This window comes from Periophthalmus magnuspinnatus, chromosome 4 (assembly GCF_009829125.3).
Source record: "Periophthalmus magnuspinnatus isolate fPerMag1 chromosome 4, fPerMag1.2.pri, whole genome shotgun sequence".
Taxonomy (NCBI): Eukaryota; Metazoa; Chordata; class Actinopteri; order Gobiiformes; family Gobiidae; genus Periophthalmus; species Periophthalmus magnuspinnatus.
In genome coordinates this window covers 8,051,442-8,194,225 of record NC_047129.1, presented here as the reverse complement: position 1 = coordinate 8,194,225, position 142,784 = coordinate 8,051,442, and the positions used below count along the sequence as shown (strand labels likewise).

The following is a 142,784-nucleotide window of genomic DNA, read 5'->3' as shown; positions in this document are numbered from 1 at the left end:
CAGACAGTGAGAAAAAAAAGGATATTTTTATTTAGTGTATGTAAACTTTTGGTTTCAACTACATCTGATTATAGACTAATACAGTAGACCATTTCAAGGAGTGGATAAAAGTAAAGAATCAGTGACGGGAAGTTGCTATTAACAAAACAGCTGTCTCTGAAAAAATGGCTTTGGGAGAGAGAATTTTGCAGATAGTTGTTGAAAAGATGCAAAAACATTATCAAAAAAAATCTTTAAAAGTCTGTTTGCCAAGATAAGCTAATCAGCCAGAGAAAGAGGAAAAAATATTTGTTGCTAAAGGGGCATTGTGCAAATAAATTTGCGAACCAAAGTAACATCTAAATTGAGTCCAAACCGTATTTTAACAATACTGTTCTTTAAGTAAATTTTAGTAGGGAATTGTATGGGTGAATATAACAAGGCTGCAAGAGGAAACAGTTTCAGATTGAAGGCCAATATTTAAAAGTCTTATATTGGAGGCCCCATAATCAAATAAACTCATCCCTCCCAATAGAGACTTTGGAGGGATGAGAAACTTTCTTACCCCCAAAAAAATCTGGACAGGACAAGGGGAATGCACTGGAATAAGAACAAAAACTGAGAGAAGACATTCATTTTGATTCATTTTGTGTAACCTTAATTCCAAGATGTTAAGAGCTGTCATAAGCCACTTTAAAAGGAAAGTTTAGTAAGAAGAGGTCACCTTTTCTTAAATTAAGTTTGTATCATGATAACTGTCCAAAGTCTGAAAGAAGACACAAAACAGCAGGTATTGATGTATTTAGATTTGATACATACAAAAGTAAATCATCTGCATATAATGAAGCATTTGTCTCTAGACCTTGCTTATGTATGCCTCTGATTTCTGGGTTGGAGCGAATAGTATTAGCCAAGGACTCAATAGCTAAAGCAAAAAGCTGAGGACCCAGAGGGCATCCCTGTCTAGTAGGGCAATGCAACAAAAAATAAGCAGAACAAGAGTGATTGGTCCTAATGAACTCTAATAATAAATAAATAATAAATAAATAATAATAATGGATAATATTCCTGCCATTAGGGTCTGAGATTATTTTATTGGAAAACAAAGGGAACAGATTTGTGCAAAAGAATCAGAATCAGAAGACTTTTATTGCCATAGTCTGTGAACACAGTTCACAAACTAGGAACTTGATTCGGTGAAAAAGTGCAACATAAACACACTGAATAAATACAAATAAAAATAAGGGCATGCACAAAGTTAAAAAGATATGCTTAAAAAAAAATCAAATAAAATACTTAAGGGAGAAAATATGTACAACAGCAGCATCAGAACAACAGTGCAAAGTGGCTTATTAAAGTGACCGGTGTTATTAAGTGTCCAGTTTAGTGCAGATATTATTAAGAGTTCATGAGACAAACGGCAGAGGGGAAGAAACTGTTCTTATGGCGAGAGGTTCTGGTCCCAATGGACCGTAGCCTCCTGCCAGAGGGAAGTGGCTCAAATAGTCCATGTCCAGGGTGAGAAGTGTCAGCTGCTATACGGCCTGCTCGCCCCCGAGTCCTGGAGACGTACAGGTCCTGTATAGATGGAAGGCTGCAGCCAATCACCTTCTCAGCAGAGCGCACAATGCGCTGCAGTCTCTGTCTGTCCCTGGCAGTGGCCCCAGCGAACCACACAGTGATGGAGGAGGTGAGGATGGACTCAATGATGGAAGTGTAAAACTGCACCATCATCTGGACTGGCAGCTTGAGTTTCCTCAGCTGCCGCAGGTGGAACATCCTCTGCTGGGCTTTCTTGATGAGGGAGCTGATGGTCGGCTCCCACTTGAGATCCTGGGTGATGCAGGTGCCCAGGAAGCGGAAAGAGTCCACAGTGGTGATGGGGGAGTCCGTCAGGGTGAGGGGAGGCAGGGGGGCTGTGACTTTCCTGAAGTCCACAATCATCTCCACTGTCTTCTGGGCGTTGAGCTCCAGGTTGTTGCTGCTGCACCAGGACACCAGCCGGTCCACCTCCCTCCTGTAGGCAGACTCATCGCTGTCCGAGATGAGTCCGATGAGGGTGGTGTCATCCGCAAACTTGACCAGTTTGACGGAGTCGTGGCTGGAGGTGCAGCAGTTGGTGTACAGGGAGAAGAGCAGAGGAGAAAGTACACAGCCCTGTGGAGATCCTGTGCTGATAGTCCGAGTGTCCGAGACATTCTTCCCCAGCCGCACGCGCTGTCTCCTGTCCGTCAGGAAGTCAGTGATCCACCTGCAGGTGGAGTCAGGCACGTTGAGCTGAGCGAGCTTGTCCTGGAGCAGAGCAGGGAGGATGGTGTTGAATGCAGAGCTGAAGTCCACAAACAGGATCCTGGCGTAGGTTCCCGGGGAGTTCAGATGCTGGAGGATGAAGTGAAGGGCCAGGTTAATGGCGTCGTCCACAGACCGATTGGCTCTGTAGGCAAACTGCAGAGGGTCCAGGAGGGGGAAGGTGAGGGACTTGAGGTGGTGCAGGACCAGGCGCTCAAATGACTTCATGACTACAGACGTCAGCGCCACAGGTCTGTAGTCATTAAGTCCAGTGATCCTGGGCTTCTTGGGGACGGGGACAATGGTGGACAGCTTGAAGCAGGCTGGGACATGACATGACTCCAGGGAGGTGTTAAAAATGTCCGTGAAGACAGGAGCCAGTTCCTCAGCACAGTGTCTAAGGGTGGAAGGAGAGACACCGTCTGGGCCCGCTGCCTTACGGGGATTCTGCTTCCTGAAAAGCTTAGTCACATCCTGCTCCACAACTGTGAGGGCAGTGGGGGAGGAGGGGGGGGTCCAAGGTGGGTTTGGAGGTAATGTCCATGATGGTGGGGGAGGAGGGGGAGGGGTGTGAAACTTCAAACCTCGCATAAAAGCCGTTCAACTTTTCTGCTAGTTGTTTGTTGTCCACGGCGGGAGGGGCTTTGGGCCTGTAGTTGGTGATTTGCCTAAGCCCTCTCCAGACAGAAGCAGAGTCGTTGGTGGAGAATTGCTGCTCCAGACGTGTATTGTACTTCGCTTTAGCCTTTTCCACCTCTTTGCTAAACGCATACTTGCAACGCCTGTAGCCTTCACGATCTCCTGCCCTGAAAGCCATCTCCTTTTCCCTCCTCAAATGTCTAAGTCTGGGTGTGAACCAGGGTTTGTCGTTGTTAAAAGTCACCCTGGTGCATGATGGAATGATGTCCTCACAGAACTGAATGTATGATGTCACAGTGTCTGTGTACTCATCCAAACTGTCTGTGGCAGCCTTGAACACATCCCAGTCTGTAGTGTCCAAACACGTGCGAAGCTCCTCCACAGCCTCACTGGTCCACTTCTTAGAAGTTCTCACAGCAGGTTTGGAGAGTTTCAGCCGTTGTTTGTATGCAGGGATGAGGTGAACCATGACGTGATCAGAGAACCCTAGAGCAGCGCGGGGCACGGCTCTGTAGGCTCCGCTGACTGTTGTGTAACAGTGATCCAGCGTCTTCTGCTCTCTCGTCGGGCATTTAATAAACTGTTTATATTTGGGCAGCTCCTGGCTCAGATTTCCCTTATTAAAACCCCCCAGGATGATCAGTAAAGAGTCCGGGAAGGTTCGCTCCACATTCAGAATCTGCTCCGCGAGCACGCGCTGGGCCTCGTGCGTGTCCGCGCACGGAGGGATGTAAACAGCGGCCAGAATGAATGAAGTTAACTCACGTGGAGAATAGAAAGGCCTACAGTTAATGAAAAGATATTCCACGGCGGGAGAGCAGTGTTGGGAGATCACAGTCACATCCGTACACCAGGCGTTGTTGATGTAGAAACAGACACCTCCACCTTTCGTCTTTCCCCCGGAGAGTCCCCGTTGTCTGTCCGCGCGGAGGAGTTGGAATCCCTCCAGTTGAAGCGCACAGTCTGGGATACGCTCGTTGAGCCATGTCTCCGTAAAGCATAAGACGCAAGAGGAAGATAAGTCTTTGTTTCTCCTCATCAGCAGCGCCAGTTCGTTCGTCTTGTTGCTGAGTGAGCGAACGTTAGACAGGAAAATTCCAGGTAGGGGCGTGCGAGCGTCGCGTCTCCGGAGGCGCACCAAGGCCCCTGCCCGCTTTCCTCGTCTTCGGCGTCTCACTCTTTTGGCCAAAGAGTAAACAAAATCTACTGCAGGTACTAAAAAGACTGGCAGTAGACAGGAGTTGACAACAGGAGTTGTTGTTCTGATTGTTAAGAGCTCTTCACGGGTGTAAGAGCACGCAGACACAGAAGAAACACACAAAAAAAAAAAACACACAGCACACCAAATCACCAGGGCGACCGTACGTGGTGCCATCTTGGATAATACAGCATAATGGCTGTACCTCAAGCAGGCAATCAGGAGGAGCACCTTCCACAGAAAAAGTTATAGTGTACTTTTAAGTAGGCCTGTTTTTCTGTGTTACAGGGGACCAGCATCATGCCCATGCTACATTCTGTGCTCTTTGACAAGACTGAGTGGGAAACTCCAGACACTTTTAATCCTGGACACTTCCTGGACAAAGACGGAAAGTTTATAAAGAGAGACTCTCTGCTACCTTTCTCAGCAGGTAAACCACATTTGATTTCTCAGAGTTGATATGTAGAAGCAGGCTATTCAGACTGCTTGTTTACCCTCTAGTGGTACCATTGTAGTTTTTGAAGTTCATCTTTGGTCAGTATTTACAATACAATCTATGGTTACAATAGCCTAAGTAGGCCTATGGACTTATCACAATGGTTGTTGATTTTCCAGGGAAACGTGTGTGTCTTGGAGAGGGACTCGCTAAAATGGAACTGTTCCTGTTTATTGCTGGTTTGCTGCAGAAGTTTTCGTTTTACGTTTTGGACGGAGAGGAGCTGAGGACTGATGGAGTGACTGGGGCCACACGTGTCCCGCACCCCTTCAAAGTTTGCGCTAAGGTCCGCTAGTTCCTGGCTGCAGCGCTATCTACAGCAGTGTCCAACCTGAAGCTCAGGAGATACCAGTAGCTCTTTAACCCCTTCCATGTAGCTCGCCAAGGGATTGTTTAATTATACATATTGTGCTGAATAACTAAAGTTGGATTAATTATCATTGTGAATGTATAATTTTGATGTCTAACTTTGTGCACTAATAAATGGATAACGGTTTATATTTAAAGGCATCTAACTGTACCCTATCTAAGGCTTGACAACAGTATCCAAGCACCCATGCTGCAGGCATGGGACCAAGCCCTGGGGTCACTGAAGTCAATGGGCTGTGCTCAGTGGTGCATGTTACGAGTTCAGCCTTTAGTGGCTAAGTACATCCAGCCCTGCCCTGCCCATAGACCATGCGCTGTTGAACTATCCTCCGAGACTTTGCACGACAAGAACAAGCAGAGCAGCCATGAAGGAGACAAGGGAATAATAAATAAATTACTAATTATAAATGATGATAATAATTTATGCTTCCAGGGAACTTCTGAACCATGTTCTAAACCTGTGGCTCATTCACAATAGTTGGGCTCATTTACATCGCTCACATTCATGTCGTACCATATGACCTCTCTAACCTATCAGTGCTTGAGCTTAGTTAGAGTGGACATACAGTGCATCTGGAACTAACGATTAAAAAGCATTTTTTAAGACAACAGACGGATTTTGAGCTGAGAAAAGTTTATGATCTGAAAATAAGTAAAAATTGCCACAAAATTCGACCTTTGTGAAAATTGTACAGTAAGGCAAATAACTATTTGAATACCCTGTGACTTTGCAAGTTCTCCCACTTTGAAATCATGAAGGGGTCTGAAATTTTCATCTTAGGTGCACGTCCAGCCATAATCTAAAAAAAAAAATCTGGAAATCACATTGTATGATTTTTAAAATAATTTATTTGTATGTTACTGCTGCAAATAAGTATTTGAACACGTGAGAAAATCAGTGTTAATATTTGGGACAGTAGCCTTTGTTTGCAATTACAGAGGTCAAATGTTTCCTGTAGTGTTTCACCAGGTTTGCACACACTGCAGGAGGGATTTTGGCCCACTCCTCCACACAGATCTTCTCTAGATCAGTCAGGTTTCTGGGCTGTTGCTGAGAAACACGGAGCTTGAGCTCCCTCCAAAGATTTCCTATTGGGTTTAGGTCTGGAGACTGGCTAGGCCACTCCAGAACCTTGATATGTTTCTTACGGAGCCACTCCTTGGTTATCCTGGCTGTGTGCTTCGGGTCATTGTCATGTGACCCAAAGCACACAGCCACAACCCATCTTCAATGCTCTAACTGAGGGAAGGAGGTTGTTCCCCAAAATCTCGCAATACATGGCCCGGGTCATCCTCTCCTTAATACAGTGCAGTCGTCCTGTCCCATGTACAGAACCCCCCCCTCTCCAAAGCATGATGTTTCCACCCCCATGCTTCACAGTAGGGATGGTGTTCTTTGGATGGTACTCATCATTCTTCTTCCTCCAAACACAGTGAGTGTAATTAAGACCAAAAAGTTCTACTTTAGTCTCATCTGACCACATGACTTTCTCCCATGACTCCTCTGGACCATCCAAATGGTCATTAGCGAACTTAAGATGGGCCTGGACATGTGCTGGTTTAAGCAGGGGAACCTTCCGTACCATGAATGATTTTAAACCATGACGTCTTAGTGTATTGCTAACAGTAACCTTGGAAATGGTGGTCCCAGCTCTTTCCAGGTCATTGACCAGCTCCTCCCGTGTAGATTTGGGTTGATTCCTGACCTTTCTTCTTGTTTCTTCCATTTCCTAATAATTGCTCCAACAGTGGATCTTGTGTCACCAAGCTGCTTGGCAATTGCCCTGTAGCCCTTTCCAGCCTTGTGGAGGTCTACAATTTTGTCTCTTGTGCATTTTGAGTTCTTTGGTCTTGGCCATGTTAGTAGTTGAAGTCTTACTGATTGTATGGGGTGGACAGGTGTCTTTATGCAGCTAACCTCAAACAAGTGCTTCTAATTTAGGATAAGTGGAGTGGAGGTGCACTTTTTAAAAGGTGGACTAACAGGTCTTTGAGGGTCAGACTTCTAGCTGATAGACAGGTGTTCAAATACTTGTTTGCAGCAGTAACATACAAATAAATTATTTAAAAAATCATACAATGTGATGATTGATGATTTCCAGATTTTTTTTGATTATGTCTCACACAGTGGACGTGCACCTGAGGTGAAAATTTCAGACCCCTCCATGATTTCTAAGTGGGAGAACTTACAAAATCACAGCGTGTTCAAATACTTATTTGCCTCACTGTAGGTGCCCTGTCAGCCGTTTGTGATTACATTGCTTTCTATGAGAAAAAAATTTTCGGCTACAGAAGGAATTTTTTCGTTGTAGTAACAATGAGTGGCCACTAATCCAAGTCGAGAAAAGCTCTAAACTAGCAATACCCTATCAAGTTATTTTAATAGATGCATAGATTCATGCATGGGACATGCATATTTGTTACTGCTAATGTGTAATAGTCAACATTGGGTCAATGGGCAAAGTGCTCATCTTCCCCTAACGCACTGCTGCCATCAAGCAGTATCCAAGCACCATGCTACAGATATGGGCCATATTTATAACTGCTAAAATGAATGGAAGTCAGGAGGAGGTCAGTGGGCGACCCCAACGAGATGGTGAATGAAGAGCGTGTCAGCATTAACAACAACATAATATCCAAGCACCCATATAATTTTTTTATGTAATTGAAGGTGCATTGCACTATCTTTAGCAAACGGTTGAAACAGTCTACAGGCTATATGTACAAAAAAATACCCATGTGAAGAAGTTTGAGCTTAATATGTTCACTGTTCAGTAATATAAATAAAATACATCAATTGTGAGAGCCAACATTGACTTAGGCCAACACTTTTGACCCCTGTACAATTAAAAAAAAACTGAAATAATTACTTCAGAGTGGCAGATAAATTTTTGTTTAATGATTTAATTCCTTTCTGCTGCAATTCGCTGTTAATCTGATTTGAAGTCAACCAACCCACCGTATTCCCAATGCACTTTATTTGTTTCTTTGGAAGTAAAACTGACCCAAGATCAATAGTAAACGATTCTGTGACTGGACATGGTGAGGAGCTGTGCACGTGTTTTCTGATGTCTGATTGGTCAACTCGGACATGTGCTCTGTGCTTCTCAAATTCAAAGTAATGGTGGTGGCCAGTGCATGAAAATATGTTTCACTCAGTCACACTTGGCCTGGTAACACAGGGAAAGTTGTGGCCTTAGGCCACTACGTTGCTAATCCACTGCATGGGACATACACTCACCTAAAGGATTATTAGGAACACCTGTTTAATTTCTCCTTAATGCAATTAACTAATCAACCAATCACATGGCAGTTGCTTCAATGCATTTAGGGGTGTGGTCCTGGTCAAGACAATCTCCTGAACTCCAACCTGAATGTCAGAATGGGAAAGAAAGGTGATTTAAGCAATTTTGAGCGTGGCATGGTTGTTGGTGCCAGACAGGCCGGTCTGAGTATTTCACAATCTGCTCAGTTACTGGGATTTTCACAACCCAATTCGCACAACCATTTCTAGGGTTTACAAAGAATGGTGTCAAAAGGGAAAAACATCCAGTATGCAGCAGTCCTGTGGGCGAAAATGCCTTGTTGATGCTAGAAGTCAGAGGAGAATGGGCCGAGTGATTCAAGCTGATAGAAGAGCAACACTGACTGAAATAACCAATCGTTACAACCGAGGAATGCAGCAAAGCATTTGTGAAGCCAAAACATGCACAACCTTGAGGCGGATGGGCTACAACAGCAGAAGACCCCACCGGGTACCACTCTCCACTACAAATAGGAAAAAGAGGCTACAATTTGCACGAGCTCACCAAAATTGGACAGTTGAAGACTGGAAAAATGTTGCCTGGTCTGATGAGTCTCGATTTCTGTTGAGACATTCAAATGGTAGAGTCAGAATTTGGCGTAAACAGAATGAGAACATTGCTCCATCATGCCTTGTTACCACTGTGCAGGCTGCTGGTGGTGGTGTAATGGTGTGGGGGATGTTTTCTTGGCACACTTTAGGTCCCTTAGTGCCAATTGGGCATCGTTTAAATGTCACGGGCTACCTGAACATTGTTTCTGACCATGTCCATCCCTTCATGACCACCATGTACTCATCCTCTGATGGCTACTTCCAGCAGGATAATGCACCATGTCATAAAGCTCGAATCATTTCAAATTGGTTTCTTGAACATGACAATGAGTTCACTGTACTACAATGGCCCCCACAGTCACCAGATCTCAATCCGATAGAGCATCTTTGGGATGTGGTGGAACGGGAGCTTTGTGCCCTGGATGTGCATCCCACTAATCTCCATCAACTGCAAGATGCTATCTTATCAATATGGGCCAACATTTCTAAAGAATGCTTTCAGCACCTTGTTGAATCAATGCCATGTAGAATTAAGGCAGTTCTGAAGGCGAAAGGGGGTCAAACACCGTATTAGTATGGTGTTCCTAATAATCCTTCAGGTGAGTGTACATATTTGTTATCGCTAACATATTATAGTGTCCCACAAACACACTCTCAGCATCAACCACTGTCCAAGTACCCATGCCAAAGGCATGGCTTATATTTATAACTGTAACCTTTGATTTATTTGATGTATGTTATTTTATATATTAACATTAATTTGGGGCATTTGTATTTTGTTTATTACTTTGTTCTTGTTTTAATAATAAGTGTCGTAATGGTGCGGGTCAGGACCAAAGTATGCGGACTCAGAGCAGGTTGACAGTGTTTATTTACAAGTCTGTGAATCAAAGTCTTAAATAGTTCAAATGACACACACGAGGAACCAGGAAGCAGGAGGCAGGCAGGACAGACGGAGAGCGGGTCGGGAACGGGAAGCCGGGGCTGGAGTGAAGACGGGAGCGGGGACGAGACCAGGATAGACAGGGCCGGCGTAGTCCAAGGAGTGGGACCCAGGGTAAGAAGCAGGCGGGACGCCGGAGACCAAGACAGGCAATGCGGAGTGAGATGACTGTACCGGAGCGTAGAGGGTAGAGTTCGCTGGTCCGGACAGGTTTGATCTGGGAGACGTGGAAGGTTGGGTGGATCCGAAGAGACGGGGGCAGCCGGAGACGCACAGCAGACGGGTTGATGATTCTCAAGATTTCAAATGGCCCCAGGAAACGGGGGGACAATTTGGGGGAATCAGTCTTTAGCGGGATCGTTTTGGCGGAAAGCCAAACCATTTGGCCTGGTTGGTATGCTGGCGCTGGGACGCAGTGGCGATCAGCCGCTGTCTTGGTACGCGCCCTGGTCCGAAGGAGGGCCGCCCTGGTCTTGTTCCAGACCCGGCGGCAGCGCTGGAGGTGATGCTGGACGGACGGGACGGCGAGGTCCTTCTCCTCCTTGGGAAAGAGCGGAGGCTGGTACCCCAGGGACGCCTGGAAGGGAGACAACCCAGTGGCTGAGCACACAAGGGAGTTATGTGCGTACTCGATCCAAGGCAGGTGTGAGCTCCAGGTTGCGGGGTTGGCGGAGACTGTGCATCTCAGGGCTGACTCTAGGTCCTGGTTGGCCCGCTCCGTCTGCCCATTAGACTGCGGGTGAAAGCCGGACGTGAGACTGACCGTGGCTCCCAAACTGTCGCAGAAGGCCCGCCATACCTGGGACGTGAACTGAGTCCCTCTGTCGGAGACGATGTCCACCGGGATGCCGTGAAGGCGGAAGACATGGATGGTGAGCTGGTCGGCGGTCTCCTTGGCTGTAGGGAGCTTGGGCAGGGCGACAAAGTGGGCGGCCTTGGAGAAGCGGTCCACCACCGTGAGGATTACCGTGTTCCCCTGGGAGGGGGGAAGGCCCGTCACGAAATCCACAGCAATGTGGGACCAAGGCCGATGAGGAACTGCGAGGGGATACAAGAGGCCAGAAGGAGGTGAGTGGGAGGCCTTGGCCCGGGCACATACCTGGCAGGCTGAGTGATGGATTCAAAATATATATTCAAGTTATATTATGTTATCTCACTGTTCATTTTAAAGGTACTGTAGGTACTGTAATGTTCACTCTTATTATAATCATTATATTCATTTCAACTATGTAAACTATGTAATCTGCACTAATGTTTGTTCTTGAGTCTTGCAGAAAATGTCTTTTGAAAGTTGCAGGATCCCACGGGAAGAAGGTTACTCTGAAACCCTGAAACAGAAACATCTTGGGAATGACCTTTAGAAATGCAAAAACAAAATATATTTCTCTGTGAATTTCGTCATATGTTTTTTATACTGCTTGCAAAGTATGTAAAAGTATGTCCCCCATCCCTTGAGAACGCATTTGTAACTAGGGTCCCTAACTAAATAAAAGGAGGAGAAAGACGGCGGAGACTTCAGAAGGGAGTGTGGTTGTAAACTGAAGGTTTTGCTTCCCCGCTCTTTCTCCTCAATATTGAGACAAAATAATCTCTCTTGTCTTCTCTTCTCTTTTGAACTGTAATATAGGTTAAAAAGGTGAACCTATCACTGAGACAAAGGTCTGAGTGTCCGTATCCATTGTGGGCCACCAGAAGTGTCTTTTGAGCAGGGACAGAGTGCGGCTAGCCCTGGGGTGGCAGGCGAATCTGGAGGCGTGGACCCACTGGAGCACCTGGGATTGGACAGAGTCAGGAACAAACAATTTACCAGGTGGGCCGTTACCTGGGTCAGGATCGCAGATCTGGGCCTCCCGGACGGTGTCCTCGATCTCCCAGTGGACCACGCAAGAGGAGGGCGGTTGAAGAACAGGGACCAACGAGCCTGACAGGAGTTGAGTCGCTTGGCGGACTGGATGTATTCCAAGTTTTTATGGTCGGTCCAGACTACGAACGACTGCTCGGCCCCTTCTAGCCAGTGGCGCCACTCCTCCAGGGCGAGTTTGACGGCCAAGAGTTCCCGGTCCCCCACGTCATAATTAGCCTCGGCCGAGGACAACCGATGGGAGAAGAAGGCGCAGGGGCAGAGGCGATTGTTGGGCTCAAACCTCTGGGACAGCACGGCCCCCACTCCCGAATCGGAGGCGTCCACCTCCACAATAAATTGGCGCATAGGATCGGGCTGGTGCAGGATGGGAGCAGAAGTAAACAGCCGCTTGAGTTTTTCGAAGGCGGCTTGCGCCTCGGGGGACCAGGCAAACTGCAAAGAAGGAGAGGTTAGTTTAGTAAGGGGTGAGATAACCCTACTAAAATCCCGTATAAACCGTCTATAAAAATTTGTGAAGCCGATGAATCTCTGGAGTTGTTTGCGGCAGGTCGGGACGGGCCAATTCGTGACGGCCTGGATCTTCTCCGGATCGGCTTTTACTTGTCCCCGCCCCACTATGAAGCCTAAAAAACTGACCTCCTCAGCATGAAACTCGCATTTCTCGGCTTTAACGAATAGTTTATTTTCAAGGAGGTGCTGAAGAACCTGGCGGACATGATGCCGATGCTCCTGCGGGGACTTGGAGAAAATCAAAATATCGTCCAGGTAAACAAAAACAAAACGATTCAAAAAATCCCTAAGCACCTCATTAATCAGGGCTTGGAACACAGCAGGGGCGTTGGTAAGGCCAAAGGGCATGACCAGATATTCAAAATGGCCCAAGGGGGTCTTAAAAGGGGGTCCCTTATGTGCACCAGGTGGTATGCGTTTCGTAGGTCCAACTTAGAGAAGATAGTGGCACCGTGGAGGGGCGTAAAGGCTGAGTCCAGTAGGGGGAGCGGGTATTTATTTTTAACAGTAATATTGTTCAACCCCCGATAGTCGATGCAGGGCCGCAGGGACTTGTCCTTTTTGGCCACGAAGAAAAACCCCGCCCCTACCGGAGAAGTAGACGGACGGATGATTCCAGCGGCCAGGGACCCACGGATATATTCCTCCATGGATTCTCGTTCAGGTCTCGACAGGTTGTATAGTCGGCTAGATGGCAACAGAGCACCCGGCAGAAGGTCTATGGCACAGTCATATGGCCGGTGGGGAGGTAGGGAGTGCCTTACTTTTGCTGAACACCTCCCCGAGGTCGTGGTACTCTGCCGGAACCGAAGACAGATTCGGGGTGTCCGGGGACGGGCCGACGATGGGACCGGGCCCGGAGGCAGGGCGGACTGGAGGCAGTTGGCGTGGCACTCGGGACTCCACCCCGAGATGCCACCCCTGGCCCAATCAAAGACAGGGTTATGAGTTCGTAACCAGGGGTAGCCCAAAACCAGCGGAGAGGCGGAGGAGGACAGGACATGAAACCGCCGGGTCTCACGATGGTTGCCGGACAGGACCATAGTGACCGGTTCCGTGATGTGAGTCACACGGCCCAAAAAACGTCCGTTGAGCCCCTGGGCGTTGAGGGGGCATTCCAGGGGTTCCAGGCAGACGCCGAGCTGCTCCGCGACTAGGGCATCAATAAAATCCTTCTCTGCCCCGGAATCAACAAGGGCTAAAACAGGTAAAGTCCCAGAACGTACACACAGGTTGGCACTGAGCCGCAGTCTATTGTTTGTATCTGGGATGTGAGACTCACCCACCAGTACTCCCAGCGCTACTGGTGGGTGCCCCCTTTTGGCCGAGCCGGACAGGTGGCCACGAAATGCCCGCGCTCGCCACAGTAGAGGCAGGCTCCGGCCAGGCGGCGCCTCCGTTGATGCTCCTCGGCCGAAACGAGGGTCCTGTCGACCTGCATGGGCTCCTCCGGAGGTGACGGGGCAGCACGTGGCGCCGGCGGGGCTGGTGATCTGCGTCTCTCTCTCCGACGCATCCATAGTCGGTTGTCTATCCAATTCGTGAGGGTGATAAGGGCCCGTAGGTCGGAGGGCTCGTCACGGGACACCAGTTCATCTTGTTAGGCGTGTTCTATCAAAATGACGACTGGATTCGATCAGTTCAAATCTCAAAAGTTTATTCCCCTGACAGTTACAATCTAATACAGTACCCGGGGTCAAAATGATCTATCCCTCGTTTGTGCAGCAGGCAGTCTGTCTGCTTTTCCCTGGCCCCAAAGGATAAAATGTAACATGTAACATGAATATGCAAATATTGTGATGAGTAGGTTGACGTCTTGGTTCCTCCTTCCAGCCTCGTTCACTTCTCCGGGCAGCACCGGTTTGTTTTTCGGCCTTGGGTCTCGTCCGGCTGCCTTATCTCTGCGAAAGGAGTTTCTACAAAGAACTGACTGCCCCCCATAACTCACATCTTACAATGCCTCCTTTAATATTGGAATATTATACTGAGTGAATAGTTTTGCTGTTAGTACATATTGTTCAAACTTTAGCATGAACATGGTGCCCATTAGATGACCTTCAAAAGAGTACAATATTCAAAGGATACATGAATTCAGTATACAAATAGTGGTTACATGACAATATTCAAAACTTCTATGATTTCAGTGTCAAAAGATATATATGTAGATGTGATGCACCTAAGAAACTTTATTCAATCAATATGCATTCAATAATTTTGATATATGTATTTGTAATGCAACTCAGAAGCTTTATTATTTGTCATACCCTTCATTTCCCCCTTTTGACCTCTTCTAAGAGGTCACATCCCAGAGCAAGGTAACATCACGTGGCAGCTGGTCCCCTCTGTCATTCTCCATGCTCAACAGAGGATCTTTTTAGAGAAGGATGGCAAAGGCGACCAGCACACCCACAATCAATATCACCACAATTCCCCATTTCCCCCTTTAGCTCAGGGGGAGCTCCATGCAATCTAAAATAGCTGTGTGTGTGTGTGAGTGTACTTAACCTTCCGCCAGAACGTATTACCAAACCATGTACAGGGAGGAGAGACCAAAGCCTAACACCACACCTGGAGTTTAAAACCGTCGAACGTCACTGGAGCAAACTAAAATACACCTGTGAAATATTGAAAAAGAAAACAAACAGACAGACAAACACAAAAGTTCAAGGGTCCACCGATCTGGTCTGGGTCAGGTGAAACCACTTATGGCCCTTGCCTTCCACTTGAACCACCCTGTCAGTACGAGCAGTTACTCTGTACGGGCCAGTCCAGTGTGGTTCCGACCACTTGCGTGACAGAACTTTCAGATAGACCTCAGACGGCGGTGACACAGCAGCGTCCTTGGTGGAGAGCTCCAGCCGTTCGGATACCTGAGAAGAAAAACTAGATTCCAGATGCCGCAATTGATCCAGGGGTAGGGCCTGGAGCCAATTAAGCCCTGAAGTAGAACAGATCTTAGCCAATTTGTCTTTTAAAGTGTTCAGCCCGTCCTTGACTTTGAGGATGATGCACAGAACCAAATTTATGACACAGACCTAGCATTCTTTCAACCTTTTGAACAGCATGGTTGTGGAAATTTGTACCATTATCAGACCTAATCAGAGCTGGAAAGCCATGAGTAGGAATATAATGATTAATCATGACCTTGATCACAGAAGAGTATCCTCACAGTTCACAGGATAGGCTTCAGGCCAGATACATTCTAAGCTGTTTTTATTCAGTTTAGGTTAGTTTACCATTACCAGTCACCAGGGGGTTCTCAGAGACTCTGGACCTGTTGGGAGAGAACTATAGACTTAAGTTAGTCAGTGCTTTGTAATCAAGACCTTATGAATTTGAAGATTTTTAAGGACACTTGTTTCAGCTTGGAGAGGAGTGTCCATCCTTCTCCTAATTAAGATCTCATGTAAAGAGAAATCAAGAATGCTGGCTGTGGATCACGTTGCCATCAGCGCTAATGGCAAAGCATCCAACCACGTCATTCTGGTAAAGTTCACGTTTTGTTTCCCCATTTGCTCAAGTGATGAGGCCCCCCTCTATAAAATATAGCCATATGTAACAGTCCGTCAATTGTCAAGTGGTCTATCGTGACACTTATTTGTCCTGTTGGTTACATATTTAGTACATATTTGTCATATCTGTGCCAGTCCAAATACTGAGCTCGTACACAGTCAATAACCTGCCAGTGTCTATCAGTTCTATTGAATGTTCAGTTGCAGCACTGATGGTAAATCCTTCAGTATCTATTGAGAGGCATCAGTGTGTATTAGATGCCGTAATTACTGCCTAAACCATAATTGTCCTTTGTTAATGCTGTCCAGTTTAGCCCTATGTTATATGAACTGCAACCTCCCCCCTTTTTAACAACTTGATTTTATCTGATCAACATTCATATAATTCAAACATTCATTCACAGCAATAATTTATTCTATTTGTGAATATTTAACATTATTTAATACCGGGTTTTGATTAGGATTTGAAGCGGGACTTCTCCCTTTTTTTTTTTCTCCCAAATTTTCCTAGTGTTCAATTATCTTTAAGTTTAGACACATTCATACTGCTGAACATTTTGTTTTTCATATGTCAGATGTATTGAAATGGCTTTATTGTGACTACCCTATTTAGTTGTTGTTATTAGCTCCAGAATTGTTTTACGAGCAAACACATTGATGGAGCATTAACATTTTGATCTAATATAAAGTATCATAGTATATAAACTAAAGATTTACACCAAACAATTTAAAGCCTTTCAGACCCCAGCGGTCTCAGATTTCACACATAATAAAGCTACATATTTTTTGACATTGGATTCTACTGTTTAAAAACTTTGGTTTCTAATTTTGTTAGTTGTGGCCATTCTAAATGCCGTTTCAAATGCGTTGCATATGCAGTACGTAGCAGCCCCAGTTTAACAGCGCTGATGTACAATGAAAAGAAATAGCCTAGATAATGTTATATTGATATATGATTATTTTCAGGAATGGAGGAAAACTGTTTCAAATAAATGAATACACTGCTAAATTTTGAAATTAGGTTAAAAACAAAATCTTTGACTGTGTGGATCCGAGAACAGGCTCCAGTCATGAGTGCCCAGGCAAACACAGCCCAAACGCAGCAGCAGAGGCAGTTTTATGGTGTCTTTAGAGGAGCAGCAGAGCACTTGTTGAAGCTTTTGATTCAGTTCATTCATTTGTCATGTGACCAGTAGTGGAGGAGCCCAGTCCACAGATGAGTTTCAGAGCCAGCAGGACTTTCTTTGGTTTTAGTTCAGTTCATGTTTCTCAGTGACGCAGCAGCCATGTTTAGACAGTCTTTAGACAACAGCAGAGCCAGTCCAGGTCATGTGACCTTCCAGTTCAGAGCTGGAGAGCTGCACCCAGAGAGCCACTGCACTCAGACCACGCCCACCCAGACACAACAGGCCAAAGACCCATCTCAAATCCACTTCAGTCAAAACTAAAATCTATTTATCTTGCATAGACAAGTTGTTCATTTTCCCCTGAAAAAAAATGTGTAAACAGTTTGCATAAGAAATCTGTATCTATATTACAACATCCTAAAGTTAAAGTAAGGAATTTTCAATAATTATAAAGACAGATTATTTACTTAAATTTCAGCATGATCTAACTAAACAAATTCTTCTAATGTTTATTTGAATGCTAAAATAAATCTTCACTGTCAGATGAGTTTAAAACATACTGCTCTTTCTTTGCATTGTACAAACATCAACTGTGGCCCTTTAACCACTGGTCTTGTATCATGTAGGTGTGGTTAAACTCAAGTTTAATTATATTGCTGGGATCCTTATTTGGTAACTTGCTTTCATTTTAAACCGCTCATAGAGGAACCAATATGGGATAAAGTGTATTTATTTATCATTTATCATCGGTACAATTTTGTTTGACATTTTTGAACATGGGTTCAGATTGTATTTTATAACTATGCCTGTTTATGTGTTCTGTGTCCACATTTCGTTCTTTAGCTCGATAGAGATAGTTACAAATTTGCTGAACTGCAGCTTTAATGTAGTCACAAGCAGCACTGACAGTTATTACACAAATCTCTCATATTTTAGACTGAATTATATTATGATATAATCTAATAGTAAAACAATATTTTAGTATAATAATATCTTGTCCTAAGAAGCCTCCAATCTGCAACTCTCTCACCCACTCGTTTGCCCCTTTAAAAACTCTCCCACTCTTTAAACACTGTCTTGCTCAGTTGAAGAACTTTCCTATTACTTTACACAACTTTCCTGACACTTTACTATGTCTAATACAAGTCCGTCAGTCCATGTTTCTTTTGTCATAGTAGCGGTACAATTATGTTTGTACATTGTCAATTCTGTCCGTTTCTAAGTCTGATTTACACACCTGTAATTTGGACTATTGGGAATGGAAATGTTAGTATAAATGTAATGTATGGATCCAAACCTTTCACCACACAGAGGTCTCACCAGATTTGACCTTGTCCACCCAACGCAGAGGCCAAGACGTCTGTGCGGGGTGGGGGTTCCGGCGGGACATGTGTGATTTCAGTTTTAAAGACCCGACACTCCTAGACCCCAGGTTTTCACCTTTATTTTCTCCTCCCCCAAATGCAGCCAGTCTCTGCTCCAGCCAATACTCCATGCAGTAAAGGCTAAAAAAAGAGAAGTCAGAGACCCAAGCCACCCACAGTGATTCCAACAGAAGAAGTTCTGTCCCTGCTAATTTATCCAAATATTGCTCAGCTGAGTGGGTCCCAGGGCCAAGGCCCCAAGCCCCCACGGTCCAAATGTCTAGTCAGAGTGCACACTCTCCGTCCATGGTGTACTGTATTATTTCAACTCGGTGACACAAGACCTACACAATTACACAAAAATTCCACCTCAGACTGTTGCACCTGCCTGGTATAACTCACTTAATCGCACAAAAAATCTTAGACACAATCAGCTCACCTTGTCGGGGAGCGGCACAATTTACTGGGTTCTCAAAAGACTATACGTCTCCGGGCACAATTTCTCTTATCCTATAAACACATACATTTTCAGGTCACCACGCCGGGCAGTCCACGGTGGGTCACAGGACTCTAACCTGAACGCAGCCGTTAACCTTTTGACCAGGGACTCTAACCCCGTCAGCAGGACTCTAACCTGCTTCACTATCAGGACTTTAACCTGATAGAGGTCGCTGACCTTTTGACTAGGGACTTTAACCCCGTCAGCAGGACTCTAACCTGCTTCACTATCAGGACTTTAACCTGATAGAGGTCGCTGACCTTTTGACTAGGGACTTTAACCCCGTCAGCAGGACTCTAACCTGCTTTACTATCAGGACTTTAACCTGATAGAGGTCGCTGACCTTTTGACTAGGGACTTTAACCCCGTCAGCAGGACTCTAACCTGCTTTACTATCAGGACTTTAACCTGATAGAGGTCGCTGACCTTTTGACTAGGGACTTTAACCCCGTCAGCAGGACTCTAACCTGCTTTACTATCAGGACTTTAACCTGATAGAGGTCGCTGACCTTTTGACTAGGGACTTTAACCCCGTCAGCAGGACTCTAACCTGCTTTACTATCAGGACTTTAACCTGATAGAGGTCGTTGACCTTTTGACTAGGGACTTTAACCCCGTCAGCAGGACTCTAACCTGCTTTACTATCAGGACTTTAACCTGATAGAGGTCGCTGACCTTTTGACTAGGGACTTTAACCCCGTCAGCAGGACTCTAACCTGCTTTACTATCAGGACTTTAACCTGATAGAGGTCGCTGACCTTTTGACTAGGGACTTTAACCCCGTCAGCAGGACTCTAACCTGCTTTACTATCAGGACTTTAACCTGATAGAGGTCGTTGACCTTTTGACTAGGGACTTTAACCCCGTCAGCAGGACTCTAACCTGCTTTACTATCAGGACTTTAACCTGATAGAGGTCGTTGACCTTTTGTCCAGGGACTCTAACCCTGGACTCTAACACATAAACACTTTCAGGTCGCTAGATAAACATACCTACGTCTCAAAGACTACACCAGGCAGGGCAAAACACTCAATTGGCATAACAATCTAAAACACACCAAGTTCATCAAGTGGAACAACCCATAGGATGTAAGTCTCAACAAATCCTCTGTCATATCAAAACCTACATCACAACACATCACAACACAACCAAAGTTCACCACATCATATGACCCCGGGTCTGCTCTTGTTATGATATTAACACTTTTAAAAGAGAAAAAAATATCTCAACTCAGAAGCTTTATTATTTGTCATACCCTTCAATCTTTAAGTTGCTCGTTCAGACCCCGCACAAAAACGGCCTGCAACGCGCTGTCCGTCCAGTCCAGCTCGGCAGCATGCGTCCAGAACTCGATCGTATAATCCGCTACCGTCCTGGAGCCCTGGGTGAGAGTCAGCAGGCGGGAAACCGCGTTGTCCTGGTAGTGCGGGTGGTCGAACACCAGTTTAAAAGTGGAAACAAACTCATTAAAATCCAAATTGTCCACAGGTGTGTTCATTAGACGAGCCTCAGCCCACTGGAGAGCTCTTCCCCGAAGTAATCCGCATATATATCGAATCTTGGCCCCCCCAGAGTTAAAACGAGTGGGGCACTGTTGGAAGACAAACATTGGAACAGGAACCCCCGACAAAGGTGAGGCTGACCAGAATACGGCTCCGGATCCGTGCCTCTCGGCTCCGGAGGGCGCGGCGGCCACCCAGCTGCAGCGGGCGGGGTAACGAGGAGCGCGGCCACCTGGTGAGTGAGCTGCGTCAATTGTTGGGACAACGACTGGTTTAGCTCCATCAGAGTCCGTATAGATTGTTCGTGTTGTCACTCCCGGAGACCGCCTCCGGGAGAGCGCGCGCTTGCCGGCGCGCCTGGTCCGAGCCCGAGTCCGCTTGGTCCATAGTGGCCAGACCGTTCTGTCGTAACGGTGCGGGTCAGGACCAAAGTATGCGGACTCAGAGCAGGTTGACAGTGTTTATTTACAAGTCTGTGAATCAAAGTCTTAAATAGTTCTAATGACACACACGAGGAACCAGGAAGCAGGAGGCAGGCAGGACAGACGGAGAGCGGGTCGGGAATAGGAAGCCGGGGCTGGAGTGAAGACGGGAGCGGGGACGAGACCAGGACAGACAGGGCCGGCGTAGTCCAAGGAGAGGGAACCCAGGGTAAGAAGCAGGCGAGACACCGGAGACCAAGACAGGCAATGCGGAGTGAGATGACTGTACCGGAGCGTAGAGGCAGGAGCAGGAGCGGGCGAGGGCAGGAGTCTGGAAAGGTGGCAAAATCCAAAATGAGAACAAGCAGGCGGGTAACAGGAATGCAAAAACAGAGCTGGAACATTCACGTTTTACACGCGGACGGTCTGGCTCCGAGTGTAGTCTGCCGAGTCTTCTTATACGCCACCACAGGTGAGGGTAATTGCGCTAATGCGCTCCATGTGCGTGCAGCAGGAGTCAGAGACTCCGCCCAGCTCCAGACAGACAGGTGAGGGAGGGGGGAGAGAGAGTACAGGAGGGCAGCAACAAACAGGCATCATGACAAATAAGTAATATTTATTTATATTATGTTTGGGTAAATTACATTTAATGTTGGTTCCTATTGTTGTTGCGGTGCAGCGCATTTGGGGAGCGCACCGGGAAATGGGTGAGAGTGTGAACGCACAGAGGGCGCGCACGTGTTAAGTGTGTCGGTTGTTCAATAAAGAGACGAGCTGTGCACTGTCCTGCCGTGTTGGTGATTTTAGCTAGGAAAACAGCAAGAAAGCCAAGAAAGCCAATAACTCAATCTAAATGTAACCCGCCGTACTCACGGCCTCCGGAGACTAGGAAGACCAACATTTAAGGGTTACATAACTGCTAAAATGAATGGAAGCCAATTGGAGGTCAGGTTATTTGGAGGAAACCATTGAACCCACAGTGACGTAGTGAATGTCGAGACCTTTCAAAAGACATTGCTGTGATAATGGCTATATTGGTTCTGCTAAAAAATATTATTATATATTAAGCCTGAGCCCCTACAGAGCCTATTTCTTTCCCAATGATGAGTGCATGGGCGAAGGGTATTGGACTTGAAATGTGATCTACTATGTAAAAGATAGTTAAGTATGCCTAGACCTTCCCAGTAAGGTCTATTCCAGTGTACTGGAGAGGAGAATCTGTCCAATAGTCGAACCTCAGATTCAGGAGGAGCAGTGCGGTTTTCATCCTGGTCGTGGAACACTGGACCAGCGCTACACTCTCCATCGGGTACTTGAGGGTTCATGGGAGTTTGCCCAACCAGTCCACATGTGCTTTGTGGATCTGGAGAAAGCATTTGACTGTGTCCTTCGTGATGTCCTTTGGGGGGTACTCTGGGAATATGGGGTCCGGGGCTCTTTGTTAAAGACTGTCCAGTCCCTGTACAAACTGAGCAGAAGCTGTGCTCGCATTGCCGGCAGTAAGTCAGACCCATTCCCAATGCATGTTGGACTCCACCAGGGCTGCCCTTTTTTCACCAGTTCTGTTCATTGTTTTTATGGACAGAATTTCTAGTCGCAGTCAGGGGCTTCTTTGAGCCAGGACCTGCAGCAGGCACTGGGGTAGTTTGCAGCCGAGTGTGAAGCGGCTGGGTTAAGAATCAGCTCCTCCAAATCCGAGGCCATGGTTCTCGACTGGAAAAAGGTGGCTTATCCTCCGGGTGTGTGGGAAGTCTCTTGGGGTCTTGTTCATGAGTGAGGGGAGGATGGAGCGTGAGATTGACAAGCGGATCAGACTGTCGTGGTAAAGAAGGAGCTGAGTCGAAAGGCAAAGCTCTCGATTTACTGGTTAATCTACGTTCCTACCCTCACCTATCGTCATGAGCTCTGAGTAATGACTGAAAGGATGACATCACGGATACAAGCGGCCAAAATGGGCTTCCTCCGCTGGGTGGCTAGGTCCTCCCTTAGTAATAGGGTGAGGAGCTCAGTCACACAGGAAGAGCTCAGAGTAGAGCCGCTGCTCCTTCATGTCGAGAGGAGCCAGCTGAGGTGGCTCGGGCATCTGTTCTGGATGCCTCTTGGTCACCTCACTAGGGAGGTGTTTTGGGCATGTCCCTCTGGGAGGAGGCCCCAGGGAAGGGGTCCCACCGGAAGAGTTGGAGGACGGGAACCACAATGAACCCAGGAACAAAGAATTATTTAATTTTTAAATTTGCAAGAACAAAACACAAATGCTTAAGTTTCTGTCCCAGCAGCATGGGCCAAGTTTAATTTGCCTAAATGAAGTACTTTAAATTTAGAGAGCACAAGTGAAAAGGAGGACAAACACATGTATTTGTTGATGCATTCTCCAAATATTGCCTATTACACTGTTGGATTCCATTGTACTTTGCCATGGAATATCCAAAAGGTAAATGCACAAATATGCAAATAAGGTCCAGTCATTTTCCTGAGAGAAGGGTTGCCACCTTCTGGTCTCCATGGAGATTCCTTTGAATGAAATATTCCACAGTAGGCTATGACATTAAATGTTCTATATGGAGACAATTAAGGAGAAAATGCCACCGAGCTAAGCACTAGATCAGATTTGTGTAGAGGCAACACTGTGTGAATACTGTTATTCAAGGTATTTTTGAGGCAAAACATGTGTGCTTCACCAGAAAATTTATATAACACACCTTTAACCATACTTTAGAAGAAAATGGGACAAACTGGCCGGGCAAAATATCTAATATCCTAACAATTGAAATATGTCTAAACTTCTTTATGCCTAATCTAATGGTAGACTATTTGTTCACTGTATAGAAATAGGCCATATCAAATTAAATTAAAGCATGCAAAAAATAACAGTCTTATCACTCATCATAGCTTATTATAAGCTTATTATTTGGGGCGACAGTGGCTCAGTGATTAGAGCATTGGTCCCCCGAAGGTCGGAGGATCGAGTCCTGCTTGGACCAAGTTCTGTTGTTGTGTCCTTAGGCAAGACACTTCACTCACATTGCTTAGTATGAAAGTGGTGTGTGTGCGAATGATTGGTGGTGGTCAGAGGGGCCGATGGCGCAGATTGGCAGCCTCACTTACGTCAGGCTGCAGGGCCCAGGGCAGCTGTGGCTACAATAGTAGCTTACCATCACCAAGTGTGTAAGTGAAAGAATAATGACTATAGCGCAGCACTTTGAGAGGCTTTGACAAGCCTGTAAAGCGCATTACAAGTGTAAGCCATTATTATAACACAGATAGGCCCAGTGGCAGATAATGTAAAACAGATAGCTACTCCACTGATAAAGAGGTCTGATATGCTCCTGGTTTACAGGTACTCATAAATGTCAAAATTATCCACACAGCTGGGTATGTCACTAAGAACATTGTGTCAATGGGCTTAGTAGGCTTCATTTTAAATATATATAAATAGTAATAACTGCATTTAATTGCAGTTGCAGTGATAAAATCAAACAGGAGCTGCAATGGATGTGGCAGCAGTAGGAGGCTAGCAATTAGGAAACAAACAACGTTTACTATACTAATGATTTTATTTCACCTTTCATCATTTCTGTATGTCAAGTACTCCTAGAGCGTTTCCATAAGACTGAACTGTGTTTGTCCTTATCCAACCCGTACCACGCCTGCAGAGGATCAGGAAACAACCCTCCCTCTCCCTTTATTTTCTCTCTCAACCAGAGGTCCCAAATGGTTAACACTAACAGTCTTATGTAACAATTCCTGTTATTACTCCGGCCTTTGCTCATTTACTTTTGTAGAATCAGAGGAGAAGAACATGATTTTCCAAACTCTTTTTGAGTATCTGAATGTTTGGGGTTGGTGCATTTTGTTTTTTGTGATTTTAATTTTGGTAGATCTAGTAAAAAATGGGAGATGGCAGAACTTTCCACCAGGACCACCAGGTGTGCCTTTTCTTGGAAACATCTTCACCAGATTGGACTTCAAGTCAATAAACAAGGTCAGCTTTTATGTTTACCTAAATATTTGTTGAATAGCAGAATAAACAAATCAGTTATAACATTATTGCAACCTCCAGACTAGAGGGGATTGAATGTTGGTTTAGCGAACAAATGAAAAGTGCTACTACTGTAGTATTTTATACTTTAAATGACACTTCCAGAGACAGAGCAATCTTGGGCAATCTCTGTCTCTTGGGCTGTCTGATGGAAGAATAGCTGCATGCCAAGCTGCACCAGTGCCATTTCCAATCACCACTAATCACTCACAAACTACAAACTTTACACATAAATTTACAAACGAAAATAATGTATAGGAAGTCATAATGCACTTTACTTACCTTCTTTTCCTCAGCTTGCAGAGGAGTATGGCCCAATCTTCAGTCTACGGAGAGGTTCTGAAAAAATGGTGTTTATTTCTGGATACAAGATGGTCAGAGAGTCTCTCGTCAACCAGCTCGACAGCTTCACTAATCGACCAGAAGTTCCTCTATTTCATGTAATATTCAAAGGTCTTGGTGAGAAAACAGTACAATGATATCAGATAATAATAATAATAATAGTAATAATAATGTATTGCTATAGTTGATTATAAACTAACTCTTAACACAGGCATAGCTTTGAGTAATGGTTACCTATGGAAGAAGCAGAGGAGGTTCACCAGCACACATCTACGTTATTTTGGAGAAGGACAGAGGACCCTGGAAAAGTACATTGAACAAGAATGTAATTTCCTGTGCGAAAGCTTCAAAGACGAGCAAGGTAATTGGGTGACAAGATATTATTGTTGGCTCTTAGTGTGTGTGTATGCATGTGTGTGTGTGTATGTATGTGTATATATATATATATATATATATATATATATATATATATATATACTATCTCACAGTAAGATGCATGTTCTGTGTTTCCAGGAAGACCATTCAACCCCCAGGCCACCATAGCTAATGCTGTTGGTAACATCATCAGTTCAGTGGTGTTTGGACACCGCTTTGAGTACACGGACGACCGCTTTCAAAAGATTCTCCAGCTGGACTCTGAGGCTATTCTCTTGGCTGGCTCTCCTATTGCACAAGTAAGTCCTGACTGAGTCCAACCACATCAAGTGGATCTATCACAGCTTGTTTTGTCCACCTCTATATTGTGCCTATATTTTATATACTGTATTTTATTTGTGCCAATTCTATGTTACATTAGCTCATCATGAATCATGTCCAACCCCCACGCAGGCTGGCAGTGCATCAGGACACAGCCCCCCACACTCCCATCTATTTTTTTTCCCATAAATGGTCCCAGATGGTTAACATTAACATTTGTCTAATGGCTAGTGTTAAAATCAAGTCTTGATAATAAATATTCTTGAGTATAATTTTTGAACACTCACTTCTGTGTCTTTCCCCAGTTGTATGATGTGTTCCCTGGTGTGATGAAGTACTTACCCGGGCCACATCAGAAAGTCCATAAGAACTACTTTCAGATCCTGGACTTTCTGATGCAAGAAATAAAAAAACACCAAGAGAACGTAAATCTGGATGACCCTCGAGACTATATCGATGTTTATCTAGGAGAGATGGAGAAGGTGAGACGAGACAATCTGTTTAAAATTACATAGCCTAAATTCATGATGTTATTGCTAGGGGCAGGTCAAATCACTTTTACCTTTTATTATTCATTTGAAAATGTGGTTTGATTGATTATAGATGAATAATGGATGTGGTTATAATAAAGTATCATGTTTAACATTTAATGGTATCATAAGTAGGTGACTACTCTTTAAACCTTTGATATCAAGGACCACTCCTGGATCAATGAGGAATCTACCATGGAATCTGCCCACCTGACAATGTTATTGACATGAATGTAGCCTATTAACTATTAATTATACTGTATTTAATGTTTTGTTATGAACATCTCAACAGTGACAATTATTTTTGATGTAAGACTGGTTTAGTATCAGTATTCAAAAATATAAAGAAAATGTTCACTTTTTAGAGGAAGGAGGACGCCCTCGCTGGCTTTAACCTGGACACTCTGCTGGTGTGTACCTTAGACCTGGTGGAGGCTGGGACTGAAACAGCTGCTACCACTCTGCGCTGGGCGGTGGCACTCATGTTGAACTACCCAGAGATACAGGGTCAGTTCTTTACATTATCCAGGCTGCAATGATAAGACCACTGTTGGGTTTTGTAGGTTTTTCTTCAAAGTTCTGTAACTAAAAATATAAACAGCACAGATAAAACACAAAGGTGGTTTGGCATCAGCTTCTGCCCTAAATGATGGTGAAGTGGCACTGTGGCCCAATTACTCCCTTACAGGCTAATCTAAAATGATTGATTGAAAAACTTGAAACATATATTAAACTGTGCCAAAATGTGGTGCCAACAATTTAGATAAGTGTGCAATATCCAAAATTCCCATATAATCAGAGTGAAACTCAAACAATTCTCTCAATAGAAGGATATGTGCAGATAGACGTTGTCACAGTGACCAACTATTTCCAAAAAAGAGGCTGAGTCTCCCTATCCACAGGTTTCAGAAGATGAAAAAAATAGCAGTTAACAATTTAAAACAAAACATTACAGCCTTTCTTTTGAATGGAAAAAGGTCTTAAAAATGTTGCAGATAACAGGAAGCTGAATTTCTTTCTCATAGATATACGACCAAGAAGCATGCTCCAGGATTGAACAGCGGTCAGTTATCAAGTTTTTGGTTGCTGAAGGTGCAAACCCGTTGAAATTCATAGGAGAATGTCATCTGTGTCTGGTTCGATCACCTCAGAAGACCTCACTTCTGTAGGCCTCCCAGGCCTGCCTTCATCAACACTGCTCCGTCCTTCTTTAAACAATTTAGCCCACTTATAGACATTTTTTTGGCTGAAACATGCGGCACCATACACAGTTGACATTCTCCTATGAATATAGGTTTGCACCCTTCACCAACCAAAAACTTGATAACTGACCACTGTTCAATCCTGGAGCATGCTTCTTGATTGGCCATCTTTGTTAATCGCCAAAACTCTCACATTATTTTTTTTTTAATCTGCAAAAGAAATTAAATCCATGTGAAAAACAAGTAAAACAAACAAACAAACAAACAAAATTAAGCTTCTAACTGTATTAAAAGTCCTTATACCGAAAAATTCACCTTATTTATTGAATGACCCTTGTATATAAAAGGTTTGTGTTTCTCTCTCAGCAAAAGTGCAGGCAGAAATAGACACTGTGGTCGGACAGTCTCGACAGCCTACCCTCACAGACCGTCCCAACATGCCCTACACAGACGCAGTGATCCACGAGGTGCAGAGGTTTGGAAACATTGTGCCTCTGGGATTCCCCAAAATGGCCAGTAAAGACACCACTTTGGGAGGATATTTTATACCCAAGGTAATTTGGTAATTTCTGACTGTATTATGTTTCTAAATGTTTTTTTGTTTTGTTTTTGTGTTTTTTTGCAATTTTATTACCAAGCCCTTTTACGTGTTCAGTGCAGAGTTAGGTTGCTTTTTTTGTTGTTCATCGTCAGCAGATTAAAGGCTCTCAGTACATTCACACCATATCATTCTTTCACATGGGAGAATATAAAGTTGGTTCTAGCTGTAAGCCTGAAAGTGAAACATAAAAACCAGATAAGACAAGGATAAAATCAGTAATAAATGCTTTTATAGAATAAACTTTGTTTGTAAAACAGTTAATGCTCTCTTTCAGGGCACAGTCACAGCCTCAAATCTTTCATCTGTGCTGTTTGACAAGAACGAATGGGAGACGCCTGATGTGTTTAACCCTGGGCACTTCCTGGATGCAGAGGGACATTTCCGGAAAAGAGATGCATTTCTACCATTTTCTGCAGGTATGTTTTTTAACATGTTACAATTATCCTTGTTGTTAAATTGGAGAGGTTTTGTATTTATGTCTATCGGCCCAATAAATGCAACCTTCTGCTCATGTTGGAGATGCAATAAACATAAACTAATTGTATTGTTTAGGAAAGTATCTAAATTTTTACTGATGGAAAGGAGGCAAAAAAAAAAGTCTGAGGAGGCAGATGGTTCAACTGTGTTACAGAACAATCCTGAAACAAACAATGGCTGGAAAGGTTGAGAGGCAATGGGAGGCTGTGATTGGCTAATAGGTGATAGCATAGAAACAGGCCAAGATAAATGCATCTTAATGATTGCTTGTAAAGTGTAATCTCTCTGCAGGTAAGCGCATGTGTTTGGGGGAGCACCTTGCTAAGATGCAGTTGTTCCTGTTCTTCTCGTCGATGTTGCAGCGCTTCACTCTGACTGCACCCCCTGGAGAGATGCCCAGTCTGGTTGGGGTCCAGGGGTTCACAAACTCCCCTGAACAGTTTCGGATGATGGCTGTGCCACGCTAAACCTGGAAAACAATATGGAAAATGTATTACCATTATCAAATCCTAGAGTAATATAGTGCCAGCATACATGTATCTACTTTTACATTTAACATGAATTCACAGTGCACACAAAGGCTGCATTAATCTTATTATAGATAAAGGAGCAAAAATAATAATAATAATATGATAATATTTTATTTATAGGGCGCCTTTCTGGGCACTCAAAGTCACTTTACAATACAATATAATATACAATTTACAGACAGTTAAAACATTTATGAACATACAGTTAAAAGCATTCAGATAAAAAAAAAAAAAACATTGAAAAGGACAGGGCAGTTGTGGATTATAAAGAATATGCCAGTCTGAACAAGTGGGTTTTAACTTTGGATTTGAAGTGTGAGAGTGTGTCAGTATTGCGGAGGTCAGGGGGGAGAGAGTTCCAGAGCTGGGGAGCAGAAAAAAAAAAAAATATGTAAAGACATTTCATGCATTTCAGTTTAATGAATGTTATATTAAGTGAAACCATTTGAAAGAATGGTTTTAGGTTGAAAATTCACACAGCATATTGTTTTAACTTGACGCCGGCCCTATTGCTGCAGTTACACTTGACCGAAATGCCTCGAAACGAAACGCTGCGCTAAGTTCATTTAGGAATGACTTATCTCATAATAAATATTTGCCTGGTGCCATTTCACAGACCTTTGCCTCTTGCTTTTCAGATAAGACACAAATAAAATCACTATCACTGATGCATATTCATGTGGTAGTTTTAACATGAGACAAATAGGATGATTGTTTCTTTTTAGAATTGTATAATCACCATTCTTTCATGACAGATAAATACAAGAGGAAACCTGGGTGCATCTTTCACTCTTATAATGAAAATCATGTGTCAAAAATTCAACTTACAAGCCATTGGAGATCACAAGTATAAACAATTTCCAAAAAATATCCAAAAAATAAGGCTTTATATGCCTAGACCAATCCAAGAATAACAACCCAGGGTCAATAACAAAAGTTTTATAGCTGTTAAACAATGACCCTCTTATACTGCACCTTTTCTATAAACTACTACATATGTGGACAAAATTTTTGGTACACTTTGGTTAATGAAAGAAAAACTCACAATGGTCACAGAAATAACTTGAATCTGACAAAAGTAATAATAAATAAAAACTATAAAACTTAACCAATGAAAGTCAGACATTGCTTTTCAACCATACTTCAACAGAATTATAAAAAATAAACTCATGAAACAGGCCTGGACAAAAATGATGGTACCCTTAACTTAATATTTTGTTGCACAACCTTTTGAGGCAATCACTACAATCAAACAATTCCTGGAAATGTCAAGGAGACTTCTACACCTCTCAGCAGGTGTTGGCCCACTCCTCATGAGCAAATTGCTCCAGTTGTCTCCGGTTTGAAGGGTGCCTTTTCCAGACGGCATGGTTCCAAACATCAATAGGATTTAGGTCAGAGCTCATAGAAGGCCACTTTAGAATAGTCCAATGTTTTCCTCTTAGCCATTCTTGGGTGTTGTTAGCTGTGTGTTTTAGGTCATTGTCCTGTTGCAAGACCCATGACCTGCGACTCAGACCAAGCTTTCTGACACTTGCCAGCACGTTTCTATCTAGAATCTCGTGATAGTCTTGAGATTTCTTTGTACCCTGCACAGATTCAAGACACCCTGTGCCAGATGCAGCAAAGCAGCCCCAGAACATAACAGAGCCTCCTCCATGTTTCACAGTAGGGACAGTTTTCTTTTCTTGATATCCTTCATTTTTCATGTTTGTGAACATAGAGCTGATGTGCCCTGGCAAAAAGTTCAATTTTTGTCTCGTCTGTACATAGGACATTCTCCCTGAAGCTATGTGGCCTATCAACGCGTAGTTTGGCGAATTCCAATCTGGCTTTTTTATTATTTGTTTTCAACAGTAGTGTCCTCCTTGGTCGTCTCCCATTAAGTCCACTTTGGCTCAAACAACGACAGATGGTGCAATGTGACACTGACGTTCCTTGAGCTTGAAGTTCACCTTTAATCTCTTTAGAAGTTTTTCTGGGCTCTTTTATTTCCATTCGTATTATCCGTCTCTTTGATTTGTCATCAATTTTCCTCCTGCAGCGACATCCAGGGAGGTTGGCTACAGTCCCATGGATCTTAAATTTCTGAATAATATGTGCAACTGTAGTCACAGGAACATCCAGCTGCTTGGCGATGGTCTTATAGCCTTTACCTTTAACATGCTTGTCTATAATTTTCGTTCTAATCTCCTGAGACAACTCTTTCTTTTGCTTCTTCTGGTCCATGTTGAGTGTGGTACACACCATGTCATCAAACACCACAGTGACGACCTGTAGCACGATATATAGGACCACTGACTGATTGTAGACACCTGTGATGCTAATTATTGGACACACCTTGGATTAACATGTCCCTTTGGTCACATTTTTTTTTTCAGTCTTTTCTAGGGGTCATTTTTGTCCAGGCCTGTTTCATGCGTTTATTTTTTTTAATAATTCTGTTGAAGCATGGTTGAAAAGCAATGTCTGACTTTCATTTCATAGAATTTTTATGTGTTACTTTTGTCAGATTCAAGTTATTTCTGTGACAATTGTGAGTTTTTCTTTCTTTAACCGAAGTGTACCAACAATTTTGTCCATGTGTGTAACGTTCAAGGTCCAAAAAAACATTTAATTAGCATCACAAACATAAATTGACCTTTATGTTCAGACTCATGAAGACATAAGATAAAGTTTTACAGGCAGCTTTGAAAAACAGATAAATTGTTACTTGGACATTTCATTAGTCATTCCAAACAATGCAGATAAGATATCAGTTTAACTTGAATTTGTACAATTTAAAAAATCATATTTATTATTCTTTATTCAGAGTGTTTTGAAGCTTTATTTTATATTTCTCTTGCGAGTCTGTGACAAATGCCAACCTACATTCTGCGTGAACTTGAACAAACCCTGGGAACAGTCACGCACACAAAGGAAAAAAATCTCTGTGATCTACCCAATGTGAACTTTGCTTCTCCTTTCACGTGCTTTTGAGTGCCTAGTCACCATTATGCAATGTTAGCTGTGGCTTAGTCTCAGACTACACCAAAATAATTAAGTAAGCCTTATAAGTAATTACATGGTCATGGTAAATGGTCACTCAAAACAGCTGCAAACACTAATACATATACTTATGTATAATGTATATGTATAATAATATATTTTCTTATATTATTTTACTTTGTATCATGATCTGAATACCCAAACATTGCAGGCAATATAATCAACCACTGCTATCTTAAACAAACCCCAGACCCGGGGTCGGCAACCCGGTCGGCTCTTTAGCGCTGCCTAGTGGCTCCCTGGAGCTTTTTCAAAATGGAAAAAGATGGGGGAGGGAAATATATTTTTTGTTTTAATATAGTTTCTGTAGGAGGACAAACATGACACGAACATTCTTAACGTTTTCCAATGCTGTAAAAATGTGTAGAATAAATATTAAATTTCAACATTTCTGTCAACGAAGATTTGCGTCATAGCCTGCGACACACGTTTCTACCAGCAGGGCGGGATGCCAGGCAGGTGGCTGTTGTAAACAAACCGGCGGCTGTGTGATGGGCCATGGATCCCAAAGGGAAAAAGAGAAAAATAACTGAGGAGAACAGAGGATTCAACGTTTCTTGGACCGAATCATTTGCATTCATTGCCTATGCGGAAGGATTGCCTGAATGTTTGCTCTGTAACGAGAAGTTGTCAAATAACAAAAAGAGTAATGTGGAAAGACATTTCCAGGGAAGGCATGCTACATTTGCAGCCGAGTATCCAGTTGGGAGTGAGAGAAAAAGTGCGATTGCATTACTTCTGGAGAAATTAGAGGAGCGCAAAAATAGATTTAAGAAGTGGATTGCATCTCCAAACTCCACTACTGCTGCAAGTTTTGTTGCAACCCGGGAAATAATAAAGCGTGGAAAACCGTTCACAGATGGTGATTACATGAAGGAGTCGTTCAACATTGCAGTCTTCAAAAACAAAACCGAGATAATACAGAAAATCAAAGACATGCCTCTCTCCGCTAAGACAGTGAAGGAAAGGGCCATTAAAATGGCAGGCAACATCACCGATCAGCAAATCAAGGACATTAATTCAGCACCAGCATACTCAATTGCCTGTGATGAGTCGTGTGATGTGATCGATATTGAACAGACTGCGCTTTTATGCAGGTATGTGAACTCCGATGGGCCGCAAGAAGAAATGATCCAGTTAATACCACTGAAAGGCCAAACACGGGGGGAGGACATATGTGAGGCTGTGCTGAAGTGTTTAAATGACAATGGAATAAACACCAACCACCTGATTTCAGTGGCTACGATTAATATTGTAATGAAGTTAAACTTGAGGCGGCATCGTACAACAGAGTAGTCACGTGGTGCGTCATTCTCTACAGGATGCGCTGCAGGGAAAATAAACATTTAATCATGAATGCTCATTATGTATTTGTAGCCAACTTAGTCATTTTGATAGTAGGCTAATATAGATACATACAGCATGTGTTGCCTTCATTATAAGGCTTATATAAGGCTTTTAATTTTTTGCGGCTCCAGACATATTTGTTTTTTGTTTTTTTGGTCCAATATGGCTCTTTCAACATTTTGGGTTGCCGACCCCTGCCCCAGACAAATACATGTTATGTTGGGGGTCATACACAAAGCCCATGTAGGTGGAGCTCAGTAGGTTGTCTAATACTCAGTAAAGTTTGTCTTTGTAGGAGTACAGGACTCTCTCTGTTTTTCAACATGTGGCTTGACAGTTTGGATTTTAACTCAATTGCACTATTTCTGGTGCTTTTCATCCTAATCGCAGATTATGTTAAAAACAGGAATCCTCCAAATTACCCCCCTGGACCACGGGCTTTGCCTCTACTGGGAAACTTTCTTGATTTTGACCCAAAATTTCCACATTTGAGCTTTTCCAAGGTGAGCTACAGTATGATTTTTGCACATTTTCACTCAATTATTAGTTTGACACACTCCCACACTAATATTTAACACAAATGTTAATGAATCTATAAACTGCAATTAGCACTGCATCCTGTGGTTTACAGTTATTGTTTATACACAGTTGGCCGAAATCTATGGAAATGTCTTCAGCTTTCGATTTGGCAGCGCTCAGCTTGTGTTCGTCTGTGGATACAAGATGGTGAAGGAAGCCTTAGTGAACCAAGCCGACATCTTTGTGGATCGTCCCTTCAGCCCAATAGCTGATAGGTTCTACTCATCAACAGGAGGTCAGGACCTACCTACGATGTTGTGCACCAATCAAATATTATTTTACACTGAGCTTTTGTCCTCAAGGCTACAGCAGGGAAAGAATAAAGTATTAAAAATTTCAAAAAGAATCAATCAAAAGAGATGATAGAAAGAGTACCTGCCTTTGGGAGCAATAGATGAATGAATACACTCCTTCTTACTGCATACTCCTTTAGGGCATTGTTTTCTTGTTTCTTTTGTTATAACAGAGACTGTTTTACAAAATCAAGGGCTAAAAAGTAATAAATAAAATGCGCAGTCTAATATTGTTAGACTATGGTATTTATAGTAAATGCCATAAAAAAAAATTTGTGTACCAAGTCAAACTTTCAGCCTTTAGAACATATCAGGACATTGTGTGAAATTAAATCTACTAATAATTATGCTACAGGAGGTCTCTTCATGAGCAGTGGTGAGAAGTGGAAAAAACAAAGGCGTTTTGCTTTGTCTACATTAAGGAGCTTCGGCCTGGGCAAAAGTACCATGGAACAGTGCATCCGTGAGGAGATCGAGTACTTGCAAGAAGAGATACAAAGTCACAAAGGTATTCCATGCATAAAATGATATGCACATTTGCAGAGACCGGTTTGTTTACCTACCTCTCACTCATGTCTATTTGTTACTAAGGAAAAAGCTCAACACTCAATAACTAAGCTATCAAAATCAGTATTAAGACACAATTTTGCCAGACAATAGAATGTAATTTTGAACAGATAATAATTGAACTTGACCATGTATCACCATGATATAGATGAGTCTTTTTTCAGTATGGATACAGCACATGAGGACTGAGTACAAATCTGTTTAATTAAAACTAAGCTGGACATCAACAAATAAACTCTTATAATAAAAAAAAATAATAATAATAATAAAAGAATAATTAACATCAGTGCTAGTTAAAGGTTTTAAGTTATGTAAAAGATTTTTAATACTAGCACATGGAATAGAAATAGTTTCTCTTCATGTCAGCACTGTGACTATTTGTATTCTGATTTAAAATATCTATTTTCTTCTCCAGGGGAGCAGTTCAGACCCGCTGGCCTTTTCAATAATGCTGTATCCAACATCACCTGTCAGCTGGTGATGGGGAAACGCTTTAACTACAGCGACCATAGATTTCAGACTATGCTCCGTTACATGGCTGAAGCTTTTCATCTGGAAGGCACAATGTGGGCTCAGGTAAGAGTCAGACTGTTGTCCAACAAATATACAAAACAAAAAAAATCAAACACTAATCACTAAACCTTTGGACACAAAAATGAACAACTGGAACAAGAAAACACTGTCACACTCAGATTAAAAAGTCAGTATTCTTCAGTATTACATCACAAAAGTATGGATTCTGTCTGTCCCCAACCAGTTAAATGCTACAGGCCTAGAATAATGTGATTTCTTGATGATTATGTTTTGTGTTTTTATTGACAGCTCTATGTGTCATTCACCTGGCTGATGAAGCGCTTGCCTGGTCCACACAATAGAATGTTTGAGGATGTTGTGAAGATCCATGAGTTCATCTCTGAGGAGGTTGAGAACCACAAGAAGGACCTGGACCCCACTAACCCCTGCGACTATATTGATTCCTTCATAATTAAGATGAAAAACGTTAGTTCGTGCCAATACTTTTACATCCATAACTGAATATATCTGGACAAAAACACACTATAAAGTTTTGGGTTTTTTTTGCAATCAATTTTTATTTAATTTTTTGGTATATATTTTTTTTCTTCCCCAAAAAATCCCCAGTCCCAAGCTCATAGTGTCATCACCTCCCCCCAGGTTCCACATGAACAAAATCAAGACATGCATGTATTTGTACTCGCAACTGTATGTTCACAGGCCCACATACATATATGCATACACACATAAAACATCCGCACAGACATACATACTTGAACATGTTTGCACATAAATCAATAAAACAAAAGGTATTGATCCAGTGACTAGGAGTTGCTGGATGTCAGTCAGCAAAAGGCCAGCAGGTTTTTCGCTAATGTTAAACCTGACAGCAGTATCTTTTTGTGGGAAAAAGACCAATTTAGTAAATTTGAAAAATCGTTAATTAAAAGAAAAGGTGGAGAAAAACATCCCAAAAAATATTTCGCTAACATTTTATTTAGATTTCAAGGGTCAGTCCTTCATAAAATATTATCGTACATGTATTAAACTGAACACCACTGTGTGGCCTACTGACTTATTCTTGTGTTAGCTGTAGCTCAAACTTATACCAACTTACACTAATTCAAACACCGACAGGGGATGGAACCTTTGACTGTTGCCAGTTTCCTCATCAGCTTTGCACAGTTGTAATCACAGTTGTAACCACAGGCCGTGAGGTGAATCATCACAACCTCAAGTGTTTGTGGGGGGTTTAACAGGCGTAAGGCGAAGGCACTTGTCACATTAATTTGTTTTTTGTTTGAGGAAACATTTCAAATTATGGTGTCTGTCTTGGCAGAATAAAGACTCTAATGCTGGTTTTGATTAGACCAATTTGGCTTATTGTGCCATGGACCTTTTCTTGGCTGGAACAGAGACCACTGCCACCACTCTACAGTGGAGCTTGATTTACCTCATAAAGCACCCTGAAGTGCAGGGTAAGGAACTTCATAGCAGTTGTGGGTTTAAATAAGCATATACTTATAGCATAACAAAGAGGATTTTAATACATTTCTATGTTACCTTTTCAGAAAAGGTCCAGGAAGAAATAGACAGAGTGATTGAACAGAATCGTTTGCCCACGATGGCAGACCGGGCCAACCTGCCATACACTGATGCAGTCGTCCATGAGATCCAGAGAATAGGAAATATAGTTCCCCTAAACCGCATGAGAATGGCCTCTAAAGACACCACTCTGGGAGGATACTTCATTCCAAAGGTACAGAACAACAGTACTGTTGTAGATTCAGAAGCCCTTTCCTAATTTCACTTCCATATGGAAAATTCAATCAATTTCAATTCAATTCATTTTATTTTTGTAACGCCCAAAATCACAACAACAGTTGTCTCGAAGGGCGTTCATGTTTTGGTTGATGGGGGAAAACGGAGTACCCGGGGGAAAACCCATCCAGACCCGGGGAGAAACATGCAAAACTCCACACAGAAAGGCCTGGGCGACCCGGGGATCGAACCAAACCTTCTTGCTGTGAGGCATGAGTGTTGCCACTCAGCCACCGTGCTGCCTACACACAAAAACAAACAGGAAAATCAAACAACAGGAAAAATCAGACAAAACAAGAAAAATCGACCAGGCGAGGAGGAGGGAGGGGGGCGGAGGAGGGCCAGGGGGCCAGGGGCCAAAATATTGTATAAACATTCTATGACTGGTGCCATATATTGAAAGTGAAAACGCATACAAACAAATACCCAATATTTACAATTCTGCAGAATAATTAGAATGTCAATCAGACATTGAAACAGATTTTGTCTTAATATTTAATCTTTGAGTTAAGGCAAATTAAGTGCACTTCTGAAGTTAGAGCTCATTTCACAACAACACAATTCAACACTTGAAGTAACAACTCCCCAAAACAGGAAGTACACAACGGAAAAGATTCAACATAAATGAAAATTATTTGCCACAGATGTGGGCTTAAATGTCCATAGGATAATTCAGATTGTCCATGGGTTGATAAAGGTCCTTGAGGCTATGGATGTGTGTGTGATTGAGGGTTTGGGAGTGATAGGCAACAGCCTCCTACCAGACTGCAGGATTTAGAGTTGAATATGTGATGTTCTGGTTCTTTGTAGGGCTCCTAGCTCGCCATCGGATATGATACCCAACCCGGGCACATCTGGCCTGTATTAAAATAGACAGGACCAACTTTTAGCAAAATGCTAAAGCCATTACTTAGCATTAGCTATCTTAGCTTAGTATAGCAGTCAGTGTACAAAAAGTTTAAAGTAAAAATACTGTTTGCATAAATACAATAATAGGCAGTTTACAACTGGCTCAAACTAAAGTGCATTGGATAAACAGTGTTGAAACCAAAATACAACCACTTGGCTTTAATTTGCTTTAACCAAGGAACAAAAGGCTACATTAGCTTGAACTAGACTTATAAATTGGACACATCAGAATAACAATGCACCATGACATACTGACAAGTGAAACGAGGTGCAAGATGGCGTACTGTGATGCTAATGCTCCATAGCAAACAACCAAACAAACAGACTCAACAAAGCCCCTGTTTATATCGGTAACAGCGGTGTATACCCAGCGTCAGTGGTGGAGGTAAGGGCTCCTGTGAGTTTACAACATATAGTGAAGGTTTTCGGATATGGATGGCATTATTTAATGGCAAAAATAGCAAAGACACAATACCTGTGCAGCTGTCCTGTTGAGCTTTCCTCCCAGTTTTGGCGGGAGAGGAGGACAGCTGCATTGTATAGAGTGCTACTAACACACGGGGCTTTTCTAGCCCAGTACAAGTGTTTGAAGGTGTAAGTAGATAAGGCAGGCTCTGGTTGGATATCTCTGACTGTTAATCTCACCTGAATGTTAGTCTCACCTGTATGTGCCTCAATGTTTGTTTCAGGATTTATCTCTTCTAGCTCATTCTGAAAGCTCTCTGAAGTCACCTTTAGTTTTGTTGGGAGTCTATGTTTAGTTTTGTTGTCTCATATTCATCGTTGTGAGATGTTGCCACAGTTTGTGTTTGCTGCTCTACAGTTTTTTTTTTGACACAAACTTTAACAACCTACTTTTTTGGACTTTTTCACTTTCTGGATAATTGAACAAGTAAGCTGGGCTGTTTTTTCATCATATCCTATAAACACCCCTTTGTCTCATCTTGTGTCAAGTTTCTTTTAATCTTGCTTCTAAGTATAACACACAGACCCGAATTTTTGCACTCTCGATACTGGTTTCTTCCCTGTCAGCATAAAGTAAGGTGTTTGCTTTGTGTGGTTATTAAAACACCTGTTTACGACTACTGCTATTGTATGTACAGCATAAGGTCACAATACTTTTTGCAGGTTATTTTCAATCGACATACACCTGGCCATAATGTCCTCTAGTTCTGCTCTGTAGTGCTTTTGACATAAACTCTGTTGTAGATCTGATACACCTAATCTTCAAATAGAGGCCAGTATCAGCCAGAAACTTCTCCGTTGCATAGACTATATTGTTTCCCTTGGAATAATCATTGGTGAATGACACAGCAAACCTGTACCCATCTTTAGACATAAGATCTATTGACCCTGCAACTTCAGTAAGTACCAGCTGTAACCTCTTTGGCACACGCATTTCTCCCATCCTCTGAGGCTTCTCTCCTGACCAAACTTAAACTTTTATCATCCATAAACTCGGCATATGCCATCATCATCTTCCTAAGGCTCATATAATATAATTTGTTTGAGCACTTGTAAACATAAATGTCCCAAGAACTTAGTTTCCCAAAGTCCGTGCCCTTTTCCATCTCTGTTGAAGTCCAGGAGGGACCATCTACCACTTGCACTACTTGAAGTGGTAGTGCAAGTGGTAGATGATCGCTCCATCTTCTGTGCACAAATGTTGCCGTGAACAAGCTAACTAAGCTTTTCCTTCTTTTGCTGAACTCTCAGTTCATGGCGACAAGTTCTCAGTGGTGTTAAACTTTCACCTAACTTTGACTATGGGGCTTCCTGGGCTCATAACCTGTTGTCAGAGTAATACGCAGTGTGAGCCCCCTAAACTAGTTATTTATCCTATTGGAGAAAAGAAAAATACAGCGTGACCGTCTTTGAACAATGACTGGAAATCATTTTTATTGACAGGCATGGTGATATACCAAACTGCACCAAGTGCCAACAGGCCGAGTCAGAGGCCACACCTCAAAAAAAAAGTAGAACTGTGAGCACTTGATACATACATATTAACAGTAAGTCTATGTCTCTGTGTTACAGGGGACCGGCATCATGCCCATGCTACACTCTGTGCTCTTTGACAAGACTGAGTGGGAGACTCCAGATACGTTTAACCCTGGACACTTCCTGGACAAAGACAGAAAGTTTATAAAGACTCACTGCTCCCTTTCTCAGCAGGTAAACTATATTTGATTTCTGAGAGTTAGTATGTAGGCTAGCTAGAAGGATTCAATCTGTTTGCCATCATTGACAATACAATTTATGGTTACAATAGTCTAAGTAGGCCTATGGACTTATCACAATGGTTGTTGATTTTCCAGGGAAACGTGTGTGTCCTGGAGAGGGACTCGCTAAAATGGAACTGTTCCTGTTTATTGTTGGTTTGCTGCAGAAGTTTTTGTTTTATGTTTTGGACGGAGAAGAGCTGAGGACCGATGGTGTGACCGGGGCCACGCGTGTCCCGCACCCCTTCAAAGTTTGCGCTAAAGTCCGCTACTTCCAGGCTGTAGCGCTATCTACAGCAGTCTCCAACCTGTAGCTCTCCACCCTCGTCCTTGTAGCTCGCCAAGGGATTTCTGAATTATACATATTGTGCTGAATAACAAAAATTTGATTAATTACCATTGCGAATGTATAATTTTGATGTCTAACTTTGTGCACTAATAAATGGATAATTGTTTATGTTTTATGGGCATCTAACTGTACCCCATCTAAGGCTCTTATTTATACTCAATTTCTTGCGTCCACACACAGTAGAACGTCTCTGTCATGTCCGTTTTGAAAAGAGAGCTCACCGAAGGTAAAGGGTTGGAGACCCTGATCTAAAGGTTGTTCTGTCTAACTCTAAATAAGACAATAAAGACTGCTAAAATGAATATGTGTTAAATATATTCATTTTGGAATTACAATCAGAAACCATTCCTTGGTTGCCCTCTAGTGGTAGCCTAGAGCTCTCTTTTTCTTCAGCCCACTGTCTTGTATTTGTCTTGCTGATGTGGTAGATAACCTAATTAAGTTGTAGTAAAGTTCTAAAGCAGGGGTGTCAAACTCATTTTCACAAAGGGCCACATCAACAAAATGGTCGCTCTCAAAGGGCCAGATGTAACTAACTGTAAAATAAATGTCACTAAATGTAACTAAATTTAATGTAAAATAAATGCAGCTACTTTTGAATCTTGTTAATTAACCGTTTCTATATTTACTACTTATTCAAGTTACAAATATTGCATATGGATTTAGATAGATAGATAGATAGATAGATAGATAGATACTTTATTAATCCCCAGACCAGGGAAATTCATTTGTCCAGCAGCAAAAACAGACATAACATAAATTGCACACAGGTATAAAATCACAAACAGTACCAAAATAATATAGTGCACCCGATTAACAAGAGCTGTTATACAGTCTTATAGCAGCAGGAATGACCGATCTCCTGAACCTCTCAGTTCTACAGTGCAGCGAGAGAAACCTGGTACTGTGGCTGCTTCTCTGAGCTGCCACAGTCTCGTGCAGCGGGTGTCTGCTGTTGTTGAGGATGGTCCGCACCAGACTCCTCGTCCTCCTCTCCACCAGCTCCCCAACAGAGTCCACCCTCCCACCCATCACCGACACACACTTTCTGATTAGCTTATCAAGCCTGTTACAGTCCCACACAGCAATGCTGTTTCCCCAGCACACCACTCCAAAAAACACAGCACTGGCTACAACAGAATGGTAAAAAATATGCAGAAACTCATTACAGACATCAAAAGATTTAAGCTTCCTAAGAAAGAAGAGTCTGCTTTGTCCTGTTTTATAAGCTGCAGTTGTGTGCGCTGACCAGGACCATGTCTCTTACTCCAGACTGTGAAAGCAGCAATAAGGTCTCTATACTCCATTTCGTTTTCTCCTTTTACACATGCCAACACTGCTGTATCATCTGAATATTTCTGGATGTGACAGGATTCAGACTTATATGTGAAGTCAGCAGTGTAGAGAGAAAAGAGAAACGGCGACAGTACTGTCCCCCGCGGGGAACCAATGTTTGTCACCACTGTCTCAGGGATATTGCCACCCACCTTGACGTACTTACGGATTTGCATAGATATGAAAAAATGGCTGTTTAAATGTGTATCTAATGATAAACTGACATTTTAAAACAGTCATACCTTTTAATTTCCTTTGTCGCAGGCCACATAAAATGATGTGGCAGGCCGCATTTGGCCCACGGACCTTGAGTTTGACACATGTGTTCTAAAGTTTTACATTTTGTTAAATAATAAGATGAAGATTTTGTCAGATATAGTAGATTATACTTTGTTCTTCTTAATAATGATTCTGCAAATGTACAAAATATCTATCTTCATATCTACTTCCATTAGAAAAAAAATATGCTTGGTAAAAATATGAATCCAATGGAGACCTAAAGGAGGGAGACCAGATTTGAGAAAAAAATAAAAAATAAAAATAAAATCTCAAATCAAACCAATAGCTAATCACATATCTAAGTAAAATACATTCAAGAGCAAACGTCTAGCGTAGACTAGCAAATATTACAACAAAAGTTATATTGTGAGGACTCATTTTTGTGCTTGGTGGGACTGTACCAACCGGAAATAAGCCAAGTGAGACGGAGACGTTAGTTTTGTGTTGTCTTGGATTTTTGCTACTGCCGTTATCAGGAAGCAGAAGCCAGAGCACTTCCAAACCGTCTCACTGCGCGTGCTGCCATCATGTGGTAAAAATTAGAATTACAAGAGTTCATTTCTCAAAAATAAAAACCACCACTAACACTCATTTACAAAATTAACACACATTGTGGGCGTCACAATTGTTGTGCATTTAACTATGAAAATAAATTACATGTTTATTTCAAAGTAAAACAAAAACATGCTTTTTAAGTGGAATGTGAAACAAAATTTTAAAAAGTGCTTGTTACAAAAACTACACAACACTGAACATTGATAAATAATTTGAACTAACAAAGCATTTTACTTTTTCTGAGAGAAGTAAGCTCTTTGTTGCTTTGCAAGCATTCTAAATCTAGGGCTGAATGCTGTTAAAGCCATCCTTAAGCACATGTGAAGGTGGTCATTGGTGAGCCTGGAACGGTATTTGTTTTTGATGATGTTCATCGTGGAGAAAGCAGCTTCACAGCAGTATGTTGAACCAAACATACACAATATGTACAGGGCTACTTTCTTTAGTGTTGGGAAAGATGTCTCTGAAACTAACTGGATCCAGAAAGATTCAGCATCTCTTTCACTAACTTGCTCTTTCAGCACCACATTTGACTGGAGATCTGCAAGTTCCATTGGAAGAAGTCCTGCATTTGCCCATATGAAACTGTCATTGGCTTCTCTGGAAAACCTCCTTATGTCAGTGATAAGGAATGGATTTTGAATGAAGACAGTAAGCTGCTCTCCAAGGTTGAAACTGTCAAATCGTTTTACAAAATTGGCAATGAGTTTCTCAACAAAATGTTGAAAACTGGACTTCTCTCCCTCAACTTGTTCCTTGACAGTTGGGAAGTGAGTGCAGTCTCCCTGCAGGTCTTCCCTGAACAGCTCCAGCTTTCTTGACCATGATTCTGGTGGAACGATCATATCTTGCACGTAAATCGCAGATTTTTTTGTGCCCGGATTGTAGATTCGGGCGGATAAGTTTGTGAAAATGTTTCAAAGTGCCTTTTAACATTGCCGCTTTTTACGAGAGCGACAGTTTCTGAACATATGAGACACACGGGTTTTGTACTGCCGCCTGGTAGGATGAACAAGTATTGATCAGTCCATTCTTCTTAAAAAGTTCTATTTTCCGTGTCCACCTTTCTTTTTTTGGAGCTTGCCATACCTTCTCCTCGTAAAGCTGTGCCGCTGCTGTCTGTGTGTGAATCTGCGCGTCTAAAAATACATTACGGTACCTTCCTCAAATACGCTGATCTCATTGGCTGAGCCGCACCGTGTGTGGCTCTTAAAAACTTTACCGTATCACTCCGCCTCATTCGGAGGAGACTCCGCTTTCTACCGCGGCGAAGGCTGCGGAAGATGGTTAGATAATGCGCGCATTATAAACTTTGAAATTCACCAGATATAGGCTAAAAAAGCTCGGGTCCAGATTGGATCGCGTCTTGGTCCGGAGTCCGCCTTCTTGTGACTAGGGTCCTACTGTGTTTGGGAGACAGTCCGGTAACTCTTTTTCAGTATATGACACGATCATTTGATTTTTACAACTCATAAACTAGTGACAGTATCAATGACCAATACACACTGAGAGGAATCTGTATCTGCACACCCAGCTGCTCTATTACTGTACATTTACATATGATATCAAAACACAATATATAATGTGTATTTGTATATAAAATATATTCAAAACAAGTGGTATGGGTCAAAATAAATATATATATTTACAAACCACACACTTCAAAATGTAAACAAACACACACTGGAAACTAATAATACACTGTACATGTGACAGTGTCATTCTGTGACAGAGGTTGTCATTGTGTCCTTAGGCAAGACACTTCACCCAAGTGGTGTGTGCGTGATGATTGGTGGTGGTCGGGGGGGCGCAGATTGGCACTTGCTAATGTAACCTTTGATTTATTTGATGTATGTATGCCCCAAATTAATGTTAATATATAAAATAACGTACATCAAATAAATCAAAGGTTACACTAATGCTAATAATTACACATAATACACATTTGACCCACAATTAAGTCAATAGCAGAATAAACCACGCTTACCGATCAGGAACAGCATCAAGTCCATCAAATCATAAGGTCCTCTGCTCCTGAGTCCATCATGAGATCTTCACTCGGTTCCACGAACCGCTCCGGGTCCGAGGTGCCTCTAGTTTAACTTGTACAAACATCCACAGTGTCCTCGGTCGCGTACTTCCTTTCTTTTGTCCGTTTCATCATGTTTAAAACGCAAAACTACTACAAAACATTGCGTAAAATTACGCAATTACGCGCGCGTAATTTTACGCGAGGATCTTTGCCCGAGGGCGGGCCGTCGGAACGTTAAGGGGTTAAACACATAGAATCATTATCGAGTTTTCACTCCACATCGGTCACATCGGCTAAAACAGTGGGAGCGGGACATGAGGACGCCTGTCAATGACGTTGATAAGATGCGCAAATACGTATGTGAATCACATAATTGGCTGGAGCAGCTCGTCCCCGGTCACACTCACTGACTCACACTGAAAAATAGCGCAGAATGAATTGTTGTGTGTTTAAATACATTCTATACAAAAACAAATCATTATTTTATCCTCATTGGTTTAACAAAGACATCCTACTGGTGGGTCAGTTATTTGACGGACATGGACACTTGCTGAGGTACAATGAGTTCAATTTGAAATACAACCTTGCTGTAACTCCTCGGGAATATGCCATTGTGTTTGATGCAGTGACCAAAGAAATATGTGAATTATTTAAAAATACTAACATTGATAAATATATGTGCTCACTGAATGTAACTAAAACCACCGTAGGACAAATTTGTTTTTCTACTGTTTGTAAAAAATAATCGAAAAATACGTACCCTACTACAACAAGATGTTATCCCTGTGCCCGCTGCTATTTTTTATTGGAGAAAATTTGTCCCTGATGATATTTGGAAAAAAAGGATGGACTCTGAACCAAAGATTTATGATAAATAATAAGATGAGAGATGTCTCCTTTAAACTAATGCATAGAATTTATCCGACAAATCAATTTATGCTCAGATATATCAAAACAATTGACCCCAATTGCACTTTTTGTAAAGAACACCCTGAAACACTATGTCATCTTTTTTGGGAATGCACTATTACAAAGTCCTTTTGGAAAGACTGCTTAAAATTTATAAAAGAACATATTGATTATACATTTTTACTAAAATTTGAACATATCATTTTTGGTATACATGATAAAAACTTAGATTCAAATAAAAAAATAGCAATTAATTTAATTATTATATTTGGCAAATTTTATATTCATAAATCTAAATTTTCTTATGCATCCTTATTTTTTCCTGTTTTAATTAATCAAATACAATCGTACATTTCCACTATTTCCAAAAGCTTAAACAAAAAATCTATATTAACATTTGAAAGCTGCATGTCTTTAAACATTTTTGTTAAATGTCACAGTGGTTCAAATTAATTTTCTTTTATTTTTGTATACCCCCCTGGCATTCTGTATTCTGTATTCTGTGTTCTTATTTTGTTCTGTACTTTCTCTTGTTAACTGTTAATCTAATTGTATAATAATAAAAAATAAAAATTAAAAAAATTGTTGTGTGTTTAATTTATTTTCAACTCCGGTTCGATTTTGTGCGCAGCACAGATTTTCTGTACGCGGAGACCGTGTCAGCTTGGAGGGAACAGTGCTAGAGAGGTATTTTTTGGATTAGTAGAGTTATAAATAACTTATGAACTAACTACAACCAACATATGGAAAATAGCTAATAGGTTAATAAGGTGCAGTGCATCTCCTTTATTGAGATGAATGTGGTCTGTGCATTGCTCTTAAACACACATAAATAAAAAATACCCCATTGTCCCTGGTGGTCAGTTGGTTGGATTGTCTTCAGTGAGACAGAGGCAGGCTCCACTGATTTACATTATTAAATCTACATACCATAAGTCACCAGTCTGTCTAGTTCTGTGTGGCTGATGTAGCTGTGTTTCCTATGGTTCTTCCTTGTGCCTGACAATGCAGATATCTGACTTGTTTTCCTGTTTTGAAGTGAGGGGAATCTTGTTTGTTATTTTTTCTGTGTTGCTGATTGTATATTTAATAATGAATAAGGATCCGCCAAATTTTCCTCCTGGACCACGACCTCTTCCCCTGATTGGGAGTATTTTTAACATTGAACCAAAACAGCCTCACATCTACCTTACTAAGGTAAGATTACTGTTTAAAAGAAGACAGTAAAAGTAAAAGAACTTCTATCTATAATTAATATAAGACAATTTATGGCATTCAACTCTTAATGAAAAACAAACAACAAATTATGACTGAGATGTGTAGCCTTTAATAAACTCCAAAAAGGTAAATTTGTATCATTGATTAAAAAAAAAAATGTTTGATGAATAAATGCAGTTTTACTTTTAGATGTTTGCAGCTATGTACATTTAGTCATCAATATTTGCTTTTCAAATATAGTAAAGTTTTTTTTACTATGTTATAGGAGTCTATATCAAAAGATCTAATACAAAATATATGTTAATCTAAATGTGAAACAATTTCACATTCTAGAAATATATGTATGTATAAATTATGTTCTGTGAATTTGCTGAGTCACATGTTGGGCAACAAAACACCCATTCTCTGAATCCACAGCTTGCTGAAGTCTATGGGAATGTGTACTGCATCCGTGTGGGCCGGGACAAGAGCGTGTTTGTGTGTGGGTTCAAAATGGTGAAGGAGGCACTCGTGACACAGGCTGAAAACTTTGTGGACCGACCCTACAGCCCCATGGTGACCAGGATTTACTCTGGGAACTCAGGTACACAACACTTTATGTATATAAACCAACAACCATTATTTTGACATCTTGTGCCACTTACATAATTAGTAACTAATTACATTCATTTGAAGACATAATTAACATGTTTTAATGTCACTTGTCAGATTGGTCCAATGATCTAACTAATATGTAGGAGTGTATAGCAACAGGAGTAGTAGATGTTGTCCTAATTGTATATTTTATTATACTCTTTCTCATTAAGCCTTATTCGTTTACGTTTTATCCTAATTTTTCATTGGTAAATTTACTTTTATGATCTTACGGTCATGTTATAACATGAAAAAATAGTTTTTCAATTGATACTGCACTGTCCTGCATTAGAGGCTTGAGTGCTCAGAAAATTGCCTGTTTTCCTACCCCCTATCCCTGCCAACATTCTTGTACATAGCTGCAGTTATTTGCAAAATTAAGACTCTTAGTTGTAAAATGTATGGTTCTAAAATGTTACATAACACAAAAATAAGAATGCATAAATGAATAAAGAGGTGGTACCTATTAGTTGTGCAGTTCTGAACAGAAAGGGTCCAATTTCTGTTATATTATGCTGTTTATTAGCACAATTAACAAAGTTTATTGAAGATCTACTTGTGTTATAGTTCAGCAAGCACCTAAAAAACATAATATTTCTTCTATAATTTCCTTGCTGTTAAAGACCTACCTTTTCATTACTCTCTTTCAAGATGATGTTGATATTGCCCAAGCCTAAGGTACAGTAACAGATGTGTGTGTCTCACAGTATCTGTCTTGTTCTCAGCTGGTTTGTTCTTCAGTAACGGTAAAGTGTGGAGAAGGCAGCGGAGGTTTGCCATGGCGACACTGAGAGTGTTTGGTCTCACCACGAGTTCAATGGAGGAGAGGATCTGTGAGGAGAGCCGCAACCTGCACGACGCCATGGACAAGAACAGAGGTGCACAGTGAACTCTACTAATGATCAAACACAACACTATGACCACCTGCCAAACGGGAAGCATATATGATTCTCTTTTCAAACAGTAAATTCCAAATGCATTTATTTCAACATTTATTTTAAAACTGTTTGTCTGTTATGTCAAATCAATATGCAAGTTTGGTCAGACTTGCAAAATTGTAAAAAATAAAACTTTAAATGAATTGCAAGTTGTTGTGTTGAAATGCTGTGGTAGAGTAGCACCATCTGATGGATTACATTGAAACATGCACTTAAAAATTTTCAACATTTCAACTTTTACATGAATTTATGCAATGTAATCTTCAATCCCTTGGCCCTGGTCAGCTTACTATTTCCATGTTCAGATACCTATTTATAATGTCTAAGTGTAGACTGTGAATTAGTAATGGCCTACTGTAGCGCTTTGACAAACTTGCCAAGTACAATGTGAATCCAAGTCATCTTTGTAAAATGTTTAATTCTGCACTCTTCCTCGGCATCACCTTTGACAGACAGCCATCAATAACAGTCAACAATAAAACTATTTTTGACTATATTTGTTTTATAATTTTAGGTGAGCCCTTTGACCCAGTTCCTCTTTTGAACAACGCAGTGGCCAACATCATCTGTCAGATTGTATTCAGCAGAAGGTTCGACTACAGTGACCAGCGCTTCCAGGACATGCTCTATGATCTAAATGAGCTGGCATATCTAGAAGGATCTGTGTGGGCTTTTGTGAGTAATAAAAGTCAAAGAAAGTCATCTGAAGTGTAAATGTGTCTAACCTATATATAAATGTATCTAATCTATCTGTCTGTGGTATAGCTATGCAAAATTGCTAAAGTATGATTTATAAGGTCTTACCGGTCTTGATAAACTCACTCAAACACGAGTACCGGTAATAAAATCTGTATGTTTGCTTCTTGTTTCTTGACCCTTTCCTAGAAAATACAATTACCAATCCTTTTGTGTTTTGCAATACTCAACATCAATCATGATAATGTGAGGTAATGTTTGTGCTTCTTAATGAATGAATGAATTAATTAACACCTTTTTTTGCACAAAGCTGTATGATGCCTTTCCAGTGCTGATGGCGCACATGCCGGGGCCGCACAATGGCATCTTCATCCGAGCCAAGTCCATAGAGGCCTTTATCAGAGAGGAGGTCGAGAGACACAAGCTCGACTTGGACCCCAGCTCTCCACGAGATTACATCGACATCTTTCTTTTAGAGGCAAAAGTGCATTCACAATGCAGTTCTTAACAATTATTCAACTGATTATTACATGTCATAATTTCAACTCTGAATTTTGCAATTATTATGTGAAAAGAACATGTTGACATTTTACACAATACATAGCCAGATTGCCTGTATATATACATATATAGTATTATGTTGTCTCAAATAATAGATAATTGCAGATAATTGTAAAATGTCCTGATGTCCTTAGCAAATTGTAAATATCTTTTCTTTTTTGTGCCTTTACATTATTTGGCTGTAGAATGGTAATGAAGAGCTCGGGTTCAGTGAGACAAACCTGGTGCTGTGCTGTTTGGACCTGTTTTTGGCTGGGACAGAGACTACCTCCAAGACTCTGCAGTGGGGTTTGATCCACCTCATCAACAACCCTCACATCCAAGGTAAGAGACCTCACACCACATGAGTTTATTGTATGTTTTGTACGGGGCATTGTAAATTCAAAGGCTGTTTTTTTGCACACAGCAGCATATACTGTACATACACCACTTTACAACCTTGAGATTTTCACTTTGTGCTGAAGGATTTTGTTGATATCTACTTCTAAGCCTGATTTATTAGCCGCGTAAACTCCTAAAAGAAGAATTTGAATTTCTGTCCAGTTTTCTGGAAGATCTTGTTTACTCAAAAGCTGAGTAAGATATCCCAAATCCCTTCTGTTTTTGTATCAAACATGTCAACAAACTGAAGCAACAAATTTAAACCCGGCTCTATCTCAAATTTGTGTTTTTTACAGTTTAAAGGTCCTATATTATGTGAAATTGACTCATGTGAGCTTTAAGCCATGTTAGAATGTTCTTACCTCATCAAAAAAACTGTTTTGTTTCATTCACACAGGTTTTAGTAACCCTTTATTATTATTCTCTCTACATATCCAAAGCTCAAAATTATCTGTTCCACCTTGTGATGTCATGGGGCAGTAGTTTTCAAGTTAATAGCTCCTTTTACCTTTGGTGTATGGGGTTTAAATCACAGTGGAACACTTCCTGTATTACCACATGACATTACAAGGTTGAACAGAGTGTTTTCAGTTTGAGAGAATAACTAAAATATAAGGAGCCTAAATATGCAGGATTTGTACGGGCCCTTTAAGAGCAAACAATAGAAATCTGACCTGTCCTACAACTCAGTTTTATCAATTTTAAACTGGAACAGAATGTTTTGATGTTATGTGTATCCACGTATGTATTGTATATATGAACAAGTTCTCTCATGCCCAAGTATTTGGCCTATTTTTCAGAGAAAGTCCATGCAGAGATAGACAAAGTGATCGGACAGTCTCGACAGCCCACAATGGCAGACCGTGCAAACCTGCCCTACACTGACGCAGTCATCCATGAGATTCAGAGAATAGGAAACATAGTGCCCCTCAACGGGTTCAGGAGGGCAGCCAAGGACATGACACTTGGAGGATACTTCATTCCAAAGGTGTGGAATATTATATAAATAAGCACTAGATCATATTCATATTTTTATCATTAAATCAGCATACATACTATGCTGCCGCATTTGTATATAATGTAGTGTAGAAATATATTGTTTTATTTGTATAACAGTGTGCTGTGTTTTGTTGCAGGGGACTTCGGTAATGCCGATCCTGACCTCTGTGCTGTTTGATAAAACTGAATGGACCACTCCCAATAGTTTTAACCCACAACATTTTCTGGGCTCAGATGGAAAGTTTGTTAAGAGGGAGGCCTTCATACCTTTCTCTGCAGGTGAGAAGAAAAAGATGTGTAAGATTTTGTGTATTATTTTTTATTAGTGCAACAGATAAAAATACACAACATGCTGGGAAAAGAAGGGAGGTGCGTCTATGTATGCACTGTATGTGTAAATCAAAACCCCCTCTAGAACAATAACCATGATAATTTTTTATGAAAAATGGGAATGCAATTATAAATAGTATTTAATGTGTGGACAGTTCAACATCCTGTCTGCAATGTAAAAATGCATATTTGTGTGGTAGTATGACTATGTAGGTAATATTACAACAAAAATAAAAATCTCAGTAGCCATTATCAGATGATACTTTTGCAATCCACCAAAAACCTGAAACCTGACACACTTGTTTTTGCCTTGTAGACATTATATTGCCTACTGATGTTACTGGTGTACTGGTTTTGCAGGGAAGCGAGCTTGCCTGGGAGAGGGCCTGGCCAGGATGGAGCTGTTTTTGTTTTTTGTCAGTTTGTTTCAGAAATTTTCATTTTCCACTTTGGATGGAGTCAAGCTCAAAACAGAGGGAATAATTGGAGCAACACGCACCCCACATCCTTTTAAGATCTATGCCCGGCCACTCTGAAGACTTGGAACAGTTTCTTGTTTTTATTTTTTTAGACTTTTATAAGAAAGAGAGAAGAGAAGTTGGGAGTTTATAGAATAGATTTAGCAAAAATGTTTCCTTGAATGTAATACTTCCTTTTTTTAGCACAACTGAATATTAACAAAATGTATACTGTGCTTGTCACTGTTCTCAAGTACTTTAAAAAGACATCACCAGAAATGTTGCAATGCTTTAAAAAGTTTATTTCACACAAAGAAATGCATGTTTTTAAATGACTGAAAAGTAATGATATAGTTTTTACACTCACAAGCTTCATTGGCTGCATTGAAACAAAAAGTCAGCAAATCAGCAACCATACAAAAACATTGTTAATTATTTATATTAGCTAATTAGTAATTAGTAATAAGTAACAAAAGTTAACATGTAGTTTGATCATTATCACCAACATTTGGTACAAAAGCTGGTTTTCATCTTATATATTTAATTACTTTTATTACTAATAAAACTTTAGAAATGCTCTGTATGTAGTAGAAAAGACATGCTTTTTGTTTTTGAAAATCAGCCTTCATCTGCATCAATTTGACAGCTTTATATAGGACGTCTTTGAGTCAATTGAAGCTAGCTATTGAAGTGACCTGCACCAAAATAGCAATTGATATATATATATATATATATATTAAAAAAAAAAAAAAAAAATCACGTCTTCTGTAGGAGTCTTGTTTTCTGCATAGAATAGAGATAATGACTTGTACATACATAGGTTATAGTTAGTTATTTTATCTCACATTAAGTCAGTGAAAGAATTCAAGTTTACCTAAAAAAAATAAAAATAAAAAAAACCATTCTGGCTTAATCATTTACCCAGCTTAATCACTACAAAATCTGAAGCTTGAATAATTGCTATGATTATCAGAAGTGCACTATTTTAAATACATGCTAAGGTTATAGTTTTTTAAGCTAAATTTGATTACACAAGTACTCTTCAGAATCACATCCTGAGTGTTGAGGGCACATGTTAAGGCCACTTGATTGTCCACTGGTCTGATTGTCTCTATAAACAAGAGGGACTTTAGGACAGTGTTTACTTGGAGGTTGCCGCTGTTGCAGGCACATTGACAGAGAGCGTGCGGCGAGGAGCATTGGACACCTGTCTCTGCTGGGATAGGAAGGACTGGCCCGGTGTGAGCAGGGGAGCGGCCCGGCCTCCAAGACGTGACTCTATGGCCATCTTTTGAAAGTTCAGACTCTGAGGATCACACAAAGAAAGATTAGCTTAGAATACAGTTTAAAATAAACATCTTACCAAAGAGCTTACCGTAATACATAATTTAAACTTGCAATGCTTATGCATTTGTCCCTGTTTTTGCAAAATACATCTCTAGTAAATATAAATGTATTATATTTTATACCTTGTTATACCAGGCAGTAACAATCAGCTTTTCTTCATATTCCTTCAATTTGGCCTGCTCACATTGACGCTGCAGAAAAATAAATAGTATTTACAAAAACCTTTTTTTAAATTTTATTTTGTATTATTGCAATACCTCCAGGCTGAGTATCTGCTTGTCCCGGTCCGCTAATTGATTCCTCAGAGCCTGGATTTCAGCAGTGGCTGGATTCAGTTTAGGGTCCAATGCTCGGATCACCTACGAACAGGAAAATATTAAACAATTCTGAAACAATACAAACTATGCAGTACAGATATCAATTTCACTCACATTGCGAGCCTTCTCCAAGTACATTTTATACCTCTCTTCCATCGCCCTCATGTCATCGTCTTTCTTTTTAAGAGCAGCCATCAGCTCATCCACCTTCATGGCTGACAAAAAAATATACACAAATAAACACAGAGCACAGTACTACATGAAACAATTTCAAAGTTGGCCTGATTTTCACGCACAGTTCTGACTGTTGTCAGGCTGGAGGTCCTCAAGGAGCTCTTTCTTTTTCATAATTTCATCCTGAGCCTCATTTAGCTGCACCCTGTCAACAAAAGGAAAATATATAGAAAAGATCTTCCACAAGAAAACCTTTAATACTATATTTTTACACAGTACAAATATTCAACTTACATATGTGCATCAAGTTTCCGTTTCAAGTGTGACTAAAAAGCAAAGAAATATATATTTTGTGAAACATTTAAAACATTACATTATATTATATATTTATATATTTTAACCCTAGTATTACATCTTGGAGATTATAATATTGTTGCTTACGTCGTCTGGCTTGGCCGCCTGACTCTGTAGGGCCTTCTGAAGGTCCTCCACTTGCTGCTGGAGCTCTCTGACCCTCTCTCTGCTTAACCTGAATGGTACAAAGTAAAACTTAAATGCACATGTTGGTGATACAAGAGCAGACATGCTCCAATCTGCCACACCGTACCTGATCTCTGTGTCCAGTTCACTGCGGCTCTTATGGGCCTCCTCAAGCTGAGTCTGGAGCCCTGCAATTTTCTCTCTCTCACACTCCTCCTGTTGCACCCTCAGCATCTTGTTTTCATGTTGCAGACGAATGAACTTTTCCCTGAACAATAAACACAGTGATGTAACTCAATAATTACAAGGTCTTGAGAGCATGTCAATTTATTGCAGCAATTTTTTTACCTATACTCAACAGGCATTAATTCAGCTGCCAGGTTATCATGGCTGGGGCTGCCTGAGGGAAGCATCCCTGAATGAAACACATGTGAATACAACTCTGCGTACAGGTACAGTTCCTCCAGGTGCTTGAAATTTACCTGCTTGAGAAAGTTGGTGCTGCAGAGCCTGTGTGCACTTTAGCTCCTCATTGAGCTCTTTGAGAGAGTCTCGCTCCACAATGACCCTCTGGTGAAGAATAATGACGAATAAGGGATTACACAGACTAGACATTTTAAAACTAGCTTTGGACAGCAACAAAAGTTTATTAAAACAAGAACCAACCTCTTTCTCCTTAAGTACAGTTTCATGCTTCTCTTCGAGTTTCTTCACTTCATAGGCCAGGTTATCTGCTCGCCTTGTTTCCTCCGACAGCTTCCTGTGCAGCTCCTGAACCTGAGAAAGTTACAAGTCATTAAATGTTGGCACTGCATCATCACTGCCCCATACTTTACATGTACCTGTCTCTTGTATGTCTCCAGCTGTGCTCTGGCTGCGTTGGCTTTGCGCAGCTCCTCCTCCAGGCTGACTGTGTTTTGCATGTATGTCATGTTGTTCTCCTCAAGAAGCTTCATCTGCCTCTTCAGGTCCCCGAGGTTCTCCAGTTTACGCTTGTATGTTTCGATGGAGGCCTCGAGCATCACCACACGGTCAGAGCAGTTCCTATATAAAATGTAAAATTAAATAAATCTGAATATTTCTAGCAAGTTTCTTGAAGGTCATTGTCAAGGCTGTCATAGATGTGCTAGCAAATGAGTAAAGGACGTAAATTATTATTTATATAGCAAAGCCAAAATTGTGGTAAACAACACACAAAACTACAAACAAGAAAATGTTGAAAAATACAATAAATTTAAGAAAAAAATCTTCATCTTAAATTTTTATCTACTGAAACATACTTTGCACTAGCTTTAAAAAATGGAGTTAGCTTTTTTAATGTTTGGAGGGAGAGTTTCACAGTTTCAGGCTCTTGCTTTTTCATCTGGAACTATGGCAGTCTAAAAGCTATTGTTTTCATTCAACATAGTATTTTGACACGTCAGTAGTTGAACAGACCTGAGCACGTCCAGTTCGTCCTTGAGTGCTCGCGACTCCTCTGCTAGACCAGTGAGCTCATCGTTACGATGCTGCACCTCAACCAGCTGCTTCTCCAGCTCCTCACAGTGGATCCGGTAATCATCTTTAGCTGCCTCCAGCCTGAGGGAGACAGAGGTATCAATAAACCCAATGATTTATGACCAGGGATGAAAATAAAATTAGGCTAGTAAGATTAACTGCAATTGAATGGCTAGAATTATTGCAAAGACAGTAATTACTGAAGTATAACAATTTCCTCAGTAAACTACAACATATCCCAACAGCCTAAAATAAATAAAAATCTACTAACCCACTTCAGCCACCTATAATTCTCTGAAATGTAGGACATTACTGAATTAGTTTAGCAGGATATTTTAGTCTCATCTTAAATGCTAATGCTCTTGAACAAATCACAATTGCAATGCAAAATTATTTAAGTTGAAAACGAAAGGCTAAAAAAATACTTTCAAGTTTAACATTAATATAAATTAATCATGAGTGCAAATTCCTTTCTAAAGTAAACACTTTTAATGTTCAGCATCAGCTTTCAACTATAATATTATTCAAATTTCCATTGTAACCACAGATAAATGAGGTTTTGTGGGCCAGGACAAACATTACAAAGATTCATTCAAGTATGAATGAATGCCTTACAACACATTTACTCAAATCAAAACACATACCTGAAGTTCTCCTCTTGTATGGCTTCCAGTTGTTGCTGTAAGAGACTATGTTTCTTCCCTGAGGCAGTGCTCGGGTCGTCGAAGGAGTCCAGCTGATTGGCCCGATCCGTCAACACATCATTCTCTGCCAATAAACTGTTACGCTCCTCCTGAAGAATACCCACCTGGACAAGAAAAGTTCTATTTAAATGCATTCAAATATATAAACCAAATATTGGCAATGGATAAGGTTTTGAAGCAGTTATTCTGGAGAAAAGATGTTAATATGTAGTTAGTTCAATTAGCATGTTCCCCATGCATTACTTTATGTAAATTTCTGTCATTTTACTAGAACATTATACACATTACAAATAATACATCAAGATAAAAATATCATTTAATGACAACATCTAGTATCAAAGGCTCGTGCTATTGATTCTAGATGTCACTATTAATTGTTAGCAACTGTAAACCAAGCCAAAAATATATAGTATATGGTAATCTTATTAAAATGATTACGGTAAATATTAGTTGTTCTCTGCAATGCAATTGGGCCATCTGTTAGAGTTAGAACCAATGAAAGCATTTAGTTAAGCTTTGTCATCAGATGAGGCTTACCAGTTTGCGGTGAAGGATGAGCCAAAATCTGTTGAAAGTCCAGTTGAACAGTTAATTCATGCAATTGCTAATTTAGATTTTGCCTTTAGTCTCTGTGCTGGATCATGCAGCCCAGTCGGGACAGTGGGCCAGTGGGTCGCAGACTGTGAGCTCAGGGTTTCTGCCACAACAGCTCTGGACAATGGACCCAAGAGTTTTAGCAAAGTCCTGTTTGTACTGTACCCGGCCAACTGCATTCATGTTTTATGCTGATGTGCAGAAAGTGAACTGCAGCAGAGTAATAATATAATTGAATGCACGTCTTCACCTGCATGTCCAGCTCTTGACAACGTTGGACCAGAGCCTCCTTCTCTGCAGCAACTTCAGCAAGGTCTTCAAGAGCCTTTTTAAGCTTGAAGGAAAAAGACGATATGTCTGATACTGGCAGAATTTATGGTAATGTTGGGATTAAAAAAAAATAAAACACATGTGAATTATGACCCAAGCAATAATATTGAGTTTAGTTTAGAACCTGACCTGCTGTTCCATGTCCCCCGACAGCTCAGCTCCAAATGGGGGCATGAGCTAAAGACAAGAGGAGAGAAAATTTTATGAAATTGTGATTAAAAAAAGAATTCCGTTCTTGATCAGTTAGTCAAAAACTTATCAACTTTGACAATACAGCTGTTTTGTGCCAAACGATTTCAGAATTTGGATTTGAAGGATGTAAAAATGTAAAGACCCATTTCTGCTTTATTGATTTAAATATTTAATATATACCAGTAGTCTACTGCAATATCCCCCATAATCATTTTATTTTTAATTTCTGAAAGTCTTGCCGGTATTTACAATTGTAATCCTTTCATGGTACTGACCTCCTGTATGGCTGTCATCACAACATGCTGCACAGACTCCTCCAAAGTCATGATTGTCTGAATATAATCTAAAAATTTGAGGAAAAGACCACATTTTGTATATAAAAAAATGTATATTGCTAGCATACATCTTTATGTTTTTGAAATAAATAAGAAATCAGTTATTAGAGAACAGACCTTGTTTGCGTTCACACTTTACAGCACATCCCAGGACGAGCTGCAACAGTCGTCCCAGCTGCACAGAATCGGAGTGTTCGGCCACAAGAGCCAGGTCCGGTAAAGGGAAACCTGAGATATCCTGGGCCAAGGTCTGAGGGTGTAGAGTAACAGATGACACTTACAAACTTACAACTTAAGAAGAAACAACAACTACTATATACCACAACAAGCTTGATGGTAATCACAAAGGTTTATGGAAATATTATTAAATTAAAAAGTTATATTAAAAGTTATAGTTTTTGAACAGAATTTGATTTAATAATCATAAGTAAACTGCATATGATTGATTAGATAGCAATATTGGCACCAGGCACAATTCATCAAATTTACTGGATCAGCTTAAGGTTTGCTAACCAGATAATCTAATGAAAAGATCACTAAAAGGCCACTGTTAAGGCTGAATAAATGTCTCAATGTCTGCATTGTAGTTTCACTCTATTTTGGGTGGTGTGTAAGGCAACTCAATACATACACATAGCTAAAACACACTATAGCAATTGAAAAGGTAAAATGTGCACCTCTAGGCTTTATGCACTTCACAATAACCACATTTAAGTCAAGGCTTGAATTTATATAAATATGCATTAATTACCTCATTATAATAGTCAACCACCATCTGAAGAATTTTCTTTAGGTTGTTCATCTAGAAAGACATTAGAAGATAGACAGTTGTTCACAGTGTTTTGTGCAATAGGATATGACATTAAAAGGGCAGTGAATTAGGAAACATGACAAGACATTTGTTGACAAAACATGTAGAAAATAAGTTCCATAGGGAAGAAGCACACATTTCCTCCTATGCCAAAAGGTCAAGGTCACATAGTGGCATAGGGTCACCAACAGAAATAAGCTTTTCAATACCTTTAGTCTCCAATTGTCTTCAACATCTGTTTTAATGCGACTAAGCCATCCATCATTGAACCATGCGGGGTCACTAAGACACATAATAATGCATAAATAAATAACAATATTAGATCCATCTTCCAACACTTAAGACTTTTATTTTTGTTGGTTTTGTTTTACCCTGCCTAGACAGTTTTATTTCAAAACTGGTTACATTCTGAGAGCTTTCAAGCTCCGGGTTAACACTAAAGCATATCACTATTAAGAACATGCAGCATCTTACATTTGATGAAGAGCCTGTGATATTGCTGCTCCGGTAGTCAGGTCCTCCACTGTTGTGCAGGGAGCAGAGAGATTGAAAGTCTGAAGCTAAAAAAAGACAAATAAGCCTAAATGAGAAACATTAAGTGGTTAGGTCTATGTATTGTGACTTAAAGATGAGATTAGGAATAAGAGAGGAGCAGTTCATGTTAAATGTTTTTGAAATAAAGTTGGAGAGACACACACATTCATAGTTTTTTTCTTGTTTATGTTTACAATTTTCTACATTTTACATACATGTGGAAGACATCAAATATATGATGCAAAACACATGGTCTTATGTAGACCTAGCAAAGAAAAAAAAAGTAAAATAACTAAACAAGATTTATATTTTACATTCAACTAGTCTCCACTACTTGCTTTGTTGCTGTAAACCCTTGTCCTTCTCTCAGTGATCTTCATGATGAAGTCACTGAAATGATTTTTACTTCACAGCTGAGCCTTGTCAGGGTCAAAATGCCAAAAGTGCAAAGCAGTGATCAAATACAATACTGATTTGGGCCATTTTGAGAAGCAGGTGCAAAACAAGAAATTAAGAGGCATCGTGGTCAACTTTAAGCTCAACAAAACAAAGAAGATTCACTCAATATATATCTTGAGTTAATTGGATTTATTCCCCAAATCCAAACAGGGAAATTGAACAAATAAACCACAGCCTTGAAGCCTAGTTTACATAGCTGCAGACTGAAGTAGAAATCAAATTGGAGGAGTAAATATCTAGTAAATGTGGTGGTTTTAGCTGATCAGTGGGGACAGTACATGGAGCTTGTTCCTGTTTTCCTGAAGTGTCCCTCCACCTCTCTGCTGCAGGTGAATTACAGCTCCAGTACTGTCAGCCTTGTACTATTAGACCTATCAGATATTCATCGTAAAGGACGGACTCACCCAAACTATGAGGCTTTCGACCAGAGCGGTTTGGTTCTCGTCCATTTGCTGTATTTTCCAAACGACCTCTCTACCTGACAGCAAAGCTTTTCCGCTCCTCTCGCATTTGCCCTCCTCACCTGCTGGAAGCCAGAGGTAAATCTTTTAGGGTAAATACGTAATTCTCGCACAAAGTCCATCTCTAACGCCATTAGAGCACCGTAAACTGTACGGGAATAGCTCAGCGTCTTAGTGGCTCTGCGACCACTGGGGCTTTAATTGGACCAATCAGATTTGAGATATCTAAGATTGACAGCTCATAAACCAGGTCTCAGCCAATCAGAAGTTGCCTTTTGTTATTATAACGGGAAATTATAAATCTTCTCTTTTAGTAGTATATTTCCCGTTGAAACTCATTTACAGGTAATTTTCCAGGGATTTTTACAGAAAGATGTGCGTGATATTCAGGCTATGTAGGAATATAGGCCTGTTGTATTGGTTATATTATGAATAGAACAGAAACAGTGTCACACATTTCACAACTAACTTAACATGGTAATAAAGAAATGTTTAGGGTTTTTTTTGTATTTGTTTTATTTTAAATGACTCTTGTATTGGCACGTGCCTATTGTACAAAGTATAATTATTTTCAAGTTCATTCAAAGCCCATTTTGCACTTTTACAGTAGTAGGGCCTACTACAGTCCTAGGGGAAATTGTTTTATCGAGTTGATACTTGTGTCTTTCTCTGATCTAATTGAATAGTGGGCTACAGGTTGATGACCTATGAGATAATTTCATCTGGAAACACGATAACATGCATAACATGCAAACTCACCTTCTACTTAAAGTCTTCTGATTTATGTTTACTGACAATACAATTACAGCTTGTATAATTGTTTTATACACACAACTGAATGTTGATGACTTACTCCACTCTAGCTGATTAATTACAAACTTATCATCAGTGCTAAACAGGTTTACTAGCAGGCCAGCACAGATTTGACCCTCTACTGGACTTTGCTCCTTTGGGACAGGGGCAGTGTGTCTGTTAACTTTGTAGTGAGGCTTATATCACTAGTGCCCTCCGTCACCCAGGACAGTTATTTTTAAATGACCTGAAGTCACAGCGGCTTCATCTGAGCTGATATGAACCAACAATGCCAATATTTGTTGAGATATTTCTGACCGGGCTTTCACAATGATGATGAAAAAAGAAAAGACATGATTCAACTAGTACTTCTTTTAAAACACTTGGCATAATTTTTCAAACAGGTATAATTCTGATAATAATGTCTTTATAATGCCTTAGTAGATGCCCTACATTCCTTAAGGGGCAGACTCATAAAACTGTGGCAACCAGAGAACGTTTAATGCAAATCTGTGGACAATCAACTCTTAAATGTCCTATATTACACAAAATTGACTCTTGTGGGCTTTTAGCCATGTTAAAATGTTGTTACCTCATCAAAACATACCTGGAGTTATGTTTTGCTTCATTCACACATGTTTGAGTAACACTGTATTATTGCTCTGTCTAAATCTCCAAAGCTCAAAGTGCTCTGTTCCACCTTGTGATGTCATGAAGTGGTAGTTTTCAAGTTAACAGCTCCTTTTACCTTTAGTTCAGTAGAGATTGGTAATTCCAGGTTTGAAATAATCCAAATGATTCTACTGAAGGTGTATGGAGTTAAAAAAAACAGTGGAGCACTTCCTGTATTACCACATGACATCTCAAGGTGGCACAGAGAGTTTTCTGTTTGAGAAAAGAGCCAGAATATACAGTGTTTGTGTGTTAAACGTGTATTAATGAAACAAAACACAACTCCAGGTATAGTTGATGAGGAAACAACACTGTAAAATAGATCAAAATAGTGTAATATGAGCCCTGAATAAATATGAATATTACACTGGAGTAAAAGCACATTTCTTTAAGTATGGGAAAGTAATTAGTATAGTTCTGTCTCATCACTAATAGTCTACCATTGGTTTTGTTACTACTCTAAAACCTAATAGTACTACTACCAACACTGTTCCTACTACTATAGGCTTAATTGGGTTCTAAATATATTCAGGATTGAAAAATCTACTTAAGTAAATGAGTAATGGTATCTATTTCCCCACTCCGCAGTGGTGTTAGCTGGGTAAACTTTAGGTAAATGATTGGTATGGTCAAACCTAACCTACTTTAGTTGTAGGACACTTTTGGCAAGGATTTGGCTGAAGACAATTTTGTACTTGTATTATTTAGGTCAAAAGGCACAGCTTAGTTTTCTGTATTCTTCCATGTGCTTTATACTTGTTATAAAAGTGGTGGCGTGAGCAAAAGAACCAATTCTATATTGACAGCTGGACTGGCTGATAATAGTTGATTATTAACTTCTAGCTCCCATTTATTTTGTTGGGTGATGCTGTTCGTCTGCATTTAACTTCCTGCTAGGAGACACATGAGATCTGCTGCCTTCTTACCTCAGCTGTCTCCAATGATCCCATACACTACACGGACCAGGTAAGTTGTGACAGAATTGCATTTTATAATAATGTGAGATGTTTACTGTATAAGGATTGATGAATAAAAATCAAAACATTTTCATTTCATGCCCAATCATATAAGCTAGACTTACTGTGTGTTATGAAATGTTTTGTCATCTCCAGTATGATGGGTTTAGAAATGCCATGCCAAGTTGTCAGGTTTATATTGTAAGATTTTTATGCCACTTGTTAAATCAAATCTCTAAAATTATTCACTTGCTTTAACAATAATATTAACTGTGCTTTGGTGCGTACGACTGTATTCATATGAGCCAACCGTGAGGTACTAATGCATTTTATCCACCAGCTTCAACAAAAAAGTCCATCTTCTTTGTAGTTATACTGTAGTTTAAAGGAAACAGACAAACAACAGTTGATGTAAGTTTTTTATGTCACATTGCAGATCGTGTGGGTGCTTTGAAGAGCCAGTTGTTCAGAGTCAAAGAGTTTCATCCAAATCTCTGATATTTGCACCGACAAGTTCAGCATCAGCATACATGAACTGCCATAAGGTCACTACATCCACACCATGCAACACCTTATGTACTATATGTCCTCACAATCTCTGACACCCTCTGAAATATTTACTATTTTACATATTTCCCTAATGTGATGTGTTCATTGTAATTTTCTTTCACATTTTTAGGATTCAAATTCTTGTTCACCTGCAGGCCAAAGAGATTCCCAGTGCCCTGTGTGCCTCCAGGCTCCATCTTTCCCTGTGAACACAAACTGTGGCCATTTATTCTGTGGTAAGCGACAATTTCATTTATTTCATTTCACATGTGAGGCTCTGGCTTGGTTACACAAATTTTCATCCATATTCTGCCTTGACATTTTTTATTTAAGTGTAAGGCTTTCAATAATTAACCTCTACACATCTACACATTTAAAATAAGTTAGTGGAACTTGTGTATTTGTGAATTATGTAAATAATTAGTATTAGTAGCATTAGTAGTAGTAACAGTCTAAACATTCTGGTAGTAATAAGCAGCAGTAATAATAATAATAGTTGCAGTAGATGTAGGCTAAGCTACTAGTATTAATAGTAAGTGTTTGTATGTGTAGTTTCAAAAGGCACTTAAGGAGTTGTACAATGCATTAGCTTTTGGGAAAAAAATAACATTTGTAATAATATTTTTATGTCAAAGTTAGAGTTACAGCCATACAGGTAAGGAAAAGGCTAAATCCAAAATTGTAATAAAAATAGTAAAGGACATATTGAAGATGTTTTTTCATCATCATCAGTTAACTTATTGAGTGTTATTATCAGAATAATCTATGAATAGTAATACAGAGAACACACTTCCTGACAAGGACATTCAAAGGACTTTTATCGTCTCTTTGTCCAACCTGGGAAACTCTTACACACCAGCAGGAAATGCATCCTTATATGGCTGTATTGTGTTGTAGAACATTGAATGGCTTGGTAATAAAAGAAAAAAAACCAAACAAACAATAAAAACAAAAACCTTAGTATCGTCTGTCACATGGTTTGTCCTTTCAGTGTTACCTTGAACTCATCGGCTCCCACCTATCATTCGGTTATTACTGATGATGAAACACTTGACATGCTACCAACACTTTGCTCTAAAAACTTTATTGTGTTGTTTATTTGGGTGTAGCTCCCTGTCTGATCACGTACTGGAGACATGGCTCATGGTTGGATGCAATCAGCTGTCCTCTTTGCAGACAGAAGGTATATAGCAAACATTTAACTAGTACTGTGTGGGTTTAATCACTGAAACCTCATCAATTTACCTGCCTAGGTTAAGCTGTACACAAAAATATACTGCCAAAATATAACACCGATAATAATTGATAGTACATTTACAGGTTTTGTAAGCAGGAATTATGACAGCAAATAGCAGGAGGTTAAACAATACAGGATCAGATTGCCTTTATAAAATAGATATGAATGGAACCATTTACCTACATGCAAGACTTTATTAGGAGGAGGAGATTAGTTAAGATACGTTATAACATGTTATGTATAGTGATTATAATAAAGCATAATGTTGTTTACAGGTCAGTATGCTGTGTCACTTATTCAGTGAAAGCAGATCGGATCAGCAGTCAAAAGAAGTTCTAGGAGAAATTACAAACTACAACAGACGATACTCGGGAGCGCCAAGAACAGTCAGTGCCAAATTTCAGATTTAATTTATTTGAATCAAAGCCTTGTTTTTGCTTGTTGAACTTCAGCAGTGTAAAAAATAAACCAAAAAACTTGTTCCATTTTAAAGCTCCAAGAACAGAGAAATGGAGAGGAAGAACATTGGCGATTAACATAAAAACAGGAAATCAGTTTGGGAATTACTGCATGAGAGATGATTTTTTTTTTCTAGAAAGACAATTGTATTTCAATATCAAAACATTCCAGAAAAACATGGAAAATAAAGGCTCTGGTGATACTTGATACTGACATGCCCCCACACACCCTGCTGTCCCTTGTAAAACACACATTCCTATTGGAATTCGATATGTGACCTATTTTGGAAACTGTTTGGCAAATTAAGTTCAAGAATTTAAAGTTATTATAATTTGTGATATAAAAATTATGCAAAAAGCTAGTAAAATTATAACGCTGACATTCTTACTGTCTTCTGTTTCAGATATCAGACTACCTGTGTGATGCTCCTCTCCTACTGCAGCTATTAGCTCGGTGTTTGGGCACCATGGGAGGCTTATTGGGGTTGTTTTTCTTCCGGGTTATATTATGCTGTATTGGAACAGTTGTGTCCATCACCTCCTCTTCTCCAGACCCTATCCTGTCCTCCTCTGCCCCATCCAACCCCTCCCTGCGTGGACTGCTGGGCGCCCTAGATGATCTAGTGGTGGTCATCCTGTTACTGATCTGTGTAATTAACGTGAACCAGCAGATGGTGCCACAGAGAGGACAGAGTGCAAATGTAGCAACAACTCGCAGAGTCATTGGGAACTCCCTTTAGTTTGTGATCTGTAATAAGTTTTGACTTCCATACATTTTTAAGTGGTATGAGTTGAGTTTGCTACAGTGTTTACAACAACCAGAGAAAATATAACATTATATATTATCCTGTTATGTTCACCTCCAAGTTGTTTTATCCTCCAAGTAATGTTTAGTTAACTACTGGTCACAAGTGATGCCTCAGGATGTTTATTAATGTGAGGTTTGTAAATATAAAATATATATTAATGTTTGTGTTTAAAATAAAAATTATTTATTGCCTTTGCATATTGTTCTTTTCTTTTTATGAGACACTACAGCTAGGTTTTAAGGTTGCCAAGTATTATGACATCTCTCCATTTAACATTGCATAGGAGCTTACATGTGGTACAGTACTTTTGCATGCATTGCATTGTACTTTTGGATGCATTATTAGACCTAGATGTTTACAAAACAATGAAGGGAGAGATTATTTGTTAAGTACAGTTTATTATTATTCAGTAGCTAACCAATTTTAGATTAGTGTAAAAATGATGTTAGTAAAGCTCAAGTACATGGACATTTCAAAACAATTACTTTTAGGTAAACATACACTTAACATGACTGTGTGTTGCTGCACCAAGCTGCTGCGTTGTTGAACATTCGTAACCATGGAGACGGTTTAAGGGAGGTCCGGAAGTCCCTCGGGGCCCAGGGCCACTGCCACTCCAGAGTGCACCTCTCGGGGTGTGGCATCATGGCAAGGTGTCTGCTGTCTGACGAGCACAGACCAGCAATGCCCAATGGAGAGCCATTAGGGTTCAGAGGGTATTCCTGTGTGGGATGTCCTGCGTCATCCAGGTAACGAAGGGGGGCCAGACCCGCAGAAACTAGCTGTTCTAGTGCTTCAGGACTGGAGAACTGCATCAGACCTGGAAAAATATTTTTTGATAAATTATGCTGATTAATCTCAATTCATACGGTGGATTCTAAGGTAAATAAGTATTAATGCCATGCCACAGTTTGAAAGTGAAGTACCAACATCAGTCGACAGATAATTAAACTGAATAGTCAAATGAAACATTGTATTAGGCAGTAAAATGTACCTTCTCCATGTGCAACCCACACTCCCAGGGCAGACCCCTCCATGCCCTGGAGCCACACGGACTGGGACTTCTCGATCCCTACACTGACAAAACGTGACTCGAACCTACCAGACTTATTATGGGTCAGCACCACACCAGAGTCTGCAAAGGCAAAGAGAAATATATGTAAACACATTGTATATTATATATACAATATATTATATATTGTAGCTTTCTTGATAATAGGGTCAACAAAAAGCCAAAGTATATTCACCAGGGGTAGGCAATTTTTTTGGCTTCGGGTGCCACTTTGAAAAGTTCATTGCCTCCGAGTGTGCCACCACTCGCCGCAGTCATGGTACTGAACTTTTTTTTTGCTCATTTATTATAAATTGCCACAGTGAAATTTTTATATTGTACTTGTAGTATTTATTTGAGCTTGTACAGCTAATTCATAAATTTTATATTAGTATGGTATAAAATAAAAAAAAAATAAAAAAAAGTTTTTTCCAAGAAAATTTGAAGTAAGCTGAAGTAAATCCCCTGCATTCTGGTGGTTTTGGTGCATCTTTAATAATAATATATTATACATTTTCTTTAGGTCATTTATATTTATTTATTTCATTATGTATGCATGTATTATTTTATTCCATGTGTAGTTTATACTTCATATTATCAGATTAATCTTGAGTTGAAGCATGTGCCTTGCCTCTTTCAACAGCGACAATATGCAAGTATTTATTTTGTAAGGGCCCCAAAGAAAGAGAAATCGCTCCCCCGCGCTACAGCACTCCTACCTACGCTCGATTACAAAGTGCACACGCAAGCCAGGGGTAAAGCTAAAGCTGTGATGGCTAGTGAGTGGGAAGAGAAAGAATGAGTGTGGACAGAAAGTTCTTTCACCTCTGCTTTGAGCTGTGATAACAAGTGACAGAAGTTATGACGCGTTAATTTTGCTGTACATGCCCCTCAAAATTCCTCCTCTGTGGCACGTGGCTTAGTTGCACTGACCCCTGATATATACAGTATGCGACCATGAGGTATCATCTGAAGTGCTTTACTTAGTTTATTTACTAGTATTCTCCAATGTCTTACCTTTGTTATTGTCTATCTTGCCAACCCAGCCGAGCAAGGCGAGGAGCTGGCAGCCATTACAGACACCCAAACTCAGAGTGTCAGTTCGCTGCCGGAAATGATCAAATTCAGCCTTGGCTTTTGGGTTGTATGCAACTGTGGCAGCCCAACCTAAAAAAACCCAAAAAAACAAACAAAAAACAATTACGTAGAAAAAAACAACAACCAAACAAACAAAAAAGTCCTAAACGAGTTTGCATTAATGCTTTCCTACCTTTAGCTGATCCCAGGACATCTGCATAACTGAATCCCCCAACAAACACGGCTGCTTTGAAAGGGTCAAGGGTTAAAGAACCAGAACAGAGGTCCTGCATCGTAATATCCCAAACCTGTTGGAAAAAAAAGGCAAATGCATCAATAAACATCAATATCAATAGTAGTTTTCGTTCATGAATTTACCTCAAATCCTGCCATAAACAAAGAAACAGACATCTCTCTGTCTCCGTTGCTTCCCTCCTCTCGCACCACTGCTACACGAGGCAGTCCCTCACCTGTAAAATACCAAAAACGACATTTATTAGAAAAAAAATAAATAAATAAAATCTATGTAACTATACAACAACAGTTAATGAATTTAACTATTACACAATTGTAATAAAGTTGACATATTTTTATCATGCATTTATTTACAAAGCTGTTCAATGGTGGGCATTTCGGAGGGGTCAAAGCTCAGTTTAAAATAAGGCTGTGTCCTCCTGGAGAGCCCCTCCTCCTCTTGTTTAACACATAGCTCATTAGCCTGGAGACACTCAAGCTGGAAACTGGTGTCCTCCCAAACTCCTCTCAATTTAGAGAGGCTCTCGTTCAGTACCTCTTGTCCATCCACACACACGTGGACCTATGGACAAGACAATATGGTTACTGTGGCAGTCACTAATAATAAAATACATATCTTACATTATAATATTATCATGGTGCAATATATGCTCATAATATTGTAGAAATACTACTTACTCCCTTAATACCCAGAGAAGCCTTTCGTACCATTTATTTCATATTCAATAATATAATACTTGGCTTCATTTCAGTTTAAATTGTCTTAATAAGTGATAAAGATTACAGAGCTCAACATTGTATATATAGCATTATATAAATACAACGTATTAATGTAACATAAAAAATAAATTATTGTCTCACCTTTGAATTGGGTCCAAAACCAGATGTTTTTCCAATCTGATGGCACTGCACACCTGCGCTGGTATATCTCTGACAAACAATTTCAATGTCATTTTGAGAAACCTCCAGGACCAGACCGAGCTCCTCACTGAATAACAGCTCCATCACTCAATAGGAACAAAGAAAATTTTTAATTTTTAAAGATAATATATTCATCTTGGCTAAAAGTCAATCCAAAAAGTTACAGAATCACTCACTACTAGCTCCATGTGAGGACAACGCAACTTCAACTCCTCTGTTTCCCGCAAAGGCCATCTCCAGAATACAGGAAATCAGGCCTCCATCACTAACGTCATGACCAGCACTCAGAAGATGATCTGAAACAACATAATTAACATGGAATAATGTTGGTATTATAAGTTTTATTTACAGCCATTAATGCGGACCTGTAATCATATTAGACCAGATTCTTTTAAAAATACCAAATTGCACCAGTGACAAACATTAATGTGCTGAATTTTCATAATAGGCACAAGTCATTTAACCTGTATGGAAAACAGTGTATCTTCCATTAGAAAAATGTTTGCTTTATTACTACCCACCAGGGGGCATAGTCATATCAGGTAACGCTTGGTCTTTTGGTGATATCATAAAACAAATCCTGAACCATAGAAAAGATACAGTAGAAATGTGTCATTTTGTCAAAGTAGTGATATCTGACCTGTGATGAGTGTCTGTGTGGTGGTGAAGCAGGCTGAGAGGAGGTGTGGGTGATCCAGGTCAGGAGAACAGTCCCCGAGCTGACTGTAGCACTGAGCTAGAGCTGAGCCTCCCAAACGGTGGTGGTTTGGACTCAGAGGAATCCACAACAACACACCTGAAGACAAGACACAGGGTCAAAAAGACATATACATACATTTTGTGACACATTTTACCCTACAATTACAACAATATTTTTAGTGCTCGTTCACATAAAAGCAAAAATGAAGAAACACATTTTAAAAGCTGTGACTAAAAGCGAGTTACCTTTGCCATCTGGGTCCTCTAGATCAGGCGTGACAGTAGCAGTGATATCAGGACAAACAGCATACGCCGAAATAACCAAAGCCCCTAGAACATATGGTAAGTTAAAGCTAATGAGGTTTCAGATGACATAATGACATCACACTACTCTATTGGCATGCAGTGTGGACTTTGAATTGAGATGGGGGTTAGGTAATGAGATAAATCTATTGTTAATAAAATATGCACAGTCACTGATTAGATGCATAAATTAGAAATCTTAGATTTCTAATATGTTATGTTACATACTGTCAAGAGGTTACCTGGTGCCTTCACGGTCTCTTCTCCCACTCTGGCAGCCATACTCAGAGAGTCCTTGCCCCCGTCAATGGCCACGCCCAGCTGCCCCATCACCTCACACATGGCTCTGCAGGCGTCCCACAGACATGCTCCCTCTCCGGGCAACTTGGCAGCCCACATCCAGTTCCCACTACACTTCACATCCTGAGAAAACAAGCAAAACTGGAATGCAGAAACCCATAATTGTGTTCCCCTCAAAACAATATCAAATAATGTGTTTTCTGTCCTAAATTGGAGAAGTAATGGTGTAATGTAAATATAATAGTTTATTGGCATGAATTTTTAGTAATGGAGATATGTTTGACATCTGATTCCAAAAAAGTCAATATATATTTGAGTTTCTACAGTAAAACTTAGCTCACCTTCAGAGCAGTGACTTTGGCAAACACCAGGTTAGTAAGGGCCTCTCCCACAGCCATGCGGGCCCCAGCTGCAGAGTTGACCAGGCCTTTGATTGGCTGCTCTCCAATGGCTGTCGCTGCCCCCTCCAGGCCAAAAGGAGATAACGCAACCACAGCGACGTCAGCCAGTGGAGTGTGCAGAGGACCCACACACTGCTGCTGCGCCACCAGCCCAGTGACAGACCGGTCCACCTGAAGAACAGCCACAACAGTGATATTATGACATGCTGGATCATTAATTTAGGAATTACAATGTAGTGTGGAAACCTAACAAAACATAAAAGCATTTTGGAAATAAATTTGCAGACAGGGTAAAGGAAGGGTTAAGTAAGCATAATGATAAGGCTGTGTAAAACTGAACATTATACCTAAAAAGTCCTAAACATAAACACAACAATCATGGCAGATGCATGAAATACCACATTTTGTAACAATCAATTAAAGTTCCAAATGTCTCAACGTATGCTTACCATTTTACTGATCTTAACAGCCATTAATATTATACAGATAATTGATATTTTATTTTGTGATTGTAGAATGTGTTAATTGTGGTGGCAAATGAGTAGCAACAAGTCCAAGATAAATTCATCTTGGTGTATAGTTGTTTTTCTACCATTACATAAAGGAGCAGCACAGTCTTGGACACACTGACCTTGTTGGTGAGGTACCGTTTAGATGCCACAGCAGGCAAACGCAGCACCCTGTCCAGTGCCTCTCTCACTGTGAGCTCCTGTGGCAGAACCAGGGCTTTGTGTTTTGGGCTCACACGCTCCATCTTAAACTCCTTCTGCGGCATCTTTCCCAAAACCCACTCGAGCTGCAGGTCAACGGGACAGCGACCTCCATTTACCTCTTCTTCATCATCCACCAGTGTAATCTATGAGGGCATAAAGATTACAAGTCTAGCCGATAAACTCTGAACATAAGAACATTGATTTAACAAGACCAGTGTGCACTTATTGATCAGGATTGAAACGTGCCTTGCCATCTCCTGTGATATTTCCCACAAAGTCGACCGGACACTTTTCTCTCACACAGACCCTCTCCAGGAAGTCTTTGTCTGATGGACGAAGCAGTACAGCGTTGCTCTCCTGGTACTCCGCCCCCCACAGCTCCAGCACACTCAACGTTGGGTCACCTTTCTACACAAAATATATTCAACAGTCCAAAATAATGGATGCCTCACTCATTAATAAGACCTTTTGAATTGTGTTAGTTTTACATTTACAGCTTCAAATAATGGAGTGAATGGAAACCAAGTAAAAGTGAACCCTGATTTTCAACTACTACTGATGGAGCAAGAACTTACCCTCAGCCAGTGCACTGTTAAGTGAAGCCATTTAAATCAAGTCAAAGCAACTGCTTTATTATCATTGCTGACGGCATTAAGTAAAGGCCATTTTAGTGCTGAAATGATGAGAATGCGTTGGTTGATTGAAGATGTATTAAAAACATACTTTGAACTGTGTTTTTGTTGATTAATATCCAAAATGGCAATTTAGCATATTTGCCCTTTACAAATGCAATGAAATGAGCATATAATTTATAACCAGTGATTACCTTGAACTTACTACAATAAATCACAGCCCCAGCCGGTTCACTAAGCTCCTTCAGCACATTACCTAAAAATTACAAAATTGGGCAATTGGTTATTAATACTCATATCTCATTCATCATTTAATCACTATTATTACAAATGTTTTATAAAAAAGCCCAGATGGAGATACTTTGCTTGTAATAAATAGAGTGAACTTTTACTAATGTAAAAGAAAATAAACATGAAATGAGTAATGATGATTTATTATTGAGTCTGTGTTACCATTTCCTCCGGCACCCTGGTCGTGAATGCTGCAGATGGGGTTTCCTTCGCTCCTTTCCAAACAGGCCCTGAGAGCTCGGTTCATCTTCTGCTCCATCTCAGCGTCGCCTCTCTGCACCGCTCCCAGGTCCCGGTCACTGGAGTTATCTCCCTGAACCTGAAAACATGCAACATCCAATTCATCTAGTGGTCATCTATAGAGGTCATGAGGTCACAACATGAAGTCAATTTGAAAATTAAGTGAATATTTGAAGCGAGGTGATTAAACAGAAACAATCTACAGCTGTCCCTCGCTATACTGCGGTTCACCTCTCGCAGCCTCACTGTTTTGCAGATTTTTTTAGTGCAATTTTGCATGCTTTTTTCACAGTGTATGAACGTGCATTGTGTTCTGCGTCCTGATTGGCTGAGGGACTGTAGACCATTGTCCATCAGTCTCCTCTGTGCCGTGTCTCCTGTACAGTACAGAATGTATTCAGACAAATTTACATAAATGTTGGATCGCAATGTGACTCTGAAGTGCTGTATGTTTGCAAGTTTTCTCCCAGACAAAGTGAGGGGTGTAGTGAGGGGTTTTACAGCCTTAATATATATAATAATTGTAAAAAATAAAGCTGACTCCTTCACGGATTTCGCCTATTGCAAGTTATTTTTAGAACGTAACCCAAGGACCATTGTATATGGCTCTCTCTAGTACATTATACTACGGAGCCATCATTATAGAAGTTTTGAAAGCTATTCTAAACGCTAGGGACTTTCTGGTAAAATAACAAGAGAAACAAATAGTCTTCATAACATTGTGCTCCTTCATAAAAAAAAAGAAAAAGAAAAAAAAAGATAGAAAATACAAGTTTTTTTTTTTTTTATACCAAATATTAGTTCAAATATATATTAATTTACATGTTATATCCAGATCAATCACATGTAGTTTTTTTCCTTCTAGAAATGAGAAAAAAAAGGTAAAAAAGTTGAACCCATCAGCCAGATCTTTTTTTTGTAACAGTCATGCACATTATCTTATATAGACCAGTCGTCACTGTGACTTCCTGCATCTCTTGTGGTTCATACTTGCACAGATGAAGCAGCTCCACCTCCCACACCAATCCTGTAAACAGGGCCTCCAATCTTCACCACCTCCATCCCTGATCGACAGAAACAGCAGGGGGCAGGGGTGAGTCATTGATCTAGAGCTGAGGCTTTGATTGTTGTGCATAAAAATAGCATCTGCATTGACTGAACATCTTTCACACTATGACTTACCAGTCTCCGCTTCCTGCTTCTTTATATGGGCATCCTCAATGGACCCGATCCCTCCGCTGAACATAATAGGTTTGATCCACTCTCGGCGCTCACCGTTTGCCAGGCGCATCCCAAAAGAACGGGCAAAACCTGCACACAAAACTATGTTTTTGTAACAAGGAATCCAGAACACAAAAATGACAAATGAAGACAGAAGTTAGAGAATTGCATGTAACATGTAAAACTAGTGATGAAACAACTACACTATTGTACAGTGTTATAGAGCAAAAGAAAAGAAATCTTAGAACCTATAAATGTTCTATTTCAAAGAGAACATTGACAATGATACAAATATTTTTATCTTTGCCATACCTGACAGGACAGGCTCTCCAAACTTGTTGCCATAATCGGAGGCTCCATCACTGGCTTCTATTGCCACCTGCAGAGGAGAGGCAAAGCTGGAAGGATAATCCCAGCCAATTCCCGTACACTCCCAGGGCAGTGTATAGCCTACAAATAAAAATCAGTAAAAAATATACTAGGGGTGGGTAATAATATTGACATAAAAGTGAATATTGCTAATGTTTTCCATATTCTCCCAAAAATGTGACTGTAAAAATATTTATTAATAAAGCATTAAGCATTAAGCTTGGTTAAATTTTATTGAATAAAATAACAAAGAATGACCTGGTATGTGCAGGTTTCCAAAGCAGTATCCAGTGGTCCCAGCAATGACATGTCCCCCTTGCCCTGCACTCTGGACGTCCCTAATACGCCCCCCTGTTCCTGTAGTGGCTCCACTGAAGGGGGCAACACCTGCAAAAGAGAGAAGGAGGTTTTCAATTGCAACATCAACAAAGGCAATATCAGCATCTCAAGAAACTCATTAACTCCATACAGACATATTTTTTTCTAAAATTGTGATGCGATCAATTACACAACATACACTATATAACTTTCTTGGTGGGGGTTTGACACCATTTATTGCATTGCTTGTAATGGTTACAGTGTGGCCTTTATTCAATTACAGGTGTTTTTAATGCAAAAAATGAATTATATATAGTTATTGTAGCATTTCCTAAATTTTGTGTTTTATTAAAATTTTCTTGTTAGGTTGATAATTGGTCATTTTCAACTTTTCAGGCTTTGTGTGCTGTATTTTTGCAATCATAGTAAAATGATTCAACGACAGAAGATGTTTTTCCTCAAACCTGTTGGAAAATTGTGTGTTTCTGCGGTGAAGATGACATGTCGGAGCGATTTTCGCGTCTCGTACAGACTGGCCTGGGATGGATCTTTAGGGTAGAGAAAGTCCAGCTCCATCCCTTTGATACCACTAAAGACACAGAAGCAGAACAAAATCAGTATGTACTATATGAAACAACAATGCAGGTTTCCTGTAAATAAATGTCACCTTTTTGGTTTAGGTACATTATACCAACACATTTAAATAGTTTAACATAAAATCCAAATATTTGCTTATACGCAGTTTCCGGCCTTGATGTAAACCATTCTCAAGCATCAAACACTTCTAACCTGCTGTTGTCACAAAACTTGATGATGTTGTTTGGATTGGTGTGTCTCTGTGTGTCCATGATGAGGCTGAAGAGAGTGTCTGTCTTTTCCTGTCCATCGATCAGCATCCGGCCACGAAAGAACCAGTGCCGGCTGTGCTCACTGAAGGAAAGTATAAAGAATAATAAGTAAAATCTGTTGGAGAACAAAACATTTATAATAAGCTACAAAAACATCAATTCCATGTCTTTTTAATTATGGCAAAAATACAGTTTGTTTTCAATGGAGTTGTTAAATATTGGTAATTTTTCATTACAAAAAGCCACACAAACCCCAAGTACTGTCAGACGTCATTGTAAACTACTTACCTAACACTGCAAATATAAATTACAAGGCTGAGTATGTTAACACGTTTCATTTAGGCTACAATTAATCATGATTCATTATTTTGTCGCACGTTAACGCAGGTCACATGTATCAGTCAAAAAACCTAGATCAAAGAGCCTCGCTCCGGTATGCGAGTCGCTGCACCCGCCTTTTCCCCTCTCTCTCTCACACACACACACACAGCAGCATCCTCTATGTATGTGCACTGGACATGAGTCCTGCTGTACAGAGAGCCACAGAGTCCGACCTCCATCTGAGTCTTTAAACTGTCCAAAAAGAGTCAGTGATGATGGAGAAATGGCCTGTTTAAGTCTGAAAACCAAGAGCGAAAACAATATGATTGAATATGCGCACGGAGGATTAGCGAGCTATCTGCGGCAACATGCACAGTTTACCACACCAGTCAATCATGTTTACTTTTAAAAGTTTAACAAAATAGGCCAATACTGAGCCTTTTGATATAATTTGGACTTTATATGTATCTGGGACAAAGCCATTTAAAAATAAACATGAGAACAGCACAACACTGGATGATACTACAGTAGATTTAGGTCTAAAAGGTCAAATAAACTTTCATTTCGGAGCCAATGTTTTTTGACCTTTGGGTGCATGCAATTAATCGCAATTTAAGCATGATGTTATGGCAGCCCAGCTCTAATAAATTAAAATGTAAAAATCCAACCTGTTTGACTGGGCCAGGTCAAAGCACTCCACACTTGTTGGATTCCTTTTAACTCTCTGAAACATTGATGTGTAATAGTCCAGATCCCACGAGTCAAAGGCCAGACCTGTTGTAGGCAAAACAATTGGAAATAGATCATCATAATGGTTTTCCTTATCATTTACTAAAAAGCATTATTACCTTCTTTCTAAACTCTTCCTCCTATCAGTGTATTATATTCATCTTAAATCTGCCCAATATGGTCTATTTTTTGCCATTCATTTATTAATGTTATATATGTGAAGCATCATCTAAAAACATAATCTAAATCTTTACTTATTCTTAGATGTCATAAACGCATTTCCATTAAGGCTCAATACAATATTTAATTGCTTTTTAAATATGTTCACTTAGGGAACTTAATAACAAATGAACCAATGTACGATATCAGATTAGTTTATATTCTGTTTACTATTTACAATAAGCTGTTAAATTGTGTATTTTTCTACTTGCTTTAATCATAGTAAAATTCAATCTGCATATCTGAGGGTTTGACTACTTTAAGATCTAATCTGTGTGTGCACGTGCACTGATGAGGAGCATCTTTTCAGTCTTGTGACTTTAACAAGTTAACCATCAATGTCACACATCAGCTGACATAATTTCCCCCAACAATGACCTAATAACCTAATAGACCTAATAATAGATGCAGTGGTGCTGAAAAAATATTACCCAAATCATGATTTGCTTTTTCCAGTGCTGCCCGACCTTCTGCCAAAATGTCCACCTCAAAAACAGGCTGTGGTTTGATTTCCACAGCAAATGATGTGATTGGATTTGGATAGATGCATTCAGTCATACTGTCATACAAAGACTCAATCAGCTTCTTTATGTCCTCTTCACAGTTCCCATCATCAGGATTCAGAGGCTAGAGGTCAGACACAAATATCAGGTTTGGCCTAAAGAAGAAAATAAAAGCTAAAAAATGATTTCAACCTTGATGAGAAACCTTCGGGACAGTTCAATGCGGCTGACGTTTGTGAGACCAACGCTTTGACAGATGGACACAGCATTGGTGGACCAGGCTGTGGAGAAGTTCAGCCTAAAACATAAATTGTCAATTCAATTTAAATCTAAATATAACTGAATGAATACTACGGGTTTAAAGCACTATCCTAATCTTACCTTGGTCCCATCTCCACCAGTGCAGCCCCACTGCCCTCTGTCAGACTGGATTTATCAGACAGGGGCTGTAATTGCTGGGGAGGACAGAATAACCACAAGAGAATCTGACGCTGATCATCTTTTAAATTCTCACAACCTGTAATGAAAACACAGCTATTAGTGAAAATATTGCTACATTTACCACACGTTTCAGTTTAAATATAGTGATAATTAGATACATTATTTGTCCATTTGTAGTAAAAACATCAATGTCTTTTTTTTCCTACAAAAATTTCTTTGTGTACAGTTGTGTATCACACCATTTTTCCTTGGCCTTTAATTGAAAACACTGCAAACATACAATTTTATATTTTTATTTACCTTGTGTTAATTTGTACTATTAAAAAAATACAATTATAATCTGCTGAGAAAAGAACAGAACAAGAACAGACAGAGTAAAGCTGCATAGTGGCAAAAATATGCAGCAAAAACATACAATACAGTAAGATTTAAGCAAAAGGCTTTTTGTGCTGCAAAAAAACAAAGATGTTGGAGGTAAGTATAACTAGGGTTTATAACTGACCTGACAGCTCAACATTGTAGCAAAGTTCAGTGGTGATTGACAGATGAGGGTAGAGCTTGGCTGCCCTCTGTAAGGCCCGCGCCCGGACAGACTCATTACTGTAGAACCGCACCACAGCCATCTCTGACTAAACAGACAAAACAACCTTGTCAAAAAAGTTACTACCCTTTAAGAACAGACTGTAGCAAAAAGACATGCAACAGTTGCTCAGTGGATGTAAAGTTGAAATTATTTGAATGGTCAGATCCACTGACCCACAGGTTTGTCAATGCAATTCCACCTCCCACAGGTGAATGCTGTTGTGTTCTTGGGCAAAGCAATTAACCCATCTTGTTCCCAGTGTCTGCCACACTGGTGTATCAATGAGTGTATGAATGGGTGAGTGGTTAGTTGATGTAAAAGTACTTTTGAATGCCTTGAAGGTGGAAAAGCTCTTTATTTTCCAAATGCATTAGTTGTGTGAATGGACATTCCTAAATGTGACCTTTGATCTGGCCAATCAGGTCATAGGTCAAGATGAAATCAGAGCCAGCGAGGGCTGATGTGCAGTTTTTTGAGGAAACAGATTAGGCTTACAAAAACTGCCACTTGCGGATATTACATGTTAGAACAAAAAAGGTGCATAGTGGTCCATTTCTGACCTATATACAGGGACACAGCAGATCATTCTTGTGGCAAAAACATTAAAAACAAAACTGCACCTTCATTCTTTAGTCCAAGTAAACTGCAAACTAAGACTAGGGAAGTTACTTTTTCACAGACTAAAGCCCCTGACGCTAAAAGACCGTAGCATTAGCACAAAGTGATAATAACTTGTAGCTAACTTACATGCAGCAACCTCAGCACTTACTCCTGTGTTTCTTACGGCAGGCCAGTCCCGCGGAAACCTTAGCGTTTCCCCTCAATGAAGTGAGCGTGGTTTGAGTTAGACACGGGACAGGATGGATGGACTTATGTCTCCCACGTGTGAACAGCTCTAGTGCGCATGCGCGGCCTCACAAAGCGGCATTACCAAAACTAATGATCAAAACCAACAACTCATTCAGTTTGGGCAATTATAGAAGAGCATACCTGACCTGGGTGTAAAACAAAGGATCACTTTAACTGGAATACCATCCATGTGAAATTGACGTAGTAAAGATAAACAATCATATATTTTAAACGCGGTTCTTACATCTGGCACACTACTAGATGACATTTTGTTGCATGTTTGGACTTGTTTTGTTACTTACTTTAATGATGTGCACCACGTGTTTATCAAAATGGAACCTAACTCCAAAACACTCAAAAAGACAACAGTTACAGTCTTAGATATATTTAATAAATTAAAGCCAAGGTACAAAAACAATGTACATTTTATATCGCCCTCCCCTCTTCCACATACAACTTAGTAATAACTGTGACAACCACCACTTTCATTGATGCAGAACAAAGGTAGAGCCACCAATTATTCACAGTTTTATTTTATCTAACTGGCAGGACAGCTGATTCAAAGTCTACATCTTCTTGGGCATCTACAATATGCCTTTGCCTTGTCTCTTGCCCCCGGACCCCACCCCACAAAACACATATACATGCTACATGTTTGCAGGCACCTTGGATAAGACAGAAGGATTAGACTGAGATTAAGTTAGAGCACATAGTAGTACATTTCAATGCTGACTGAGTGCTAATAGATATCCACTGGGCTTTCTACTTTATACAACCATCACATCACTTCACTTACAATATCTTACAAGAACAGTTAAGCAAAGATTTGTGTTACTCCCAATGCATTTCTCTACTAACTCCTAATCCTTCTTGGTCCGCTCCAAGGCAGTAACCCAAAACCTTTTTGGGTCCTTACTCATATAAGCATAAGGGCAACAGTCGGTAGAGAATAGATAAATAGATGATATTTGATCATCACTGACTGGCCCTTTAATGATAAGATATGTGTAATTGAGTAGTGATAAAATAGAATATGCCCGGTAAGATGCTGAGTAGTATAAATGAGTATAGTAAAATGAAAGCTCTTTGCTAAAACAATAAGGGTACATATGCATTTGTAGGTCCATTATAAGTGCACAAGTGAAAAGGAAGTGCACATTACCTTTCACACAGGCATACATATGTTTATAAACACACAAGTGTTCAGTAATAACAATAATTTACACATTTTGATTAATTTTTGCAGGATTATATTGACTAACCATTTCAACTTGAGGATAACTAATCGCTTCTGTCCCTTCTTTGTTACTGTAACATTATTATCTTTGAACTACAATAATTTATTTCAATTTCCTGTAGAGTAAATGTAGCTTAAGAAATTATGAAAATGTATTTGGGACCATTAGACCTGTAGTCCAAAACAGTCTGGTTTACTCCACTCATACCATCAGGAGTTAAGTCCAACAAAAGCAAGTCACAGAAAAATGATTTGGCAAATGCAAACAGGTTATAAACCATGTCAGGTGAAGTTTGTTTAGTGATTTTCTTTTCTTGTAGATTCCTTCTTTGAACTTTTGGCATACTTCTTGTCATTAGCAGCAGGACTGACAACCTCCATACATTTATAAGTGTGTGTGTATATATATATAAATATATATATGCAGAGTACACTAATATAATTCATTTGAAGTAGTTATGTATGATACCACTACCACTTCATATCAATGCTAATCACTAGGAAACAACCTCAGAACCACGGGAAGATCAAGAAAGGCAGAACGAGAAGATAGGAGACATAAGGCAGCATGCTGGGACTGCTGCTCCCCTAAAGACTTTGAAATAACAATCAGAAGAAACTGAAGCAGAGGGCTGCATCCCAAAAGCCACAGTGGATAATAGGTCGGTGTGGGTCTCATCCTGCAGTGAATGGAGTATTGTAATTACAATCATTTCATGTTGTCTTCATAGGTGTGATAACTGCTGTGGGATCCAGAGGTCATGATTACGAGACCCTTCAAAGTAAAGTCAGTACTCAGCAGCGTACTCTGTCCCATGAAGCCCTCGGCACAGTAGAGTAAACTCTTTCACCATCTCTTTCACCTTCCTTTTGTTTACTCGTTCTCTGTGGGGGCACCAAACATAGATCAATCCAATTATGACACTACACCAACATACTATACAGGGCACTAATGATACCTAAGTATCTGCTGACAGAAACGGTCTTTCTGTTCCGTTGTGACCCGTGAAGAGGGAAAACCAGGCGGCTGCAGCGCCTCCTTCAACCAAACATTGAGCAGTGCAAAACAGTGCTTGTTCAGAGCAAATAGCACTTCTGCAAACTGGTCCATCAGGCTTCGAGATGCTCCGCCCCCAATGCCCTGGAGTTAAAAACAAGTCAGTTTTAGTTACAGCGGGCTGGGGTTCTTGCTTTTTACCTCTTTGAGGCTACCCACCTCCAAAACTGCCTGAAGCAACAGTTTACCCTCTTGCTCAACTATCCTGGCCACTGGGGGCACATCATAGCAGTGGGGTAACAGCTCAGTCTACAAAAGGCAAAACAGAATTTTAACATAACCACAAGTGAAAAATCATGTATTTGAACCTTTGTATAATGAGCTCACAAAGAAGAAGCAAGTTGACTTGACAGTTGGAGCCTCTGGAAACTTTAGCGACAAGATTCCTAAAGCAGAGCCAAACATCAGTAAAGTGAGAGTGGTTTATGGGTATCACATCGATATAACTACTGTATATTCATACAATACAGGATAATAACACTCACCACAATGGAACACCGCCTTCACATCAAGAGTTTCAGACAAGAATAAATCGGGTTTTCGCTTGAGAGCCTAAAAGGGACATGAGACACTTAACAGAGCATGTTTTGTAGGTCAAACCCAAGCATTACTGCATCACAAAATTCAACCTGTGCTAGAACTACTGCAAATCCCCCGTCAGCCTGGTAGAAAGATCTGACTGAAACAAAAGACCAAGGACAAATCTGTCCACCAGGCTATAAATGCAACTATTCAAAACAATTGTCCAATGAAGAAAGTATAACAAACAAATAGCAAAAAGTTAAACTATAAAATCATTAGAAAGTCAAACTAAATGTAATGATGACTTTGGCTTTGTTGCTTTAATTCTATTCTAATTGTTGAAGAATTACTTTTGCTTGTTTTTGGTTGACTGGACTGAATGCAACAGAAGTGAGTAATTAACGTGTGCAGATAAATACAACTGATCTTGTAATGAACTCATTCAGATGGAGGAGAGAGGGAAAGAGAGATGGAGAGCAGATCTATCCAAAGATAGAAAACAAAGAGTAGGATGAGGACAGAAGACAAAAATATAAACAGAAGAGCCATCAGCCAATTTGTCTCAACTGATTAATATTAATCAAATATTAATTCATTTGGGCTCCAATTGGCTCTGGACAGGAATGAGCTTAAAGGGGGGCATGGCTGGGAGACTAATTGATCATCTTAAGCTAAATTCACAATCTTCATTTGAGCTGAAATATTTACTAGACCAGTCAGTGACAATATTAGACCCAATAGCTTAGGTTTCCTGTTCCAAATTATCAGAGTGGAACAGTACAGATTCAAGTCTGTTGCAGACACCTCTGAAGATTCAACCCCAGGAACTTCTTTGTTCCGACCCACACTGTACTGGACGAGATTAAATGCCTATAAAAGAGGTAAGCATTAAATCCTCTACATGCAAAGTAAAACCAGCCTGGCCAACCAAGACTATACTCTTTCCCTGTAAATGGGTCCTGTCTCCAGGAGTTTTAGGGCATAGGAGATAACTCGCCAGGTGCAAAAAAAAGCTGATAAGAAAATATGCAAATGTGAATATTAAGAATATCATCTATAATAATAAAAGAAAATCATGCAGAAAAAGTGTGATCTTCCAATTAAACCAGTATAATGAGATATTTTTCACATTTTACAGTCTTTTCACGTTTTATGCAAAACCTCAACAACCTCTGGGCATGTTAGCACATTGCAAAAAATATTATTTGGTTATCAATAGAATTCATTTTTATTGTATTTATTTTATATCACTCACCCCTATCCTATGACATGATTAATACAATCTGTTGTGTATATAAAGTGAAGCAAATGTGACTACGTGTTAATGTGACTATTCAACTCCACAGCTCTTAAAGATACCCTTGTATGTCATTCCATTGCCTCGCCTTTATGATGGGGCACACTAAGGCCCAGAGGACAGGGAGAGGGGTAGACAGAGAATCAGGAAGAAATCAGGAAAAGAGAGAGAGAAACCCAAAGTGAATGAAATAAGAAACCAAAAACACACCTGAGCTTGGAGTTGCATAAATGAATCAACAATATCAGGATGATCCCTGGGTCCTAAAATATAATAAAGATGAAACTTAAGAAATCATAAAAGACTAAGAATAATATACAAACAGCAACTGAATAGATTCAACAGTCATGTGGAAATCAAAGAGAACTCAAAATATCTCATAGAAATAATTCACACGCGTATAAGGAACAAAGGGGAGAAGGGGCATATGAAGCTTTGGCAGAGTCTTTGAGGGACAGACCAACCAAAAACAAAAACAGGCAGAGGACAGAGACATGGGACTGTCTGGAGAAAATCAAAGAAGTAACGAGAGAAAAAGAACCAACCTAAAGAAACAAAAGTGGGTTTGGAGTGGGAACCCAGGAGGCACCTCTGCTACTGTCTTAGGTTAGGACAGGGACACCCAACCTGAACAAGCCTTAAACCTGCTCCCCAGCCGCACAGCTCATTACATTGTACAGTGCTTCAGGGGTCAGGTTATAAACAAGGGTCCATTCAGAAATCTCCCCTTTTATTCAAACATAAATATGTTGCAACAATCACACAAGGTTAACAGGGATAATGTGTCAGTCCTCCCTTTCGCTGGACACAAACTACAGAACATCTAAAATGCTGTATGCCACAGGCAGCTACTACTATTTCAGAAGAAGAGACATAGAGAAACAGTCTCACACAAAATCAAATGTGTCTGTAGTGAGCGGCCAGCTGTAGTTGTTCCCAGACTCCAAACTGTTGTCTTGCTTTAAACCCTGCATATCTTAATCACGCTCAACCCCAGGTACAGGTCTTATTGAGCAGGCTGCACAGGCCGCATCCCTCACATCAGGACTACCAGCTCTGTGGCAGCCAGCTGAATAAGTGTGCTGTGTCTCCCCACACTGTCCAGGGCACCTGCTCAGAGAAAGGAGTTTAGAGGAAGTGAGGCAGCCATTACCAGTGAAAGCAGGAGGACGGCACAAAACAGAAAGGGAGAAGCAAAGGAACCTGAGGCCTTTTTGCACCCAGGGGACACCATGCATTAGCATTTTATAAAGCTTCAACTCAGCAAGTTGCTAATCATGTAAAGTGCACATTATGCATTCAAATTTTCCAATTAACACAGGAGTAAGAGATATACTGGACATTAGGATATTGATCTCAAATGCATGAAAGTCAATAGTTTGTGCAGAAGAAACAGAGGCCTGTGCTGATCACATCTCAGAGAGCCCCTTTGTGGTCGCAGTTACATTAATGAGTAATGAGCAAACGTCTAAAGGTCGTTGGTCAGGAATCCACTGACCTCATTCTCATCGCCCCCCACCCCAGGCTCAGAGTAAATTAGTCCAGGAATGCAAAGCATATTTGCAATGCTTAATCAATTTGATGAGGTTTTTACATTTTCCTCGTGTGCATTGGTTATTGTTTTGATCCTTTAAAAATATCTGTGACATGCAGACTGGTAAAATAAGAAGCACATTCAGAGTGTTCAGGCCAGTCCATGCTATACCCCCTACCTTGCTGGAAGATGGACAGCGTTACTGAGGTAACATGCTCAAACAGAGCTTTGATGGGCGGAAAATGGTCCGTCTCACTGGCAAAGATATGTACCATCTGAAAAAGGAAAGAGATAATTTATCAATAACTAAATATCCATAAGAAAGGAAAGATTTTGTGATGGTAAAGGAAATAATATGGGTTACTAAACAATTAAAAATAAGCCAAGAAAAGAAAATACACATTTAAAATACCTGTCTGGTGAGGTCTAGAGCTGAGGCTTGAGGGATGGTGCTGTACATCTGTCCAAGCATCTCACTGAGTTGAGAAACCATCGGTGCAAAGTCATGAAGCAGGGTCTTTACGGATTTCTCAAAGATTGCGCACACCGCCTTTAACACAAGAGCGATTTCAAGTGGTGTCTATTTTATTTTACATACTGAAAGTTGATAGCTCTGTAAAAGCTTTACCTCTACTACTTGTGAGTCATTGAGCCACTTGCTGAGTACCTTTTGTATGAGAGCAAAAACCTGTTGCAAAACTACTACCACCTAAAACAAAAATATACAGAACAATACAATTTTATCCACCTGTGTGCCAGTCAAAAAACTACTTTTTACTTTGTTTTACAACAAACAAGATATAGGAATATTCACGGTTCACAAACACATGTATTTCATGGCATTCAATTGACTAAAATGAATCAGTTTAAATAATGATAACAGATTTACAATGTTATTTGTGCAGGGACTGACCGGGTTGGGACCAGGTGGTTGTGGAGTGGACTTGACAGGAGGCGCAGAGCCATCCCCTGAGTCATCGTCCTGTTTGCTGATGTCCAGTGTCGTAAACAGGTTAGACAGCAGGCCCAAGATATGGATAATGGCTAGCTTATTGGATGGATTTGGCTGAAAGAACAAGATAATATATTTAATTTCCCCAAAGTTTCTGGGAAATAAATAGCAAAAAACCTAATCTATTGCTGGTTTCAAACAAAAATGGTCTTAAATGTCTTCAAGGGCAGCACTAGCTACAGGTATGAGATCACCCACTTGGGATCATTCGACCCCATTTTATTCTTAACCTAAAGGTCTAACCACTAGGTGCCACTATTCATCATATTCTAGACACAGGCAGCCAATTTCATAGTCTGATGTAATGGCAATAGATCAAAAAGCCAGACAGAAAACAATGAGAACGGAGGAAGTGAGAAAAGATGGATGCGTTACAACAGTGTGAGTGTGCGCATATTGTGAGAATGAACTGACAAAGATTAAAAGGCTTCAGAGATGGAATCAGCAAATATTAAATAAAGTATTTTTAGATTGTCTCCTTGCTTTATTTATATCTTCAAGCACGCTGGCCTACAAATCATCTGATATTTGAGAAAGAAAATTTGATGCTCAGACTACAGTCCAAGTATCAGTTACAATACAATAATCATGTGTGATAAGGACTAAAATCCTCACTAATATCACTGGAACACCTTATAATTGTCCGACCATTTTTAATGGTTACAGTTAGGGCTACAATTATTTAGATAATACAATTAAAAATAAATAAATAAATAAATAAATAAATGTAAAGTAACTTGTACAACCTTGTATAGTCTTCTCTTCAGGTGTAAATGCCCCTGGGTGTTTCAAATGTGTACTATGAACTTGATCTTGATTTTACAAAATAAATTGCAAATCTAATATCAAGGCTCATAAAAAAAATCACAATTACATTTTTTTTTTAAATCGCTCACCCTTAGAGTACTGGTGTTATAAAAAGTAATCAATTCTTTCTGTCCCTATATATGAATCACTCGCCCAAAGCACAAGGTCAAAACCATCTGGTCCCGCAGAGAAATGTTCTACCGCGGTGACACCACGCAGACACAAGGGCTGTTCTGATTGGCTTGACTCCAACCGTGCATGGCTTTGTTGTTTGTGTGCCGTTTGTGCTCTCGTACCGTTTCATCCGCCAGTTTCTCGAGCTGCTGAATGTAAGGGGTGATGAGGGAGTGAAGGTTCCTTAAGATGTCCTCCACTGGGAGCGCCGATAGCAGGAAGCCAAGAGCCTGCATCAGCCACATACACTGACTGGTCTGAAAAGGCGGAATGACAGGTAGCAGAGAGAGAAGAGCTATGTTAACACGCCAACAAACAGCACAGTAGATTCTATAAAAACACTGAATATTTCCTTACCTTATGGATTTGTTTTATAAGTACCTCCTTGAAGAAAAAAATTGAATAAAATAAATAGAGCACCCCAAACCTTCACTCATACAGTACAAATATATTCAATAGTGTGACAAATATCTATAAAAGATACTATGAAGATTATACTAATATGAAATCAATAAAGTGAATCTTATAAATGAATTATCATACCTGAGAAACAGCTACTATATTGGTTGCGTAGGGTGGCAGGTCATATTTACACTCTCTACAGATTTTCTTTAAAGTAGAGACTGAAGATACAGAGAGGTCAGGGTTTCCTAAGGCCTGGAGCACCAAAGGCAGTACACTGCTAAGCATGACCGGGTGGTCCGCCAACCACTCAGCCAGAGCACCTAGGAAGAGTTTAGACACTCAGTGAGATAACCTGGTCTGTAGTCTGTTTTAGGAAGGATCTTTAGGAAGTGGCTTTGTCTTACCAATAGTGAACATGACTGTGTCGGCGAGCTGCACATTGTTGATATTTATTCTAGGGATGAGTCCTATTAAACCGGGAATAACATCTGAGTAATTCACATCTATTGTCTCGGCTATGGACTGGAAGCCATAGAGCAAAGCCTCAGTGTGCTGAAGGAAACATCAAAGTCAAGTTCAAAAACATATATTTTTAAAATAGTTTATACTAAAGCGCATTGTGTAAACTCTGTCTAACCCACCTGCCATGATGTGGGTTGTTCTGTGTTGGTGAGCAGTCGTCCTAGTTTGTCATAGAGGTTACTCAGCAGCTCAGCTCCCAGCATCTCATACACATACATGAGGGTGTCGGAGATGTCCACCCTGAAAGATATTCACACACCCTCTTGAAACAGTATCTGGTAATTTCACTGCCAGGCAGATTTTGCTTTCTCAGCAGAGAGTCTAGTGGGAGTCTATTAGAGAAAAACACACTCATTTGCTGAACAATCTTCTTGTCAGGAAGCTATTTCTGAAACACTTGTGCTGTCACTAAGGGGCTGAACATGTAGTGTACAAAATAGTGATGGAAATAATTTCATACCGGTAGATTCTGAACTGTTCCTTTTCGTCAGAGGACCACGAGGCGTACTCCTCGTCTGAGGGGAACTGTGCTTTATGGAGCAGCACATCCACCAGCTGAAAATAGACCGGCCTGTAGACCTGCAGATACACCGTCTGCTTGTCCGACTCAAAGGACATGATTTCATCCTGCCAAAGGTAGAAGGAAACACATCAGTGACAAACTAGGCCTTTACTCACTATTATCCACATACATAACAGATATCACAAATACCTACTTGTAAGGTGTACCAAAAAGTAAGTGTTAGGGAACTGGTAGTTTCGTTAACTGGATAGTGGCCTGGAATGCCAGTACAAAACATGATCATGTTGACTAAAGCCAGGAAGCTCTGCCAGTGGTCCACCTGCTCTAGAAGAGCTCTTCAAATCAAACAGAAAAGAAAGAATGAAGAGAAAAACTCATTCAGAACTCATTATTTGGTATGAATAACAAGGCACAAACCTGGAGTGATTTTCCCCAAGTGTGACCGCAATCCTGCAGATGCCATGACAGGTCTCCATGTCTCCAGTCTGTACCGCCTCTCGGAGCTGGTCCTGAAGGGCAAGCACTTGGGGAACCATTTTCAGTAAAGTGTTTGTGTATCTGTATTGGGAAAAACACAGAGAATCCGTAGCAAAGAAAATTACGTTAAAAACACTCAGTGTCTTAGATTAATGCTGATAAATATATCATTTTTATATTTTGCTTAAAATCCATTACTACTGACCCTGTAGTCAGAAGTTTTTCTGGGATATTCTGGTGCACACACACACACACACACGCACACCCCCCCACACACCCCCACACACACACACACACCAATACAGGGATTGGTTAATCTGAACTGCTCTACTGTGCAGCTGTCAGTTATTGTCCTGTCTTCTTCATGCTGTCTCAGCCATCTTTAATTCTCCTCACTTCAGCTCAGACACATGTGCTGAGATACAAATTTTACAGAGAACTGAGCTCGTCCACTCCTCAGGACAGAGTGAGGTCTCTCCAAATAACATAGAAATCCTGCAGTCACCCGTAATGTCAAGAGTGAGAGGGTGACATTTCAGAGGGAGCTGTGCATCTGAATGTCACAGCGGATATGGTGTTCAGCTGTGAGTATGAGCCATACAACATGTGTCAACCCCAGGGGCTTGAACGAACTCAGCTTTGTCTTTGAGAAGCACACCAGGAACTGTGTGCATATTCATCAATGACACTAAAAGGTTGTGCCACTTTACCATAAATTAATCTGTTAAACAGCCTCATAAACCCAGTGTTACAGCTCAGAGCAGCAGAAACAACACAAACAATTTAAATCACTGCAAAGTTGCTCTTGTTTTATACAAAAGAAAACAATATTGCTCATCTGAAGTTTCTGATCTGTCGGTGAAGTGCATTTCCTCTGTCAGTCTGGGGCACTGTTTTTACTTTAATTTCCCTAGGGTGCTTCTATAAAGTGCAGGGTAGATATGTGGCTGTGTTTTATACAGCTTACATCCCAAAACAACAGCCCACACTGACTCAGCATTCTCCACTGAGAGCCCCTCCCCACTAAGAAGTGACGAGACTCGACAAAAGAGGCGGGTGACTTTGTATTCAAAGACATTGTATTATTTTAGCTGTTCAACCCGCTCTGAGAGAGGTCAAACTAAATGCACTAAACTTACTGTGGGTGTGTGGTCGCTGTGCACTCAGAAAATCATTCATTTTTAACAAGGCACTTATGAGATGCAGGTCATGTACTCTAAGCTTTAAAATGGGGGCTTCCAGAGAGTATGATTAGATTAAATCTATAAAATGAATTTGTATGTCTTTTCCCATTCATCTTAAAGATAGCATTAGGGAAACTGACCAAAGACACTGCTGTATTCCCTGGTCCAACTACAATTACATTTTCACAATGTATTACATTTTCCATCTCGCTCCTCCCTCCTTTATCATCTATCCCCCTCCCTGTCACCCCTTCTCTGTCCCCACCCATGAGCCCCTCTGCAATTACTGCAACACACTCAGAGGATGGGGAAATGGGTTGCCAGGCAACAGGATGCAGCTGGACCAATGGTATCCCCCAAGTGAGTTGATGGGTATGATTTTAAACAGAAAAGCAAACATGGGACAAGGAGCCATATTAAGTACATAGTACCATAAAAGTGATTAAAGAAGAACAAGATCAATTATCATTAATTTAAATAATGCATAATAAATAAGACTCTTCACTGAAATGCATGAACAATTGTAATATCTTGCCCCTATTTATTGAACCTCTGCAAATAGCAGACAGTAAATTTAACTTATATTAATCAAAGTAAAAAAACAAAACAATTCCAGTTACCACCACCATCTCCACAGCATTATAGCAGTCACAGTGCTGCACTCCATAGGAATGCTACATCACAATATTGTCTTATATGTGCACAGCTGACACTGACACTTCTCTTCTAGCACTTTTTCTTTTGGTGCACCCCATCATCTGGGTCCTCTCTCCCTCCAGGGAGGGAGTAATGGGTGCCTGCCTTGTCTGAATCAACCAGGGCACGATGACATCTCCCTAGATCTGTAACCATAGCAACGGCAGCGGACCGGGAAATGCTGCCCTGCTCCCTCTGGCTGTCAGCACTCCCTGATAAACCCTCATCATGGTTCCTCTATGCCCACCCAGCGCCCGCCCCACTCAGTTTACCCTTTACCTCCTTCGTCCACATTGTTCTCATTACGGCGGATTTGACCACACTGTATCAACAATATCAGTAATATCTCTAATGTAAATTTATCCATAAACATAACTGTGATTGTTTACATATTTATAGTTATATATTCTTTACTTTTTGTCATCATTACTAAGTGAAAATCTCTTTATTCTCTTCCATAACAGTTACATTTCTCCAAGAATAATAATTTTGATGTTATTTTACCACACACAGTGGCACATAAGCGCACCTTTGGGAGTCAGGCTGTGAGATGGCATTGACAATGGCCTCTACAGCCGTGTCGAAGAGCTCCGGGTCAGACAGGGCACTAAAGCAGTCGTGCACCAGGCTCTCGCTCTCGTTTATAGGCACATCCAGCAGCACCCATGACGACAGGCAGCGCAGCACCCGAGCCTTCACTGCCCCAGGACTATCTGTCCGCTGCAACAGCTGCTGAAGCAAAGGACACACTGCCCCCCACTCTTTCCCCAAGGCACCCCGAACCTACAGCCAGAAAGAAACTGGGTTAAACTGTTGTACCACTACATTTAAACATGAGAGGCCAACAAAAAGGATTATATTGTAGTATAAAAACAATTGATACCAACAATTGTTACCTAAATTAACACCAAAACTATCATTCCAAGAAAAATTAAATAGATAATGATACAATGATATGTACATTCTTGGTCTTGTTGTTTCTGAAGTATTATGCCCACATGGTAACAAATATTGTGTTATGTGTATTGCATACAATTTTAATTATGCTATGGGGATTTCCAAGGAGAAATGAATACTACTGAATCTATGTTATAGCATTTTTAAAAAAAATGTTTAATTTGAATTGCAAAATTGGTATCAAGCTTTTCCCCAGTATCAAAATAATGTCTGCTTCCATGGCTTCCTCACCTGTCCCTTGCGATACTGTGGCAGTCGGCTGGTCTGAAACTCTTCAGGGAGCACCGTGAGCAGCTCAAGCAGGGCAAGGCAGCGTGCCCGCCCATCCACCCCACCCCCCTCCTCCTGAAACACCCGCACCATCTCTGATACAGCACTGGGCCAGGCCTCTGGCATCGTGTTCAAGGCCAGAGATGCCAGGGCCACACACAGTCGGGTGAGCACCATCTTGGAGCCGCTGGAGAAGCAGGCAATTTGTGAAAACAGCTGACTTTTCAGAGACTCGTACTGGTCTGTGGGAATGTCTGACCAGTACCGAGAGATCTTGGTGTGGAGTGCACTGGCACCAAAGTACTGAATCTCCGGCACCTGTGGACAGAGTAAAAACTGTATAACTTAAACACAAGCTTTACAGTAAAAAAACCCAAAAAAACATGTATGTAGGAAGGGATTTTATAAAATTGTTCATAAACAATAACAATCAATCCACTTCCAATGAAATACTGTTTTTACTAATAAAAATTGTGACATTGACAAGCTGATTAGTTAATCAGAAAGGTAAATTAACTCCTTGTATAGGATTACTTCTGTGGCTAAAATCAAGTAGTTACTGTTTCATAAAAATATAGTACATAGTGGCTCCCAATATTATTTTAATTCAAATCTTCCTATGAGTTAGCAACATGTACTATTATATTTAATAAATGAGACAGTGTACCTTGTCTGGGCCAAGGAGAGCCCAACAAAACTGCCAGGCCTGAGGTGAGACCTGGGCCTGCATCAGCCATTTCTGTGCCAGATTTTTGTTGTCTATATTCGGGTCATAGTAAAGCTGATGGAGGGCCTGGGATGGAGAAGAACAACATATTAATATTTTGCACACGAATCAATGTTCATGTTCAGGTGTGTGTATTTGACAGTAATCAGGTAAAACAGTACAAACCAAGATAAGCAGTTTATGTCAGAAAAGTGGTGAAGCAGAGAGCATTGACCTGAAAATAGCAGCACTCTCTGAGGTATAGTTCAAAGTAATTTGAGAAGTAATTTGAGTGCGAGGAGAAAGAGGGAGATGATGCTATGAAAAGAAAAACACATGAAGAATGGGCGTGGGAGAGACGAATAAAAGACAGGCGAAGGAAGCATTAATTAAACAGCCACCTCTAATCCTGTCAGAAGATCTAGTCTGGTCTATGCACAGTGCTGCTAATAAGCCCCCTTTCTGTCTCACACTCTCCAGCATATGCAAAAGCTCACTGAACTTAAAACCACTGGCAACCACCTCTAAGCGTCTCTAAGGCAGCACAGGGAGAAAAATCCATTCTGTGTACTTCTGATTCTTGTCTTTCCCTGAAGCCTGATCACATCAATTCTGCTACAAGCAGCAGTCCTACTTTCTACAGCTATCTTTCTATTACTAAAGTTTCCCTCAAGCTACAGCTGTCCATCCAGCAATATACGGTCTTCATGTCAGTCTAGCTCTTTCTTAGACACTCTCTGTAACAGGTAGGATTAATGACTGTGGTGCAGACACGATGGGAAGGGTACAATGCTGAAGCGCTAGGGATGAATATCAATATTACATCAATGGCTGATGAAGGAGGGGAGTGTCAGGTGGTGATCGTTTGTCGTTAGCCATCCTGCAGTGCAAGTGTGTCTGTAACCAACATTTAGTGAAAGATTTTTATTTTTATTACTAAGTCCTAAAACTGGTGCTGGCTCTGAACATGGTGTTAAGGAGGTGGTTTTCGGATGTGCAGAGCTTGTATCTGGTTAATAAAAGATACATGCTTCATCTAATATGTAATATTTTAAATGAACTTCATGTTATAACTTTATGCCATTATCAAAAATAAATAGCAAAAAAAAAAAAAAAAAAAAAAAAAAATATATATATATATATATATATATATATATATATATATATATATATATAAATTTCTTGTAATACTAAAATAAATATACTGTTACAAAGGACTGATTTAAAATTAAATGGAGGAAATTAAAGACTGCTTTCAGCATTAGCCACATACATAAGAAACAATCAAACAAATGATAAAGATGAATATAGTTGTGAAAGTTGTTTTGCTGCTCAGGTGCCATAACCTTTTTTGTAAGAGACCGACTTCAAAGAAGAATCAGATCATTACTGTGGTCCGCAGTTCAATGGTAAACCTCTCTGTGTCCAATTCTGAACCATGCCATGTCTTTGTGTGACTGCAACTGTCCTCCCAAGGCTTATTATCAAAGACACAAAACAGTCTGCTCATTTAGTGGCTTTAATCTTCTCATAGAGACAGCCAACCATTCAACAGCCATCTTATTGTAATAACTTCTCCCCTCTATGTAGTCTTAATCATTGGTAAAGCCGAAAACCAACAAGAGGAGGACGCTCTCTGAAAGCCCATGTTTAACCAGGGGTGGCACAGCATTGGCAGCCACTGTCTGAGGTGATTATCCTCAGGCTGCTTCATCAGGAGGAGAAGACACAGTGGTGAGGTGGTGCTTTGTAGCAGGGTCCACCATCTGTTCACACGCCACACGACGGGAGATGGTGTGATTCTATTTCTAATGAGCCCCGGGGGTAACAATGAAGCAGAGATATGCCTTACATTTAATATCAAGAAGAACCATGTACTCATAGTGTAGATTATAATAAAAGCCACTTTGCTGAAGACACAGTTAACACAGTGGCGCTCACACACCTGTAATTGTGTATGTGGAAAAGGTAAGCGGTTTGTGTAAATATGTCCCAGTTGGCTTGACAACAAGACAGAATGTAGGAAATGTATATTACAAATACAGGATGTACACATGCCAAGATCACAAGGGCAATTGGTTAATTGTAAACTAAATGAGCATGAAAACAAGAAAGGTTAATGAAACATAACCTACATGAAAATAGCTAATTCGTTACTAGTTACTAGTTATTAGTAGTTGGCAAAGCACACTTACATTTCATGACTTGTATTACTTTTTTGGCCCACAATTACATCCACTCTAACCAAAAGAAAGCATTGGTATAACACTCCACTGTCTTTTAATATTACGATTACATTTATTGGCAATTAAAGTGTAATGAGAAATTTTTAAAGCCACCTTTATTTAATATTGTCTTAACCCATGGGTTTATTCTGTCTCAAAAGAACAAGCGGTTAAAATCAAACTTTCTTTTAAGCTGTGTGGCAAATTCATTTGTTTGTTGACAATGCCAAAATGTAATGCGTATATATAGCCTCTCATTATGCACTGCAGGATGGTGACAATGTGCTACTTTGTTTTAAGAAACGAAGACGGAAGAATTGAACAAAGCTCTTTCTATTTCTACTGGAGCAGGGACCACCATCTCGAACATGTTTTTTTTTCTCTTTTTAAAAAAAAAAGACAATTTAACCAGAATTTAGTCTCCAATAGGACACTTGTGAGATAGGTAAGGAAATGTACACATTGACATCCAAATTGCCAACATCCTGGTGTCTTCTCACTTTGGTTATTTGTCCGTCTTAAGATGTACTTTGTCTCAGCTGGAATGTGGCTCATTTTCCACAAGATCACATCTGTCCCACTGGCCGCCTAAACTTACCATCTCCTCAGTCAGAACCTGTCCCGCCATCCTTCACTCGTCACAGTGCATTGCATACTCCACCTCTCTCCCCGGTGTGCGGGCTCCCCACCCTTTTCGTCTATTCTCTTGTGCCCCAGCCAGTGGCCACCCAACAGAGACATTTATCACAGCAACCAGGCGCACCCACCAGTCAACAGTGTCCCCCACAACGCAGATACTCAAATCACATCATGGTAACAACACCAAAATAATTAAGTTGACAGCACTATCTTTTGGATACTGGAAATGTCTTGCAAACAGACACGTGTCAACAGAGATAACCAATCACTGTTACTACGCATAATCTGACATAATAGCAAACTTCTTAAGAGAATCAAATGTGGACGAGGCACTGACCTTCTCTACGTTTTCCACGGTGAAGTCCAGGGCGTCCGGTGTGATGACTATCCTCCCCGGCGTCTCCATATCGCGGACACGGAGCTGTCAAACCATCAAAGACGAGCGGCACATACACGACCACAGCACCAGCATTAGAGTCGGTTTATCACATGCTAATAATCTCCAACTGTTCAATCTAAGGCACCGCGGCTGCAAAACACCAACAGGTTCAGGTATGGTTAAATTATGACACCAGATGCTAGCCGGCTGCTAACATTAGCTCACTGCCACCAATAGAGATGCAGTAGCAACAGCTATCTGTGCTAGCACAACTAGCTAATGTGCATTAGCATTCATATAACTTCGCCGTGACTAACACGATCTACGCAGCCATATTAGCGAACTGAAAACGTGATATTACTATTATTACGAATAAAGTCCATGTGTAAGATCCGCAAGGTGAGAAAGAGCAGGATATTTCCGCACCTTTGTGTCCTCCGTCAGTATGAGACGATGCTGGCAGCTCCCAGTGTCTTCTTCTACCTCTCCTCCGTCATCAGGAGTCTGCGCTCCACCGGGCACAGCAAGACAAGGAAAAAAATCACAACAGTTTTCATTCTGTCAAAGCATCTAAACTGCACAGCGAAAACGATCCACAGATGAAAGCAAATGTAGAGGAAATGTGATAATGAATGCTGCATTTTGTTATAAACGAGAACTAAGACCGTAATGTTCATTAAAAAAAAAAAAATAAAATATAAGAATAAAAACAGAATCGCACGGAACATTAAACACGATACATCTGATAATGCACATTCTTTCTGTCCATTCGTTTTAATGGGATGCTATAATGCTGTAATTTTTTATTTGGATTTTTGTTTGCAGGGTCCCCACATGTATCTGGGCAGATTTAGTAATGGAGCAGTAGCGCCCCCAAGTGTCCTATTAAATAACTGTAAGCCAGAAGTTCAATAATATATAAACTAGTAGTAGGCTATTGATATGTTTTATGTAAAATTATTAATACGTAGACAAAAAATAATAAGACTTTTCAATTTTTTCCTAAATTAGATTTGGTACATTTAGTAGCCTCGAGGCCTAGTAGGCTACTTCTTAAATACATTTTCTCAAGCAACGTTTTACATGACCAAAGGACTTGCTATTTTATTTTCGGAACGACATAAAAGGCTGATTTCAAATGTATAGTTTTAGATCTTGTAGCTTCTTGAAATGCAAACTATTTTGACCAGAGAACACGTGGCACAGACAGGCGAGGAAAGAGGAGGCGCGCTCACAGGACGCACAGTTCAGCTCCTCTCTCAGCCACGCACACATCGGCCAAACCGCGGCTTGAGTTTCCACTGGGCTACAGAAATCAACTCATTTCATTGTTAGAGTGAAGAGTTATACAGCAACAGTGAAACAGTGAAAACAAAGAGGACAGGTCGTGCGAAAATCCTGTAACTTCGGTCGTCATCGTCCTTTCTGCTGGTTGGAGAGAGCGGAGATGATGGAGCGCAAACTCGGATCCAAGATGTTCGCACTGCTGCTGCTTGGACTGTCAGCGCTGGCTTCATATGGTAAGAAACACATTTAAACCATCGATATGTTAAATATATGTCTATTTTGAGTATGCCGAATGAATGCTATTAGACCTACAGTGTTAATTTTTAAGTTTTGTCAAAACTACAAATTCTGAATATGAATAATTATATATTGTATTATTTGAATTATATTATAAAAGACTGAAATGCCATATAGTATCAGTTTTACAGTTTATGTGTCCTGTGCTTACATTACATTTTCTTTTCTTTTTGTTCTAATTCTAGACAGTTGCCCCTATGCCCTTAAGTCTAAAATCCCATAGTCTAAGTATTTAAATGGTTACAATATTAATATGTAACCTATGTAAGGCACAAGAAGTTAGCTGGCCTTGTTAATGATATATTGTAGTTGTCTTTAAGAAATACGAACTCTCAAAAGTTTGGGTAAGTTACATGAAAAAGCTTATGAGTCATCCCTGTCTTATTAACAAATATTAGTTTCACCATCATTGCTTAGACTCGTGGCAGTCATCTGTATAGTCCTAGAAGTTTATGTGCTATGCAAGTTACTGTTAGAAAAGTTACTTACAAGACTTCAAACCCCCCTTTATTGTAGTTTACATTATATTTTCCTCTTTGGCCCTTGTCCCAATAACACTGTGATCCTTCCTCTCAGGCCTCATACCTGCTCCAAACATCCTGCTGTTTCTTTGTCACTATCTCCTCTCACATAATATGCTGCTAAAAGTGTAAAATCACCCTTGTGGCATTTGAAAAGGTTTTACCAGGCAAAAATGCCCCGTTAGTTCATGCTGCAGCAGTGAATCTGAATAGAAAGCAGCGTGGCTTGGCTGGAGGACATTTATTAGTTGTAAATGAGCGGGAAGTACATGGTGATAAATGGCAGCTCTAACTGTGTGCAGCAGCCGCACTGTCATCCTCCAGATCCACACTAATTGGGCTCCCTCTTTACTGCTGTATTGGATTTTAAAGCAATGAAAGGAGACTAGGAGGCTTACTTTAAACTGTGACCTGAAGCAGAGATAGTTAATAAAGTCTTGTAACTAAATAGTGCACATGTTTCAGAGAAAACTGTTACAATTTATTAAAGATAGTTTAGTTTTCTTGTAAGAATGTTTCTTGTCAATGCGAAGCTCTTTGAAAACAAAAGAGAAAAAGTCATGGCATCAGTTGACACATACACATTGTTTGTGTGTAAAGCATTAATTAATGGTGAGTAATAGGTGAGTGCACATTTATCTAAGCTTCGTAGTGCCTGAAGCCTTGTGTAGATGACTTTTGATTTAGTCCTTTTATACTGTCAGCATAGTGTCATACATCACTGTTTATTACAGTGAGCCTTAAAATTATCATGCCAAGTAACTCCTGATTTGGATTTCATTGTTTTATCTTATATGAGTGCGACTGTTGTTAGCTGCTGGCCTCATGGAGCATTGTTTTAATTGTGTCTTTTGCAGTGATTCATAACTGATATTAGTTCCACCATTGTTTCTCATCATGACATGTGACAATCACAGTACATCTGTTTTTCTATAGTGATTTGCACTTTTGAAAGTCATAACTGACATCTGTTTGTGAGCCAACGATTGGCCCCATTTTCACTTTAGGGTTACGAAGGAGCACACATCCAGACTGACTCATAGGGTGCAATATCTGTGCGCTGCAACAGTAACAGTAGTGCCTTTATTAACCTGGCCACTCACACCCAAACTCACATTACAGGCAGTTACATGCAAAAACACACCTCCGCTCACCTTTACTGGTACACTTTGAAGCAAACCATTTTATATTAATGATAGTTCGACATATTTGAATGGTCAATAAAGGCATACAAATTGTTAATAGTAGCTTTAGCTTTACTACACTACTTGTGATACCACTTATTAATAAGATACTAAATGTGATAATTTTGTTGAATACTACAGAAATGCAATTTTGAAGTACTTTATTTCAGTGTATGTTTGGAGTATCATAGAGTTCAAATAAGACTGCTCTCACTGTTATCTTCTTTTGTTCATCTTCAGACCATGCTGATGAACTTTGCAGTTGATTATGGAAGTAATCAAAGGCTTCATGGCAGCATGTTTCCCAACAATAATCACATTACTTTGTATTAGAGCTCTGGACCCTGTCAACGTAGAAAAAGAGTAATTATTTGTACTGAGGCTGGTGCATTAGACAACAGATCATTGAATTAGAGTTAAACGTGACACATGGGACTAGGCAAAGATTTGGCACATTTGTTAGTTTATGTGATATTCTAAATGATTGCATTTCTATTTTTTATACACAAAAAGAGCCACAATGCGATCTGTATTGAAGTGTCTTTCTAACCAGCACTGACTGTATAATTGCTGCTGTTTGCCCCTCAGATAATATGGTCAGCACAGTGGCACCAGAAAGTCCAGCTGGTCCCGGTTCAGACTTGGCTGCAGGACCTGAGTCTGGATCTAGTCTCGAGGAAACTGTTACTGTCAATGTGTCCAACAATAACATAGAGACCAGTCCTACCCGTGGTTTCAACAGGACTACAGAGCTGATGCCTTTGATACCACTGAACATGTCCAATGGTAAGTTTTCACCTACATATTTGTTTTTAAACTAAAAATAAGTTAGCAGGAAGAAAAGCTGCTGGTGGTTGATAATGAAGCTATATTTAACTGTTTTATCTTGGTGTTGAGAAGTGGGCCACAAAGCCATAGACACACTGAGTGACCGGGTTACAGTGTTGAGAGTCAAAACCACTAACAACGCAGCCACAGGCCAGGGACTATAAATAAGAGGGCTCAAATATGGTGGATGTGGTTCAACCAGACTGGATCATTGAAGTACAGTACAGTCCAAAAAACGCTCTTAACTACTATTGACTTTTATCATATTTTCCCTAATATGGTAAGGGGCCAAAATACTTTGAAATACTTGAAATTTGGCCTTGCATCAATACTGATACTGCGAGAGGATTTTGGCGCCAATCCTGTCAGTGAAAATAGTAATCTAAATACTATTAAAATAGTAATAAAACTCTGAGCTAAAATATAAAATTAGACGCACTATAGTATCTTGTTAATTACAAAACAGTGACAGCAGCAGTAATTGTATAAAGATGTACTTTTTTTAAAACAACTATATACTGCATCTTCCTTTGTTCATACAAACTCTACATACTGTATATTCCGGTCTGTCGTAACGGCAGGTACAGGAGCGGACCAAGGAATGCAGACTCGGGGCAATTTTACAGTGTTTATTAACAGTTTGTGAAATAATATGAGTCAATAGTTCATTAAACACACGGGAGGCGAACCAGGCGTGCGGAGTGTTGAGCAGAAACAGGGAACACCAGGACCAGACGAAGACAGGATCGGACTCAGGAACAGAGCAAGCCAAGCGGGGGTAGTCCGGAGCAGACACGGAAACAGCCAGGGCCGGAGCGGGACAGGACCGGAGACGAGACCAGGGGGAACCGGGCAGGAGTAATCCAGAGAGCGAGGACCAGGGCAGGAGACGAGAAGCAGGCCGGGTGACCAAGACAGGACAGGAGGCGAAGACGCGGGGTGGACTGTACCGGAGCTGGAGCGCAAGGTCAGGAGCAGGAGCGAGCGAGGGAGCAGGAATCTGGGAAACAGCAAAATCCAGTAAGACACGAGTAAGCAGGTAACGGGATACAAACTTGAGCTGGAACATTCACGTTTACACACGGACGGTCTGGCTCCGAGTGTCATCTGCCGAGCCCTCATATCCTCGACAGCAGGTGGTGATGATTGTGCTAATGCTCTCCAGGTGCGCACGGGAGGAGTAGGAACTCTGCCCAGCTCCGGATTCAGACAGGTAGGGGAGGGGGAAAGCACACAGGGAAACAGACAATGCAGGCATCATGACACGGTCTTTGTTCTCACTGCGTGATGAGTGATATAAAGAAGACAGGAGTGATTAAATATGGTGTGAGTTCTCACAAGGGGGATGTGAAAGGTACACCCCCCCCCCCCCCACACACACACACACACATGCACACAAATGCTCAATCTGTTTAAAAAGATGTCATTCTCCCTTTACTCCATTTACATGTCTGATTGGGCAAACTACAGTAAGAAATGTACATTTTTGTGTTTAAAATGAAAGTTTTCAGTACACAAAGAATTTGAATATAAATAGACATAGATATGTAGATAAGCCTATGCTTCTAACCTGATGGTGAGTTAATGTGATTTCTCAAAGTCATATACTGCTTTTTGGACTCTCAAGATGCTTTACAATGTAATAAAATTGGAAAATAAAATACATTTATTTGGGATATTATAATTTACTACTGCCAACTGTCTGATAAGGAATTTATTGGTAATTTAGCATTGACAGTAACTTTTATATTCCGCCTCCTCAGGAACCTCCACACCAACGGTCTCTTCAGAATTTCTTAATGAGACCATATCGGAAGTGTCAACGTTACGTCCTACTTCAGAAAATCAAACCTTGCCCATTCTTCTTACAACCATCTCTACAACCACTTTAAGCTCAACTCCAAAAAATGAGACATTACCTGTGCCACATACTTTTTCAACTCTGGAAACTACCACTGCTTCACAGCCAAATGTTTCTATTCATACTGAAAATATCACAATTAAACCGACTGAATCTATAAATTCTCCTGTCACTACTAATACAACTAGCACTGCTACAACTACTTCAGCTTCCACCACCATTGCTGCCAGTACTACACAAAAAAGTACTCAGGCACCGGCAACCAAGTCAAAAAGTACAACTTCTACTACACATTTAGAAGTACCAAGTGAATCACCAGTGGATGAGGCCACTCACAAAGCCATCACGCCATCTCAACTGAATGTGGGAGAAGATAGTAAGTATTTTATATTATAGAAAACTCCTGTAGTGTTGCTTGTTCTTTGCTGTTAACTGCTACAGTATAGACTAAAAGAAGTCAATGGGCGTGTTAACAAAGACAATGTTGTTTTTTTGTTTTCCATCCACTGTCCACAACTTCAACAGGCTCCGTCGCCACCAAGCACTCCACAATTATGGCTCTGTTTGTCCAAGAGTCATAGTAGTCATGGGACTTAGGCAGAGAAAATTTTCTTGCTTTTTCTTGTTTCTTGAATTGCCATAGCCAAAATCCCCTGGCAAGATAACAGCATAATATAGGGGTGTCACAGACAGGGGTGGGTAAAATTTGTTTGTAGTATTCAGTCAGCAATATTCAAACAATGTCTATCCAACAGAAATATGTTAGCTAAATGTATTTATTAGTTGATAATTTTTATTTATCTTTATTTTATTCAGAATTTGTATTATAAACTATATACTGAATACATTGCATATCATCATTCATATCATGAATATTTTCAGAATCATATCACCTGTATCCTCTTTTATAATGCTGTTAACTTAACATTTCCAGTTAACATTTTTATGGACTACTAATGCATTCATATTGCAAATTCTAGATCCAATCCAAGGGCTAAATTTGGACCTAAACCAGGGTTGAACTTGCACTGAACCAGGTCTAAACTAGGACTGCCAGGACAAGCAAGCAAGCAGTGGTCCACAGACGTTTAAGCCACATGTTGATATGTGCATCTCTAAAGTACATTTATAGTGTGCACCTAAACAGAGACAGTACCAGTCCTAAGTTTCTGCTTCTCCCCGTGTGGTTTCATTACTCCATACTTGGCTAAAGGCCTTTTTCCGTCAGACAAGAAGCAGAACAGACTATTCACTGGTTTGTGGTTGTTTTGTTTGAAATGGAGAATACAAAATCATTGAAACCTTCAACATTCTAAAAAGTATTTGGTTGTGCAAAAATATATAAACAGACAGTAAAGATATTATAATTGTAGAAAAAGTTGGTACAAAACATTATTTGTTTAATACACTGCCCATACTCCTGTGTTTGTCTTATGTCCAGAGTTATGGGCTAGACTCTTGAACTGCTGTACACCCACTAACTGTAGCTCTCAGGCATCTATATTTAGCCCATTCCGTTTGCACCATATTAAGTCATCTGGTTTAACTTCATTAGTAGCATGGTTTATACATAGCACTGAACCTTTTTTATTTCATTATTTTTTGGGGATATACCATTTTGTGATATGGTCCAAACATACTAATCCCCCACTAAATAGAAAACCACACTTACCCCAGAACCAAGCCGCTTCATTCATTCAATTCAATCTTTTGTGTGTTTTTGTATATTGGTGCACCTGTGTTTTGTCTCTGTTGAACTGTTACAATGTATATAAATATGTCCTAAAGATATTGCTTGTTTATTTCAGCTACTATAGTGCATGAGGGTCCCACCCTGGACCCCCTGTTGGCCGGTTTGGTCTCAGCCTTCATCATTGCTGCAGTCATCATCACTCTGCTCCTTTTCCTCAAACTGCGAAGGAGAGACAGTCGACCCGAGTTCAGGAGACTACAGGACCTGCCTATGGTGAGCATATACCCTCTACTTTATTATAGGATATAGCAGTAGTAATATAGCAATTTAAAGCTTGAGCAGCAAAGTAAAGTACCAAAATATGATTTTTAATTGACTGTATAAGCGTAGCTTTGTAAAATATATAGTATATTTAAAAGAAAAACTGTTACCCAGTAAGAAAGTTGGCTCTGAACAAACACAAATCAGTTTGAATTAATTTAGGGGTCATGTATTGCAGGCATGCATGCATAGATACAGGGGCACATTTGGGTAGATCAAATTTGCCAAACTCAAAATAGTAAGGATCATTCAAATTTATCACCTGACTGTGGCAATATTTTGTAATAATATGGGCAATTCTTCATGTTTTTCCTTTAGGATGATATGATGGAGGACACACCCTTGTCTATGTACAGCTACTGAAGGAAGCCATATTTAAATTTCAAATACTTGAACTGCGCTTTTGTCACAGCCATAGTTTTTCTCTTCTTCATCTGCCCGACAAGGAAGGAGCTCTGGGTTTATGCAAGAATCTGTCCTGATGGAGGAGTGCTGGATGAAAAATGGAGAAGAGAATTATTTTTGCTTCAACCCACTTTGAGTTCACTTGAGTTGGTGATTCGTGAAAAGCGGACATTTTTGAACACTTGGATGGTTCCTAGCTGAATATTGATTGAATCTAGTTTCTGAATAACTTGGGACACTGTCTGCTTTTGGAGTCACTTGTTTAAAATGATAGACTAAGGTATTTGAATTTGAAACATTAAGGTTAAGTGTTACAGAGTTTGCACTTTATTTTTTCAGGGGTTGAATGAATAAACTATTTTTGTGAATGTGATAAATTGAGGCTTTTGTGCCTGAATAAGTTTGTAATGTGCATACCCTGGTTTGCTCAGATGCTTAAGATTTTGAGAGGTTTTATTTTGTATTTCTGCTGTAGATTCTTGTTACATTCATTGTTTTTGAGAGTGCCTTAACACATATTGTTCAGCTAAATTTTGTTCCAGGCATTTTAATAAAAAAAAAAGTTGTCATTCCCATTCAAATCCCAGTGATACATTTCCTTTCAGCTTTTCTAAGTGTACCCTGTAATTTGTAAATCACCTTTTTGACCAGATACTCTTAATTCCTTACCAGTTTTCCAAGTTTGGGACCAGCACAAACAGTATACTGGTTAGTCTTTTGTGTTATAAATACTACTGACTAAATGTTAAAACAATGTCATGAGTTTTGTTGCTGAAAAATGATTTAGTTGATGTTTCAAGCACTTCAGTTTATTTATGCATACAACACTCAAATCAGGCAAAACATTATGACCACTGGAAATTTTGTAACACATTTGCTGTTGAGCATGTTTTAAGCATCAATTAACAAATAGTTTACTTTTAGATAACAAGATCACAATAATTCAAATGGTAATGACAAAAAAAATTTGTCACGGGTCTTGGTTCTAGTTTAGATGTAGTTAATTTTTGGTACATAAGAGCCTTAATATTTGGTCATATTGATATGCTTCTTCTTGCTTACTAATGTCACTACATTCAATCACTGAATGCCATTGACATACTAAATGAAGAATGAGCTGCCATAACCATGTTCCACTATTCCACATCATTCTTAAAATGCTGTATTAATTTCTCGAGCAGTTAACACCTTTTATGTTGTGCTGAATGATGTATGTGCTTTTTTGTTTAGCATTGTACTTTGGTTCAAGATTCTTACAATTAAAACTCTTTCGTTAAACTCAGAACTGATTGATACAACAGACAATTTCACTTGTGGTTAGTGTTTTATTTGTCTATCTGAACACATAATGAATAGTTAATACAATTTGAGATTTGTTACAAAAATACATTAATTACTCGTCACCACATTGTTAAGCCCTTTTTACACTATTGATAACCCATAGTAAACTCCAGTCTGGTCCACTAATCCAGTCAGTTATGGTTAGCATCAGTGTGCCTGGCTCTGCTAACATCTCCCCCAGTCGTCTGCTCCCTGCGGCTCTGAGATGTGTGGTGGTCTCAATGGGAGATGCTGGAGCTGAAATATTTAACAGCTTGATACGAAGCTTTGCACAGTGTGATTCATGTCATGTACATGGCAGCATAAGGAGCCTCTAGCACCGAGGGCAGTCAGACTACAGGCCCATGTGGAGGTGGATAGCGTCATTTAGGACATTCATAGTATCTAAAATGTTTTCAAAATAACAATATGGCATTCCTCGTAATAGTATCATCGACATATCAAGGGTTAAATACATAGTTTGTAATAAAATATAGATAATGTAGAGCACATGACAAAACATGAATCTTTAAACTCTTGTCAGCAGCTATAATATTGGATTCCTCATTGTTATACATTATATATTTTGACATTCCATATAACGATTGAAATATACTCATACATGCATTATAGAAACCAGAAACCAACAACAGTGCTAGTTTCATGCATAGGTAAACCATACTAATGATGGGGTAACTGCTTTAGCATAGACAACAGTTGACATTCTTTGTATACTTTTGATTGAACAGTCTGAGTTTTCTGAACACAAGAGCCCTTATCTAAAAGCACAGTTCAGGTGCCAAGGGTGTGGCAGCAAATAAGGCATTATTCAGGTTTTAAAATATCCATCAACTCTTTCTGAATCCTTGTACCAAAAATAAGAATATTCTTGTAGCTATGTTGGGAAAGATGTATTGTACATATTTTTTCAAAGGGAGCATTAAACAATAGACTGTTTTTTAATGACATAATGCTGGTTCAGTTTGTTTTTACATGTGGAGGCAGAGCGTTTGTGGTTTTTGACAGTTACCAACGGTTTTTAACATTTAATCTCCTGGTACAGGCCTACATCTGACCCAACAGCTGCCAAAGCAATGCTTTGATGTTTTAAAGATCCATATTAACTATTCTGTTTGTTTAAATTAGCAAGCGATCTCATTGTTTCACTTCAGCCATAAATTCTTAAAATACATTAACTCGCTAAGTCTCAAGTCATCAAATGGTTTTCATGCAGAAGAAACACAATTCAAGTGAAATACAATGACGTAGCCACATTTTCATGTACCATTTTAAATAACTGTGCATTCTTTTAGATATTACATTGTCCTATTGTAAAAACAATAAAAAATCTTCATTATAGCTCTGAATTTCGCACAAGAATGACAATATCAGACTTTTTTGACAGAGCTACAACAGTCTTTTTTTTTTGTACACACTGTTAAAAGGTATTGGCCTATTGTGCCCCGCCAACATAGCAATCTATTTTCTGTTTGATAGTCAACATTTTTATAATACATTTTGTTTAAAGATATTCCTTTTTAATACAGTGCTAAACCACTTAAAGACTTAAAGTAATTCTCAACAAAGCAACACTTGACCAGTGCTAATGTGAAAACTCCATGTACGACAAAAATCTTCAACACTGTTCTGTCCTTCATTATCCTTTATGCCACACTGTATAGTTGGTTTGTGGTGTCTTGACCACTATTCAAAACATTTACTTCTACATCAGCGTTACATTAAACTACGACAAAGAGATAGTGGTAAGCAATTTTTAACAGCGCTGTACATAATCCATTCCTGTTTCGAAGGCTGAATACTGCTGAAAGCTTAAATACATGTGCATTTGTTGCCATGTCTTATCACTTTCTTTTCCATTGATAAGAAAATAAACTAAATGAGACTTTTCACTTCCTCTTTGCAAGATCTTAATACTTTATATTTTGTTTTCATGACTGAGCTCATCTCAAAAACCAAAAACATTGCACATTTTGGGGTCTTTACGTACAGGTCAAAGGTCATCAAGACTCAGGTCAGATGCAAAATCTGGATCATCATCAACAAAGTCTTCTCCATCTTCATTGCCATTATAATCATCATCTAAATCAGAGCCCAAACCTTCCAAGTCACTACGCCTGGACTTGATGCTCAGTCGTACCCGGGGCTTCTGCTGTGGAGCTGGAGAACAAGAAGGGGAGAGTAGATAAAATGTTATTTCAAAACCTTTTACCCAAGTAAAAATATAAAAAGTATGTGTGTTTATTATTTTATTTTGCTTTAATTTTATTGGCAGTGGCAATAAAACCAATTCTGACTGTTGTGTGCACATTTAAATTTACTGGATTAGCTCAAAACACCACTAAAATATAACCCTAACAGCCATGACCTGGGTGTTGTTTAAATTACAATGGTGAAATTAACCATCTTCAGGCCCCAAAGCACTCTGGGATACATTTAGGTCAAAGATTGCAATCTGTTCCAGGCAACATTATAAACTTCAGTCCCAGTGGTGAAGTAAATGTCCATTTACATGCAAATTCTAGGAAGAATAGAGTTCTCAAGTGACAGTGCAGCTATGAGTGAAGGTAACCAACAAAATAATACCTGAAATGAAGATAAACATTTATGAATATTCAGTAGAAGTCAATATAGATTTTTTTTTTAATATATAAATGTTTAAGGGAGTGTGGGGAAACACATTTAAAAATGGATTTTAACAGTGTATGCAGGTAGCAATCATACATATTTTAATAAACTGTAGTGAGTCAGTTGTAATGACATGAATCAAGGGGAGATTGTGGCAGATGTGTGGGGGAGGAGGTTAGGGGAATGTACATGTCTGGTCTTGATAAACTGTCATCGCAGTTAGCCCATCTGGTGTACTGCCTTAACAATATAAACAGTGTTTACACCATTTCCAATGTTTGTGGACAGAAGGCATGTGAAAATGATCTAATGCAGATCTGAGTCAGCCCTCTGTACTATGGACTGTACATATTGTGCACCTATATTGTATGACTGTATGATCCAAGTTGTAATCCTATACAGTATGTTTATAGATCACCTTAGGGCTTGTTCCTTTTGGCATTTAGCATTTTTTCTCCTATGTCCACTGGCCTATCAAATTAAACAGCATTATAATTATTATATATATAAAATAATAATTACTAATTATATTAAAATGCATGAGAAAACTATGATGAAATAATAGGAGAGAAGCCAGTGTTTTCAATCATGGGTGTCAATACCATTTTATCTTTTTGTGTATTTTTGTATATATATATTTTTTTTTGAGAAATTCTGATTAATAAATAGGGTGTTCTTTTGGAAAATATCTCACCTGGCTCGTGATCTTCGAGCCATGACAGGTCGTCCGAGCTAATTTCAGCTAAACTTGGTGTTGGGCTGAAGTCCTCTGAGTCAGAGTCTGCCTGGGGTCGATCAACCTTAGTCTTTGGTGTGTTTTGAATGTGAGGAACTTGAAGCACTGGACTCCCTGAATGAGAAAGAAATGTTGCCCAATTAACTGTAATATGAATGTTCCTCCACTTTCTTCTGCTCTGTCCAGGAATATGCTTTGTTAAATACACACCAGTTGTGTGAACTGACAACAAAGGACTGGGCTCGTGGTCACGTAGTACAAGATTTCTGACCTCATCTTTCAGCTCTGAAATGGTCGCCCTGATTAAAATAAAATAACATATAATCAAAGTTATTTTGAATGGCATCAGATAATCAAATATAGGGGAGAGAAAAGACTGAAAAAGCAAATTAAGTGAATTATGAAAAATTATCACTTATACCTGATCTGATGAACTTCTTGTTGTGTGTGAGAATACTGAGAGGCCGTCTTTGCCAAATCTGTGCTGTGAATCCTATAACTGTCTGTCAGATCCTCCAACGTCTGATAACGGCACACAAAGGCAAACAGTTGGGATATAAAAGCATCACAGCCACATATTTGAATAGTGGAAAGATTTGAGTGACAAGTAGAGTACCTTACAGCTGTGCTCATACTGCTGCCTGCTCACTCTTGCTTCTGTCTGCTGGAGGAACATGTCCTCTTCCTGCCGTCCTGTCAAACACCAAAACACAGCAAATGTTGCATACCAAACTGAGTCTGTAGTGTTGAAGAGTGGTTTGGACATGTCTTTCAGAACTGGTTATAATGGATATTTATTACTCACTTAGCCTGGTTTTCAGCTGCTCCACCTCTTTGCGCAGGTGATCCAGCTCTTCTCTACGAAGCTTTGAGCTGAAACTAAAAATAAATAAATAATGCTACAAATGTGTAAAATTGTAAACTTGTATAATGAAGTTCATACAAAGCATTTTCCTCATTTGTTTCACCCCTTTATCCACTAATTTTATGTGAAAAATTTTGATCATATTTGTTGAAGCCTAAACCCATTTTTTGTAATTCTTGTACGATTTTCATTATTCAGTTATTTCTATTTTGTTTTGATTTTATATTTTTTAATTTTTTTATTGATTTACTTAAGTATATGATTTTTGGTTGTTTTGAGAATTTCTTGGTTGGTTAATGTGATTATTTGGTATTTGGAGTATTTGCTTCCTAAATATTTGATCTATTTACATTTTTCTTTCAATTAATTATTGCTAAGGTTAATGATACGTTTTGCCTTAGTAATGTTTATTTTGCATTATTTTGTGGTCTATGGCTCCTTATTTAAGACCTGTGCAGATGCACCACAGGTAACGTGAAGTGGAGTTTTTTAACCTTCTGTCACCCTTTGTCTGTAAATTCCCCTTTTTTGCATGTCTTTGTATGACCTAAATAATGTGAGTACTCAGTAAAGCGTTTTAACTGCATTAGGATCGCTCTCTGTGGATTCATTTCATTTTGGGGCATTTTAAAAGGTGGAACTAAGTTGCGTAAAGCGTCAAGCTGGCTTCACAAATGTTTGAACCGTACAATATTATTATATTCAGGCAAAGGCTTTGTTCTGTCACATCATATGACTATTCTGTAGCAGGATACAAGAAGCATCCAAAACATGCCATGGATTACATGGTCCTGGTCTGGTATAAAGTCTTCAAGTCATCAAGTATAAACTCTTGTCAAAATTTTGGACTTGTATGATATAAGGATTTCCCTGTGACCTCCCAGGTATGTATCTTCCTTCCCACCTCATGCCACATCTCCAGTCATACTAACACATTGTAATTTGTACCTCTCTTCCAGTGATGTTGTCCTAGTAATGTGTCCACGGAGACTGCTGAGCTCACGGCCCACTTCCCTTCTCCACTGCTCCATCCTGCGCTCAGCCCCTGGACTCTGCTCCTGCCACATACCCGCTCTCTCCCTCAGGTCCTCATGAAGTCTGTGCACTTCCTCTGGGAAAGTTAAGGACAAAAGTGTATTTTTCCCCCTCTGGCAGCATTGGAGAAAAGTGATTACCCAGTGCATAATTAACAATGTTTTAAAGTAGGGATAGATAGCACTCCTATGTCCACTGGCCTATCAAACAAATTAGACAGCATTGTTTCAGATATGCACTTTTAATTAGAGGGAGCTGATATCAATGTGTTCAAGAAGCTGCTGAAAGAAGTGAGATAGGCACAGAATTAAAGTTAAATCCAGCTGAACTTCGGTGAAAATGCTTGGACAATATTAACTTACTTGCCTATTAGTGTGAGAGTGCAAATTTTAAGATAATTATATTAAAAACTATGATTAAATAATAGGGGAAAAAACAGTGTTTTTAATCATGGGTGTCAATACTATTTTATCTTTTGTCAAGTGATTTCATATCAAAATGACAGCTCTTAAAGTAAAACTTTTTTTCACAATGTTGTAGAGAGTTGGGTGTGTCATTGCACTCGTGATACAATGGCTGACCCAGAATAAAGCTAGGATGACAATACCTTGTAACGATTGTATTAGGCACTGCTGTGACTGCTTGTCTCTCTCCATGTCATAAAGTCTTTTGGTGAGAGACTCTATTGCCTTAGAAAACACATTGTAATTACACATTTATAACATACATATTAGAAAGCATAATTGCATTACTACTGTTAAAATAATTGTGCACCTGGCCCTGTATCTTAAGTTGTGATTGGATAGAAGCCAAGTCAGTCCACTGTACATCATTTGGACAGACGGGAGTGGAGAGCTGTCTGTGAAGAAGAACTCGGGCAGGTACCTCAAATTCGGATTTGTCAAGTTTTTCTTTCACTGGAAACAAATCTAAAAAATATAAAAATATATAATATAATATTACAAACTCAACAACTTTGAGAGCTAATATAAGGAGTGAATAAATAATTAATAGATTAAACAGCACACACACACCTTCTCTATTTGAGTATTTATTACTTGTCAGTCGCTCCTGTTGAATGAAAAAATCACATGAATAAAATAATCATTAAAGAAAGAACGGCTGCCATCTAGAGACCCCGTTCCAGACAACTGCTTTCTTTTGGTAAAGCCTTTGTTGTTAGCTTCATTGTTAGCTTCCATTGAACAAAACCATAAACTTACCCTCATCTTAGCAACGCTGCTGTCTGCTACTGACAGTATAGAGTTCAACTGACTGTCCCAGTTCATGTCTGTGTTGAAAAATAAAAATATAAAGGTAAGATGGAGTCACAGAAATGAATAGGTGATCCTACTTTCCGAGGGTCTTGGCTGTGGTAAATGAAGGTGTAGCTTAGGTTGATAAAGTAACTTCAGACGGGTCTTGCGGTTGACTGTCGGGGTAACAACCAGACGAAGGTCTATGACACCTTGATGGGGATTATATTACCGCCATCTGGCTAATTTTCGACACTGAACGACAGCGGTTCATTGAAAGCTGTGGTGCTTTTGAGTAAAAGGTTTACGTTATGAATGCAATGTGCTAATTTCAGTGAACCTTGGGTTAGCAGCAGGAGCAGGCAGCCAGCAGGGAATGTGGAAAAGAGCAAGTAATCAAATGGGATAAAAGTCATTTTCATGCAATTGTTTAGTGGTTTTTAAAAGCAAAACGTTTAAAGTAAGCGCAATGTCAACAACGATGATTTATGTAGGGTACTTACCAAAATCGTACACCCACTTTTAAATCCAGGAGCACATAAAAAACAACGTGATTACGTCATACGCACAGGCCGTCGTGCTTGCTGGGTAATGTAGTCCATATGGAGCATAGTATTTGTATTATCTCAAACATTGCATGCATTTTCAGGAATATTATAACACATTTCTGTAGATTACCAACTGTTCTAATATTAATTTGCTCTCTTAAATCATCCCTCCGTATACATTTATTTTATGTAGGTTCTCCAAAATGACACAACTCATATCCCACAATGCACAGTTTTGAAATATACTTTTAGCTATGGCGGTGTCCACTGTCAATGTGGAAAACGTAACAAAACTTCTTCAAGAGTCTCTCTGTAAACTGGGGTTTGAAATAAAACCTTTAAAGGTAAGACATTCGACAAATACAATGGACACTGTTTTGCTTAACCTAGTATTATATTATACCAGTATAATATTAAAAGTATGTAATTTAGTAGTAAAGTATAAATTTGTCTCTTAACTTTTTTCTGTTGTCTCAGGTTGGTTGGTATAATCGTGTGCTGCCTGCCTCTCTACACCTGCCTTATCCAGAGGACACGCTTGCGGTTGTGGTACTCAGTACTCCTTCCATGTTTGAACTTGCTTTCTTGCCATTTCTGGAAAAGCAGTCCTGCCAGGGCCTGTCTGACCCCATAGACCAGTGTGTGAAATACTATGTGTCCTCTGCTGTCTCACAGGTAAGTGGGACTAAAGGATAACATGGGATATATGTCTAAGTTTTGTTACCATTGTTAATGGTGTATGGCTGTTGCCTGTTTTTCTTCCTGTGTCATGTCCAGAATCTTTCAGACCATACAGTCACTGTAAGATATGACTATGAGCTGTTCCCAAGTCGCAAACCAAAGTTCTTAGCACAGACCGCAGCCCATGTCTCAGGAGCAGCTTTCTACTACCAACAGCCCGATGTCCCACAGCAGCCCTGGGGGGAGAAGGTACGTCTGTTTGCACAACTCAGTAATGTATTACTTTAGCTCCCAATCTTTAGTTTGTACTTTTTGGTCTTTGCAGAAGATGTATGGAGTGTGTGTGCATCCACAGTTTGGGGGCTGGTTTGCTATCAGAGCTTTGCTGGTGTTTGAAGATGTGACACTGGGTCCTGAACTGCAGCAGCCTCTTCCTCCCGACTGTGTGCCCTCCAGAGAGGACAGAATACGTTTACTGGAAGCTTTCAACTTTAATTGGCAGGTAATGGTTTTCTATAGTTACATACACGCACAAAAAAATGTATTTAATTTTTTTGTTTACTTTTGAGTTGAGCTATGACACTAGTAGTTGTCATTTGCCTAAATCTCAGACCTGTTAAAACCTTTGCAGATATGCAAGAATACAGCTTTATAAAGAGATCTTATAATTTAAGATAATTACATTGAAACATTGAAATGGTATTGATGACTCATGTATCAAGATATCTAATCGTAAGAAAACGGTATTGTTGCATCCCTAGCACAAGACTTGACAACTGGAATGGGCATCCAATGTGTAACTCAGAGATTACACCATTCCGAGATCTGAGTTCGGACCTCTGAGGGCCACAGGAACGCAGCATAATACATGGTCATTCATGACACATTCATTAGACAAGAACAATATAGAAAAATGACGCACCAATCAATAAATTAAATTTACAGTCATGTAAAAAAAAGAAATAAAACTGTTGATAAGCATGACAAATAATATACATAATACATTTGTAATGCTTTGCGTTGCATTTATACCATTGTAGTTAGCAATATTTTGTAATTTTGACTCCTCTCATACATTTCCACTTGTGGTCATTTAGGACTGGACTTACAGAGACATCATCAGGCCAGTCCAGACCTACTCAGAGAAACAGAAGGATTATTTCAGCACTCCACCTGCACAGCGTATTGATCTGTTAAAGACCTGGGGACTTATACAGAAAGACAGCTCTTCAGACATACAGAGACTGGCAAACGGACATGGATGACCTGTGGGAACTACTACACTGACTACTGCACTATGCGGTATAAACCCAAAGGGGGGTATAGAACAGGTTTGAGGTGATGGTACACTGGATTTTTGACACACTATTATTTTTAACAGTATACTACAATTATGTTCTATTCTTTTAAAATGAGGCATCTATGCTTCTTCTAAATAATATGTTGCCTTGTGGAAGTGATATTGCAGCTAGACTGTATCAGTACTTTCTTTTTAGCTTTGCTTGATTGTCCGTTGTCATTGTAGATTGTATTGACCCAATTGCAGGGGGCCAGTTTTTCACACTTGTAGCTTGCATCACTTCTAAACTTGCTTATGGTTCTAAACTGTTTCTGATCTGTTTCTTACATAATAAATTATCAATAGTGCACAAATCCCAAATTACAGTTTTTTGGGATTGACGGGTTTTAATCTTTTGTCCAAGTGTCATTTTTACACTTGACATGCATGTGTAAGGATTAGCCAGTAGATGTCACTGTTGCCCTCATTATCGAACAGGATACTATGCAACTAAATCTTCATCATCAAGTATAAAATGGTATAAAAAGTATTAAAAGTTCTCACTCTGCCAATAAAATAATTACCAAACCATTAATTAATTGTGATTTTGTTTCAATTTTGTCCCTGCGATACAGCTTGGAAACAGTTTTTTTGTCCTTAATGTTTAAAAGTCCTGCATTTTGTGAGATAGTTCTGCGGTGTTTGGCGTCATATTATCTTCTCATTGCACCTCATCTTTCTCCTCTGTTACTGCATCTCCTATCTCAGCCCACGCCCCTCTCTGGTGCTATTCTGTCTATCTGTGTACTGAATCAGCATTTCAGAGCTGTGTGCCGCAGGCTGCAGAGAGACAGACCATGGAGTTAATTATACCCCTACCGATACTTGGGCTCCATCCCATTTCTATGTAACTTCATATCTCACCTTTTTACTACCTTAAATGTCTCCTTCTTGCCTTCTCACTACATTGTCATTTTAGGTGTATTTTATTGATCATTGATTTCTTAATGCACAAAACTAGGCAACAAAAGACACAGCAGTGACAGAAACTTTGCAAAAACGCCCTCTTTGCAGTTTCTCCACTTAGCTGATCTTTGAGCTATAGTTTTATGTATAGCATTGTTGAGGCTGGGAAGTTATAGAAGATTGCTTATTTCCTCTGCCTGAGTGGAAAGCTGGTTTAAACACAATTTCCCCCAGGAGATATCCTGTACTTGGTGAGGTTGTAAACTTAAGTCTTCTGCAGTTGTGCACATGTAGTTTCACAGCTGAATGAGGTTGGGAGAGTCGTAGTACATCTGGTGGGAGGGGGCTCCCTGACTTCAGGATCCTGCAGGATTTCTTTACAATGCAGCTTGACTCTTGGCACTGCTGCACTGCTCTGTTGCAGGACTGCAGAGGCACCTGTGCTACTCTATGTGAATAGAGAAAGAAAATGTGAAATAGTTTAGGAGCAGCTGGAGAATATGCTGCCCTGGTTAATATTGTAATAATAAGGTAATATAACAAATATCGCTGAAGTTTCTCTTTGTGTAAAAAGGTTAATAATGAATCGCCTACCCATTGTTAAAAATGAACAAGTAGCCCAACAAAAATTATATTTGCCAAAAAAGAACATTCATGTGTAGGTTATATACAGATATAACCTCCACATGGATGTTTTTCCTTTTAAAGGTTCTGTGAATCAAATACCCCCACTACAAAGACAGGAGTCGGAAATTAATGTTAAAATAAAATGTAACATTAGTCCAATAAAACTTCATTCTTCTCCAGTTGGGCAAAGCTCTACTTTAGACCCTAACACAGTCTTATAATGACATTTGTACACAGCAGGGCTGTTTCTGTGGAGATGAAACAGAGAAAAGGAAAAGCTCAGTGTTCCAGAGCAGATTCAGTTGTGGATGAGTGAAGCAGCATTATCCGCCCACAGACATGAGTTAACAAGAGAGCAGCAGAAAGGCCAACAGCAAACCAGCTACAAGAGAGGAACCAAAGCGCAGTGGAGGCGGGGGATGCCCAAAATCTATCTGCAAATGTGAGGTCTAACTGGTATTAAAATAATGGAAAATGTACAGTACTGTATTGTTGTAGTAGATTAGTAGTTGTTGTTGGGACTATAGTAATGGACTCTTTTTACACATTTATGACTCATTAGAAGGCAAATGATATAATTTGACCTTCATTAAGTTGTTAACTTCTGTAACTAGAAGTAAATCTATCCTATGGCCGGTATCCCCTCAATACCAGCTCAATATTTCGTCTCTCTATCATACTCTTGTCTCCCAAGGTTTAAAATTTTTCTTCTTATCAGTTTTTGGATTAGCATAATTAGCCAGAGTTTCTTTTGTAACCATTGGCTCATTGACTTTCAGTGCATAGGCTAATGCACGTGCAGTGGAAGTGGTCACGCAAGGACACAAGGGTAGACTTCCAATTATCATGTTATCAGAATGGACCGGGCAATTAAGACGAACATTCAAGCTTCAAGAAAAAAGCTCTGAGTGAGGTATATGTCAAAGGACTTCTCTCCAAACCTCTCCAAACCTGCTGTGAGGACTTCTAAGAAGTGGACCAGTGAGGCTGTGGAGGAGCTTCGCACGTGTTTGGACACTACCGACTGGGATGTGTTCAAGGCTGCCACAGACAGTTTGGATGAGTACACAGACACTGTGACGTCATACATTAAGTTCTGTGAGGACAGCATCGTTCCATCATGCACCAGGGTGACTTTTAACCACGACAAACCCTGGTTCACACCCAGACTGAGACATTTGAGGAGGGAAAAGGAGATGGCTTTCAGGGCAGAAGATCGTGAGGGCTACAGGCGTTGCAAGTATGCGTTTAGCAAAGAGGTGGAAAAGGCTAAAGCGAAGTACAATACACGTCTGGAGCAGCAATTCTCCACCAACGATCTGCTTCTGTCTGGAGAGGGCTGAGGCAAATCACCAACTACAGGCCCAAAGCCCCTCGCGCCGTGGACAACAAACAACTAGCAGAAAAGTTAAACGGCTGTTATGCGAGGTTTGAAGTTTCACACCCCTCCCCCTCCTCCCTCACCATCATGGACATTACCTCCAAACCCACCTCGGACCCCCCCCCCCCCCCCCCACTGCCCTCACAGTCTTGGAGCAGGACGTGACTAAGCTTTTCAGGAAGCAGAATCCCCGTAAGGCAGCGGGCCCAGACGGTGTCTCTCCTTCCACCCTTAGACACTGTGCTGAGGAACTGGCTCCTGTCTTCACGGACATTTTTAACACCTCCCTGGAGTCATGTCACGTCCCAGCCTGCTTCAAGCTGTCCACCATTGTCCCCGTCCCCAAGAAGCCCAGGATCACTGGACTTAATGACTACAGACCTGTGGCGCTGACGTCTGTAGTCATGAAGTCATTTGAGCGCCTGGTCCTGCACCACCTCAAGTCCCTCACCTCCCACCTCCTGGACCCTCTGCAGTTTGCCTACAGAGCCAATCGGTCTGTGGACGACGCCATTAACCTGGCCCTTCACTTCATCCTCCAGCATCTGGACTCCCCGGGAACCTACGCCAGGATACTGTTTGTGGACTTCAGCTCTGCATTCAACACCATCCTCCCTGCTCTGCTCCAGGACAAGCTCGCTCAGCTCAACGTGCCTGACTCCACCTGTAGGTGGATCACTGATTTCCTAACGGACAGGAGACAGCACGTGCGGCTGGGGAAGAATGTCTCGGACACTCGGACTACCAGCACAGGATCCCCACAGGGCTGTGTACCTTCTCCCCTGCTCTTCTCCCTGTACACCAACTGCTGCACCTCCAGCCACGACTCCGTCAAACTGGTTAAGTTTGCGGATGACACCACCCTCATCGGACTCATCTCGGACAGCGATGAGTCTGCCTACAGGAGGGAGGTGGACCGGCTGGTGTACTGGTGCAGCAGCAACAACCTGGAGCTCAACGCCCAGAAGACAGTGGAGATGATTGTGGACTTCAGGAAAGTCACAGCCCCCCTGCCTCCCCTCACCCTGACGGACTCCCCCATCACCACTGTGGACTCTTTCCGCTTCCTGGGCACCTGCATCACCCAGGATCTCAAGTGGGAGCCGACCATCAGCTCCCTCATCAAGAAAGCCCAGCAGAGGATGTTCCACCTGCGGCACCTGAGGAAACTCAAGCTGCCAGTCCAGATGATGGTGCAGTTTTACACTTCCATCATTGAGTCCATCCTCACCTCCTCCATCACTGTGTGGTTCGCTGGGGCCACTGCCAGGGACAGACAGAGACTGCAGCGCATTGTGCGCTCTGCTGAGAAGGTGATTGGCTGCAGCCTTCCATCTATACAGGCTACGGTCCATTGGGACCAGAACCTCTCGCCATAAGAACAGTTTCTTCCCCTCTGCTGTTTGTCTCATGAACACTTTATAATATCTGCACTAAACTGGACACTTTATAATACTGGTCACTTTAATAAGCCACTTTGCACTGTTGTTCTGATGCTGCTGTTGTATATATTTTCTCCCTTTAAGTATTTCATTTGATTTTTTAAGCATATCTTTTTAACTTTGTGCATGCCCTTATTTGTATTTGTATATATTCAGTGTGTTTATGTTGCACTTTTTCACCGAAGCAAGTTCCTAGTTTGTGAACTGTGTTCACAGACTATGGCAATAAAAGTCTTTTGATTCTGATTCTGATTCTTCACCACTGTATGCTAACCACAGGTGAAGATTTTAAAATTGTATTATATTAAACAACATAATGTTTAACATCATATAATATAGCAGACTTGGATTTAGGCAGATTTAGAAGTAGTAATCTTTGGTGCTGCATTGATGTAATTTGTCCCACCTTAAGAGTTTGTGTAGTTAACATCATCATCTTTCAGGGAACAACATCATAACATCTCTTTCATTGTCAGCAAAAAAGGTTGCCTTGGAACAGGGGTAGGATTAGAGTGGGATAAAGTTTCCCATAATCCTTCATTTTAGATTAGAGAGTCTCCTGAGAACATGATACTGTGAACTGTGAAATCGAGAAGTGTGGTCTATGATTCAAGTCTGACCTTTTATAACTTCATAAGCACTTATAGACCTGGCTGAAAATGGAAAATACTTTGTTCCCCACTAATCACCCCCTTTGGCAAATATTTTTTTTAAAAAATTTAAAAAAAAATGATGTCCCTTGATCTTGAACTGGATTTGCCTAGAAAATGACTTACCATTAGACTTTTATAGTATTATACTTGTACTAATGCTACAATTGTTATATAAAAATCATATTTAAAAAATATCATTAAACAATTTTACTATTTATGCTCCTTAATTTGAGGCCTGAAGAGGGGTATGTGATATGAAGTCTTCAAAGGAAAGTTAATGTGTTTAGAGCTAGCAGAGACACAGCACTGTCATTTCTTGTTATCATTAGCAGAATTTGGTCATTTAAATCTTGAGCTACTCTATAGATTTAGTATTTATAATTGCAGAGCTCTGCTTTGCTTTGTGTTTACTGCAATCCACTGTCACTCACATGACTTTTGTGCTACAGTGGCACAGTATCACATGGGGCTAAGGGCTAATTTATGGCTATGCATTAAGTAATACATCACAGAGTAACAGCCCTCTCAACTCTAAATCTGCCACATGGGCTTGACCAGCCCTCAGTGAGTTTGGTATGGCCCACTCTTCTGTTTTGATTCTTCATTCAAATGTATGACAGTATATTGGTGTCTCTTCTGACCCAATGAGGATCCTTCATCATCACGCCTGCCTCTACCCTGAGAGCTAATGCTGCTGTGGGGGTGTTGAGACTTGAAGAAACATTATGCTAATTTTCAGACCATTGGCACTTTATGTGTACTGTGCAGTGGCACAGGCATATAACTAACATTTGACCTACATATGTTTTTAACATATTGACTTGATTTGCTACCACACTCAATACTTTCATCAATTTGAGATAATCTAACATTACAATTTGGTTTGGCTATCTCTCTTTTTCTTATTCCTGCCTTTCTGGATTTTTTTTTTTTTCATTCTGTCTCTCATAGCTGAAGTGTACCTATGATGAAAATTACAGGCCTCTAATTTATACTTTAACTAGCTAGCATGCATTATCAACACAACTCTGTGAATGAGAAATTGTCCATTACAGTCTAACAAGACACATGCACTTATAATGTCTTTTTGACTGTGTGTGATCAGCATGTGGATAAAACACATAGCGAATGGATGAATATTGATCTCTGGTAAACGACACGACAGGCTACACCTTCTAAATACTGATGTATATTTGAGGTCTACAGTTTGCTCTCCACTTTTCACATGTAGGCCTAACATCTCCAAATCTTGAGCTAAACTTGATCAGGACTATCAGGAAGATTTTACTTATGGTGCATGTTTTGAATTGGTGAGCTTTAAGGCAAAAGTGCTCAGCCAGGATAATGTGGGTAAATTCACTAAGAAGCCAGAGGGCCAAGTCGACATTACTTGGATCGGTACTTTGTGTATGACCTTTAGGTAACACAGAGGTCGCAGTGTTTAGTTGCAGTTGAATTAAGAGTCACCCGATGCTATTCTCTGATGGCTGTTTAGCGTTGCGCAGTAAGTGATCACTACCAAGTAAAAAATCCCTTGTAATGGAGATGGATGAATCCGTGTGCCACAAACTGAAATATTAACATGTTTTTGGTCAGAATCCATTTTGGAAGAATAAGGATGTCACAATGTGTAATTTGTAGTGTCAATATTTAAGGTAAGTGTAAGTTATACATACAAGGAGATGGCATAACAAAATTCTGTTTAGCACATGGAGAAGTAATCCTGATCTGTGTCCATGGGCCAATCTGAGACACATGTTTAATTTACGAGGTGCAGGAGACTGGAGTACCAATGACACTCATACCTACTGTGCCACTATGTTCTTATGAGAATTATTCTAAATCATTGTCACCATGAAATATTGTACAATCGCTGTGACCTTTGCTGTGTTTCCATGCAAAGATATTTCAAGTGAAGATGTATTGTTTCTAACATTCTCTTTGAAAAAATCTCAGAACAATGCAGTGATATGTATAACCACTATTAATTATAAAACTGATTAATCCTGACATCCCTAAGAAGACATTTCAGCATTGTGTGTGACAGGAGGACGCACAAATTCATTAGGCAAAGATTGACCTGTGCTGACGAGCAATTTGGTCTCAATTTCCTGTCCCCCGCAGGCGCCTGAGTGTTTAACATCTTAAATAGGGACCATTATAGGCCAGGCCACTTTAGTGTGTCTTCAGCTACACGCACCCCCCCCCCCCCCCCCCCCCCCCACACACACACCCTCTCTCACTTACTAGAGACCTGTTATATAGTAAGAGTGTAGTAGATATTGGTGGTTTCTGCCATGTGAAATATTGACAACACATTATGCTCTTCTCCCACGCTTTGATGCACTTTTTATAAATAGTGCGCTCGCTGCTGGAAAGGCCTTTAAGAGCACTACAACACAAAGAACCACTCATGTCCATACTCTTACATTTAGCTGCAGCAATGCTCATCTGCTAAGGATATGAATCACTTTGAAATCATCACAGCTGCTTCAGAAAGGAAAAGGTTTAAGATGACAGATGGAAATTAGAACAGAAGTTATAGTTAAAGTGCACTATGCACATTTCTGATGGAGGGTCTGCCACATGCTTGTCTTTATGGAGATGTTCATGCTTTGCCAAGAATGTTCCACTTTATGGCAATAAACTCATAAACTAAATGGATACAAGTTACACTTCAAATGTTATTGCTATTCTGTTTAATATTCCTGGCAAAGCAACAACATCTCCATGAAGACAAGCAGGCAGTGGACCCTTCACCAGAAAAGTTCCATAGGGCACCTTTAAGAATATAATAATACAATATGTGAGTGAGCATACTTTCAGTTTCAGGTGGGATGCTAATGCAACATTGCCAAAAGGATATCAAATGTTCTTCAACATGTGATGGCATGTGATCACTGAACTTAGTGTTGTTGCAGTTGTGTTGTTTTCTAAAGTTATAAACTGTAGAGGTTCAAAAGTCAAAAACATCTAAAAAAAATCCGTGACTCTAGCTCCCACTTCCTGTGCACACCACATCAGCACATTCCCCACAGTCACAGGTTTGCTCTTATCATTCTAAACTGAAGTAACTCAACACTTTTTGTAAAAGGTCAAAGAGTAAATTAAGCCAAAGGCAGTATTTTTTGATTGCTTTATTATCCCACTCAGTATCAGACTTTTGACAGAACAGCTATTTCTATGCGTCAGCTGCAGGAGATAAGAATAACCTTAAAAACCTTCATATTCTTGTTAAGGGTCATCACGCATGGATGACTAAACATATTTATTTATTTTATTTATTTTTTACAACATAATGCTTTAACATTAAAACAACAGGTGAAATAAAAAGAACAGTGGTAACAGGATTGGATCAAAGGGCTCAGGTTCTATTGCATGTTTCAGAAAATGTAATATGACTACTATTCCAAGTTAGTGAGGATGTGCCTCAAGTGTGAGCTGAGGCTGAGTCAGTTTTAAGGCCACAAGCACCTGCTGTCAGTCAGATGGATCACTGACTGATCACTTCTGAGTGAAATCAGGTACAAGTACCATGTCCTCTTATGGCAGTATATAAAGAACGCAGTGTACCAACAGCTTTTATGCAGTATGTAGCTCTGCATGTGAAGAGTCAAGACACACTCTAATCATAATGTGACTTAAGTTGAAGGGATTTTGAAATTAAAGTAAAGGGTAAAGTTTGCATTATCCTTCCAGTGTTACCATACAATGTTTATCCTCTGCCTATCAAGAACAAAGTGGGCCTTTTGAAATCTACAAGGAGCATTTGCAATGCAGTGGCCCATCACCGTTCCACTAGACCTCTTTTTGAGCGTGGTTGTTGCATTACATGCAAACACTGTTCCATTCTGTGTGTGCTCCTGCCTCTGCTCTGCTCTCTGTGCAAAGATGCTGTTGTTGGTACCTGGTTGGAGATCTCGACTGGCAAACTAGCAGCCAATCAAAGCAAGGAGGGGAACTTTTCAAAAAGAAGGATGTGGTCTGCTAACTCTCTCGCTCCTGTCACAGATGCTAGCCCGGTAGTTTTGGTTGGAAGGTTGGTTTAGGTGAGTGGATACCCTATACACTTTACATCATGTAAGAGTAAGTTTATTTATACAAACTAGGTTTCTCAGGTTGTTGCTTCCCTTGTTGTTTAATGTTATCAAAGCCTTGTTTAGTTAGATTAGGCTTTTGATTCCTTTCCTTTCTTAGCCCAGGTTATTCAGTTAGGCCCAGTTTTGCTATACTTGTTGTATACTTCCTATACTTTTGTTCAACTGGCGCGGGCTTCCTCCCACCATTTTAAGTAAAAAACATTGCATGTTTTGAATCCGTAATAAAATTGCCAAACATCTTTCTTGACTCCTTGTCCCATGATTGTTTTATATTAGCTATGTCTGTAAGTAAATGAGGGCTACATGGGATTTAAGACTAGTGGTGCTCTGCGACCTGCGATGAAACAAAGCTGAAAGAAACGATGCATGGCACAGAAGGCTCGGCCGCTGACAGCTCCTCAAAACCTGGAGCAGAGTCGGTCTGTGCCAGAGGAGAGAGATGCGAGAGGTCGGAGAGTACAGCTGTGGCCGCTCCTTCAGCTGCACATCCTTCTCGCATCTCTTCTCTGGCATCAAACAAGCCCCGACACCGGCCCACATAGGCCGCCAACCCACCGGGAAATCTCCCGTGTCTCCCAATTGCCAATCCGCCACTGCTGCCTTCTGTGCAGTAATTTACATCTTCATTTGGCAATAAAACTGTATTGATCATAATCAAAAACATGTTCAATTACCTTTACTGTACCTAATTTGAGTCACAGTTCCCACAATGCTATTTAAAAACTTTCTGGAGAATTACTGAAAAATATGCAATGACTTTGCACTTGTTTTTATGTGTACTTTGACTCCCCTGCTCCTGTTGTGGTCTGTTCCAGTTAGTCTCTCTTGTACTTAACACAAAGTCTATTTTCAAAGTCACATTCAGAGCTGAACAGTGCTGCTGTGTTTGAGGCTCCTGTGTCTCCAGAGAGAGCTTGCACAGGTCAAAGATCATCCATTACTGACTCAGACTTCACTATTACCTCCCACTTTAAAACGCTGACTCAGCACTATATGTGAAAACTACCCTTTATTTGTGTTTCTTCAAAAAATGTGAGCTAAGCATAGATGCCATATTTGCCTGCATAGTTGAGCCTGTGACCCTTCAATAACAGAGGGACACTGTGGGAGAAAGAGGGCGTATGTTGTCCTGGTGTGCTCTTTCACAGACTTTAAATGAGACATTTATACATTCAAATATTTGTGAGTGGTACTTGTAGACTCTTGCAGCTTAAAATGTGTTGCGATGGTTTCCAGTATAGAAATAAGTGACAAGTAAACCTGCCCTTGTGACATGCAAACACTGTATTTAAAAGCCTCCTTTCACTTGTCCTGTCCATCAGTTTTTCCTGCTTTGTGGGTCCAGGTCACATGATAGAAGTCAAGGCAGGGACACGTCTTCTTGCTTTACCACTTCATGACCCAAAACCATCTTATTGATATTTAGGGTTTATTGAGTTTTTCATTTTCTGCTAACTGATGGTGATTAACTTTGATTGATTAGCAAAGATTTGTTACCTTTTACCACAATCCAACCATTTAACTTTTGGAACTAACACTGACTACTGGCTAATGTAAAAAATATTTTTAGCAGATTGTTATGCTTCTTAAAACTTGTACCAACCTAAAATTATGTGAAATTTTCTGATCAAAATATGAATGTGAATCTGTAGGCATTGTGTTTAACAGTAATTTGACATCCTAGTACACCACCAGAATAAAAATGTTAACACTGACTAAGAGAAAAGAGAGGATGATGGGACCTCATTAGCCAAGAACAAGTGTGTGTCTGAAACACAGCGCACATGAACCAGCCTTTACTGTGTGTGTCAGTCAGAGGAAAGCCCTTGGGATGGTTAAGTATGGAGAGAGGAAAGATTGAGGTGGGGAATTCTCATCACAAAAGCTCCAAATCTGGAAAGGTGTCGACAGGAGCCACTGTGCACTGGGACAGAGGGGAACCAAGGAGCAGGAGGACAGTCTCATCCGAGTTATTGAATATTAAGGGGCATATTACACAATACATTTTACTGCATTAAAATGTATTTTGTAACTTATTCCATTACTTGGGCCAGTCAGGGTACTGCATTTTGAATATTTAGAATACCTTTACACCAAGTTGCATTATAATTTAGCGATAAAAATACCACATAGTACTACATACTGCTTTATTTTTGTTGCCCTGTTTATTATGGATTAACTTATGTCTAATTAAATAAGAAAAACTGTACACACCTGCATTGCAAGAGCAGCGTTTTCTTTTTTTTCTCAATAAAGGCTTGCAGTATAAGGTTACATGATAAAGTACCACCATGTATTCCTTTCAGTTTGGGAAAGTAATTTGTATTCTGAACACCACCTAATTAAAAAGTAGCCTAACTGTACCGGAATACTGTTACTCAGAATTAGTATTCGAAATACGTATTTTTTGTAGGCCTATATGTATTTAGTGTATTCACAACAATGAACATTGAACAAAAGAAAACATTATAAATGTTTTTTTCTTGAAGTCATCCTACCATCATGCATGTTTTTCTGTTTTGATACTGAATTGATACTTGCGACATCATGCTGGGGGAGAGCTGTATGTATGTATATGGCTATAGTCTGAAAACAAAACAAAAAATAAACAAAAAAAATACAAAATTGATTTGGTCCTAGGTGCTAGTTTGTGACGTAATTTGAGAGAGACTTAACAACATAAAATCAGCACTCCTGTTGTAGTTCAAACTAAATTGACTTATTGTGGTCAGATTGTGTTAAAACAAAGCACAAATTAAAGTCTAATTTGAGTAAAGAGCTTCAGACAGAGCAGTGCTTTAGTTAGCATAACACTCCAGGGAATATTGATGACATCAGCTGCGAAGTATCAACAGAAGCGTAGTTTGAATGAGCCTCTTACTGAGGAATTCAGTCCCGTTCAGCACCTGTATTAACAGATTGTGCTCCTAGACCTAGAGTGTGTTCATAAAAATGACAATGCATTAGTTGTAACACTTATTATGACATGACTGCATGACAACTTCACACACCATTCTTTCACGTTCTCTGTGATAAACTCCATATAGCCACAGCTGCCTAGGGGCTGAATGCTAAAAGATGTGGGTGTTTAGCTGATATCTCAAATACACTCTTCAGCCCTCTTCAAGTTTCCAATTGAGATTTGCTTTGAATGTTATGATACTTTTTATAAACATTTTTGGTGCAATTTTGAGATGTTATGTTATGATGTTAGTTATAGTCAAAGGGTCACACTGAGAGGAATGGGGGTGATTATGACAGGGTGTGTGTGTGTGTGTGTGTGGGGGGGGGGGTTGTCCTTGGGGCAATCCAGTGGTAATGAGCTATGAGTCTCAAAGGGAGAGACGTCTATTAGAGGAACAGGGAGCTGCTATTCTGAGCTTTAATCTGAGACACTGAAGACAAGAGATGTTTTCAGTGTCTTATCTTTTCATAATGTGGTCTTTGTAGAGGAAGTGACCGTGTTTGGGAGATGTTTGCTGCAACTTGAGTGACCTTTGAATTTGGACTCATGGCAGTTAACACATATGCATGCGGCAGTTTTGATTTTGATTTCTGATTTCTGAAGCAGCATTACATTTACCCGTAATGAGTAATAGTATCTGCTGGTTGAAAACACTTGGGACATTCACTTCAACTGTAAGCTATTATTATTATTATTATTATTATTATTATTATTATTATTATTATTATTATTATTATTATTATTATTATTATTATTATTATTATTATTATTATTATTATTATTATTATTATTATTATTATTATTATTATTATTATTATTATTATTAGCTGCCTAGAGCACTTTTAATTTCTAGACAGTTCTTACAGCTTTTACTTGAGTAATTTCCTTCCTAATTACTTTATGGTCGAGTAATATTATTTTGAAGTAATAGTACAATTTGGGGTTTCTGTACCTACTCCTGATTATAATTGTCTGTGTAAGTCAGTTCAGCGTGTTTCCCATGCACTATTGTTTCCTCTTGAGACAAAAGTCCTATCCTCCAGCAGCGTTTATTGGGGTCATGGAGTCAAATGTCTGAAGGCTGTTTGCTCATTTTTTGATTTAAGCTGCAAGCGTAAACACTTGTCTTCCTCTATAACGCCGCTCTCTACCCATTTTGCTCCTTCAGAAATGGATTTTGAAGAAATTTGCCATTCCGGTTTATTCAAGATTAGTACTTCAAGATATAGTTTCACTTTAAAACCATATTGGTTCACAACTTAAATCAGTATTTGTGTAGATACATTGTTCAGTGGTTGGATTTCCATTCGAGCTCATTGTGATATTGTAACCTCATTTAAGTCAGGTTTTCAGTCATTATTTAGTCTTTTTAAATGAATAAAACTTACACCCAAACACAATTCAATTCAATTCATTTATTGTCTCGAAGGGCGTTCATGTTTTGGTTGATGGGGGAAACCAGAGTACCCGGAGGAAACCCATCCAGACACGGGGAGAAACATGAAAAACTCCACACAGAAAGGCCTGGCGACCTGGGGATCCAACCAAACCCTCTTGCTGTGAGGCATGAGTGTTGCCACTCAGCCACCGTGCCGCCAACACACAAAAACAAAACAACAGGAAAAATAAGACACAACAGGAAAAATCAGACACAACTGGAAAAATCAGACAAAACAAGAAAAATTGGCCAGGCGAGGAGGAGGAAGATCAGACGAGGAGGAGGAGAGCCGGGCGAGGAGGAGGAGAGCCAGGTGAGGAGAAGGAGAGCCAGGCAAGGAGGAGGGCCAGGTGGGGAGGAGGAGAGGGTCCAGCTGTCATCGGGGCATCTGAAAGAGATACACTCTACAGGGGGAGTGGGACAGGGGACAACATGTGAATAGCATTGCTGATGAGAAAATAGGACAAAGCAGAGGATAGTGCTCAGGTTGCCATACTTCCCCCAGCTAGTTATCTCTTACTGCAGCTTATCTTATCCCAAGTTTTAATGTCCCTAACTCCCTCACTAAGTAACCTGGTCATACGCTATACTGAAGAGGAATACACACAGAGTACACATTGAGTACACCTTGTTTTTCTGCTACTTTGACCTGGTGACACTGTAATATGATCCACTCTGCTCTTCTAAGCAATGTGATTTTAAACATGCAGAAGCCTCTAATGTGGTCCCATTATCAGCATTAGCACGCTGATTCTCTGAACCAAAGCAGACAGGGGTGAAATCTCACATTACGTTCAGTGTTCTCTCTTTCTTCTCTCCTGTCTTATCTTTTTTGGACTGAAGATTTGTGGACATAAAATTGTATAGCTTTTTTCCCCCTGAGTCTTGTAATTTTGTGATTTGCAACTTGTTTTTTAATCATCCATGAAAAGTGAAGTTAATATCTAAAGTAACAGCATATATTTCTGTCTGTTGAAGTATCTGGTTAGCAGCTGTGTGAGAACGTAGAAGAAAAATTTAGTTGTTTGCTGAAAACATTACCTAAATACTTTACTATTTTGGTTTGATTTGAATTCAACTTTCAGCACTATGCCAGTACAGCGCCAAATGAAGACGTCCTGCAGTATTCCTGATGAGGCTACAGAGAAAATCATTATTCCTGCCAAAAAGAATGGAGTATGAGACAAGTAGATTAGCAGTACAGAAGCAGAAAACAGGATATAGTGGCAGAACACAGTAAGAAAATAGGGAGGGAAAGAGAAAAAGGAAGAAGAGAGACATTTAGTACTGATGTAGCACCGCAACACTCCCTCCTTTAATCCTGTCTACAGGGTCAGGTTTTTGGTGCAGTCTAGCTCCTTGCCCCAGTGAAGAGTTTAAATAGTAAAAGTGTAAAAAATTTAAATGCTAATACCTTCAAATTGTATTTTTTTGTACTGTTTGAATACATAAATTTGCCAGAATGGTAAGCTATACATCCAATTAAAAGATGAGGTGGGTGATTATGCAGCCCAAACAAAGCTCCACTATAAAAAATCTGTTAATTTAAAAGTGCGTAAACAAGGGGTCATCATAACTTGGGCCTCACATGGCCATCTAAACAGATAGTGTGATCTAACCCACAGTGCAGTTATAAAATGGTCAGGTGGTCATCTGGAAGGTTGTGGTCTTGATGCTTTAAGTCTCATCTCAGCCTTCACCGATGAGCCCAGGGAATCCCGCTGACAGCCGCCTCTCCTCTTCTCACAATGTCATACTCACAGTAATGTGTATGTGCATGTACTCTGTGTGTGTGTGTGGGTGTGTGCGCGCGTGTGTGGGTGTGTGTGTGTGTGTGTGTGTGTGTGTACTGTGCGTATGTGTGTGTGGTTGTATATGTCAGACAGGTCACCATCAGAGGAATGCATAAACAGATGTTGGTATGAGCGTTTTACCTGATTTGAATATTAATTGTGACACGTTATCACATCAGTATGCCACTACAGAAGTTGTTTTTCTTTCAAATATTTGTTGCTTTTTTCCCTTTACATTAAACCTTGTGCCATCTTGGTTAGGTATAGGTTTACTGTCAGTGTCTTTGCTGCTGATGTTGTTAGAATGTGCAGTATATGTAAATACACAGATTGCCATATTTATTGATTGTACAGTGTAAAAGCTGTAAAAATGTAAAGCTCATATGGTAAATTTCTTAACATTTGGTCAGGTTTACCATGTTGAAGGTATATGTCAATTGTATATCTTTGATGCAGGACACTGGAGCTCCTGAACAAAACCCATCCAGACATGAGGAGACAACACATTTTTTAATTATTTGTATGCATAGATCTAAGCTTATCAGAAATAACTAATTCCTCACACATTTTTATTTACTCTGTATTTGGGCACTACCTCATAGTCAGTAAGGACAATTTATTGACTCAAAATGACTCAAATGTATGTGGAGGATGCTTTATTGGCTGATTGCATTAGATGGTCTTTGTTTTCCACACTTTACCCACAGAGAAATAACAGGTGCAGACCACAAATACACAACCAGATGTGTTGCTGTGCTTTGGGGAAATTGTGTTGTCAGCATTGCATTGATCAGGTATGATATTGATTACTGACACTTTACAGATATGAAGATAACACAAATAGTTGCCATGGTAACACCTTTTTACCATGTATAGGCAGTATTTTATCCTCAGTATTAATGTGTTTAATAGTACAATTTTGAGACGTTTGAATGACCTTCAGAACTGCAGCTCTTGTATAATGTTCCCATTCTACAGTGATTACTATCTAGTAAAGTGGTCCAAGGAAGGTACGATGAGACTTTATGCATATGCAAAAACTAGCCCATACTTCAATGCCCATACCTATCCATGAGATTTAGAGTGATGAAAAATTTGCACCATAGCAGTGCAAATTATAGCAATTAAATATATATATACAATTCAAAACAAAAAAAGAAAAAGGGTGATATAAATATATATATATATATATATATATATATATATATATATATATATATATATATATATATATATATATATATATATATATATATATATATATTCTTTTTTGATTTATTTATATATATATATATATATATATATATATATATATATATATATATATATATATATATATATATATATATATATATATATATTTGTTTTTTTTTTGTTTTTTTTTTTTATATAGTGACAATCTCGGGACAAATTTCAGGAATTACAGCGCTCCGTGGAGGAGCTGGCACCACAACTGAGACTGAGAGCGAGAAGAGGGATTGAGAGAGGAGAGACAGAGTGGAGTGGGAGTGGAAAGAAAAAAGAAAGCAGTAGACAGGATCAAGTGACGAGAGCTGAGCAGGTGGAGACTCAGGGGGTAAGGACAATAGTAGAGGCTTGCTTGTAATCTTATGGCTCATACACTATGTAGTCTATCCAGTCTATGTACTTAGGAGACTGCTATATTTAATGTAAAGCCACACATGACAGAATCATAATGTTATGAATTGATTTTTATAGATGACACCCACTGGCTCAAAGCTTATACTGGACTTTATGAAGGGTATGGAAACTCTTGGACAATACATATAGATACTCATGTACAGCCCTCATTAAATAATATTGAAATCCAAAATCTGAAAGGATCATAAAATGCAAGTTACACATTTTTAAAGTAAGAAATTATGACGACCTTTAACCCAAATATTCCCCTTTTTCAGATTAGCTAACAAGAGCACGTCTAAAATATATTTTAAAATTCGCAATATATCTAATAACAAAGGAACCAAAGTTTTCAATGACCAACAGTAATCAGTACACAATATTATTATTCAAGTATTTTATTGAAGAATTCTTGAACGCTTAATTTCTAAGACAAGAATTCTAGTCACTTAAAATGTTACAAAAATTCATTCACTCCTCATCAGTTTATTGCTTATAATTTATGATATACAAAACTAAATCAACTCAAACATTATTTACATATAATCTGTACCAATAATACAGAGATAGACCTCCCAGTTGAGATCGGACACACATCCACACACACGCACACACAAAGTCACACAAAGAGGATTGCTCTCTGTTGTCTCTATGTGTAGCCTGCCTGACAGAGAGCTGACAAAGCACTTTTGATCGCTAATCAGCAAACTAACCACTACATATTCAGGATGATGTGAGCAGGGCAGACGTTTAGAAGTGGCCTCTTCATCATGCTATACACTCACTACAATCTGAAGTGATGTGGTTATCAAAATCTCTGACCATAATAACAGCTTCATTCATAAACTGTGGACAGTCTGGAACCAGTAGCTAAGGAGGTAGAGACACTTATCTAGTAAAATAGTAAGTTGGACAGGGCTGTGCGATATGAAAAAAAAAAAAAAAAACATATAATTTTTTTCCTCATATTGATCAATCATTATTGTATTTATTTATATTGCTTTGTTTTATAAAAAAAAAAAAAAAACTTAAATAGCTTTGACAACACAAAAAATAGTCAAATTCCTCCAAAGTCTGAACTCTGCTCCAAACCCCATACTTGGACTGCCATTGGCTGTATATTCCTTTATTTGGATGGGGTCAGAGAGATGAACATGCATATCTCCAACTCCGACCCAGGGCTTTTGCAGCAACTGTCATCACCGGATGACCTCTATATTAAAAACATCAGCATGAAACATATAAAACATCTTAAGGTTTTGATTGGTGCTAAAGGAGTTTACTTCTGACGCATGAAAATAACTAATAGTTTATTTTTTATTTGATCCAAATGTCAATGCCTCTACTTCTAAGCTTGTGATCCCCTTTTTGCACCTGACCCATCAGGAGCTGCCACGTAAACATATCTCATATTTTTACTTTGCTTCTTGTTGTGTCCTGCAGCAAGTTAACACCAATTTGCCACACCAAATAACCACACTGTGTTACTTTTGGCACACTGGTCCCGCGTCCTGTGACCTAGAGTATTTTGTGTCTGCTAAACTGCACTATTTTGGTCCGCAGTATAAAAAATGACTTTGAGGCGGAGCAAATTGAGTCTGAAAATAGCCTGCTTGCTGTTGAAATGATCCAAAGAGGAAACAATGTATTTGAGGATTGGCCGTTGAGAGGTTGAGCTCTTGTAGGTCAAATATTTTTCACCGAAGCAATGGTAATGTAAGATGGATTGGCAGCTCCTCTAAATCCTTGTGCGTCTTTGAACAAACCATCTGATAATGACAGCCTAAAGATTTAGCAGATAAATTATAGCTGCAGGTGTGCACGGCTGTGTGAATGCCAATGCCATCACTGGAATGACCACAGCCAATGGACGATGGATGTTAAGAGACCAAAACAGGAGTGCTAATGTCTGGCTATGACTTTAGATCTGCCCTTGAGATTTATTGAGCTTGTGGGAGGAGTATGAACCAGATTCATAAAACGTTTGTGTGTATATGTATAATAAGAAAAGAAAATGCTTTGCAAAGTAGCTATAATTTCAATCATTGAGAATTATTAACAAAAATCAGGCATTTTTGTTTGATATAGACCAAAATTTTCAAAGAAAAGGATATCAAAATAAAAGTTGTAATGGAGCTGAATCATGGCGGGCTTATTTTTGAAGCCTGTTTTGGTGAAATCTTAAAAGAAAATTGGCCTATTCCGTATTTGCTCAAATTGCATCAATGATTCAAAGGTGCTTCCAATAGTTACGGTGTCAAACCATATCTAAACCACATCAATATTTGGATGCATTCAGTACTTTTCAATTCATTAAAATGTTTGCCTAAACAAATTAGTCTTAAACTAAATTAATCACTCACAATCTTCTTCCCAGCCATTTGAAATATCATCATGTCATCAGCGTTAATGCTGTTTTCCCCATTTGGTTAGTTGACTTAAAAAATACATTTGCAAACTATGTCCACTGTGGCTGTGTGACTGCAGTTTAGCCTCTAGGTTAAACTACTACTTTTGCTCCTTTATGCATTCAACTAAACAGCCACTACAAGTAACCTATATAAACTTACCATAGATTACCATAAACACACAGGAAGTCCACAGTGGTGATCGCACTGCCACGCCCATCACCCATTTCTCTGATGTGTTCAAAGCCACTTTGAATAAACTGCACTCTATCAATCAGTCCTTCAATAACCACTCTTAAACACATCACTCAGCACAAATCTACGCATCTAACTGCGACCCTGCCCACCTGTGTTCACAGTTTGCCGTCTATCATCGCTAACTGTCCATTTTAGCCGTGATGGAGGGTAGGAAGAAGAGCTCGTGAATCATTCGGCTTTCACACACACACACATATAGACACACAGGGAGAGAGTAGAGAGTAAGGGAGAGAGAGGAGTAGGACTAGTGCTCTGACAGCTGGGGTGTAGTCTGCAACAGCCCACTGTAATATGAACTCAAACCATGCCAAGCCCCTGGTCCCATAGAGAAGCATCATCATTAGCCATAACTGCAGCTGACTAAACTTGTCCCACTTCCCACAGACCTGTTTGAGGCTAAAACTGAACAAGTGTTATAAGACAAGTCATATAAAAATATAGGGATTCATTTCACCAAGTAATCTAAATTAATTTAATAACTATTCATATTGAAATTAGAATGGCAACTTCACTGACAAAGTATGGGTCAGCATTTGTGCATTGGTTTGTTTGACTGAAGGCCCATCTGTGTTGCCTGGCAAGTCCAGAATGATATCAGTCCTGTCATCAGTCCCTCAGTTGCACCTCAAGCCAGGTTCAAACATGACAGTGCAATCAGTTTTCAGTGACACATATGAAATGAAGGAGCTCATTGGTCACCCATTATTTTGAATAAAATGACAATTCTCTCACCTCAGAGTAGAAGAGTTCAGTGCTTCGTTCATTCATTCTGCTGAAATACAGAAAGTTTTCAGACTGTTGAGATATAATTTTTCCTTTCTTTTTTCCGCGTAAGCATGTTTTGATACGGACTGACCATGCATGTTGTACAGATTATGATTTGATGTTTGACCATGTTAAACTACTCTGACAGTATAGAAATCCAAAACATTATAAGGATCTGCTGTTTTGCACATAAGAATGCAGTAGTAAACCGATTTGCAGTACTTGGTGAAAATGATTCACTTACCAGTATAAAAAAGCAGCAGTAATGCCCAGTCTCCCATCAAATATAAAATAAGATTTATAACTTAATTGTTGTTTTTACATTCATGTTTCATTAGAATCCAACTTGCATTTAGAAAAATGATTGCAGCTGTAATGATAGCAGGTGTAAATGTTCAAATGTATTAGTCACACATCTCAAACACTCAAACAGGTATCTGCCCACTCAGATCCCCTCTCTGTGGACTGACTGTGTTATGGACTGTGAATGTGTCTATGGTGCAATGTGTTTCTGTTTTGTTCATGAGGTGATTGCTCCTGGTAAACTTGGATTACTCCTGAAGTGAAAGTATCCTTATTGTAGTCGCCGTTTCCCATTCACACACAACACAGCAAATAGATGTGTATATAGTAAAGGAGTTGTATGTAAGAGCTTTGAAATTGGACAGGAATTCTCATATTGCCTTCCAGTATTTGGTGCTGATCTAAATACTTAAAGGTACATGTAACTTTTCAGGTTGAGGGTTCAGTTCTGACTTGTGTTTATGGAGATGTTATTACTTTGCCTGGAATGTTCCAAACTATGGTATGAAACTATCTATTTTGCATGCATTTAAATGTACATATTTTTATTGCTCAAAAATACATTGAAAAACGTGCATTGTTGCTGTGAGCGGGGTTACCTCACCACAGATTTGACCTGGCGCCACCTGTCTTCATGGAAATAGACAAGTTTAATGTCACTGTGGAACATTCTAGGCCAAGCAATGCAGTGCAAAGCAGGTGGAAGACTCTCCACCAGAAAAGTTACATAGTGCACATATAAGTTGAGATGCTATAAAATGTGTCTCACTCTTTGTAAAATCAGCTACTACAACTTGCTGAAACCAGTTGATTCTTGTCTGCTTGGCTGAGATTACAACGCACTAATACCCACCATGTCATATACAAGAGGCTTAACTATTATGATGAAATGGGTTGACTTGATCGGGGCAGTTTCACACCAGAACACTTCACCTGCCACACTGGAAGACTTCATCAGCAGCACTCTTCTGCTCTCATTTTACTGAATATCAGTACTACATATAACCCCCTTTAATCCAGAGATATGATAATGAGCATGAGCTGATCTCCACTCCGTAGAGAAGCAGTCTGTGAGTCACCTTAGCCCCCCGCTCTGTGCAGGCCTCTCAGTCACACCTCCATACCGGGCTTGTTCAGATCCCCATTCCCTGTATTCGCTCCTCCTCCACCCCCCATCCCGCCTCTGTCCTCCCCTTCGTCATCACTGTCCAGCGTCTCTCCCTTCCTCTTGGTGTAGCGCTCGTACAGCACCATGAGCACACCCATGACCCACGCCGACACGGTCCCAGCGGAGAATATGACGAAGCCGATGGCAATGAAGAACAGGTAGTCCCAGTAGCCCAGGCCTTGGTGACAGTCGGCCCGCAGCTGCATGCCCATCTCTGCCAAACGCTGTCCGGCCAGCTCCGAGGGGCTGTGGCACATCGTTTGACCCTCGTCTGGAACAGAAAGGACAAGGGCTGATCACACTGGCACACACACCTTCATGCAACTAGTGTGTAGCAAATTGTGACACAGTGAGTAAGTTGTGATCAATACAACTAATAATACAAAATAAATGGGCATAATATTTTTGGATAAAGAAAACAACAGCCACACACTGAATTCTGCCAGTAAAGCCAATATGTTTTTAATATACCTGTTTTTATTAGGTAGGAGCAGTGAAGAACTGATTTCCTCTAGATTTCGAACATCCTGATTTTGGGATTTGATTGAAATTTTGAAATTGAAATTGAAATTTTGATTCTAGTCAATGAACAATAGCCACCTTTACTAATAGATGTAACACAGAGATCCACACAAGCAGAAGTTAACAAAGATTTGATAACCTTAGTTTTATAAATGCTCCTTACAGACAATATGGGTTTCCTCTGAGTAATGCAGGTCTTTGGAGTCTAGGGCATGGTAACATTATTATTCTGCAGGCGCACGCTCGCACACGCACCCTAAAGGTGATCTCAACACATCAACCTGGCAACCCGTCCATATGCAGCGCAATTATACACAAACAAATCACTGAGCAGCAGCCACAGAGATAAGGATATGAGTGTTTTCACTGATAAAACATCTGTGGTCCGTAATGAGGAAAATGATAATCAGCTGGCGTGATAGCAAGCCACCACACAGAGAGAGGCGAGAGAAACGCTGTGACAATAAGCCCCTGAATAATACATGTTTAGCTGTTTTAATATGAGACAGGCCCAGTTAGAAGGAGATAGACTACAGAGATCAAAAGCTCTGTACCTACTTTGAAAATCTCTATAATATGCTTTCATTAATCTAAAACATATGATTTCACAGGTCAAAGTTTGTAGTTATTTTGATGCTCATATTGATTCCAAGTGCATAAAAATAAACAATAAAGCAGAAAAAAATTGAATTCAAAGGCATTTCATTAAAATTTAATTTCAACTTTATCAGTTCTTTTAGCACTGAGATCACTGTATTAATGCTTTTCATCTTGAACTGAAATTGATTTTCATAAATGAAAATAAATGCTCTGCTCAAATAAATTTAAAAGAAGAAAAATCACATTTAATGTCCACAAATACAAACGTTATTTGAATTTTTATCTAAAAATCCAAAGTGAAGGTCAGCCAGAAAAGGATGCATCATTCTGCTACAGTAACTTCTGAAGAGTTTTTGTAGCTTCACGAAGTTCAATTGGCAGAGATGTGAGAGAACGATGCAATGATATGTATCTAACAGCCTGATCAAAGCTGAGAGTGTGTAGGTGGCCTTTTAGGGATCATTGCTGATGTCCACACTGCTTCACTAAACAATGAAACAGATAGGAATCTATGATGGAAAAAAACATTTATAAATTCTTACATGGAAGCTTGTTTCAGTAGTTACTGGAGGTGTATAAAATACATTTTTACTGTAAAGCATGAGTTGTAGTGTAGTGAATTTATAGAGATAATTAGTTTTTGACAAAGGATTATATAAGCAAACTTAACAAATATCAAGAAAGAAAAGTTGTGTGAAAAATACAAATGGAATATAACGGGATATAATGCAATTTTTGGTTTGGAGAGATGCAACATTTGAATCTAGACAAGATCTATTTATTAAAAACTTGAAGATCAAAACGTGACATTTACAGGCATGTGCATTGTTATGATTGTTATAATCTGAATATTGTCATATTAATTTTTGTCAATCTCATCCATCCCTAGTGACAGATGATGAGACAGTCTGGCTTTATTCCTGCCTGATGAATTACTGCCATTCACAGTGTTAATTATACAGCACTCACGGTCTCATAAAGCCAAAAGTGTGCACATGTGAATGACTGATGGGGCAAAGATGGAGAAGTCTCACAGATGATGTATACTTCACTGAGGACATGCCAGGCTTTAAGAAAAAGGCTCCAATCAAGATGGAGACCGAGGAAACCAGTGCTGCCCACTTGGACCACAGCTCCAATCACAGAGCCAAGTTGCTTTTGCACAATATGTACTCAGTCTCAAATTAGCTTCACAGAATATGAAAAGCTTTATATCAGCTGTACTTTGAGACATTAGCTCTGTTTTGATGAATGAGACATCTGTAGTACAGCGAATTTTACAATAAGTGCAGAACCTGAAGATGTTGGTTTGCAATGAATACCACATAAGCATTCATATGCAGAAAATGAACAATGCATTTTATTATTGTTCCAAATTATACACTTATTAGAGGTCCAAGGTGGTGGTCCAAATACAGTGTGTGTGATTTGGGATATGATGTGACAGAATAATAATGCCATTTTAATATTTTTAATAGAACAAATAGATCTATCTTGAATGGATTGTATGGTTAATGTGAGTAAAAAACCAGTTACATCATTTCAGTTTGTATCAACAAAACTTAAATGGTACATCTGAAAGTGTGAAAAGTGTACTATTACAATTTTATTATAATCTGCCATAAAAAAAAGATTAAGGCAGAAGTATGGTGTAAAATAGTAAATGGTCACATTTTTATATAGCGCTTTTCCACCTTCAAGGGACTCAAAACTTTACATCAAGGAACCACTCACACATTCACACACCAGTGTACACAGACACTGGGGGTGAGGTGGGTTAAGTGTCTTGCCCAAGGACATATCAACAGTATTCATTTGTGGGAGCTGGAATCACACCACCTACCTGTGGGTCAGTGGATCTGACCGCTTAACCAATGATGTTTATGTCGAGAGCAGGATTTTAACCTCCAGCCTTCGGATGAGTGGAAAAACACTGAACCAACTGGGCTACTGTCGCCCATGTCAATGCTTATGTCAGCAGTCAGGCCATCTCTTCAATTCCCATCACTGTTATGTTATGCCACACAAAAGCCACATTGGTGCAATGCTAGCAAATGTTGTTTCTCAGTCAGGTTAGGGTCGAGTTAAACTAGATTATAGGTTTAGGAACTGAGTCTTGGCAGAACTGATGCAACTGATGCAGTGACGCATCTGGCATAGTCCTATCCGTTTCCTATCCTATTTCAGAGTGATGCAACATTAGCAATGTAGCCAATGAATGTTTCAAAACAAAATAAAAAAAATGTTTTGAAGAGTGAAATGTCCTCAAAATGTCGGCTATAAAGAAGCTGAAACCCATGAGTTCCACCTTAATATCACCGATTTTGGTCCAGACCTTTCCTTCCATTGTTTATTTGGGTGAATCTGGCTCTCCACCCTGGTCCCTGGGTCACTATCTCTCACCATCTGTCTGGCTTTGGCCTGGTCCTGCTCTTCTCATTAACCTGCCAGGTGTGCCTCTCATGCACGTCAGTCCTGTCTGCTGGACCTTATCAAACTTTTACGCTCCAAATGGGATGAACTTTTACCATTATGTATCCCCAGGCTATACTCGAGCGCTTGCCTCATAGTTTTCACCTGCATCTTGTAGAAGTTTAGCCTCTCATTGTTGGCAGTGTTATTGTGCTGGTCTGAACTCTTTGCCAAATGTAGTGTCTAAATTCCCCCTGTTTGGCAGAGCAATCTCAGCTTGATGTGGATTTCAGAGTGCTCTTCTTTTTATGATGTGTCCTGGGATGACCTGTAACTCCTAAAAGGGATTCTTTTAGCTCTTACTTGTATATAAACTTGACTATTAAGAAAGACGTCTGAGAAATGTCTATTTAGTGAGCCTTGGACATACTCATACTCAGTACAGTGCTGGATCTCAGTGCATTTAGTAGAGATCAGCTTTAGCTATAAATTATAATAGTCGAATTACTACAGTTTGGGGGAATTTATGTATAATTGGATGAATGTGTTTCATGTCAGTCAGTGCTTGCTGACTTACATTAATCAGTGGTGGAATGTAACAAAGTAAAAGTAGTAAAGTACTGTACTTAAGTACAAATTTTAGGTATCTGTACTTTACTTGAATACATTTAAAGTGGATACTTTTTACTTGACTTCACTACATTTGGGAGCAAGTATCTGCACTTTCTACTCCACTGCATTTTTTAACAGGACTGAAAAGTAAAAGTATTTTTCATTATTGTGTGAGACATGTTCATACTTTGAGCAAACAAAAAATATATAAATAAAAACAGTTTGATTGATTCAACTGTTTCTACTGAATAAAATTAATCACAAATCATCAAAATCAATACATTGGAAGCTTTATAAGACCTCAAAATATGTGTGAAATACATTTTTACTTTTATACTTTTACTAGTATTTTTTGCTCCAGTATCTGTACTTTTACTTAAGTAACAAAATTGAGTACTTCTTCCACCACTGACATTAATCCAAGAATGCTATATACTTAAATGAAATGTTAATGAGTTAACTTCAAACATTTTCACTGAGGGATTACACAAACAAATGAAACATTGTTAGGTTGATTTAAAAATAATGTTGAATAATGTTGCATGTCCTTTAAATTCTTCTGGCACAGCTTGACAGACCCAGAATGAAAATAAAGCAACTTAATCTCTGACACCTCAAAAATGAATGGAAGGTATCAGTGTGCACACCGTACACAGAGGAGTCTAATCCAATGGTGGGTGTTCATGAGGATGTTTAGTGTGACAAATGCCCCCATCTGCACAGCCCTCTGTCCTCTAATCAGTATGATTTCAAACATAAATCACTGAGAGCTCTAATCACATCTCAGAATCACATCTGCACAAGGTGAAAGGCAATGCATATTTCTCCTGTATTAACATTGAGTGAGATACTGTATAAACAGTGTTATGTGTGGGAGTGTGGCATGCATACATTGTATGTTGTCAGTCTCTGGGTATGGCTTACTTGAACATATACACTACCAAAAGTAGTATATAGTATAAAGTTAAACTTCTTGTTCAAAGTTTTTTTTTTTTTTTTTTTAAATGTTTTCTATATTTTATATACATATGGAAGACATCAAATATATGTTGCAAGATATATGAAATATTATAGCAAATAAGTTAAATAAATCAACTAAATATTTTAATTCCAGCCCTTAAACTATCCCCCCTTTGCTTTATTGACAGTGCTACAAATCTTTGGCCTTCTCTCAATGAGCTTTAAGTGAAAGTCTCCTGAAATGGTTTTCACTTCACACCCGTGTCATTTCTGAGTGAAGGAATGCCAAAAGTGCAAATCAGTGATCGAAGCAATGCAGTGGCTAGTTTTAAAAAAAAATTAAAACATGTTTTGAGTCGTTTTGAGTTTATTTTTTGTTTATTACATATGTGTCCAATCATAGTTTTGATGTTTGACATTAACATGATGAGATGCCCAACTAGACTGGACAAAGTCAGATTGTTTCTTGTTGCACGTCTCTCAATGGTTCGTTGCTTATCCGGGTAATAACTTTTAGGGTGTAATTTTTATACGCTCTTTTCCTGCATTCTTGAGATTTCCACATAAGAAGATTTTATGACGTCCTTAACTCTCCCTTGGGCACTTTACTTCCTTCTGACCTGGCTCCAGCAACTATCACCACTACTGTTACTTGCTTAATTTTTACTCTTTAATGGTTAGAGGTGCAGTATGTAACATTCTTGGTGGAGGGTCGATTAAGTGATTGTCTCCATGGAGATGTTATTGCTTTGCCTGGAATATTCCACAGATTTAGCATTTTTTTCCTGTTGCAGGTATTTTATTCCAAAAAATATTCAAAAAGGTCCCCTCTCTACAGATCTGACCTGTAACTTGATTTGCTGGCCTCCTGCTTGTCTCTATGGAGATAGACATGTTTTTGTAATACTGTAAATAATTTCAGGCAAAACAGTAACATCTCAGAGACAAGGAGTCTGGACACTCCACCAGAAAATGTATATGTGCACCATTATCATAAAACTCTAACTTGGCTTATTAACTTTGGTTCTTATGGTTGCCCATAACTCAAAACACTCCTTTATTTCAAACCATAAACACAGATAACTCCTGACAGGCGTCTCATCTGAGATGCGAGAAAATCGTTTGCGTTTTTCTGGAGGACACAGAGGAAGGTGGCAGTCAGATGATTCACTTCAGTCTCCCGTCACTGTCTGTTGCTTTGTCACTTATAGTCATTTTTTTTCCCAATTGCTCCATCACTTAGGTTAAAAAAAACCCAACACACTCAATCTGGCATCCCGTCCTTGACATTTTCAACTTTCATCTACTGTTTACACAGCACAAATTTTTCCTGCTTAATCTTGTCATCTATGAAGACGTCAAGGTGCAGAGATAGAAGAGGTATGGCCATCTCTACTCAAGTAAATACTTCAAGGTAATGTACTTATAATAGTG

General features: G+C 39.8%; 10 protein-coding genes and 1 pseudogene across 13 annotated transcripts in view; 6 read left to right on the top strand and 5 right to left on the bottom strand.

The window, feature by feature from the left end:
• Window positions 1-5,107, top strand: part of LOC117394078 (cytochrome P450 2J4-like) — a 12,255-nt gene extending 7,148 nt beyond the window's left edge. The window contains exons 8-9 of the mRNA XM_033992100.2: window positions 4,394-4,535; window positions 4,721-5,107. Of these exons, the coding sequence (XP_033847991.1) occupies window positions 4,394-4,535; window positions 4,721-4,896 (318 nt within the window). The 3' untranslated portion in view covers window positions 4,897-5,107. The remainder of the gene's footprint in view (window positions 1-4,393; window positions 4,536-4,720) is intronic.
• A 19,195-nt stretch (window positions 5,108-24,302) lies between these two features.
• On the top strand, window positions 24,303-29,682 carry LOC117394079 (cytochrome P450 2J2-like). The gene is made up of 9 exons (XM_033992101.2): window positions 24,303-24,551; window positions 24,905-25,067; window positions 25,162-25,311; window positions 25,464-25,624; window positions 25,952-26,128; window positions 26,542-26,683; window positions 27,745-27,932; window positions 28,254-28,395; window positions 28,748-29,682. The coding sequence occupies exons 1-9, from the start codon at window positions 24,369-24,371 to the stop codon at window positions 28,921-28,923; spliced, it is 1,482 nt and encodes a 493-aa protein (XP_033847992.1). The 5' UTR covers window positions 24,303-24,368; the 3' UTR covers window positions 28,924-29,682.
• A 3,990-nt stretch (window positions 29,683-33,672) lies between these two features.
• On the top strand, window positions 33,673-52,036 carry LOC117394080 (cytochrome P450 2J4-like; annotated as a pseudogene).
• Window positions 52,037-52,953: 917 nt separating this feature from the next.
• hook1 (hook microtubule-tethering protein 1) lies at window positions 52,954-60,266 on the bottom strand. The gene is made up of 22 exons (XM_033965484.2): window positions 60,137-60,266; window positions 59,214-59,299; window positions 58,949-59,021; window positions 58,680-58,730; window positions 58,046-58,178; window positions 57,869-57,936; window positions 57,531-57,578; window positions 57,322-57,405; window positions 56,418-56,581; window positions 55,714-55,854; window positions 55,119-55,320; window positions 54,943-55,053; window positions 54,759-54,846; window positions 54,625-54,691; window positions 54,404-54,544; window positions 54,238-54,325; window positions 54,091-54,122; window positions 53,919-54,001; window positions 53,737-53,837; window positions 53,563-53,664; window positions 53,428-53,496; window positions 52,954-53,264 (listed from the first exon to the last, which is right to left on the bottom strand). The coding sequence occupies exons 1-22, from the start codon at window positions 60,179-60,181 to the stop codon at window positions 53,100-53,102; spliced, it is 2,142 nt and encodes a 713-aa protein (XP_033821375.1). The 5' UTR covers window positions 60,182-60,266; the 3' UTR covers window positions 52,954-53,099.
• Window positions 60,171-65,696, top strand: si:dkey-183n20.15 (RING-HC_RNF170 domain-containing protein). Of its 2 annotated transcripts, none has more exons than XM_033964871.2 (7): window positions 60,171-60,271; window positions 62,555-62,623; window positions 63,050-63,158; window positions 63,293-63,398; window positions 64,272-64,345; window positions 64,675-64,785; window positions 65,262-65,696. In XM_033964871.2, exons 2-7 carry the CDS (start codon window positions 62,562-62,564, stop codon window positions 65,595-65,597), a joined length of 798 nt encoding a protein of 265 aa, XP_033820762.1. In that variant the 5' UTR covers window positions 60,171-60,271; window positions 62,555-62,561; the 3' UTR covers window positions 65,598-65,696. The 2 variants fall into 2 exon arrangements, with proteins under 2 accessions (XP_033820762.1, XP_055077136.1); XM_055221161.1 differs by lacking the exon at window positions 60,171-60,271 and adding an exon at window positions 60,488-60,538 and having other exon boundaries at window positions 65,262-65,695.
• A 58-nt stretch (window positions 65,697-65,754) lies between these two features.
• Window positions 65,755-78,989, bottom strand: pfas (phosphoribosylformylglycinamidine synthase). Its single transcript, XM_033964868.2, has 28 exons — window positions 78,849-78,989; window positions 78,021-78,147; window positions 77,459-77,594; window positions 77,270-77,375; window positions 77,006-77,201; window positions 76,295-76,400; window positions 75,247-75,387; window positions 74,922-75,046; window positions 74,398-74,526; window positions 74,083-74,220; window positions 73,732-73,860; window positions 73,540-73,613; window positions 72,472-72,628; window positions 72,213-72,274; window positions 71,633-71,794; window positions 71,305-71,529; window positions 70,614-70,844; window positions 70,215-70,395; window positions 69,916-69,999; window positions 69,611-69,766; window positions 69,147-69,266; window positions 68,911-69,056; window positions 68,404-68,611; window positions 68,173-68,264; window positions 67,988-68,102; window positions 67,735-67,884; window positions 66,661-66,801; window positions 65,755-66,486 (listed from the first exon to the last, which is right to left on the bottom strand). Exons 2-28 carry the CDS (start codon window positions 78,139-78,141, stop codon window positions 66,170-66,172), a joined length of 3,948 nt encoding a protein of 1,315 aa, XP_033820759.1. The 5' UTR covers window positions 78,142-78,147; window positions 78,849-78,989; the 3' UTR covers window positions 65,755-66,169.
• A 330-nt stretch (window positions 78,990-79,319) lies between these two features.
• Window positions 79,320-96,089, bottom strand: LOC117393990 (importin-13-like). 2 transcript variants are annotated; one of them, XM_033991992.2, is made up of 23 exons: window positions 96,000-96,089; window positions 95,532-95,615; window positions 92,292-92,417; window positions 91,586-91,942; window positions 90,927-91,180; window positions 88,458-88,598; window positions 88,234-88,375; window positions 87,978-88,144; window positions 87,637-87,757; window positions 87,400-87,547; window positions 87,134-87,315; window positions 86,948-86,974; window positions 86,713-86,847; window positions 85,511-85,663; window positions 85,226-85,306; window positions 85,010-85,147; window positions 84,776-84,872; window positions 83,274-83,326; window positions 81,730-81,796; window positions 81,572-81,630; window positions 81,404-81,493; window positions 81,147-81,328; window positions 79,320-81,072 (listed from the first exon to the last, which is right to left on the bottom strand). In XM_033991992.2, exons 2-23 carry the CDS (start codon window positions 95,598-95,600, stop codon window positions 80,976-80,978), a joined length of 2,886 nt encoding a protein of 961 aa, XP_033847883.1. In that variant the 5' UTR covers window positions 95,601-95,615; window positions 96,000-96,089; the 3' UTR covers window positions 79,320-80,975. The 2 variants fall into 2 exon arrangements, with proteins under 2 accessions (XP_033847883.1, XP_033847882.1); XM_033991991.2 differs by having other exon boundaries at window positions 95,532-95,723; window positions 96,000-96,071.
• A 696-nt stretch (window positions 96,090-96,785) lies between these two features.
• On the top strand, window positions 96,786-105,240 carry LOC117393993 (mucin-2-like). Of its 2 annotated transcripts, XM_055221300.1 has the most exons (6): window positions 96,840-97,093; window positions 99,451-99,648; window positions 100,856-100,903; window positions 101,454-101,927; window positions 103,360-103,517; window positions 103,884-104,559. In XM_055221300.1, the coding sequence occupies exons 1-6, from the start codon at window positions 97,021-97,023 to the stop codon at window positions 103,926-103,928; spliced, it is 996 nt and encodes a 331-aa protein (XP_055077275.1). In that variant the 5' UTR covers window positions 96,840-97,020; the 3' UTR covers window positions 103,929-104,559. The 2 variants fall into 2 exon arrangements, with proteins under 2 accessions (XP_033847885.1, XP_055077275.1); XM_033991994.2 differs by lacking the exon at window positions 100,856-100,903 and having other exon boundaries at window positions 96,786-97,093; window positions 103,884-105,240.
• A 24-nt stretch (window positions 105,241-105,264) lies between these two features.
• LOC117393991 (BICD family-like cargo adapter 1) lies at window positions 105,265-112,342 on the bottom strand. The gene is made up of 13 exons (XM_033991993.2): window positions 112,332-112,342; window positions 111,796-111,865; window positions 111,607-111,643; window positions 111,347-111,501; window positions 111,180-111,261; window positions 110,486-110,648; window positions 109,478-109,551; window positions 109,289-109,365; window positions 109,094-109,194; window positions 108,883-108,971; window positions 108,631-108,786; window positions 107,299-107,468; window positions 105,265-105,548 (listed from the first exon to the last, which is right to left on the bottom strand). Exons 2-12 carry the CDS (start codon window positions 111,859-111,861, stop codon window positions 107,302-107,304), a joined length of 1,167 nt encoding a protein of 388 aa, XP_033847884.1. The 5' UTR covers window positions 111,862-111,865; window positions 112,332-112,342; the 3' UTR covers window positions 105,265-105,548; window positions 107,299-107,301.
• A 242-nt stretch (window positions 112,343-112,584) lies between these two features.
• mmachc (metabolism of cobalamin associated C) lies at window positions 112,585-114,924 on the top strand. Its single transcript, XM_033965075.2, has 5 exons — window positions 112,585-112,720; window positions 112,854-113,051; window positions 113,154-113,306; window positions 113,383-113,559; window positions 114,155-114,924. Exons 1-5 carry the CDS (start codon window positions 112,631-112,633, stop codon window positions 114,320-114,322), a joined length of 786 nt encoding a protein of 261 aa, XP_033820966.1. The 5' UTR covers window positions 112,585-112,630; the 3' UTR covers window positions 114,323-114,924.
• A 21,262-nt stretch (window positions 114,925-136,186) lies between these two features.
• LOC117370098 (leucine-rich repeat-containing protein 52-like) overlaps window positions 136,187-142,784 on the bottom strand; it is an 18,135-nt gene continuing 11,537 nt past the window's right edge. The window contains exon 2 of the mRNA XM_033965456.2: window positions 136,187-136,515. Within this exon, the coding sequence (XP_033821347.1) occupies window positions 136,187-136,515 (329 nt within the window). The remainder of the gene's footprint in view (window positions 136,516-142,784) is intronic.

Excerpts from the sequence above, each read along its gene's own strand:
- LOC117394079 (XM_033992101.2), top strand. The coding sequence starts at position 24,369 with ATGATTTTCCAAACTCTTTTTGAGTATCTGAATGTTTGGGGTTGGTGC. Across the intron at positions 24,552-24,904 it reads ACTTCAAGTCAATAAACAAG|CTTGCAGAGGAGTATGGCCC; the intron begins GTCAGCTTTTAT and ends TCTTTTCCTCAG. Across the intron at positions 28,396-28,747 it reads ATTTCTACCATTTTCTGCAG|GTAAGCGCATGTGTTTGGGG; the intron begins GTATGTTTTTTA and ends ATCTCTCTGCAG.
- hook1 (XM_033965484.2), bottom strand. The coding sequence starts at position 60,181 with ATGGACGAGAACCAAACCGCTCTGGTCGAAAGCCTCATAGTTTGG. Across the intron at positions 55,054-55,118 it reads TGGAGACATACAAGAGACAG|GTTCAGGAGCTGCACAGGAA; the intron begins GTACATGTAAAG and ends TAACTTTCTCAG. Across the intron at positions 54,002-54,090 it reads CGGAAACTTGATGCACATAT|GGTGCAGCTAAATGAGGCTC; the intron begins GTAAGTTGAATA and ends TTTTGTTGACAG.
- si:dkey-183n20.15 (XM_033964871.2), top strand. The coding sequence starts at position 62,562 with ATGAGATCTGCTGCCTTCTTACCTCAGCTGTCTCCAATGATCCCATAC. Across the intron at positions 62,624-63,049 it reads CCATACACTACACGGACCAG|ATCGTGTGGGTGCTTTGAAG; the intron begins GTAAGTTGTGAC and ends GTCACATTGCAG. Across the intron at positions 63,399-64,271 it reads CTGTGGCCATTTATTCTGTG|CTCCCTGTCTGATCACGTAC; the intron begins GTAAGCGACAAT and ends ATTTGGGTGTAG.
- pfas (XM_033964868.2), bottom strand. The coding sequence starts at position 78,141 with ATGGCTGTGGTGCGGTTCTACAGTAATGAGTCTGTCCGGGCGCGGGCC. Across the intron at positions 77,376-77,458 it reads CTGGTGGAGATGGGACCAAG|GCTGAACTTCTCCACAGCCT; the intron begins GTAAGATTAGGA and ends TTTATGTTTTAG. Across the intron at positions 71,795-72,212 it reads TTTATTGTAGTAAGTTCAAG|AAAGGTGACCCAACGTTGAG; the intron begins GTAATCACTGGT and ends TATTTTGTGTAG.
- LOC117393990 (XM_033991992.2), bottom strand. The coding sequence starts at position 95,600 with ATGGAGACGCCGGGGAGGATAGTCATCACACCGGACGCCCTGGACTTC. Across the intron at positions 88,145-88,233 it reads CTTTTTGGTACACCTTACAA|GATGAAATCATGTCCTTTGA; the intron begins GTAGGTATTTGT and ends TACCTTTGGCAG. Across the intron at positions 87,548-87,636 it reads AACAACCCACATCATGGCAG|CACACTGAGGCTTTGCTCTA; the intron begins GTGGGTTAGACA and ends TGTTTCCTTCAG.
- LOC117393993 (XM_055221300.1), top strand. The coding sequence starts at position 97,021 with ATGATGGAGCGCAAACTCGGATCCAAGATGTTCGCACTGCTGCTGCTT. Across the intron at positions 97,094-99,450 it reads GTCAGCGCTGGCTTCATATG|ATAATATGGTCAGCACAGTG; the intron begins GTAAGAAACACA and ends TTTGCCCCTCAG. Across the intron at positions 101,928-103,359 it reads ACTGAATGTGGGAGAAGATA|CTACTATAGTGCATGAGGGT; the intron begins GTAAGTATTTTA and ends TGTTTATTTCAG.
- LOC117393991 (XM_033991993.2), bottom strand. The coding sequence starts at position 111,861 with ATGAACTGGGACAGTCAGTTGAACTCTATACTGTCAGTAGCAGACAGC. Across the intron at positions 111,644-111,795 it reads GCAGCGTTGCTAAGATGAGG|GAGCGACTGACAAGTAATAA; the intron begins GTAAGTTTATGG and ends TTCATTCAACAG. Across the intron at positions 109,195-109,288 it reads AGTATGAGCACAGCTGTAAG|ACGTTGGAGGATCTGACAGA; the intron begins GTACTCTACTTG and ends TGCCGTTATCAG.
- mmachc (XM_033965075.2), top strand. The coding sequence starts at position 112,631 with ATGGCGGTGTCCACTGTCAATGTGGAAAACGTAACAAAACTTCTTCAA. Across the intron at positions 113,052-113,153 it reads TGTCCTCTGCTGTCTCACAG|AATCTTTCAGACCATACAGT; the intron begins GTAAGTGGGACT and ends TGTCATGTCCAG. Across the intron at positions 113,560-114,154 it reads CTTTCAACTTTAATTGGCAG|GACTGGACTTACAGAGACAT; the intron begins GTAATGGTTTTC and ends GTGGTCATTTAG.